The sequence below is a fragment of the Typopeltis vanoorti genome, chromosome 11, assembly GCF_054136105.1.
Source record: "Typopeltis vanoorti isolate ZY-2024b chromosome 11, IOZ_Tvanoo_1.0, whole genome shotgun sequence".
Taxonomy (NCBI): Eukaryota; Metazoa; Arthropoda; class Arachnida; order Uropygi; family Thelyphonidae; genus Typopeltis; species Typopeltis vanoorti.
The window spans coordinates 138,746,998-138,882,500 of NC_143559.1; the positions used below are offsets into that span (position 1 = coordinate 138,746,998).

The window sequence follows — 135,503 nt, forward strand, 5'->3', positions numbered from 1 at the left end:
CTGGATTAGATGAAAAGCATTTAAGAAGGTGGTGCACCTGGGGGAGGGGGGGAAGAAGTTAAGTAGACAATTTGAGAATACACACTATGCATTGCATACGACCCACTACTGAGCATCTGCAGTGATTGCCGATACACGATACCATGATCTCCTCTGGCCTAGCTCAGGCAAACGAAGTAGCACTCAGTCTGACCAAGCACTGCTTTGTTTGCCTTGCGTTCACAGCGGCCATGATTACCAAGAGTTATAGGATGTTCCCACCTTGTGTGACTGTTAATTCATAAGTAGCATAGAAATAGAAGACACGACATAAAAAAAAAAAAATGAATTTTAATTAGGAAAAGATTTTTTGAAAATTTTCTAGTGTTTTTTTCCTTTTTCTTTGGGCCAGGACCCCTTGCACCCCCCCCCATGGGTATGCCACTGATTTAAGATGTTTACAAATTATATGTAATGATATCTTGTGCTTAAACAAGAAAAATTCTAGTTAAAACCCAGAATGTTCAGTGCAACAAAGGCATTTACTTCAGCTTTCACTAATAAAAGCACTTACAGTTAACTCAGCAACATTGCAGGTTTCACCAATGCAAGTGGATGAAGGAGGCCACTATCCATATTGTACTCGTATCATAGAAAGTTAAAAGGAATTTACCAGGGCATCACCAGTATAGACAAAATAAAACTTCTCGGTAGGCATCCCTCACAACAATCCAGTAGGGTTTAACATCAACTTTCACTGTAGCAAAAAATCAACATAGCAAACTATTCTTCTGGTCCCTATAAGTTTGTATAGCAAGTAAACTACATTTATTTTTAAGAGGACAATGACCTAAAGTTATCCTTTACAGAGATAACTTAACTCACTAGTATAAAGCAAAACTGCAACAAAACCTATTTAATCTCTTGTATTTTGTTACTTACTGAAAAGATTAATTTTAAATCTTTGAACTCTGCCTATACAGATGCTTTCCTCAATACAATTCAATAATCTATGTTAAAGAACCAGCGTAAGGGAACTACACCAGCTTTTCTTTATAAAATAGTACAAAATTTTTGTAATAACACTCATATTTCATACAATTTTTGTTAACTACAAACAACTGTTTAATTGTCTAAATATATAATGAAGTCACATCTTACAGCTGTGTATTTAAGGATGCAAATGCTTATTACACTTTATTATCACTTGAATTAAATGCTCCAGAAAGGCCATAGTAACCAATGATTATATTTTTTTCAGAACTGTTTTTCTGTGGAAGACTTATTTACAGTGTACTTGGAAAAGATTTGTAGTGAAAGAACAAACCACTCTTATCTTTGAAAAGATATTGATAGAATTTAGCTTCAGATTCTCAGAGCATTTATTAAAAAAATGAGATTATATTGCAGTTGTTTACATTTTATTATAAGAATCCAATAGCATACAGAAGTTAACAAATAAGCATTTAGAGGCTACTCATTTTTGGTCAGAATTTTATGGTAATAAACATGTAATTTTAACACCACACTCTTTAGTCTAACTCTCTGCTCTGTACATATAATTTACAGTGGTCTATTGCAACTTATTTCGCTAAGATGCTGCACAAACTAATCAAGATTCTAGTCAACCAAACAATCTTAAGTGCTGCAACATTTATCTGTACATTCTGCAATGCAGTGCAGGAAAAGCTGCTTTACAAAGTATCACTTTCAAAAGATATTTTGAAATTATAGCTGATACTCCCCCCCCCCCCCTTCTTGGAATATACAGGTTATACACTCAATGTACCAATCTCCCTACTCCCCAAAAGGCCAAATAGGCCTGCACTGCTTAATTAGATTATAATGAAAACTCATGCCAGAAGTTCACTGTCACCCACTGAAGCTAACAAATTTGTCTTTCTCCATAATTATAACTGTTGAGTGGATGACCAAAGAGAGGGTACACCAAGTTTTTCAAAGGAAAAATTAAAATCATTAACCCATGATCATGTATGATATTATTAGCATGCACAGCCATCTGGCTTTGGTTTTTGGTCACTAGTAAGTTTTATCTGATCTGGAAAGTCATTGTACAATTCAACTTCTGTTTCCTGAGCAAGAGCATCCTGTGCTACTTTCTGGAATGCAAGATCAACATTAGTAGCTTCTTTTGCACTTGTCTCGAAGAAAGGAATATTATTCTTACTTTGACACCATCCTTGGGCCCGCTTAGTTACAACCTAAAAAATATAAAAAAAACAACAACAAAATCTTAAAGTAAATAAATTAGTATCATTTTTAAAGCTATTCATTTACATGATGCATTCCTATTTCTGACATTGAAGAAACCTTGTGCAACTTCTGAATCCACCTACTCTCTCTAAAAATAGAGTTGATCAACCATCTAATGTTTTTATGGCAAGTGAATATACCAACAATATTTACATGAAATGTACCATGTAGTCTACTTTCTGTAACAAAAGAAACACTCCTGATTTCTGAAGTCTGTTAGCTAAAAACTCATTCATTATGAACAACAAGATACAACAAAGCCAACTTTCAGTTGAAAATCAATCATCCTGAAGATTTTCAGCATGCATAAATGAGTTAAATGCAATATTTTTAGATAAATGAGGTAGGGAAAAAAAAAACAACAACTATATCCTACACAAGAGGTAGAACATTTACAGCACAGTGCTGTGCATGGTGGTGCAAAGTAAGGATTCAGAAGAAATTTGTTGACATTTTTCTTGAAGCACTGGAAGTTGAAGTTGTTGGAAAACAACTTGTGAGGAAGGCTGTTCCAGAAAACAGAAGAGGATGGAATAAATGAAAAAGAGAATGAGGTTCTATGTGTTTGCACAGTTAAACTGAAAAGAGATGTTAGGCAGTTGATGCTCTTCACAGGCACGACACAAAGTGGGAAATGATGTTTGCCAGTTCAGTGGAGCATGATCATGGAAATATTGGCAGAAGAGAGCTTAAAGCTTTGTGAGATGTACTTTATGCTCTCTCTTTAGACAACATAGTTTTTAAAGAGGTTTTAAATGTGCCATGGGCACATTTAGGACTCATAAGCAGCTGAGAAGGTGTACAATAGCATCTTGAGCAGAAAAGAATGCCTAATTTTTAGAGGATGAGAAAGCTGCTCATGTGATGCCAGTATATAAAGCTGGAGGCAAATGTCAGTCAAAAGAGAGAGAGAGGGACCTGTTCTGTTCATTCATGTGCTACTGAGAGTAAGGGAAGGTGAGCTGATATCTCCTTCACAAAAGAAAAGGCAGGACGTGTTTTGGTGGCACTGAAGGTGACCAGGTTTACCTTGCGACACTGAAGGATGGTATAGAGCAGCGATTTTCAACCGGTGTGCCGCAAGATTTATGAAAACAAATTAATTGAAAGAAATAATGTCGTAATTGTGCATTTATTTATTAGTGTCTGTTCTTCCACCTGGTTACACATCGTGTGTGTAAATCAATCAAAATTATGACCATTTTTTGCCAGACCATCAAAAAAAATTAAAAGAATATATTTTTAGTATGCCGCAGAATTTTAATAATTAGTCTAGGTGTGCCGTGTTATGAAAAATGTTGAAAATCACTGGTGTAGAGATCAGAACCACATGGTTTGTTGGAGTATGATGAATGGAACATATCATTGGCAAAGCTGTGGATAGATTCAGTGGTGACAGAGGTCATTTACATATAGAAAAAATAGGGTAGGTGATGGAACAGAAGCTCAGAGGCGTTATGCAAAGCTCAAAGAGATACTATTGTCCACCATGACATGCAGTACCTCTGAGCTTTGCCTACATCTAATCTGCAAACACTTAATCATCTGTCACACCATACCAAATCTCGCACTCCGTTCACACTCGTCTGCCCACTTCTGGGGTCGGCGTTCACATCTTCTCACCTGCCTTTGAATCTCTTATGCCACTTTCAACAGCTGCAATGTTTCAGTAGCAGCTTCGCCGATTTTCACACAAAAAACACTGCTCCAAATTTCAATCACACATTTTTACACCAAAGTTTACATGTAGACCTCTATTGTTTTTGAAACAGCCAACTAGAAAATGGCTGTATCGGCTTGAGGTTTACGCTTGTATTAGTTAAAATGTACAAAGACGATTACTCAATATGACTCCAATGAAATCATCACATGGGAGACATTATGTGACCATTCTGGGAATTAAGTTGTCACACCCCATGTGCTTGTTTCCACATGTTGGAATAAATGCCAGTGGGTATAGAGTTTGAATACAATTGGAGAGAAGCCATCAGGACCAAGATACTTTAATGTTCGAATTATTTAATATTCTTCTTATGTCTCGTTGCTGGAAAACCAGGAGACATATAGTGCTTAGTTACTAGCACGAAGCGAGTTGATTTGCCTTATCATCTATGCAGGAATTGGAAGAAAAGCGACACTAGGAGGCCAGCTTTATCTTTGGGTGCTGTAACACCATTTGGATGAGAGCTGAAATTACATGTGAGCAGAAGTTGCATCTAATGAATGGCCTTTGGAAGGGACTGATTCCATTTGGCAAGCAGGTGAGTTTTTTTTTGCTATTGGTCTTTACGAAGTTGGATTGCTGATGGTTTTTTATTGCATGCTTCAGCATGATCCAAGTGTGAATTTGAGATTTTGTTGCAAGTCACCTATGGTACAGAGTATTTTAAACTCAACTGCTTTCATACATCTACTGCTCAGAAAGTTGAAAATTTTAGGTAGAATTGGGGATGAAGGCTTACATGCAGTGAGGACAGTTTGTCACTTGCTCAGTGCAAGTGTCTGGATTAGAAGAGCAAAGGTATAGTCAAACCATACAAAAGAAGAGTGGTAGTTCTAAAAGCATCATCCCAGTTGGTACCTTCACAGTGCTAAAGGACACAAGGGTAGGTGTAGTTGGAAGGAGGGTGTTCTGCATAAGTGGAAATTTGCATCAAATTGTGATATGAATTACTGAGAGGAGAGGTGACCACCATGGTATATCTGGAAGGAGAACTGGTTAAGAAAAAAAAGAAAATGGGTATCGGAAAAGTTACTAGAAATTCAAGAACATAGATGTATGATTTTGTTAGATCAATGTTTATAGAAAAATGTTTTCCATAATGTCCATCTTGATAGGTAGTGTTGGAAAAGAGGAGCCAGATGCTATTTTGATAGCTGGATTGCAGAAGATAGTTTCATTAGTAAGAAGCTGAAGAGGTTAGAGTGGTTCTCAGAATTTGGAAAGTGGAAAATACAGATACAGAAATACAAATATTATTAAGTGGAAGAAGGAAACCTTGAGCCCAAGGTCAAAATCAGAAGATTATACATTTTGCATTCTTTGGAAGAAAGGTTGGATCACACATAGGCACAGGTGCCACCTTTTGTGGCAAAATTAATCATGGAGTGTGCAATTTGGACTGTGGCTGATGTAACTAATTTGGGTTCTGTCAGAAGCAAGTGGTCTGGTCTGAATGTGATGGACATTTGTTTACGCCATGGATGTTTGTAAAGTGATTTTTGGTAGTGATTCTTTTTGAATATTGAACTTGGTTTGACTGAGGACAGTTTTCAAGGAGTGTCTCATTACTGTTTCATTTTTGGATGAAAGGAAATAGTAAGGACATGCAATGTGAGAAGATACTCTTGAAGATAATACTTAGTGTTCAGCTTCCTGCCATAATTGCCTTGACAGTACTTCCCACATGCTATTTGGGCATCCTCTCCAGGCAACCTGGCAATGAGGTTATGTGCAAGTTGATTGAGAAATCTTTTGACTCATTACTAAGAAGTTTAAGCCCATGTATTATCAGCCAACTGGCCTGCAGTACCAATGTTTTTACTGATGGAGGTTCTGGGTCTGAATATGCTTGGCATGCTTTTGAAGAGTATCTCACTGCATGGAGAAGGGTTGACAGAAATCTGAACCCCTTGCTCTGGAGGACAAATATAGTATTTGCCATTCCAGGCTGCAAAGTGAGTTTACTCCCTAGTGAGTATAGCTGACATTTCCTCCAACTGATGATGAAATTTTGTGTAGTACTTAATTGTGCAAAAAATTCATAACATTTTAGGCATCTTTGACTTGTGTGTGTGTGTGTGCAGTGTTGCTACTACATATGAATTATACTTACAAGATGTACCTGATAAGTAGCAAGGCCATTTGGTATAATTATTTGGTTGTAATTGCTGGTAGAGAATAAAAGGAACTACAGGTAACTTGTTCTTGAAAATATTTAGTGATAATTTTTTTGGATTATTATTATTGTTTCCCTTCAAATGTAAGGGCTGTTTGTTGATTATGTGGTTAAAAGCTTTCAGTTTCTGTTTTGCTGTAGATTGCATGTCACACCAATGCAGAGCGCCATGGAAGGTGATTTCAAGAGATGATTTTGTTCACTACAGCATGTGAATAATGCTTCAAAATGAGATTTATAGAATGAGAAGGGAAAAAAAAAAAAAGTGTGCAGGTGTATCAGAATGTTTCAAGAACAAGTGCCACAAGTGCAAGTAGAATGATGAAATGCAAGAAAATGAGATTGAATGGTGAGGCTGATGTTCCATGGGGTAAGTCATCATAGCAAGAATGAAACAATGGAAAATGAAGAGAATAAGCAGAGGGTAAGGAGAAAGAATGCACTTATGGTTGGAGAAATGCCTGGCAAATTGTATAAGAGAAACAAAAGGAGATAAAGCAGAGTATGAAAGAGTTAAAAGGAAAGAAAAGACAAGGATTGAATTTTTGTAAGGTGATTCAATGGTAAGAGTGCTCAAGTGTGACAAAATAATGTTTCCATGGAGTGATATGATAAGGATGTTTTCAATGCCATAAGGATGCGAAATGTGAAGGTGAAGTAGATGTTAATATTTTGGCTGATATGAATGATCTAGCAGGTGAAAAGTGAAAGTTGTGAGTCTTGCCATAGAGACAAACTGAGACAGAGGGCTTTGATTGCAAATGACTTTGTGTAGGTGTTGAGTTTGATGGAAGGAAAGATTTACATAAGGCAGATTATTTGCATTTGAATGGACTTTGTCCACTCAGAGTGCAGTTAGGGAAAACAGAATGTTTCCTTTATTTCGGAGAGTGGAGGGAGGAAGAGAAGCAGGTGAGTGATCATATGATGCAGAGTGTAACTTCCTAGTTTCCTAACTTTAGTGCGCTAATCAGCACAAGATGAGCTTCGTTGCAGGATTTAATGCCAGAAGTATTCTGAATAAGGGAGAGGAGTTTATGGAATTGGCTAGCTCAGCTAACTTTATAGGCATTAGCAAGACCTGGCTGACTTAGGTATAGTAATAGGCATAAAATGCAAGAGATGTAGTGTTTTCAGAGGAGAGAGGAAGCAGAATGGTGGCAAAAATGTTTTGCTAATATCAGAAAAAATGAAATAAAAACAGAAATACATCAGGAAGACAGGGATGCAGAAGGCAGTTCATTTGAGGCTATCTGGTGTGAGATAAAGGCTAGCAGATTGTAGATAGCATGTATTAGCATAATGAATGCAGGTTGAGTAATTATGGGTAAACAGTAGGAATGGTCACAAGGAGAGAAGGAAATAGAATTTATATAACTGCTAAGATATAATTAGCTCAGACAATATGCAATGCAGGACACATGGGATTTGAAAGTGCTGGATCTGTTCATAGCATCAGAGAACTTAAGTTGATAATACAGCAATCCCTCGATTAATTCACCTAATGCGTTCTTTAAAACAGGCACATTAATAGAATATAGTAACCGATGGGAAAATATATAATTCGTTCCTCAGATTTCTTTTTTGACCCTTAATTTTTTTTTTTTTAATAAAAAAATTAGGGTGTCTCAGGGCCTAGAAAGGAAAACCATGAAGCCGAAAGACAATAAAACATATTCAGAATATAAATTTATTATTCTGCTTCTTAACAAAGAATTGAGCTAACGTAGTTTGGCAGACATTCTGTTTTTTTTTTTTTTTTTTTTATATATACAACTGACTGTATGGCCCTATTGCCTCTTCTACAAATTTTACCGGTTCTCTCTTCACCAGGATTAGTCTCTAAGCATTGCTGCTTAAAACTTCGATTGTACAAAAACTATTTTCAAATTGTTTCTGTGAAACCTCTTTGGGGTTGTCAGTGATTAAATTTTCTTCAAGATCTTCCCGCTGTGCATCTAAATTTAACAGGTCGGAATCACTCAACTTCTCAGAATGAGATGTAATTAACTTAATTTCATTTGAAAAGCCTCTAAAATCATTTGCACAATGTGCTTCCAAAAAGATTGCATATTGCTAGCAGTAATTTCATTCGACTTGGCGGCTTTATAACTAGGCTGAGATTTCTCTGATTTGGCCAGAAAAGTCTTGGAAGACATTCATTTCGAAAAAAAAGGCCGGTTTCATCGACATTAAATATTTGTTGATCACAACAGTCCCGTCTTACACAATTTTCTTCAAAATATCTGGATATCCCCTTATCTGCACTTCACGCTTTGCCTGTGATTAGAATATTATGTAAACTATTTATCTTTTTGAAACATTCAAATCACCCAGCACTAACGTGGAATTCTTCTTTTCCATAATTGATAGCCCTTTCTTTCCAGGTTACAAGGAGACAATGCTTTTGATTTAATAAGGCCAGTGTTTAGCAGGATCATCTTTAGTTACAATCTTCGATCCATGTAAAAAGAAGTCTCTCTAATTCAATCATTAAAGCTATATAACTGAGGGGAGACCTCCACATAGCCTTTAAAGGAATGCAGAGAACTGACCAGGGCTTCTGACCTAATGTCCAATCCTCACCTTCTCGTGGTGCACCCTGTTGGGTATCTACTTGGATACTGAACGAACGAGGATGGGCTGGCAATTTTAGATTTAGCCAACCAAATTGTATTCTTATTGGTTAAACCACAATATAAAATAATGGTACGACATGACAGAATTTCATACCAGCTGGGGGCGTCGCCCGGTTAAACAAGGCCCCCGTTGTTTTCGCCAGGGAACCAGGGCGAACAGCGAAAAGTCAGCTACTGGAACAAATCTGAAAACAAACCCCAACTCAACATCACCAGAGTTAAAGATCGGTACTATCAACGTAAGAAGCCTGAATGGCAAAGAAATGGAGCTAGCTGAGGAATTAGATAAGTACCAGATCGACATAATAGGGGTGACTGAAACAAAAAAGACCAAAACTGGTGAGATCTTTCTGAGCAATAAATACAAAATGTTATATTCAGGCAATGACAATCAAGGAAAAGAAGGAGTAGCCATAGTATTCAACACAAAATATGAGGCTAATCATCTTGAATGGCAGGCAGTCTCAAGTAGAGTAATGTGGCATGAAAATGGGGAACTGGACAATGAGACTTACTTGTTTGACTATGTTATTGTTGATAGTGATGTTTTCTCCCTGGTGCAGGACACCAGAGCATACAGAGGATTTCAAATTGGAAGCAATCACTATTTAGTCTTGAGTAGGATAAAATTGAATTTCATATCGAAAAGAATAAACATGTAAAGTTGTAAAGCGAATAAAAGTTGAGCAGCTCTCAGATGTGAACTGTAGACTAACATACACAAAGATTATTGAAGAAAAAATGAAAGAGTTTGAGAACAGGAACCAAACCTTGGAGATTCAACAGCAAGCCTTGAAGAAAACCCTGATTGATTCAGCCAGAGAGGCATGTGGTGAGGTTGTCTGCAAGGATAGAAAAATCAGGCCTCCGTGGTGGACACAGGAAGTTATTAAAGAAGAAATCATATCAAAAGTTCCTGGCTAATAAGTCAGCTTTTGCTCTTAGAGAATACAGAGACAAATGTAAGAAAGCGAAACATTGTGTAAAACTAGCTAAACAAAAGTCATAGGACGACTTTGGCAAGAACATAGAAAATAAATATCAAGAAGGTGGTAAGATATTCTGGAGGTTGTTGAAGAAGCTTAGAAATGGGGGAAAGAGTGCTGTAAAAGGAGTTAGAGATAATAAAAGTGACATGAAAACATGAGAAAAAGATATCCTTGAAGTATTGAGTAATTACTTCGAAAAATCCCTAAATGAAACAAGCAGTGATACCACAGTGGTAAAAAACACTCGACAGGCAAACAGTCAGGAATACACATCCATACTTGAAGTAGAAAAAACCATCAAAGGCTTGAAATGTGGAAAGGCAGCTGGAGTAGATGATATTTGACCAGAAATGCTGAAGTATGGTGGCATATAAAAGTCTTACAGTGGCTGCACTGCATAGTTCAGAAAGTCTGGACAGAGGGACGAATTCCTGATGATTGGAGCAGAGCTCTCATAGTACCCATATATAAAAAGGGAAATAAAACTGAACATGAGAATTAGAGGTATTTCCCTACTGAGTGTTCCTGGCAAGATCTATGCAAGTATACTTCAGAAATGGTTAAGAAGGATTGTGGAAGAGAAGTTTGGTGAAGAACAAGCTGGATTCAGGCCAAATAGAGGCTGTCAGGATCAGATCTTCACTTTACGACAAATAGTTGAGAAAGCATGAGAATATAACAAAGATCTGTATTTAAGTTTTGTCGATCTGGAAAAGGCATAATGACAAGGTGCCAAAAGAGAAGCTATTCAATAAGCTACAGTTTATGGTTTCAATGGGACATTATATCAAGCAATACTTAGTCTTTATTTGAGTTGTAAGTTAGAATTGAAGGATGTACAGGAAGATAGTTTAATGTAAAATCTAGTGTGAGACAAGGATGTACATTATCTCCTCTGTTATTCATTATCTATATGAATCACATTATGAAGGAAAGTGGTATTAAACATGATATCAGAATAGGAGATGTTAATGTCACCTCATTGCGGAAAATGTTATACTTCTGAATAAATCTGCTACTAGTTTGCAAGATTCCCTGACTAAATTGAATAACTGTTGTAATAGATATGGCATGAAGGTCAGCATTAAAAAGACAAAGACAATGAAAATAGGTAGAATTGTTGAAAATGTCAACTGTGTTGTGAATGGAGAACCTGTGGAACAAGTAAAACATTTCAGCTATTTAGGCACGATTTTTAGTGAAGATGGTAAATTAAATATGGAAATAGACAACAGAATCAACAAAGCTGGTATGGCAGGAAGTCAATTGAAATGGGGGTATGATCTCATATGGAATAAGAGAGAAATTAGTTAGAACACTAAATTAGCTGTATACAAGTTAATTTAGCGTTCCAACTGGTTTGAATACAAGACAGTATTCAAACCAGTTTTAACTTATGGATCTGAGAGCTGGGTCAGAAGTAAAACACTTGACCAAAGACTAGAGACTGCAGATATGAGAGTCCTGAGAAAGTTAGAGGCATGAACAGATGGCATCAATGGCAATATCATATTAAAATAGAGGATGTTAGGAAAGAACTTGACATTGTCAGCATCCAGGAGTGCATTAGCAGAGCTAATCTCAGGTGGTATGGTCATTTAAACAGAATGGGCGAGGAAAGATTAGCAAAACAAGCGACCCAGAGGAAGACCAAGATATAGGTGGATTGATGATATAATGATAACGATAGAAATATAAGATCTGATAATGATAATATTGGAGTCTTGACAAGTAATAGGCTGATTTGGAGGAAAATTGTAGATAGAAAGTTAGTAATGATGTAAATTTTTCATGACGTATCATATCTTGTACACCCCTTGAGGGTACATGTCAGGAATTTGATGATGATATTTTGATTTCGAGTGCATGCATGATGAACATGAAGCAGCCTTACCTTTCTCTTTGTATTCAGCAGTTGATTCACCCATTTTTGTGTTCTTGTCCTATCTTTGCTGTGGACTCAGCTTGTTCATTTTTCTTCATTATTACAAGGTTTTTTTCCCAATCAGATTACTTTTCGAATAATTTTTACACTTTTATTTTTTGCTTACTAATTCTTTTACTCATGATAGGAAAATAATTTAAAATAAAAAAGTAAGGAAAACAATTGTATGATATATGATCAGCAAAATGCTATGTAAAGCATACGACATAAATTTTGGCAGTAAATTTGGAACATAATGTATATGGAAATAGTGTAGTATGCCATTAAAAAATAACTTTGTAAAATGTTTCAAATCAGTAACTAAATTATTTCATCCTGGTTAGTGATTTTTTTAAAATAGTTAGCCATAAAAAATGTATAGGTCGAAAATTTTTAATAGCTAACATTTATTTTTAAGATAGGTGCTTAAGGAAAAGCAATCATGTAGTCTTGATTTGGGAAATTGACTGAAGTGCAGAATTTTCTGTTAAGGATATGTGTGTGGAATTACAAAGCAGGTGATTATGACAAGCTGAGAAGTCAGCTTTCAGCATTGCCATGGCATAAGAATTTGTAGGAGAAAGATATAGAAAGAAATGTTTGAAAAAAAAAAAAAGCAGCATCAGAATATAAAGTACCCAGAAAATCAGGATATCTCAGGTAAAAGTTATAGATGAAAAGCATTGTTAAGTAGGAGCTGTACACAAAGAAAAAGTTGTGGAGAGAATACACAGAAAAAAGTGATTAGTATGCCCAAGTGGCAGTACAAGGAACATCCCAGAAAGGTAAGGAAAGTCAATTATTAGAGAAAGCCAGCTGATGAGGCCAAAAGAAACCTAGAGTTCTTTCACTACATGGCAAGTAAAAGGAGAATTGACAATGGAAAGACGACTTTAAAACTCTGACCCACACACATACACTACTCAATTTAAACCCCAGTACTGGGAAGGTGCGAATGGATGGAAAAAGTATCCATGACAGAAGTAGAAAATTATAGGCTGATTCATGTTAGGAGTGGTAGTTAAGGTACTAAAGACAAAAGAAAATTTTTTTCCCCTCCAAAACTTTCTGAAACTGTGCATCAGTGCCTACTGAATACAGGCACTATTTTCTAAACCTTTTATATTCTATTTTATTTTTACTAACAGTACAGTCTCAGTCCTTAAAAGCTTGTTTATCAACTTATTACTAGTTATTTGGAATTTTTTAGATTGAAATTTATTAATATCCACACTTAACTTTGCAAAATAACATTACCCCTAGAAATATGCTCTGTTGACAGCTTGTTCAGCAATCTAATAAAAAAAGTTACCAAGTAATAACTCCCATCATGCTAATTAGACATGTTTTATAAAAAAGACAAGTGCAACATTCAGATACTCTGCTTATGAATATAGAGCAATGGTAAGAGAGTAACACATTGTTCCCAAGTATAAGAATAAAATACAAAAATTTTTTTTCAAAAAACTACATGTGGCAAAAATGTATTCAAAGTTAAATTTTTCTGATATATATATATATAAAAAAAATTATTGAAAAATTCCCGTATGAAGTTCCATTCATCCCATGTAATTATAGTATTCTGAAAATTATGTTGCCCACATAACTAACTTGGTGTTAAAGAAGTAAAAAAAAAAAAAAAATTGTCTGTGCCATTTGCTGTATTTGCACTATTGTGTAAACAGAATACAAGAATAACACAGAAAATTCAATTTTTTTTTTTTACCTCTATAACACCAAGTTAACTATGTGGGCACCATCATTTTATATTGCTATGCACTGCAGTTTGAACTATTATTAAATTTTACTTTAACTAATTTTATTTAGTTAGGTAATAAAAAATAACTGACACTCACCACTCAAATGTAATTTGTTTTCCAAAAGACATGATCTTTTGGAAAATCTAATGCTGAGAATGCACTATTTATCTCACCTGATTTTACTTCAAACCATCTTCCAACACATCCTTCAATTTGAACTGCTTACTTGCAAATTAAATAGACTATGCACTGTTCCCGTATGAAGTTCCATTCATCCCATGTAATTATAGTATTCTGAAAATTATGTTGCCCACATAACTAACTTGGTGTTATAAAAGTAATTAAAAAAAATTGTCTGTTATTCTTGTATTCTGTTACACAATGGGGCTTTATTATTGGCTGATTGGCCATTCTTTCTTTTCTGATTTCATGTAATTTTCTATGATTAGCATGCGCACTTCTCACTATTTTTCCTATTCTTTAGAAGACAGGCTATGTGACACATCAAACAGGAGATTTCTTCTACTTATAGCTAGCCAGGTGGGGCGAGTGGTTAGCGTATCCGCTCTCCAGCCAAAAGGCTGCAGGTTCAAATCCAGCCGTGGGCTTGGATGTTTGTGATTGTCCCTGAAAATACTAGTGGGAGTGGTGGGCGGTAGATGGCGTTTGTGTAGTTGTGGTTCATTGTAGTTGATGGATTGTGGGTAGTGGAGATGGAGAATTGTAGAGTAGGTGCTCTCCCTCGAGGTGTCAAGTAATAATAATAATAATATATACAAAAGTACAAATACAGCAAATGACAGAAGGGCTTGAGTTTAATTGAATCACATTTACAATATTTTCTAAAAAGACATGATCTTTTGGAAAATCTAATGCTGAGAATGCACTATTTATCTCGCCTGATTTTATTTCAATCCATCTTCAAACACTTCCTTCAAATTTTAACTGCTGACTTACAACTTAAATAGAGACTATGCACTGCCCCTGTATAGAGATCCATTCATTCCACATAATTATAGCATTCTGAACAGCTTTTCACTTGCCATTCTTTGACAAGCTTTTTTCTAGATTCAGAAACCTTAAATACAGATACTGTATAAATATTTCAATGACTTTTTTATTATTACTATCATTAAAAGAGACCTCCAGGAAATCAGGAACTCATCGAGGGAGGCCATCAGTTGTTACATCTGTTCTTGAATTCATTCGCACTACTTGCAACATCCAATGGCAATCCATTCCAATCACCACTCTATGAGAGAAACATCTAGCCCTCACCTCTTCTTGACAGCATTCTCAACTTCCAAGGATGCAAGGGCATCCTTGGAAGTTGGGAATGCTCCATAAAACGAAAAACTCCACCTATTGAAATTCTGTATAACCCTTTCAGAAGTTTGGAAGTCTCAATCATATTGCACCTCTTTCTCCTATTTGCTAGTGTCTGCAGTTTACTAATTTTCAATCTCCATAATTGGTATTCCAAAATTCTAATATTTTTTTAAAACACTCTTTTACACACACGCACACGCTCTCTCCTTCACTATATCAGAATCAACACAGAAACCAGACCTGCATGCAATAGTCCAAGTGAGGACTTATCAAGGTTCTGTAAAGATGCAAAATGATTTCCTTATCTTTACATGTCAAAATTCATTTCAGTATTGCAATTATTCTCTGAGTTGTATTTACAATCTTTGTAATATGACCCTTGATATTCAACTTCCTGTCTACTAAAGCTACAAGATCCCTAGCCTGATAAGTTTCTTCTATCATAATCCTATCAATATAATACAATATTGGATATGTAAACATAGCAAAGTGTACAATCTTACATTTATTAATACTGAACTGACAGCCATTTTCCCATGCTCACAATTCCAGCCTATTGAAATCATTCTGCAAGGACAGCAGCACTCCTGATTACCCTACTTTTCTTTACACCATCAGTAAAAGCTGTACGTCACACGTGAAATCTTACACAATGTCATTAATGTACAGATTAAATTCACTAAGCACTGGAGTGGCCATATGGTATCTGCGGGTGAACAGATGAACAAAATTCAGTTTGACAACAGCTCTTGTACTTCCTCCTCATATATGAGTTTCTTCATACAGCGAAGAGGTAATGGTGAGTTCAATGTTGCATACACCAAGTCTTTAGCTTTTAGCAAAAATGACTATTCATTAGTTGAACAATCTCTTCTGCAGTCACCTGCATTCAGTAGTTATTCTTTCAAATTCGTTCTTTTTTTTTTACTCGCAACATAACAGAATTCTTTTGCGTTGTCTTTAACTTACAGAACTGGTTTCTTTTCATACTCAGACTTAGCTTTCTATACAACAATCTCGACTCTTCTGGCCTACTGCTTATAATTATCATAACTGATCATCCTTATACACACAGTATTCCTTCCACATTTTTCTTACAAATCTCTTGCTTAATTAGATTAAGCATCCATTTCACTCCTACTCTATTCTTCAAGCTGTAGGGATATATTCTGACATTGCACCATTTAAGTATTTTTTAAACACTTCCCACCCAACAACTGATACCATGGCACTGAACCCCGCATGCTCCTCAGGTGATCATAATTTCCTGCTTTGTAGTTCAGCATGTAACCTTTTCTGAATGGAACATTCATAAACTTAGTCACTTCCAAAGTACCACATGATCACTGTCAACAGCCGGAGGCAGAATAGTCGTCTTTAACTGAAACCCCTTCTGACACTATCAGATCTAACACTCTTTGACCATGAATTCCTTCTGTTACATGCTGCTTGAGATTTCTCAACAGAAATCATGGGAATATTTATAAAGAATCTGTATTTAAGTTTGGTATATTTGAAATGTTCCTTAAAACTTTTCTTAACCTCTTTTTAAGCAGCAGTAAATCTTACTTGGAACACTTAGTACAGAAATTCTTATGCTGTTTTTTCTTTTTATAGATGGTGAACTATGTGAGCTCTATTCATGTCATGTAGAACCTGAATCTTATGACCAGATCTTATGAATTATGCTGAACAGCAAATGCAAAATTTTTATACTTCCATGCTGTAACAATTCTGGTTAGAAGGGAGTGGAGAATGGGTAAAATAGTTTCGTTACATAAAAGGTGACTTCAAGACAGAAGTATCAAATTAGACAATTTGTATCTCTGGAGTGGTGGTTAAAGCACTGGAAAAGCTGGTAAAAATCAGGAATGGGTGGATAGGAATATGACCCTGTATAGGCAGCAGATGGTTTTGCAAAAGGTAGGTCCTGTTTTAATACTTTATTCACATTTTATAATAAGGTGACAGCAGAATTGGATAAACGACACCGAGGGCAATGTAAAATTGAATCAAGGCAAATGACAGAGACTAGTGGAGAACTCCCAGGGCTCAGTACTAGGGCCAAATGTTTAAAAGGGAGGGCGGAAAAGACAATAGTTAATAAACATGATATAGGTATCCTGAAGGATGATTTAACTTAGCAGTGCAGTCAAAAGGACAATGGTTGTTAATTTAGGGAGTGATGGTGGATAGAGGTTTGAAGTTCAGAGGACATATTGCAAGGGTTGGTAAAATAGCTCAGGATTACTTGGATGTTGAATACATTGACAAAGATAGGGAAGTTATTATCTATATATATATATGGCCCATAGAACATCTGAAGATTAATATAAATGATTTATCTCAACTACTGTGCACAGATTTTGTTACCTGGGTTTTTTTTAGTGATCAGGAGGTGGTGGAGAGTATTCAGAGATGAATGAGCAAGCTGGTGACAGGTCTGTGGATTGCAGAATTTAGTTAACAGGAAGAAGAGAGGGGACATGACACAAAATTATAAGTTACTCAAAGGATTCTATAAGATTGAAACAAAAGAAATTTAATAATTAAGGAGTCACCACTGGAAATTGTGCAAGAGTGTGCTGACTAGGTTCTCAACTTTGAGTATTGAATAGTGAAATGGATTGACAATAGGTGGTCGTGAGTACCTCAACAGTGAATAAGTTTAAAGACAGGTATGATAGGTTGCGAATAATCGTTAGTATGGGTCTCCTGCAATGAGTCAGTCAACTCCATGGAGATACCCGTATAATATGTACTACAGCAGCCTTTCCACATTTCAGATTTTTGATAGTTTTCTATCTTAAGTACTGATTATGTACTCCTCATCACATTTCTTTTAAATATATATTTTTTTATCAGTGTTCTATCAATATTTCATTTAACATACATTTAACTGCATATTTCATTTAACAGTCTTTCCAAGTAAATTAATTTAGCTACCCAGAATATCTTTAGTTTGTTTTCATCTCACAATTTTCATCTGATTCCTTTTACTCTTTCCTTCATTACTACTTTTTCAATAGCCCCTGGAATATTTTGCCACCTCTAAAATATAATTTCTATATTCTTACCTAAGCCTCCCCATAACTGTAGTTACTTTTTACACATAGCTCACATTTTTTTCTTTCGTCACCTTCTGACTTAACTGACAGGTATTTTCAATATGCTTTCATTTTTTCTAGGACTGATCTATTTAAATTTCTTGCATCTACCATGGAGTTATGAATTTTCTATTCTTGCAGACAATTTCACTCAACACCAAGATAAAACTTCTTTCTTAGAACTTTCAAAATGACGAACTGAACTTCAATCACATAACTATCTGAAATTGCCTGCTAATCAAGAAGTTTTATCTTTGTGTTTAATTGAATGCATCCATTACTTTTTCCTTTTGTTTCCTATCACCTGACAACTTCTATTATTTAGTAGGATCTCACCAGTTTTTGTCTTCTCAGTAACATCAGCTAAAGGTTGGTCGATTCGTAGAGCCTCTGCTACTAATGGCTCACGCAAAAAGTTAAGCAAGTTTGAGCGCGTTTAGTAGTTGGTAGGGATCATCATTCGTTCGATGCTGTTGCTACACTCTCCCTCAATGAGTCTTTGGACTCCCTGGAGGTGTTAAATAATAATGATAACTACATGGTACTTCTCTAGTTCTATAAGTGACTTATTTTCTAAGTGATAACACCCTTGTTGCTGCCAATCTTCAATTTTGTTGATTGTTTCATTAGCCAATTAGGGGTCATAGCAGAAGCGCTCACGTCGCAATCCCTGTCGGCTTGTTTACAAGCCAGAGATCTACAGTATAGCATAGTGCAATACAGTCTTCTATAGTTTCTACAGTTTCATAGTGCAACTAGCATCTTTATCAGAGACACAATGACAAAAACTCAACAACCCTTATGGGAACCAACCCCGACAATCATACCTAAAATTGCTGGAATGAACCTCATAAAAGAAATACCAAATGAAAAGTATGGAAGTGCTCACGTCGCAATCCCTGTCGGCTTGTTTACAAACTGCGAATTACAAGCCAGAGGTCAATAAAAGATCTTATTGCAAAAATGTGATATTTTATGTCTACAGGACCTTGGACTTGGACAAAGGACCTTGACAAGTCAGACCTAAAATTGCTGGAATGAAGCTCATAAAAGAAATACCACATGAAAAGTATGGAAGCGCCCACGTTGCAATCCCTCTCGGCTTGTTTAAAAGCTGCGAATTACAAGCCAGAGATCTACAGTATAGCAAAGTACAATACAGTCTTCTATAGTTTCTACAGTTTTATAGTGCAACTAACATCTTTATCAGAGACTGACTAAAACTCAACTGTCCTTATGGGAACCAACCCTGACAATCATCTCACACAATACAGAGGGCCTCTGTATTGTGTGATCTCCTCTGTAAAAGATCTTATTGCAAAAATGTGATATTTTATGTCTACAGGAGACACACAAAGGACCTCAACAAGTCAGACATAAAATTGCTGGAATGAAGCTCATAAAAGAAATACCATATGAAAAGTATAGAAGTGCTATCTTCACTTGGCAGGAGCTCCAGGTTACAAGATGCCTAATCACAAACCAAAATAACATAGAAATCCTTGGAATAGATCTGGATAACATCCGTGTTTTCTCAGTATATACACGACCTAGTATAACCTTTGCTTTTGAGATGTCCCAGTATTTGACACAAAAGAAATCTGCTATTATTATAGGCAACTTTAACAGTCATAGTACATAGTGAGGTTATAATGAAACAAATGAGGATGGAGAGTTAGTTGAACAGTGGGCTGAAAGTAATCAAATGAATCTTATACACAATCCTAAAGAGCCATCATTTAACAGTGGAAGATGGTAAAGAGGTTATAACCCAGACCTTAGATTTGTTAGTAATAGAATAGCTAATCTGTGCACTAAACAGCTACTTGCACCAATCCTAAGTTCACAACATAGACCAATAATGATGCAAATTTTCCCACCAGTCAAACTTAAAGAGATCCCATTTAGAAGACGCTTTAATTTTAAAAATGCTAACTGGGAACAGTTCTCAAGAGAATTATACATAAGCCTGACCAACATTTCACCCAGACCAGAAAATTACGGAAAGTTCAAAGCTATTAGACAGTCAGCTAACAGGCACACCCCAAGAGGCTGTAGAACGTTTTACATTCCAGGTTTTACAGAGCACAACGTGGAAATATACGAAAGATATTGTGACCTATATGATAAAGATCCATTTTCATCAGAAACAATTAATGCAGGAGAGGAACTTATAGCAGCACTGTCTGAAAAAAGAAGTTAACAATGGGCAGAGAAAATTAAAAGCTTAGATATGAAACACAGCAGCAAGAAAGCCTGGCTCTTACTCAAAAAATTATCTGGTGACACCACAACAGCAGCAACCGAAGTTAATATAAATGCAAACCAAATTGTAACTCAGCTATCTTTGAATGGTAAACCAAGTACCAAAGGAAAAATACCCAAATATTATATTAAAAAAGTTAGGGATTCTCTTCGAAGCACCATTTACTAAAGAGGAACTAGAAAATGCCCTAAAAGCCTTAAAAACCAGGAAAAGCTGCCGGTATAGATGATATCAGAAACGAGATACTAAGGAATCTGGGAGAAAAGGCAACACAGTGGTTGTTAGAATTTTTCAACTTTTGTTGGAAAAAATTTGCTACAATACCCAGGAGACAAACTAAAATAATACCTATCCTGAAACTGGGCAAACCAGCTGAGGATCCAAAGAGCTACAGGCCTATAGCTCTCCTATGCACAACACTGAAGCTGTATGAGAAGTTAATCTTGAACAGATTAAGTCCAGAAATAGAGAAAGTGCTGATAAAAGAACAGCAGGATTTAGACCAGGAAGATCATGCACTGGACAAGTATTAAACTTAACACAGTTTATTGATAACAGCTTTGAAAGGGGGTTAGCAATAGGAGCTGTATTTATAGATTTGACAGCAGCATATGACACACTAAATCTTAGAAAGCTTATAGCAAAATTTAGCATGGCAAACAGCTATCGATTAGTGGAGATATTTGGGTCGCTGCTGTTCAGCAGGAGATTCTTTGTTGATTTTCAAAGAAAAAAAAGAGCAGATGGCAGAAAAATGGTCTACCTCAGGGAAGTGTGCTATCTCCCTTCCTCTTCAACATATATACTAATCACCAACCTATAAACCCACGGTCAAGAACCTTCTTATATGCAGATGACTGAGCAATAGCTTATCAAGCAAAATCCATTAAGAAACAGCTCACACAAGAGCTAGAAACCCTTACAGTTTACTATAAGAAAAACCAACTGAAACCAAATCCCAGTAAAACCCAAATGTCTTTTCCATCTCAATAGTAGGGAGGCAAGGAGAGAGTTGAATATAGAATGGAATGGTGGGAAACTGGTCAATTATCCAAATCCAACTTACCTAGGTGTTACACGTGATAGGACCCTAAATTATAAGCGACACATAGAGAAGACAGCAGCTAAAACTCAAACACGTAATAATATGCTGCACCGATTAACATCATCTCGGTGGGGTGCAAATCCACAAGTACTGCACACCTCTGCTTTTCGACAGCCGAGTATGCTAGCCCTGTTTGGGAAAGATCATCACATGTCAAAATTATTGATAAGGTTCTTAATGAAACATGTCGGCACATTATCAGCTGCCTTAAGCCTACAAAAATTGACTATATATACTCACTGTCTGGTATTGCACCTCCTCACATCAGAAGGACTACACAGAGTAGATATGAGCAGAAATAACAAAATGATGAACGGCATCCTATGTATGGACATGTTGCAGTACATAAAAAGCTAAGATCAAGGAAAAGTTTTATTCACTCAGTGGAACCGTTGGTTGATTCCATAAAAGCTACAAGGTTAACAATGTGGCAAGAATAATCTCCAGAGGCTCTGAACTTAAACGAATCTCGTCCTTCCAGCTCACATCTTGACTGGCAAAGATGGAAGACATTGAATAGACTTCGTTCCAGAATGGGCAGATCAAAGCAGAATATGGCCAGATTGGGCTACACAGACAATGACAGCTGCTCATGCGGTGAAACACAAACCATGGATCATCTTCTGCAATGCTGCATGTACCCGAGAAGATTTAATGCAGTGTAATGAAACAGCTTTAAAGTATATTAGTCACTGGATGAGTGAAATTTCACATTTCATGTTTCTACTTAATATTTCATGCAAGTGGCATTTTTGTCTTTTAATCCCAATTCTTTTAATGTCTATTTCATTAAATGTATGAGTTTAATCATTTATATGTATGCTCTTACATTTTCTGTAGTTTGCACACGAAATAAATAAATAAATTAGCCAATTAATGAAACCTGTTTAATTGGCACAAATCTATCATGTTGTACCATTGTGGATGTTTCTGGCTTGAGCCAATACAGAATACAATTTGGTTAGCTAAGTCCAAAATTGCTACTGTATTCTCGTTCATTCAGTATCCAACAGATACCAAATATAATGTGACATACCATGTGAAGGTGAGGATTGGATATTAGGACTTCTGACAGTCAGTTCTCCACATTCTTTAAATGTCTATGTGGAGGTGTCTGCCAAGTTATGTAGCTCTGACCGGTAGTAAAAATTACTGTACTGCTTATGTCTAGGTAAAAAAAAAAAATAAAACAAATATAACATATCACAGCATCTTCACTTCTACAGTATATTGAAAAACTCAGATTGCACATTTAATGAATTTATCTCATTTCCTATACAAGAGAAAATATTAAAATGCTTTTCTAATTGAATTCTATAAAAATATTTATTAAAATAAAAAAAATCATGGCAATAATACTTACTGCTTTCTCTAAATCATTTTTGTTACCAATAACAACAAAAGGAAAGTTTTCTGGATCACGAGGAGATGCTTGAATAAGAAATTCATCTCTCCATGAATCAAGTGATTTAAATGTATTAGGGGATGTTACATCATATACCAATACACAACAGTCAGCACCTCTGTAAAAAGCAACTCCTAAGGACTGAAACCGTTCTTGTCCAGCTGTATCCCAGATCTATAACAAAAAGACAGCATTTTATTTTCCCTGAAGCAAATTCCTGAAATCCAGCAGCTCTGAAAATGTAAGGAATAAACAATCTTGAATTTCCCAGTCATATAATACCAAAGTGTTCAAGAGAAGTTATGATTAAGAGACTGTTTAATGTTGAAGGATCACAAAATAATGAAGGGGAAAAAAAAAATTGAATGGAGATGACCTACAAAGAGAAAGCTACATGTCCTGCCAGATTTTTTATTATTGATACTAATTCTGATAAACAGTGATAATGGATATATCTGTAAAAATAACAAAAACTAAACATTTGTATGGAAGGGAAGTAAAGATGAGAGATGAGTTATTAACTCTTCTCTTCTTCAACAAAGAAAAGAAAACTTATAGACAGATTTCAAGAGGATTAACCACCATACTGGCCTATATCTGTATATACATCGATAATTATATGGAAGTAAAGTGCATTTTTTGATATTTTTGATCCATGTGGCCAGTTAGGTGGTTAACAAAAGTAATACAATGTTTCTTGAATGTTGTGAAGGCAATCCTGTGATATCTTAATAACAAGAAAGACTGAATATTAGGGGCTAGCCAAGAAAAGAAGCCTACTTTTGTTTGTATGTACTGTTCACCCATTCTTGCCATCGACTTTTTTTCTCCCCTGTGAGAAAGATGCCCGGCTGTGTCCTACCATCTGCCAGGCAGATGGTAGGACACAGCAGTAAAAGGGGGAGAGAATGCATGAGAATAAGGATTAAATTTTGTATGGTGATAAGGATATAGAGAGTGAAAGTGAAAAGTGTGAGAAGACATGAAAGAGTTGCTAGTACAAGCAATAAAGAAGACCTAGGAAGTATCAGTTGTATTAACATGGTATGATAGAGGGGAGCTATTTATTTATTTCGTATTCAAACACAAGTGGTACAACATTATTTACAACAAATTAGGATACATTACAAATGAGAACAGCTTAAATTTGGTAGATGAATTATACAGGGAATAATAATTAAATATGAAAAAAAGGAAACTATACATAACTTATATACAATAAATATATGGTCAGATATTCCTCCAGTATCTTGCACAATCAACTGCTCTTTCTGTGCAGGATATAAGGTCCTCTTTTGTGCAAGGTGATAGAAGAAAGAAGGTGTTCCATGGACTGGGTTGTCCCACACTCAATTATCTGGGCCAGTGAGGTAGCCCCATTCGATGAAGTTTTGTTTGCAGCGTCCTGTTGTTTGAAGTCTGTTGAGACTTTTCCCGAGTATTCCAGTCCAAATGGGCACCACGTGGAAGAAGTTCGGCCGTTGGAATATTATATTCAGGATATAGTGCAGGCCATTGTTGAAGTCTTGTCTCTGGGAGGTTTTAGTCCTGGTTCCAAAATGTTTAATCTGTTCATTACAGACATCAAAGCCTGCAGATTTTTTAGGTTTTAATAGGTTTATGGCAGCATTGAGTTCAGTGATGGTGAAATCTGAGTTAATCACATGTTCCTCACTTGGGGTAAGTAGCTTATTTTTTGGATGCTTAGGGAATTTTCTATTTAGCAGCAGCTGATGAGCAATTTGATTAACTGTTACCTGCAGATGCTCATATGGCTTAGTGAAATCCTTCCTAATTCTGTTGATAAAGTTTCATGCCTTTCTGCTACTATGGGTCATATCAAGGTTTTCTATTTCTTTTTTCCATGAGGAAAACCTTTCCTCTGCCATCTTGGAGCATAATTTTTCTCCTGCTTGGATAGTCTCTTCTGAGAAGGGGTTGGTGTTGTAAAGTTATAAGTAACCAGCATGCTGGGCTTGTATGTCACTGGAAAGGCTTGAAATGTAGTTTGTGCAGCATCCTCAGGGGATGATGTGTTTGGTAGAGATTTTCCTCAGTATTTTTACGAATTCGGGATACTCTTGAGGGTTTGGAGGGACTTGTTCTATGGGCAGTCGAGATCTTCCATGAAGTCTTCCAATTAGCTTTTTGGAAATTAAATCGTCTGTAAGGGATTGTGTTAGGCATAATAGCTGGGTTGAATTGAAGCATTATAGGCCTATGTTGAGTACGTGGAATGGAATTTAAAACCTTTTTAACAGAAATGTTGGATATTTTTGAGCTAACAAATATGACGTCAGCGTTATAGCCTCGCTTCCATCTGCCACTGCTGAAAGATGTAGGGAGTTTTGGATTATGTATCAGGTTTAGAGAAAGGTTTTCAGCCCATTTTTTTAACAAGTTCTCCATCTTTGTTGGATTTAACCCCAGTTAACAGTCATGTATGCATTATTATTGAGAAGGATGTCAGGAAGGAAAAAGCGTCTTCTGGTGGTTTATAGACAGAGATGATCGAGATATTCTTAAATCTGATTGTAATAATCTCAATGTTTCTGTTGTTCGTTGAGTCAATGGGATCAAGTTTTCTTTTGTAAATATAGCATTACCATATTTATCGTGGGGTATTTCTTTGACGAGTTTCATGCCATGGATGTAGGGTCTTGTAGCACCTTCTCTAAGTTTCTTACAGGCAGAGCACATCGCAGTCATTAATCTCTGCAAATATTTGATGACATCTTGCTTGACACTGGAGAAACCTTCAATATTAAATAATATTATTTTTCAGGCCTGGCCCCAGGTGGGATCCTTTAGGGCAGGAATTTAGAAGAATTTTAGTTTGATCACTTGCGTTTGGTTGATAGCAGCTTTAGCTTCCCCTAATAGGTACTAACAGGGTACAGGAACGAGAACCTAGCTGCTGTGCACTCCTGCACACTAAGGGAGCTATGATTACAAATGAGTCACTGTGCAGAAGGAATGGTGTATGGTTTGTGGGTGTGTGTAGCGAGCTTGATGAAAGGAAGGCTGGCTTGCATATGATATGGATTTGGAATTAGGAGTGTTGAGAAAGTGAGATTAAGAGGTGTAGAGTCAGAGAAACTAAAATGTTTATTTGGGAGGAGGGGGGGGGTTGCAGGAAACCTATAGATTAGTAAGTAGTAGTAGAGTGATCACATTATACTAAATGTAGTTCCAAGTTCTTAACTTTAGTGGGCTAAACAATACAAGATGTAAGGTAGGATGCAGAATGAAGGTGTTATATTTGAAAGAACTTGACTGCTCCAACTATGCTATTTACCACTTATATCCAACCTATATATTAATCAGTCGAGTATAATATAACAATATGTTTATATATTGTTGGTTGGAATGTTTCAAGATTCATATTTATAATGGGACACTGACTTCAAAGATCAACGTGTATATTCAAAGAATGAAGCTAAATTATAAAAATAATAAAATATTTACTGTAAACAAATATACACAATACTTTCTACTGAGATCTGACTTCATATTCTCTATGGAATTAAGAGCAGTAAATTAATTTTTAACTTCTTAATACAACAAAGAATGGCCATTCTAAGAATTATATGCTTACTGGAGCTAAAGGTGCTTGACCACATGGTAGCTGAGTGGTAAGCATATAATGTATTACTAAATGCAAACACATTTTTAGAGTATCTTATCACATAAAAAACATTTCTCATTCAGCACATAAAACTGTAGAAAAAGAATATAACAAGTAAATAGAGTAATAGCACTAACTCAAGAGATTATAATACAGTAACAGCAGAGTTGGATAAAGTAAATGTCTTTGCAAAATCCAGTGATTCTGCTGGATTTGGCAAAGGCATTTGACAGAATACCACATGGAACTCCAGTACTCAAATCAGAACAAATGGAGATGGATATGACACTGGGTAAGTGGATAAGAGGGTGGCTGCAAGACATATCACAAAATGGTATACGGAGGGGCAGAACTGAGGCGAATACAGGTGACAATTTGGTGCAGCAAGGTTCAGTTTTGTAACTATTGCTGTGTTTATTTTGTACATAAATGATATAGGAAATAGCATGAAAGGAAATATTCAGTTGTTTGCTGAAGATTAGGCAGAGTAATAGTTAATCAAGGCAATGTGAAAAGCTTGCAGGGCAAATTTAAATAGGTTGCCAGTATGGGCAAAAGATAAGTGTCAATTTAATGTCGAGAAATGCAAAATTATGCATTTTGGAATATATAGATAATTATTTAAATTAATTATAGCTAATAGATTAGCTGTATATGACATTGATGGCACTGTACTCCAGGGAAACTAGAAATTTAAAGTTTAGAGGACATATTTCTAAGGTTTTGAGAGGATGCGCAGATTGCAGAAGTTGGTTGATAGGAGAAAAAGAGGGGATATGATAGAAACATGCAAGTTGCTTAAAGGGCTTAATAGGAAAAATGCAGGGAAAAGGTTTCATCACTTGGCTAAAGGGACCAGAACAAGGTTCCCTGGAAGTTGAATAAAAGTGTGGTTAGAGGACTAGATTTTTTGCTTGGAGAGTTGTGAATGAGTAGAATGGATTGCCACAGTCAGATGCGAGTGCTTTGTCTGGTAATGGGTTCAAGCAGAGGTATGATAGATTGTGTGGATAGTTCGGGTCTCCTCCTATGAGTGTTCAGACTCCATGGAGGTGCCTGTACAACAACAACAATAATAATAATAAATCGATTATGTGCTAATTTTATAAAGGGGTATTGCAGTTTATGTATACTAATACCAGAAGTATTTAGAATAACGGTAAGGATTTTATGAGTTAGATCAACTTGGCCAAAAGTCTCACCAGGCATTAATAAGACTTCGTTGACTGACGATATAGTACTAGGCATACTTTGCAAAGGATGTAATACTTTTAGAGAGGAGAGAATGAACAGGAAAGGGAGGAGGGATTTTGCTAATGAACACAAAATTCAAGCTAAAAAGAGTAAAAGTATATCAGGACATGAATTCAGAGGGCTGTTCATTTGAGGCTATTTGGTGCAAGATAGAGGTCAACAGAAAGAAAAAAAAAATATATATATATATAATTGGCTGCTGCTATAATCAAGGTAATAAAAGAGGAGAGATAACAGAAGAACCAATTGAGTGATCATTTTTCAAGGGTGTATCACCTAGGTGGTTATATTGCAATGCCAGATGAGAGGTTGAAGAACTGGTGGCACTTAGGATATTGCAACTTTAATGCAAACACAGCCATCGGATTACACAGAATGTTAGTCCTTGTATTACGAGAAAATGCAAGGGAATTATCACCATCTCTGACCACACACACACACTGCTTAATTTAAGCCTCAGCACAAGGTGCTAATAAAATGGAAAGAAGATCCCATTGCATAAAGAAGACTCCATGAAAGGAGGCTGTATCCAGTGGGATTATTGCATCATATAACAATTATTACAGACCAGGGCTGGCCACAACGTGGCTCTCGAACCACATGTAGCTTGTGTCCATGCATCTCTTCACAGTCTACCAGGAAAAAAATAAAAAGAGGAGAGACAACAAAAAAGAGATAAGGGAGAGAAAAACAGAGTTAATAAAAAATTACTGCAATAAAACAGTTTAATTCAAAACACATTTACTAGTAGAGGCCTTCCTTGTATCCATTTTCTTAGTAAGCTCCTTAAAATAAGGTGTGTAATTAATCAAAGCAGTTCTTACAAGCTTGTTCAGAAGTTCATTTGAAAGAGATCTATATTTAGATTTAATAAATTGTAACTAACGTGCTGTGGTGAGCAGGCATAGCTTCTGTATCTCCCATCACGTACCTCGCCATGCATGCACGCACACATTCCCATACTATTGCATCGGTCACATGCTGCGGCTCTTCTAAGTCTTACCGGAATTATTTTGGCTCCAAAAGGACATATAGTTGGCCACCCCTGTTATAGACCAATCAGTATGTCAAGACAGAAATCATGACTGGATGGATAGGAATATGATACTTCATAAGGGGCCACATGGTTTTACCTCAGTAATCTTTTATTTTAATCATAAGGTGACAAAGTTGGATAAGGAAAATGCCTACTTAAGTGAAAAGGCATTTAACAAGATTCCACATAGAACTTTGTTGCATAATCTGAAACTACTGGATACTCTCTATTGTTTAATATGTATACATAAATGATCTGATGAGAAATATTCAGTTGTTTGCTGATGAAAAATTAGGAAGAATAAAAATAAATGAAGGTGATGTAGAAATCCTGAAGGATGACTTAGTAGTGGTATGGGCAAGGATAAATGGCTGCCCATTTATCCTTGATGATAAATGCTAGAAGTATTAGAAATAAGGGAGACATAGCATCTGGGAATAAGGAATATGAATTTCTCGAGAGATAACTATCTCAGGCGGCATGTAAAGGAGGGCATGCGAAGATAGAGAGTTTTAGATCTGATCTTCATTAGAGGTTGTAGCTGTGAGTGGGGTTTCACACTTTCCTCCAGATGGTAAGAGTGATCACTTGGGTTGTGGTTTGCCATATGTAGACTTCTGTGAGGAAAGGATATATGTGGAAGTACAAAGCTGGTGATTATTATAAGCATAAGAGACAGCTTGCACTATAGCATGGAATAAGGAAAGAGATGTTGCTTCAGAATACATTAACACAGCATCAATGTGTTAATGTATTCTGAAGGCCAAAAGGCTGAATAAGGTATGTAAAATGGATGAATGAGGGGGGTGGGTAAAGCATGAAATCTGGAAGAAGGTATTAGAGGCAGTACAAGAAGAATAATGGTAATAATCAGCTACATGAACAGAACAAAGAACAAGCCAGGAAAGTGACTCGATAAGGTAAACAAAAGGAGTATGAGCAGAAATTGGCAAATCAGGCAAAAAACCCTACATTTTTTTTTTAAATATTAGAAGAAAGAATGATTATGGTAAGATGTTAAAAGATGAAAATAGCAGAATGGTAACTGCTACAGAAGACATTGTCGAGGAATTTGGTGATCAGTTTATAAGGGGTTTCATCCTCGTCATGGTGGAATCATGAAAACTTAAGTGTAGAGGATGGCTTAATTGGGAGTGAGAAGGAAGTATTTGAGGAAATAAATAACCTTAATGTCAATAAGGCAAACAGGATTTGATGATATATCAGCACGTATCTTAAGGGAATTAACATGCCTGTTTAATAAGTTACATCTGGAGGGAAGGTTAAAGTACTAGAGAGGTTGGTGAGAAATAGGCTACAGAAATGGGTTGATAACATCAGTATTCTGTGGTTATCAGAATGGGTTTGTTAAAGGGAATTCATGTTAAACTAACTTAGTTACTATAACAAGGCAACAAATACCTTGGACAGGGGAGATGCATATACGCATATTTAGATTTTGCAAAGCTTTTGAAAGTCTGCCACAGAAGCTATTAAATAAATTGAAACAGATGTGACTGGATGACAAACTTCTGATTTGGATCAGTGACTGGCTGTCAGATAGGTATCAAAAAGTTGTATATGGCAATTCAGTATCCTGAAAGAGGAAGGTCACTAGTGGTGTGCTGCAGGAATTAGTTTTGGGACCACTGTTGTTCAATTTGTATATTAACGATATTGAGATAGGTTTAACTGTAGCTGTTTGCAATGATGCAAAATTAGGAAGATCAATGTAGAGTCGAGCATATGCTACAGCCTTACAGGAGGATTGAATAGATTGCATGAATGGGTAGGTAAGTGGAACTGTCAGCTCAATGTTGCAAAGTGTAAGGTTTTGAAATTTAGTAAGCAGCAATGGGATGCAAAGTATACACTCGGTGGGGAAACTTTAACGGAGGTACAGGAGATAAGAGATCTGGAAGTAGTGGTGGACAAAGACCTGAAATTCAGGAGCCACACTGCATAAGTTGTGAAGACATTACATCAGATAATGGCAATGATGTAGGGGATCCCAGCATGCAGAAACAAAGAGGTTATGATGCTATTGTATAAGGCCTCATATGGATTACTGTGCATATATTTGGGTCACCAGGTTTTCATGGTGATGAGGATGTTAGAAAGGGTCCAGAGAAGATTCACAGAGGTGGTCAGTGGTCTTTGGAATGTGGAGTACGAGGACAGATTGAGAGAATATAAATTCTAAAGCCTTGTGAATAGGAGGTGGTGAGGGGGAAGGGATATGATTGAGATACGTAAGCTAGTCAGGGGTTATCAGGTTGACATGGAATACATTTTTCATAGAATGGGATAGGGGTGTGGAACAAGAAGTTATCGTTGGAAATTGTATGAGGATATGAGCAGAGGAGTGAGGAGAAGGTTCTCTGCATGGAGAGGGTGGCGAGTGTGATGTGAATGTAGACACATTGAATCAGTTTAAAGCACAGTTGGATGAGCATTGTCTACCTCCCATGATGAGTCTGACTACATGGAGGTCAGATAATAATATATCCACCACCAATATCATGGTGGTCATAGGCGATTTTCATGTCTGGTAAACTACCACTATGGCAACTGAAGCAGTTACGTTTGGTCTCCAGAAACATGATCTCTGGTTTCTGTCTCCTCCCTTTCTTCTTACATGAAGCGTGGATAATAACTTTCTGAAAAGGCAAGACATGCAGAAGTAAGATTCCCTCCTTCCCAATTACTACAGTAAATATAAGATTGAGTTAGGTAATAATGCACAGGGAAGGTTTCCTGATACATATATCAGCTAGGAAATAATCCACTTGATCAGATCATGTCTGGAAGGTGTAAGTACTGCAATATGCAAGAGCAGCCAGAAACTATCCAAGTCATGCATGATGTTTACTTTTCCATACTTCAAGTCTATACTAAGTTTTCATAATGAAACAATACAGTAAATGCAGAATGATCAAAAATAAAGGAACAGCTGGAGATATTTATATACCTTCAAAAGTGCATATGTTAATTTAAAAGAATATGGGGGGGGACCCTACAAATCAATGTTGGTTCGAGGCTATCTGCTGAAAAGATGCACTGTTACAAAGCTCCCTTTCAGTGAGCTTTATTGATTTGAGTATTAAATGCATTAGCATATTATATGCTAATGTATTCATTTAATAATTAACTGTAGAAATACTGTTAATTTTTAGTAGTTTTAAGAATAGTGACAAAAACTCGTAACAGGGCAGTGACTAAAGAACCAGTTAAAGTTGTTACCACTGAGGAAAACCATTGCTGCAGTGATGATAATTTTTATTATTAAACCTCCATGGAGTCAAAATCATCACAGGAGGTCTCACTGTTGCACACACTTTATGCTGCACCTTAAATATGTTCACCGTCTCTGCACTCACATTCTTGGGCAATGCATTCCAATTACCACTATTCATTCATAAAACCTGTTCTTCACTCCCTTGATCACACTTTCCCCTTATATAGCCTCAACTTCTCATTATCTCCCTATCATCACTCATTCTGTGCAAACATCCCCTAATATTAATCTGGTAATAAACAATTTATACCTTATGTATCGATCACATCCCCTCTCCTCATTATATCCGCCAATTTCTGCAAACTACATTTTGCAATCTATTTTCATGCTAAAAATTCCAGACCAGAATCCACTTTAGTCAATTGTCTCTGAACCCATTCCAACAACTCATCATCCTTTTGAAAATCTGGGCGACCAAATCTGTATACAATCAATATGTGACCTGATCAAAGCCTTATATAAAGGAATGATAACCTCCTTACTTCTACAAGTCATTGCCCTCTTCAAAGATATGTCCACTGAAAGTGTACTCTGCATCTCATCTTTGCTCCACAAATTTCAAAACATTACACTTTGATGAGTTAAGAATTTTTCAATGAGTCAATGGACATTATATCAAGCAATACTTGGTCTTTATTTGAGTTATAAGTCAGCAGTTAGAATTGAAGTACAGGAAGATGGTTTAATGTTAAATCTGGTGTGAGACAAGGATGTACATTATCCCCTCTGTTATTCATTATCTATATGGATCACATTATGAAGGAAAGTGGTATTAAACATGATATCAGAATTGGGGAATGTTAATGTCAGCTCTTTGCTTTATGCAGATGTTATACTTCTAAATAAATCTGCTACAAGTCTGCAAGATTCCCTGACTAAATTGAATAACTGTTGTAATAGATATGGTATGAAGGTCAGCATTAAAAAGACAAAGACAACGAAAACAGGTACAATTGTTGAAAATGTCAACTGTGTTGTGAACAGGGGACCCGTGGAACAAGTAAAACATTTCAGCTACTTAGGTACGATTTTTAGTGAAGATGGTAAATTAAATATGGAAATAGACAACGGAATCAACAAAGGTGGTATGGTAAGAAGTCAATTGAATAAATTCATATGGAATACGAGTAGAAATTAGCTGTATACAACAGTATTCAAACCAGTTTTAACTTATGGATCTGAGAGCTGGGTCAGAAGTATAACACTTGACCAAAGACTAGAGACTGCAGATATGAGAGTCCTGAGAAAGATGGCAATATCATATTAAAAACGAGGATATTAGGAAAGAACTTGACATTGTCAGCATCCAGAAATGCATTAACAGAGCTAATCTCAGGTGGTATGGTCACTTAAACAGAATGGGTGAGGAAAGATTAGCAAAACAAGTGTTCTCTGCCAGGAAAACGATCCAGAGTAAGATCTGATAATGTTGGAATCTTGACAAGTAACAGACTGATTTGGAGGAAAATTGTAGATAGGAAGTTAGTAATGATGTAAATTTTTTATGTAGTACTATCATATCCTGTACACTATGGTATGGTAGGAAGAGGGTACATGTCAGGAATTTGATGATGATGATTTTTAGGCGAGGATGCCGTCATCTCAACAAGTGGCTCTAAGGATTGGCATCAGTGACTATGGTCTTTGTTCTTATGCTGTAGCTTGAATTTTGAAGAAATAGTTTTACAGGAACCACTGGATCGATTTCGATGATTAATGCATATACTTTTTCAGATTACTGAGATGATTTTGGCCACATTTTAAAGGTGATTATATTAAGGCAATTACTTACAATTAAGTTAAGAACAGGAGCAGATTCAGCAACACCTGTTGCTGAATCTAATATTTTCTGAATTGATTACTAAGGCAAATCACCTATATTACCAGAAAATGCATATAATATCTCCTGTGATTTATTTATCTTTGACATCTTTTATACTCAGCTGACACTTATCCTCAATGTGTGGATGCGAGCATGTCTCCAATCTATTAAATAAAATCAAATTACCACACTATTCCCATTACCTGTCTGGATCCATGGCTAACCTAGTCTACACCACCTGTTGCTAAACACATACCATGAAAAACATGTTTGGCAATATATTCAGAAAAATCCACTTTCACTCAACATTTCTAGAATATTTGATCACGTAAACAATCAAGAGCTGCCCGATAAATAGATAGCAAGCCTTCTCTTCGTGTGCCATAGTGAATGGCTTCCTCTTAACAAGGTTTGCTACTCCTGCAGAATATGCAGCATAAGTTTTATTTGAAGCAAATCTTTGACAATCTCTAAAAGAGTTTTCTTGAAAAGAGCAAAGCCATTCAGTGGAGTATAAAGTGTAATGACAATTAATGTGCTAGTGATATTTGCCCTTTCCTTTTTTCAAGATACTTTCCAAATAAGCTTGGTTTTCTACATTATCTGAATGGGAAAAAGGAGGAATCATCATCAAATTCCTGCTGTGTACCCTCAAGGGGTGTACAGGATATGATAGTACTACATGAAAAATTTACACCATTACTAACTTCCTCATCTACAATATTCCTCCAAATCAGTCTGTTACTTGTCAAGACTCCAACATTATCAGATCTTATATTTCTATTGTCTAAGGCACATTGTACTGTATCAATCCACCTATATCTCAGTCTTCCTCTGAGTCGTTTTCCTGCAAACCTAGCAGAGAACACTTGTTTTGCTAATCTTTCCTCAGCCATTCTGTTTAAGTGACCATATCACATGAGATTCGCTCTGCTAACATATTCGTGGATGCTGACAATGTCAAGTTCTTTCCTAATATCCTTGTTTTTAATATGATATTGCCATTGATGCCATCTGTTCACGCCTCTAATCTTTGGTCAAGTGTTTCACTTCTGACCCAGCTCTCAGATCCATAAGTTAAAATTGGCTTGAATACTGTCTTGTATACAGCTAATTTAGTGTTCTGACTAATTTCTCTCTTATTCCATATGAATTTATTCAATTGACTTCCTACCATACCAGCTTTGTTGATTCTGTTGTCTATTTCCATATTTAATTTACTATCTTCACTAATGGTGCCTAAGTAGCTGAAATCTTTTAATTGTTCCACAGGTTCACAACGCAGTTGACATTTTCAACAATTCTGCATATTTTCATTGTCTTTGTCTTTTTATTGGTGACCTTCAAACCATACCTATTACAACAGTTATTCAATTTAGTCAGGGAATCTTGCAGACTTGTAGCAGATTTATTTAGAAGTATAACATCATCTGCATAAAGCAAAGAGCTGCCATTAACATCTCCAATATATCATGTTTAATACCACTTTCCTTCATAATGTGATCCATATAGATAATGAATAACAGAGGGGATAATGTGCATCCTTGTCTCACTCCAGGAAGAAGTGGATCCTTTTAGGATCCACTTCCTCTTTTTTCCCATTCAGTTAACAGAATTTCTTGCTCATGCTGCCTCTTGTTTTATACGTGGACAGGTAGATCTGCACACGTTCATTTATAATTAGCAATGAGATTATATACATTGAATTCAAAGTGTAATAAATTAGGTCACATCAGTCATATTTTTACGAGGTATTCACTAATTATTTTTCTTATTGTCACAGTTGCTACTTGTGTCAATATTTTGACATAATTCAACACACTTCAGAGAAAGCTGTTGAAATATTGGAAATAACTAAGATTTCCCATCTAACAACCAAGGCTACTGGATATCACTCAGTGAAGACGCTACACTGATCCTTAGAACTTTGAGCTTAGTCTTACCAGTTCTACCTCACTACTTTTGGCTGCCTGGTCTTATTATAATGCTGCACTGCATCCTTTGGTCCCTAACAGAAGGTATACTGAAATTATAATTTCCTAAGCAATAATTAACAGAGAGGCCTAACTAAAAAGAAATATCTTTCTACTCCAGATATCTGTCCTGAGTATACACTGCTGTTTCATGCCAATTCTGTCTAGGTTTGGCAAATATTGTCAATCCATCTCATTCAGGCCTACCTCTTTTCCTAAGAACTTCTGGATCACTCAATATGATCCTGTTGACCAACTGAATGCCCTGATTCTGATAACATGGCCAAACCAGCATAGCCTTTCCTTATATAAGATAGTGCTAAAAGGTGGCTGACCATTCCAACATCTCATCACTATTCACCAAGTCAAAAATCATCTTCATCCCAACAAAGCATCAAGTTTCCAATTAACACTTTTTAAAATTAACAAAGAGCCTGTGTAGCTCAGTGGATGTGGCGTTTGCACACCATCGCGCTAGGCCGCACGAAGGAAGTCTTGGTTTCGAGTCTAGTCGGCGACTAGAGGAAATTTTTCTAAGCCTTTTTTCGACCGGTTCCCGAGTTAGTCGATCTCTGGCACGGGCAAGCAGGTTTTTCCTCCCGGAAACTCAAGAAAATCGACCGTAGAACCCACATTATTTCAGACATTAAATATATTGTGTTAGGGTTAGAGACCACGAGATGGCGGCACATTTGAGCCGTCTCTCTTCACTGCGTACTGCTTAATTAGTGATAGCGTTGGGCCATCTGTCTCTGATTGGGTACCAGTGGAGATTGAACTGCCCACTCAGTCTCCAAAAGTTAGATAGGGCTAAATGGCCTCGCCTACTCCCGTATATACGGGAATAAAAAGGCGTTAGCTGATTTTTTTTTTTTTTTTAAAATTAACAACTGTCAGACAAAGCACTGATCCCTGGCGTAGCAATAGCCACTCAGAATTTGGCAGGTTCCCCTTCCCATCCTGTAATTCATGCAACCTTTCATGTGGAATCCTGTCAAATGTCTTAGCATTTGATAAGATATCATATGTAATACTGGAAAGAAATACAATGCTGCCATAAGTATGGTCATTCAGGTCTAGTTGACCATGTCTTAGATACCAAGCACAAAAAAAAACCCACTATGCTTCACCACAACAAATGCAAATTTTAAAAACTTTTTTAGAATCTGCAGCAGGCTTTAAAACTAACCAGTTGTGCTAAACTTTCCAAGATTTGGGAAACTAATTCTTAGGTATCCTTTTCAATAGCACCCACAGAGAGTACTCCTCATAGGAGTTTAGGCTTGTAGTCTAATTTTTTTCCTGCTTACTGTTTTGTGCAATTTTAATATTGCTTCCCTGATGTCTCAGTGAAAGATGAAATATAGGATCAATTAAAGTTGTGTTAATTATGTGCTGTATTCATTCCATGAAACCTAATAATGAGTTTAAACTAGTACACAAGTAAACATTCAAGAATAATGGTAGGTTGTTAGGCAATTCAGCTTCAAGGAATAATCATCATACATTTTCTATTTGTGTGGGATCTTTCCTGAGCTGAGAATAAAAAAAAAGTATACACAAATTTCAAAAGTCACACCAGTTCTGCTAAATACTGCTATAGAGTATCAACTGGTGTAACATTCTTGCTGATATCACTGTTGTCAAAGATGCATCAAGGTTATGCAACTGCTCTAGAACCTCTTTACATGTCTCGATCTCTTAATTCAATGCAGACATAACACTGCACCAAGGGTGCAGTATGGATCTTGCTGTCCTTACACCAATACACCATAAACCAACTGCACCAAGTGGGATATACGAAGTTGATAGATCTTAGAAAGTGAGCACTCATTATGTGAACAATTACATTTCATTGACACAAGCATACTATTAGCATTCAGACAAGTTATTCTTCCAAAGAATCTTTCTTTTCCTTTCATCCTAATGATAAAATTCTTCGAAATTGCCTTTAGCCTGCAAGTCAATTTTTTTCCATACACAACTTTGCTTCCTGTAAAATACCCTAACCTTTTTTTAGCTTGGGCTTTATATATTTCATAACTCTCATACTTATTTTTGTGATACTCCTTCCATATTTTCTCATAGATCTTGTGCTTTAATAAAGCTGCACTTCCATCCTATTTGTTCTTCAACCTCTAACATACATTCAGACACCATCATTTAAATATCTTCTTAAGCTTTCCCATGTGCTGCTAATATTCTTTCCATTCACTAACTATGAGACCAAACACATACTTTTGAGTTTGTCATAACATCAAGGTTTTGCAGTTTAGCACGTAACTTTTCCTAATTGAAACATCCATGTATTTAGCTACTTCCAAGGTCAATAGGACATGATCACTGTCACCAACTGGTGGTAAAGCAGTCACATCCATTAGACATCTCCCATATGATGCTATCATGTAATTTAACATTTCAATCCCTAGTTCCTGAGAGGAAACCTCCACATAGCTTATAAAGGAATGCAGAGAGCTGACCAGAGCTTCTGCCGTAATATCCAATCCTCACCTTCGTGGCGCACCCTGTTGGGTACCTACCTGGATACTGAACAAACGAGGATGGGCTGGCAATTTGGGATTTAGCTGACCAAATTGTATTCTTATTGGCTTAAACCAAAACACAAAATGATGGTACAACACGACAGAATTTCATGCCGGCTGGGATGTCGCCAGTTAAACAAGGCCCACATTGTTTTTCATGTCACCTTTATCGGGGTGATAAAGGTGACATGAAAACGGGAGAAAAAGATATTGATGAAGTACTGAGTAATTACTTCGAAAAATTGCTAAATGAAACAAGTAGTGATAGCACTGTAGTAAAGAACACTCAACATGCATATAGTCAGGAATACATATGCATACTTGAAGTAGAAAAAGTCAAAGGCTTGAAATGTGGAAAGACAGCAAGCAAATGATATTCAACCAGAAATGCTGAAGTATGGTGGTATAAAAGTCTTACAGTGGCTGCACTGCATAGTTCAGAAAGCCTGGACAGAGGGACAAATTCTCGATGATTGGAGCAGAGCTCTCATAGTACCCATATATAAAAAGGGAAATAAAACTGAATGTGAGAATTAGAGGTATTTTCCTAATGAGTGTTCCTGGCAAGATCTATGCAAGTATACTTGAGAAACGGTTGAGAAGGATTGTGGAAGAAAAGCTTGGTGAAGAACAAGCTGGATTCAGGCCAAATAGAGGCTATCAGGATCTGATTTTCACTTTATGACAAATAGTCGAGAAAGCATGGGAATATAACAAAGATCTATATTTAAGTATTGTCGATCTGGAAAAGGCAAAGTGCCAAAAGAGAAGCTATTCAATAAGCTACAGTCAATGGAGCATTATATCAAGCAATACTTTGTCTTTATTTGAGTTGTAAGTCAACAGTTATAATTGAAATACAGGAAGATGGTTTAATATTAAATCTGGTGTAAGACAAGGATGTACAATTATCTAGATGGATCACATTATGAAGGAAAGTGATATTAAACATGATATCAAAATTGGAGAAGTTAATGTCAGTCTAAAGTCTGCAAGAATTCCTGACTAAATTGAATAACTGTTGTAATAGATATGGTATGAAGGTCAGCAATAAAAAGACAAAGACAATGAAAACAGGTAGAAGCATTGAAAATATCAACTACATTGTGAATGGAGAGCCTATAGAAGAAAAACTGATTTTTACTGGAGATGGTAAATTAAATATGGAAATAGACAACAGAATCAACAAAGCTGGTATGGTAGGAAGTCAATTGAATAAATTCATATGGAATAAGAGACAAATTAGTAGGAAGTAAATTAGCTGTATACAAGACAGTGTTCAAACCAGTTTTAACTTATGGATCTGAGAGGAGCTGGGTCAGAAGTAAAACACTTTTCCAAAGACTAGAGACTGCAGTTATGAGAGTCCTGAGAAAGATTAGAGGCGTGAACAGATAGCATCAATGGCAATATCATATTAAAAACGAGGATATTAGGAAAGAACTTGACATTATCAGCATCCAGGAACATGTTAGCAGAGCTAATCTCAGCCGGTATGGTCACTTAAATAGAATGGGCGAGGAAAGATTAGCAAAACAAGTGCTCTCTGCCAGGTTGGCAGGAAAATGATCCAGAGGAAGACCAAGATATAGGTTGATTGATACTGTACAAAGTGCCTTAAACGATAGAAATATCAGATCTGATAATGTTGGAGTCTTGACAAGTAACAGATTGATTTGGAGGAAAATTGTATATAGGAAGTTAGTAACGATGTAAATTTTTCATGTGGTACTATCATATCCTGTATGATAGTACCACACGGCAGGAATTTGATGATGATCCCTAGTTCCTTCTGCAAGCAACTTGAGGACTGTCCTGCACCAGGTCAAATTATCCACTGACTGGGTAACAGAGAAAACCTATTACTGATAATAATATTGAATAATATTACTAATTTTATTAAACAAAAATGGTTCGTTGGTAGTACACGAACATGATAGAGTAATAGGCTGTAACAAGGTTCGATTAAAGCAATACCTAAAAATTAATATTACTAATTGAAATAGTTCATTGGGTCTGATCAATTAAGACAATTTATTCCAACTGCTGCACAAAGTAACACTGCTTTAGAGCTTTTTTTTTCTTTCACTGAGTCATGATGGGATAAGGCTAGTGTACTAAAACTCATAAGACCATATCTGCATTCTTAATCCATTATTTATCCTTATGTAATTTCAGCATTTATAACATACCGAAGATGATTAATGAGCAAATGTGCAACACAATGCTTAAAAATTTATGAAAATTTCATTCAAGCACCTTTTCAAAGCTTCCCAAGTGGGAAAAAATTGTAACAGTTCACAACCATTATTTCTTTAAGCCAGTTTCTATTATAACCTTGTACTGGTTACCAAATTTCTCTTCTTTTTATTAATTTATTTTGCTGGCTGTTTTAATCATTAAGTTATAATATATTAACAGTTACATATCAATTCTGAAGGACTGTGTAGCTCAGTGATTCTTGTAGATAGGCTTATACGTTGGTAACACGACTATTAAATTGTTTAAGGAATTTACAACGTATACTGGAATATTAATTAAAAGAAACTTTAATAAATAGCTCTTATATTTCGGCAATGTCACATTGCCATCTTCATGGGAACATACAACTATGACACCAGAATGCAGGCACAACAAAAAGCAAATGAGGCAGAAGAGAGAAAACTACTGTTGTTCCCAGTCATAAAGGTGCTCCCTAATGGGCTATATTGGGTTGTCTTGGTTGTTCCGCTGAAGTTCTCAAGATGCAAGCTCCCCAAATTTGGGGCAGTCTCATGCACTCAAATTTGTTGAGGTTTGGAAAGTTTTCTTTTTAGAGTTGGGGCTAATTCCATGAACAATCTTTCATATTTAAATTTGCTACGGAGTATTAACTTGGCTTTCTTCCAACGTATTCTGTGGAAGGTATCCAGAGCATGGTTTGCAAGCCCAGAATGGCTGTACTGGTGAAACTGGATGTAGTCTTTGTGTTCTGAAATCCTGTTATTTGCTGTCCTGCCTGTTTGACCAAAGCAGGACAGTTTACAGCCACAAGGGACCTGGTATACCCTAGGTAGGTCTAGGGGAAGTGGTTGGTCTTTGGTGGAGCAGATAAGGGATGCCAATTTTTTTTATATGGTTTGTAACAAGAAGTCAGGTCATATTTTTTAAAGATTTTGGTGAACTTTTCAGAGGTGCCCCGGATATAGGGAATGGTGATGGATTTAGTGTAATCTTTGATATGAAGGGGAGGAACTGTGGTTAACTGGTTTTAATATTTTTTTTTGAGGTTGTAGCCATTGGCTAAGAAAGTGTTAAGGATGTGGTTTAGTTTAGTGGTTAGGACATTGTCACCTGAATAGATTAATTTTGCCCTGTTATATAGTGTTTTATAACCCCATATTGTTGTGAAGGGAGGGGGGGGGGGAATTGCTGGTGAATGTATCTGCCTGTATCCAAGGATCCATCAGGCTGGCGAGTGATTAGAGTGTCTAGGAAAGGGAGATAGTTGTTTTCCTCTTTTTCCAAGGTGAACTGGATTCTGGGATGTTGGTTGTTTAAGTGTGTTAAGGAGCGGAGTGAATCTGAGCCATGTAGCCAAATAGCGAACATCATAAATATAGCGAAGACAAACAGTGGGTTTTTGTGGGGCTGAGTTTAAGGCTTTCTCTTCAAAATTCTCCATAAAGAAGTTGGCCAGGAGTGGGGAGAGTGGTGAACCATAGCACCTTTAGGACTCTAGGAACAACAGTAGTTCTCTCTTCTGCCTCATTATAGTGCCTGCATGCACATGTCATAGTTGTATGTTCCCATGAAGATGGCAATGTGACATTGCCAAAATATAGGAGGTATTTATTAAAGTTTCTTTTAATTAATATTCCAGTATAAGTGGTAAATTCTTTAAGTAATTTAATAGTCATGTGTAGCTCAGTGGAAGTGACATTTGCATCCTATGCACTAGGTCACCCAACGATATACTTAAGTGTAAGTCTAGTTGCTGAATGGAGGAACTTTTTCTAAGCATTTCTTCGACTGGTTCCTGAGTTAGTCGATCTCTGACATGGACAAGTGGGTTTTTTCTCCCATAAACTCAGGATTTTCATCCTGTAAACTAAAGAAAATAGACCGTAGAACTTATACCATTTCAGACAAAATATCCATTTAGGGTTAGGTACTAAGAGATGGCAGTGCTTATTTGCAAGTCTCTTCATTAGTTGCTGCTTAAATTAGTGATAATCTTGGGCTAGCTATATCTGATTGGCTACTGGTGGAGATTGACCTGTCCACACAGACTTCAAAAGCAAGATAGTGTTACGAGAGTTGTTTGAAAAGTTTGGTAAAAAAAAAAAAAAAAACAAGCTAAACACATTTTTTTGGAAAAACGTCACCTTTATTTCTCAACACAGTCTCTATCAAGGTCTACAGATTTGGTCAGGCAAGTTTCCAATTTTTTTTCATCCCATCTAAAAAGTAGGATTTGTCAAATTGTGCAAAACAGACATTGACAGCCTTGTTGACATCCTCATTCGAAGAAAATTTTTTCCCACCGAGCCATTTTTTAAGTTTGAGAGCAAGAGGAAGCCACACGGGGCCAAGTCCGAAGAATACAGTGAATGTGGAACAATTTGAACCTCAATTTGTGCTATTTTGCCATTGCGATAGCCAATGTGTGCGATGCATTGCCTTGATGAAAGAGCACTTTTCTGTGCACCAATCTTGGCCATTTTTCTTCAGTTCTTTTAAATGGTCCAACAATGATGCATAATACTCCTGTTATTGTCTTACTCTGGTATGAATGAAAGAATTGTGTCGCCGTCTATTGAAATTTACCAAACTTTTCAAACAACCCTCGTAAAAGGCCTCGCATACTCTCTATAAGGGGATAAGATTCGTTAGAGGATAGCTGATGTATGAATTCCAAATGAAAGAATCATCACCAATTTCTTTATAAGTATCCTCAAGGGATGTTCAGGCTACTACGACAGCACTATGTGATTAAGTTTATATTATTAATCTCCCATTCACAAATTCCCTCTAAATTAGTCCACTTGTCAGCACTCCAATATTGTCATATCTTTGAGTGGTTTATTTCTAACCCAACTGTCAGATCCACGAACACTGCAGGTTTGGTGTTTTGGCTAATTTCTCTCTTATTCCATATAAATTTATTCAGCTGCCTACCTACTATACCAGTTTCTGCTTATTCTGTTGTCTATTTCCAGATTTCACTTGCCATTTTCACTAAAAATTGCATCCAAATAGCTGAAATACTTTATCTGTTCTATAAAGCTTTCCATCCAGAATGCAGTTAATGTGTTCAATGTTTGTTACAGCTGTTATTCAATTTAGTAAAGAATCCTATACTTGAACCAAATATCTTTAGAGGTACAACATCATCTACATAAAGCAAAGAGCTAAGTTTGACATCTCCAATTCCAATATCAGACCCTAATGCCACTTTTTTTCATAAGGTGATCCATACATATGATGAAAACAAGTGGAGATAATCCTTGTCTTATTCATGATTTTACATCAAACCATCTTCCTGCATTTCCTTCAAACTTACAGCTAAAGCTAAATATAGCTAATATATTGCTCTGTAGAATGTTCCACTTATGCCATATAATTGTAGTGTTTTGAAAAACTTTTCTCTGGGCACCTCGTTATGTCTTTTCCAGGTCTATGAAACTTAATTACAGATCCTTGTCATATTCCCACGATTTCTCAACAATCTGTGGTAAAGTAAAAGTCCAATCTTGACCTCTATTTGTCATGAACCCAGCTTGTTCTTCTTCATGTTTCTCTTCCACAATATTTCTTAACTTCTTTTCAAGTATGCTTGCATAAATCTTACCTGGAATACTTTAGTACAGAAATTCCGCTAACTCTGACATTCAGCTTTATTCCCCTTTTTATAGATGGTAACTATGAGAGCTCCAGTACAATCATCTGGAATTCTACCATCTGACCAGGCCACCTGAATTAAGCATTTCTGGTTGAATATCATCTACTCCAGCTGCCTTTTCACATTTTAAGCAGTGTTTGATGGCATGTTCTCATGTATTGATATGCGCACTTCATTGCAATCCTCTTGAAAATATTTTAGTATGGTTCTATCACTTCTTGTTTCTTTTAACAGTATTTCAAAGTAATTACTCCAGACATCTAGGATATCCTTATCTTCAGTTTTCATGTTATCTTTCATTCCTTCTACAGTACTCTTTCTTCCATTACCAAGCTTTTTCAATAGCCTCCACAACATTTTGTCCCCTTCCAGATGCTGTCTTAAATTTTTCTCTGTGAGCTTTTGCTAATAGCTGCTTAGTACAAATTTAACTCCAGTCCCTATACCTTTCATGGATAACCAGAGCTCTTCTACAATGGCTGAATAAGGAAAATACATGGGCCAGGTATGTGGATTTACACTGTCACTTTTAAAAAATTCCAAATCATTATTTACAGACTATAAAAAAATCTTCGACAGTCATGCTAAAAAGAAAGATACTTAATATTTCAAATGATTCTTCTAAAAGAAAACAAGCAGTTTAACTATAATAAACTTAAAAGGTCAGCTAAAATATACATATATTTGACTACTTTTATTAAATAAAATACTTTAATTCATTTATCATCCAAACAGAATGTGACTAATTCATGATTCTACCACCAGATCATAATGAAAACAGATTAAATTACACTAGTTAAGTTTCAATACATGAAAAACTTACTTGCATTGTCACCAGCCTGTCATCTACCATTACTTCTTTTGTAAGAAAGTCAGCTCCTATTGTAGCCTTGTACTGGTTACTAAATTTCTTGTTTACATATTGATTCATAAGAGAAGTTTTTCCAACACTAGGAAAATAATCACATAATTGAAATTAACAATCTTCTTTAGAAACACTTAGTCAAAATAAGAAATACATTAAGCGTAGTTCACAACCTTTAATCAAAGAAACAGAACTGGACGAGTCATCTCCAAAAAAAAAAAAAAAAAAAGAAGAGGACACAGAATTCTGGAATAGCCTTCCCCATGAAGTATTCCAAAATACAACCTTCAGTTCTTCAAAAGGAATATTAACATTACTTTGCTCATGTCTACACAAATCATTTGTTTGTATTTTGCAGCTTCTTGTGTATTCAGTAATATAAAAATTTTTTTATTTTTTTCAAAAATGCAGTCTACATCTGGCTTACACGAGGTACTACACTTGAACATTTTAAATATGCAATTTTTTTTTTTAAATAAGTAATTTCCCTTTTGAAGATACAATCAACTCTTGCAAGAATGTCCTCTATGTATTGTAACAAATGGTGTCTACAGTAACATAAGAACAGTATATAATAATATACCATGGGCAATATGCTCATGTGACTTTGGGTTAGGACTTTAATAGCATATTATAGCAGGAGTCGATTGTATTCCCTTTTCAGGCCTGCTGGTGACAAGTACTGAGATTGCTACCGCACCTGTGGTCACTGTATTACAGCATTAAAATATACAATTAGATTAAAAAATAATCTAATAAAGGATCAGGATATGTTAGCTATCATCTTATTTTTCAACTCAAAGTTCACCATGATCTTCACTATACTTATTAGAATCACTACTTAAACACTATAGAATTAACTATGAAATTTCTTAATATTAAGTAGTTTGAGTGCATGTTTCATTTTTATAAATTTTTAATATAGGAACTGCCAAATAACAAATACCCTTTGCTCATACCCATCTGTTCACTGGGCATCCACAGATGCCATATGGTAACTCCAATGCTTGGTGACGTGCCAAACCAGGCCTTGCCATGTAGTCCTGTTGTATGCTTTTCTGGAGGCTTCAATTCTCTGAAGATCAATCACTGCATACACCATCCATCTCATTGACAGTGTATTCCTCTTTTTCCAAGAACTTTACCTTCTATTACTGTTCTGAGAAGTCCTCCTTCCATCCTTTCAAATGTGTTCAAAATATTTTAACTTTCTTCTCAATATCCTTAAGGAGTCTAATGATCTTTTCTAACACCCATTCATTTGTATGCTTTTCAGTATATGATTTCCTCAGCAGCCTTCTGTAACACCACATCTCAAAAGCAGCTATCCTTGTCTGACTTCTTCAGGTTCCAAGTCTCACATCCATACGTCACTGTTAGAAGAAGAAAAAAACTGCATCCAAAATCCTCAACTTGTTCCCATGGAAATAGATCAATCCTTCCAGATTTTAGACAAGTCTGACAGTTGTTTTAGTCACTCATCTTTTTTTGATCGAGTTGAAGTCCTCTGTTATTACTAATCTTGTTAACTTTATCAAGAATTTGTCCCAGTTCTTCCTTGCCATTACAGAGGAGTATGGTATCATAAGCATAACTCAGATTACTGATTAATCTACCATCTATCCTTTGAGCTCATCCAATGCTTCACACATGATGTCCTCAGCATATATACTAAACAAATGAGGAGAAAGCAAACATCCTTGCTTAACTCCCTTTCCAACCTGAAGCTAATTAGTTAATCTAACACTTGTTCTTACTGTGGCTTCTTGCTCCTTGTACAAGTTGGCTATCAACCTGATAGTGTATTGAGAAAAACCCATTCTTTTCATTATTTTTCACAGTTTTGCATGCTGAACACAGTCAAAAGCTTTAGAGTAGTCTAAGAAAGACATTACCAGAGGGTGTTTTTCTAGGCCATGATACCGTCTCCCATATCCTTGTAATCAATCTATAAAACACTCTTATCCTTCCATTCCCTGTGACCTTAGTTAACTCTGCTGGGATTCCACCAGTACCTGGGGCATTATTGCTGTTAAGCTGAACTGCTCTTTCACTTCATGCCTAAATGGAGGAGGTTCCAAGTTGTAATTTTCTTGGTGAGAGGGATCCTCCAAATTTTCTTTACCGACTCTACTGTATAGTTCCTCACAGTATTCTATCTATCTGTTTTTGATTTCTAATTCTTCTGTTAGTGTTCAATTCCGGTCTTTGATGACATTCAATTTGGGCTTAAACTTGTGCTTTAGGTCAAGAACTAAATAAAGCATCCTTTGATAATTGTGCCTCCTCATTTTATACTAATAATTCACATTTATTAGTATAAAACTTTTCCTTGTCCTGGTTGATGGCTCTTCTGACTTCTATATATAATCTATTATATTCTTTAGTCCCTGTGTCTCTTTGTTTTTCCATCTGCCTTCTTTTGATTAGTTCCCATGTTGAATCTGATATCCATGGGTCACTTGATCTTCTTATTGGGCCAAGACACTTCTTGGCTGTATTCTATTACCTTGACTCCTTCCCAAAGCATTCCTGACGAATTTTCCCCATTGGTCTCCAAAAAAAAAAATCATCCAACCGAGATGTTTCTTCTGTGAATCCAATAGGAATTACACTAACATCTAGTATAGTGGGATGTGCCCAACTTGGAAGTTTTCAGAGTCTTATTCTTACATTGGCTCTAACTAGCTGATGGTATATACCACAATCTGCTCCAGGACAAGTATGCATGTCAGAGATGCTTGTCTTCTATCGCTAGAGAGCCAGGATGTGATCAATCTTGCCTTGACTTATCTAACAATGATAAGTCAAGGCAAGATATCCAAGTATAGAGTCCATCGTGGGTGTTTCTGGAAGCAGGTATTGGTAATAACTAATCTGTTAGCATGGGCAAATTCCAATAGTCTTTTACCATGGGTGTTACGTTCACCTAGACCAAAGATGCCACACTTCGGCCCAACTCTCATACTCTTTCCCACTTAAGATGTAAAGTATGTCTCTCCTTGGCAGGCAGTCCAAAACAGTAAGTTTTCACAGAATTCCTTACTCTCTTCATCAGGGCTATCTGCTTGGTGTGCATAAACTACCATTATAGATACATTAGTAGTTAATGTTTCAGTTAGAAGACAAAATGTTAGATATGATAATACTGATGTGCTGACAAGTAATAGCCTAATTTGGAGGAAAAATTGCTGATAGATTAGTCAAATTGCAAACTCAATCAGAAATCAATATTCGTTGCTGAAATGAGCACTGAAAATTTGTTCACTAACAGTATCATAAAAATAATGAAAGCTATGTATAAGAAAGTCATAAAAAGAATCAAAGTAGACCTGCTATCAGAGAGAAACTACTTAAATATACCTCCAGGAAGTCAACTCATCAAGAGAAGCCATACATTCTCTTAATGATTTTTAGTGGAACCTGTGGCATAGTAATTAAATAATAAAGTAACACTTAAAAAACCACAGTGATGTCTTTAATTAGTAAAAGGACAGATATTTTGTACTAAAATTAATAGTACATCTTCAGTGTCTGTAACTGTAATAGGAATGGAATACAAGCAAAACGTTCAGTGGATCACCTATTAAAATAGGTGATCCACCGCGTGCTAGGAAATAATAGAAATAAAAGTTTCCCAGATCTTTGAGAGAGACAGTCATTTCTATTTAAATTCGGTCGGTGCAAGATAGTTTCACAACTTTCTTTGAATAAGCGTTCATATTTGAATCTGCATCTATGGAGGAGAACGCAAATCTTTATCCCACCGGACACTATGAGTAGAGTCAATACTGTGCTGTACCAGACCAGACTTCAGAGGTTTGTTATAATCAATATAATATTGATGTTCTTTCATTCTTTTTTTTCCAAAGGATGGCCAGTTTGTCCAAAATAAGAGACATCGCATTTGCAACATATTTGGTAAATGCCAGCCAAAGATAGAGAAGATAAGTTTATCCTTTGTAGAAGGTAATAAAGAAGAAATTTTGGTGATAGGAATATATGCTGGAATCAATTAATACTTTTTCAGAATTCTACATATAGGTTCTGAGATTCCTGGAATGTACGGAATAGGAACTCTGTGGACTGTTGAAGAAACTGTAGGTACTGGAACATAAGAGTCAAGTATCTGTTGGATTTGATTGGAGTTGTAATCATTTGATTCCATTAACTTTTTAATGATGGAAAGTTCTTGTTGTAAGATTATTGGGAAAGAACAAACTTTATGTGCTCTATGAATTAGAGATTTAAGAATGCCAAATTTTTGAGACATGTATCTGCCAGTAAATGTGGATTTTTGAAAGATGCTTGTAGATAAGGTACCAGAAGACCTTCTAGTAAGGAGGATGTCCAAAAATGGTTAAGTACCAGAGTTTTCTTTTTCCATAGTGAATTGGATGCATGGATAAAGGTTATTTATCCGTTGTAGAAAAGTGGAAAGTTTATCTTCAGTGTATGGCCAAACAGCAAAAACATCAATGTAAAGCTACCAAAGAGATGGTTGAGGATGAATGGATGAGAACATAGTATCTTCGAATTGTTTCAAATAGTAGTTTGCCAAAGGTGGAGGCAGAGTGCTACCCATGGTAGTACCTTCAATTTATTTGTAGATTTTGTTTTTCCAACTGAACTAACCTGAGTGGATGACATATTCAAATATCCTTGCAATATCTGGAGGGTAATCTTCATATAAAGAATTGACTGTGTCAGTTAATGGGATATTGGCGAACAGAGAAATGATGTCAAAACTGACTAATATTTTATAATCTGTAATTTTTATGTCCTTGATTTTTTCAAGAAAATGATTGAGTTTTTTAATATAGGATCTGGAATGACCAGTGGGAGCATTTAAGGAATGTGATAATACTTTTGCAATCCGATAAGTTGGAGAGTCAATGCAATTTACGATAGGTCATGCAGGGCAGCCTTCTTTATGGATTTTTGAGAGTCCATAAAGAAGAGTTCTTCCAAAGTACGTGCATATTTTATCCACGTAATTAGGATCCCAACTTATAACCTCATCAAGTAATTTATTTACTTGTTTAATTTGTGAATTAGTAGGATTATGTGTAAAGGAAAAAGCTATTGTAATTATGAATAAGGCTGACTATGAGACAAAAGTATCCAGCCTATTAGAAGACACCATGACCTTCCAAGAGAAGGTTATACATTCTCTTAAACTCATTCACAATAGGCAAACTGTTCCACTCTCTCACAGTTCTGTGAAAAAAATATAGCTTCCCATAAACCAAACCGCTACAGATGTCCCCATCTTCTACAATGAAAAATGTCAACCACTATCATGTAACACCTTCTCAGAAGACTTACATCATCCTTCTTTCTCTTGTCTACCAGTGTCTGCATTTCACACTCAACCAATCTTCAAATCTACATTCAATATTTCCAGTATCATCTTTTGTAACTCTTCTTTCCATAGCTTCTTTTTCCTTAAGCCAGGAGACCAAATCGATCCATAACCTAGCTGCAGTTGTATCAAGCCCTTGTAATGAGGCAAAACGATTTCCATATCCTCAATGTTCATTTCAACACTATAATTATCCTTTGGAGAGCCTCCGTAGTTGAGTTGTTATAGATAAAGCCCTTTGGTTGGAAAGACCTGGGCTCGATTCCTGTCTGTGACGTGAGGAACCTTTGTCTGGTCTTTTTACAAAAGGTGAGTTAGCCGGCCTTATATGGAGGTAGGTTTTTTTTTACCCCCCCAAACTGGCCCCATGAATACATGCATCTACAGACATAGAACACACCTGGGAGGTGGGGCTAACCGCTTTATCCTTGAGATGGTTGCAGTTGCAAGAATAAAAAACTTCAACACTGTAAAAGAGGATTAAGAAAGAAAAAAAAAAATCCTTTGGGTTGTATTTGCAACATGATCTTTGAAATTTAACTTCTTATCAACCATAACTCAAAGCTCTCTTTAGCCTTGCCATTTTTTCCAAGCATAATCCCACCAATATAATATATATATCATTAGATCTCATTGTGCCAAAGTGCATAATTTTAGTGACATTGAATTGACAGCTATTATTTGTCTACACTTCAGACATATTCAAAATCACCCTGTTAAATGTTGTATATTATTATTTATACGGGTACTACATCGAGTCAAAAGACTCATTGTAGGAGACCAACACTATCCATTAACTATCACTTAAACTTATTCGTTGTTGGGGCACTCACAACCACTCTCCAAATAAAGAATACAGTCTGCACATCCTTACTAACCACACTTTTAGACAACTTCCCAGCGTAACCTCTCTTTCCCCCACTACTCACCATGTATCAAACAATTTCTTTTGTGTCAATCTTATAGAATCCTTTAGTAACTTATAAGTTTCTATCATATCCCTCTCCTCCACCTCCCAACTAAACTCTGCAACTCACACACCCTCAGTCTATTGTCACAGGGACATTCCATAAACTTGTCACCAGCCTAGGCACTTGACTCCGAATCTGTGCACAGTAGTCGACATGTGGCTGAATCTTAGCCTTATAAAGAGGGATATATAATAACCTCCCTTTACTTGTCAATGTATTCCTTAGCATCCAAGTAATCCTCTAAAGGGGACTGAGCCCAACATAGTGAGGAGAGTCCAGGTCCAATTGCCGACAGAAGAGGTGAGATCCAGTTGCTAAGAGAGCAGAGGCGAAGAGATATTTCGCCAATTTTTGTAATGTCCTTTGAATTTCAAATCTCTATCCATCATCATCATCCCTAGTACCATCAATTTCCTGTAATCTAGTAACATCAATATGATACTATACAATCCTTTACCTTACATTTTGTAACATTAAATTGACAGACATTGTCCTTTGCCCACACTGCTAATTTATTAAATCATTATGCAAGATATTTATATCACCTTTATCAACTATTGTCCTTCCCGGTTTTGCTCATCAAACTGAATATCTCCCTCAGATTTGCAATCTTCTTCATCTTGAATATTCTGCAATTGAGCAGGTTCCTCTTTTACTAGCAGAAACTTTCCTTCCACTCTCTTGTTCTGAGCCTTCTCTTTCAGGGTTGTGTACCTGTCTCCATTCAGCATGTCATCTGGCATTGTTCTCTTTACTCTTCCTCTGGGTCTTTTTCCGTCTATTTTTCCTTCAATGGCATCTCTGATGATTCCATCTCCTCTCAGAATATGTCCGATCCAGTTTCCCTTGCTTTTTTTATCCTCCTTAACAGACTTCTTTATTCTTCTACTCTTTTCAAGACCTCTTCATTAGTTATTTTATCTGTCTATTTGATTTTTTCCATCCTTCTCCAAATCCACATCTCAAAGCTTTCCAAAATCTTAATTTCTTCTTTATTCAATGTTCAAGTTTCAGTTGCATAGAGGGCAACATTCTACACATAACATTTTATTAGTATTTTCTTTAGGTTTCTATCCATTTTACTTCTGAATAAATTCCATTTTCTATTAAAGGCATCTCTTCTCATCGCTATTCTTGCTTTTATGTCACTTTTACATCTTCCTCAATTTTTCCACATTTATTCTGATATCCATATTTGCCTCTTTCCTTGCTATTTTCATTGCCTTTGCTTTTCTGATGTTAATTTTCATTCCATAATTGATACAGGATTCCAGTAATCTGTTCAACAGATGTTGTATATAGATTTGCTATATCAATGTACAAATTGAATAGTGATCCTAGCACAGATTCCGGGCCACATCACTCTAGTTACCCCCATTCACACTGATGGAAGATGAGATATGATCGAGACATTCAAAACACCAATCTGATGTCTATCAGTCACCAACCTCATTATCCATTCCTATATTTAAACTTTTGTAATAATTTTCCATGCAGTATTATCAAATGTCTTTGCAAAGTCAAGCAGTATCATAGTGTAGCCATTTCTTTTATCCAATTCCACTGTCAACTTATTATAAAATGTGAATAAATTACTGAGGCAGGACCTTCCTTTTATAAAGCCATACTGCCCTTATACAATATCACTTGAAACCAACCATTCCCGACTTTTACTTTTAACCAACTTTTCTAATATTTAGCAGCCACTTCATCTATACTATTCTGTAGTTTGCTACTTCTGTACTGGAGTCACTTATATAATAGAGCTATCTTGCCCTTTTTACATTCCCTTAGAACCTCAACAGAGCTCAGACTTAGATTAAAAAACTTCCCAAGAGACACTGCCAGTTCACTTGCACATTCTCATGGCACACCGTTCTATTCACATTGATATTTCTATGTGTATACCTCCCATTCATCTACCGCAATTATCACACCAGTCACAGTCACCTGGATGACATACCAGTGCCAAGTGATTATTTAGTAACTGAACTATTTCTTCTGCTTCTGTCACTTTCCTACCATCAGCAGTCAGTAAAGTTATATTTCCATAATTTTCTTCCCAGAACCTCAAATGAACCATTTCCCTCTGAACTTCCATTTTTGTTGGTTCAAGTTCTTCAGCTATCATTAACAATAGCTCTCTCTTTCTGCTGTCTTCTCTGAAAATACAATATCTGTTACATTTTATCCCTATAATTACACCATTTTGTCAACCAGGTCTTGCTGATGCCAATAAATTTGGGCCAAATTGAGTTTACAATGCCAAAAACTCCTCTCCTTTATTTTTGATACTTTAGACATGCATTTCAGTAGTAGCATCTCTAATTTGCCTCGCCTATCTTTCACTATCAACAAACAAATGAAGATTTCCTGCCAGGCCCTTCCCAATATCATTAATATAGATTAAACAATAATATTCTGAGGAATGATCCCTGAAGCACACCACTAGGTACCTTGCACCTGAGAGAACCATTCTCCCCACCCCAAATATACTACCTTTTGATACCTGTCTTACAGTAGCACATCCAGGATTTAATCTGGGGGGGGGGGGGGGGGAGAGGAGTTGAGTATACACACTATGCATCACACACGACTCATGACTGAGCAGCTGTAATGATCGCTAATTCACAAGTAGTATAGAAATAGAAGATACAACAGAACATAAATTTAAAAAAAAAAAAAAAAAAAAAAAAAAATTTAATTAGGAAAAGATTTTTGGAAAATTTTGTTTTTTCCTTTTGGGGGGGGGGAGGACACTCTTGATCCTATCTGGGTGTGCCACTGCCTGTTTATCAGAAGGTATATTGGACGCAGTATATCCATTTCAATCATTGAACTCAGAAAACTTACAGTTATGTTTGCTGTAAGTACAAACTGCTCATACATGCCTCCTCTTTTAATAAACTCACACCATTCCCTGCAGAGTATAGTTTGTTGGTCAACCCATTTCTGTATGCAAGTTCTTACCAACTCCCATAAAATTTTTGCAATCAGAGATATGGTCTCTATCCGTAATTAGTGTTATGATGATGAGATACTGAGAAATCAATAGATACATGTCAGTCCTTGTATCATCTTTGTGCAATGGGATTATTGTACATTCCATTCCTGTGGGATCTTTCCTGAGCTGAAAGAACTATATCAAGGGCCCACCTAGTTTGCTAGTATTCTTTATATATGTGCTGATATTGCATCTGTTCATACTGTCAGTTTTATCCAGGCTATGCAACAGATCTAGAACTTGCTCCTCAAGAACCTCTCTCTTCATCTGATTTAGTGGTAGCACTCGTGCATTATATACAGACTGACAGAGCTTGGCAAAGTGAGCAATCATTATCTGAACAACCAAACCTGCCTGACATAAGGGAACCATCTGCATCCAAGTAAAGTTATTCTTCTACATTCATTTTTTCACTTGCAACATAATGATAAAATTTTGGTTTGCCTTTATTTAGCCTGCAGAGTCAATTTTTCATTTCTAACTTACTTTTCTATACAACACTCAACTTTGATGGTGGCTTGCACTACATATATTTCAAAACTTTTCTCACAATATTTCTTCCATCAACATATGGATCTCTTGCGTAATAAGGTTGCACATTCATTTCACTCCCATTAGATACCACCTCATTTAAGCTCCTTTTTCCAAGCTTCACATGCATTGCTCATGTCGTTCCTACTCGGTAACCGATACCACAGGACTAGTGATAATAATATCTTAATAATGAAGGTTAATTTTTTTGATCCTGAGAATTAGTAATAATATTTTTGGTTTACAGATCAAGTGTTGATCAATTTTATTAACTTAACCAACCAGTTTTGCCAAACTTTAACTGTTGGCATCTTCAGGGCACTTACATATAGGCTGAAACAATCTCCCAATTATGTGTAACTATAAAACGGACAAGAACAACTGTAAAAAACTGACTAGAATAATTACAAATAAAATAGTATCGAACGTGCGTGAAACACGTATCGCACGTACAAGATTAGCTAGCTGTTGCTAAGGAACTTTCTGCAGTTTTGTATTAAAGTTCATTTCTTTTGTTTTTAAAGATTTGATTAGGGTTTTCCATATCTCTGGGAGTATTAGGCCTTGATTTCTGTTAAGGTTGACAGTAGAACAAGCGATTGTGGCTGCTTCTTTGAAAATTCTCGAACCAATTACATATGAAGAAATAGAATACGCTCTAAGCCAAATGAAAACAGGTAAAACACCAGGCCCTGATCAGATCCCTATTGAATTGTTAAAGAAAGTAAATGAAAACACACTTAATGACCTAAAGGTTATTTTTAATAACATCTATGATTCAGGATACATCCCTGATGATCTGAGGAAATCCATCTTTGTCACTATTTCCAAAATTCCAAGAACTTTTGAATGTACAGAATATAGACTAATAAGCTTAACAAGCCATGTTACAAAATTACTGAGAATAATCCTAGAAAGAATGAAAGGCACTTTGTCAGTAGAAATAGAAGACAATCAGGTTTTCAAAAAGACAGAAGGTACAAGAGAAGGAATCTTCAATTTTGAAAACATTATGTGAAAGAAGCCTTGACAACCAGAAAAGCATATATCTTTGTTTTATTGATTACAGCAAAGCATCTGATTCGATCACAAGAAATTAATATATATCCTACAGAATAATGGGTTAAAAGAAAAAGATCTACGTATAATTAAAAATATACTGGAATCAAATGGCCTCAATAAGATATAAAAATACATATTCTGGCAACTTTGAAATCAAAAAAGGAGTGAGGCAAGGATGTGTCTTATCACCCTTACTGTACAATACATATAGTGAGCAAGTTTTTAAAAATATTTCAGAACTGAAGGGTGTAAAAGTCGAAGGTAGGACTTTAACAACTTCAGGTATGCAGATGACACAGTTCTTACAGCTGAATCTGAAGATGATCTTCAAAACTTAATCACAGAAATTTATAACAGAAGCTTAGACATGGGGACTAATTATTAACCTAAAGAAAACAGTACATGATTATATCAAAAGAACCAATAAATAAGAAACTAAACATAACTGTTAACAAAAAGAAAATTGAACAGGTTCAGTCTTTTATATATTTAGGACAAATGTTTACAGACAGAGGAAATTCCCTTAAAGAAATAAAAAGAATAGAGATAGCAAGAAAAGCCTTTACTGACATGAAAACTGTTCTAACATCCAGAGACATTAATATAGACACAAGAAAAAGATTAATAAAATGCTATATCTGGTCAAGCCTTCTCTACAACAGTGAAACTTTGACTCTAAATAAAGAAGCAGAGAAAAAATTAGAAGCTTTCGAAACGTGGACCATCAGAAGAATGCTGAAAATACCATGGACAGAGAAAATGCAAATGTTTTAAAGAAAGCAAAAATGAAAAGAACATTAATGAAAATAATTAAAGAGTGAAAACTTAAATATTTTGGACATCTAACCGGACAAGAAGGCATTCAGAAATTAATATTAAAAGTGAAATTGGATGGAAAAAGAGGGAGAGGTAGACCCAGGAGAATGTGGTTCGAAGACATTAAGGACTGGACTAGGTTGAATTACCAAAAATGTTCCAGAGCAGCAAAAGAAAGAAAGGTTCCGTGACATAGTTGCCAACCTCCTTCTAGGAGATGACACTTGAAGAAGAATCTTCCTCTAAGTAAGAGGAACAAGTTTTGTCCCACTCGATGACATGGTTAGTTGTAGAGAAATGAGACGATAGGCCAGAAATGTTCTGTCTGTTGTTTTTGACATGGCCAATGTGCTCTTTATGTCTGATTTCAAGGCTTCTCGAAATTCTCTTCGTTTTTCCCGATGTAACTAGAACCACACGAGCATGGGATATTATAAACTCCAGCATATTTATAGAAAGGGTGGTTGTCTTTTGGAGATCTTAGTAGTTTACGAATAGATTCTATTGGTTTAAATGTTACTCTTATTTTGTGTTGTTTGAGGAGGCTGGCGAGCTTGTAGGAGATGCCACTTACAAACAGAATTGCAATAGTTTTTATATATTGAATATCTTCTTGTTCTTTTTGTGGTGGTTCAGAGAAAAGGACTTTATTGACTAGTCTTCTTGAATAGCCATTCAAGTACAGATTATTGGAAATTAATGTTAACTTATCTTGAAGAGTCTCGTCTGTTGTGATGCAAATCGCTCTCTTCTTTAACATGTGTACAATGCTGAGTTTATGTGGTTAGAGGAGCTGAAATGTAGGTAATGACCTGTATTGGTCGATTTTCTGTACACTGATAGATTTATACTGCCATCAATTTGTTTTTTGATTAAGATGTCTAAAAACGATAGTTGTTTTTCTCTTTCAAGTTCCAGAGTAAATTTAATAGAATGATGGAAGGAGTTGATCTTTTTGAGAAAATCATATAGGTCATCTTTGTTGTTGTTCCACACGATGAAGATATCGTCCACATATCTGAACAAATTTTAGGTTTGGAATTAATTTGGGAAAGGATTTTATTTTCTAAGTCTTCCATAAAGAGGTCAGCACATGAAGGTGAAAGTGGGCTATCCATCACCAAGCCTGTTAATTGTTGGTAGATCATTTTTCCACAAAAAGTAATTAGAATTTAGGCAGTGAGCAAACAATGAGGTTATATCTTGTGGGAACAAGGTACTTAAGATGTGAATGACATCCACTACAAGAACGTTTGTAAAGAGAGAGGTGACATCTAGGTTGGCTAGAAGATCATTATCCTCTATGTTGATGCCTTTTTAGCTTTTCCAAATGTTCGGAGTTTTTAATGTAACTCTGAGTTGTGGATGTGTTGTTGTAAGAGTTTCGAGAGATGTTTTGACAATAAGTAGGTAGGAGAGTTTATTGCATCAACGATTGGGCATAAAGGAATACCATCTTTGTGCACTTTTGGAACACCATAGAGTCTTGGAGTTAAAGGATGCATGGATTTTAGTTTTTTAATCAAGTCTGTTGGCAAGTTGGATAAATTGCATGGTAATTCATTGGCATCATCATGGTGGTTTTTTAATGTCGGATCTTTCGTTAAAAGACGGTAAATGGACAAGTCAGATAGTAGATGGTTTACTTTGTCCTCATAGTCCTTTGAGTTCAGTATTACAGTACTGTTTCCTTTATCTTCTTTAAATATTATGATATCCTTGTTGTTTTTTAAATTACGAATAGTTCTTCTATCCAATGAGGAGAAGTTTTGTTTTGTGGAATAGGGAGAGGAAAGTATTACACAACTTTTTAGTCTTAGATCATTTGCTGTGTGAGGCAGTAATAATGAGATTCCTTTTTCTAGACTACAGATGAAATCCGCCTTAGGAATCTGTTGAGGAGCTATTGCATAGGTGAAACCTTTCTTGAGAATAGCGATTTCAGGTTTCTTTAAGATGTGGTTTGAGAAATTAAGAATAACTTGGTTGTCTGGTAGAGAAGGTTTAGACTCATTGTGGGTGGGTTGAATTTTTTAATCTTTAATTTTTAAAATTTTTTTAAATTAAAAAAAAAAAGTTTTAAAATAAACCTTCATTATGAATAGAGTCAATGGTGACACGAAAATCAAGATACGTCGTTTTGAAATCCTAAAATGTAAAAAGTGAGGTTACTAAACCATCTCAATTTTTTAAAACGTTGCCGAGATAACTGTATAATTCCTAAGTTTCTACTTCTTAAACCTCGTTTCATTACTAGACAAGCTAAAAATATTTATTTCAAGACATATATGTTACTCATTCGTGAAAGGTTACATCACACAAGATTTGTGCTTAGTCAAATTGACTCACAATGTTATGAACTGTTCATGGATGTCTCCAGCTCTTTAGATGAGGAAATTTGATAAGTCTTAGATAGAATGATTAATACCAGTTTCGCCAAAGCTTTCAACAAAAGCAGACAGACCCAGATTAAAAAATTCAACTACCTTTGACTATTTTGTTTAATTTGAGTCTCGGGTCTGGGTTAGTCCCAAGGGGGGTGGAAAGAGGAGAAAATAGTTCCACTGCATACAGGAGGTTCCAAGACTGCTGTTGAAAATTATCGGCCAATCAGCATATCAGGAATTGTTGTCAAGGTCTTGGAGAAAATAGTCAAGAGGAAAATACAAGATTGGATAGATGAAAATGGGATGCTCTATGGGGGACAGCATGGTTTTGTGAAGGGTAGATCATGCCCAAGTGACTTGCTCACATTCTATAACAGTGTATAACACGGCTGAACTGGATAAGGGTAACAGGTTTACAGTGATTCTACTGGACCTTGCTAAAGCCTTTGATAGGATGCCACATGGAATTCTAATCAGTAAACTGCAGCATATGAGAATGGATATAGGGTTGGTGAGACAGATAGGAGGGTGGTTGGTGGAGAGATATCAGAGAATGGTTTATTCAGGAGTAGAGTCCAAAAGACGACCTGTGACTAGTGGTGTGCTGCAGGGTTCTGTTCTTGGACCACTACTGTTTAATTTGTTCATTAATGATATAGGAGAGGATCTGTGCATCTGTTTGCAGAGGATGCAAAGGTAGGTAGAGCAATAGTGAATGCACAGGATGTCAAAATTTTGCAGGATGATTTGGAGGACTGGGCTAAAGAGAATGGATGTCAATTTAATGTGGAAAAATGTAAGGTTTTGCATTTTGGGGTGAAAAGATTAGCAGCAGTATATCACATTGGTGGGACTGCACTCCAGGAGACTGAAGAGGCCAGGGATTTGGGAGTGCTGGTGGATAGAGAGTTGAAGTTTAGGGGGCATGTTGCAAAAGTGGCTAAATCAGCTCATCAAATCACTTGGCTGCTGAAAAACACTTTAATGAGCAGAGACAAACAGGTTATTGTTCCTCTGTATCGAGCCTTGATAAGACCCCATCTAGACTATTGTGCCCAGATATGGGTGCCAGGGTTTCTTCTCGATGGGGAGGAGGTGGAGAGGATCCAGACGAGTGACCAAGATAATAGCAGGACTATGGATTGAAGTTTATGAGAACAGGCTGAAGATTTGTGGGTTGCAGAAATTGGTTGATAGGCAGAAAAGGGGTGATATGATTGAGACATTCAAATTATAAAGGGTTTCTATAAGATTAATTCAGAAGATATTTTTGAGAATAGGACTGGTAGTGGGAGGACTAGGGGCCATCCATGGAAGCTTGGTAAGAGTGTGGTTAGCAAGGGTGTTGACTAGGTTTTTTACTTGGAGTGGTAAATGAGTGGAATAAGCTGCCAGAGCCTGTTGTGGATGCCATGACTGTCAATGAGTTCAAGGTGAAGTATGATAGATACTGTGTGAATGTTGAATAGTTGTTCTTGACATGATGTTGGGCCTCCCTCGATGAATCTAAGGACTCCTTGGAGCTGCCCGTAATAATAATAAGAGAAATTAGTCAAAACACTTAATCATTTGTATAATAAATACAGTACATAAAGTAGATGATCAAAGACCGATACGAGATTTTAGAAAAATCAGGGGAGAACAGATGGCATCGATGGAATTAAAGGAAATATATTAGTATTCAAGAGTATGTGAACAGAACTAAAATCTGTGGTGACAAACCTCAGATTTAGTTCTGTTCACATCAGTTTATGTCAAAGATGGCAGGAAAAAGAATGATCAAGATCTAAGTGAATTGATGCAGCTGAGTATATCGAAAAACACTGAAATACATGATTGACAATCTTTGAAACCTGACATGACTGAAGAAAACTGTCGATAAAGTTATGTAGCACTGTCCGAGTCTTATACACAACAGGAATTTAAAAGCATAACAAAACTTGCATTAATATTCCTTCTAAATTTTTGCTGCCTTCAAACTCAATGTGTGCAGTAGTCAATGCTCACAACTGCGAAAGTCACAAGACACGAACTCTTAATTTGATAGCAATAGTGAAATTTATTTCACATTTGTTCAGACACTAAAATTTAAATGAATTTGCAATTCTTTTTAAGTGTAACTTGAACAGTGACTGAGGATTTAATGCAATAAACTGCTAATGTAATATTTCTCATATATTAATGTTTCCCCCTAATTTTTCATCTAGCTCTATAACCTGTAAAATTACTGGCACTGAATCTGCTTGAATTCACTTAGCTACAAAAATCCATCACTGTTTTCAAGTGACTGCACTGCCTAGACAGAAGACTACATAAATCTTACTCTGCAACTTCCTGACATCAGCTTCAGTTCTCCAACACGGCACAGGTTAAAAGTAACTAATTCGAGTGTATTAAGTTGGAATGAATTAGAATAATATTGGAGTGGAGACACTGGAGAAATTACTAATAAAATAAGTGCCAAGTACAATTTATCATAATTTGTTTTACAGTACATTCAAAGTACACTGACCATCATCATCAAATTACTGACATATACCCTTAGGGGTACAGGATCTTATGATAGAAGATGAAAAGTTACATCATTATTAACTTCTCATCAACAACTGTTCTCTGGAGCCTGCTATCTATCAACATTCCAATATTATCAGATCTTATATTTCTGTCTTCTAAGGCACTTTTAATTATCAATCCACATACATCTCTTCTTTCTCGGAATCTTTTTCATGCCATCCTTAGATTAGATCTGCTAACACATTCTTAAAATTCCTCATTCATTCCTCCATAAAAGGAGTTAGACAAGGATGTTTACTTTCTCCTCACTTGTTTAGTATATATACAGAGGACATCATGTATGAAGCATTGGATGAGCTCAGGGCAGGGATTATGATAGGAGGTAGATTGATCAGTAATCTGAGGTACGCTGATGATACAGTACTCCTTTGTAATGACATGGAAGAACTAGGACTAATTCTTGACAAAGTTAACAAGATCAATAATAACAGAGGACTTCAACTCAATTCTAGCAAGACAAAGATCATTGTTCTCAAAGGAAAAACAAACAGAGAAGCAAGTGTATCTTAATGGAGAAAGAATTAAGGAAGTCAGCAAGTTTGAGTACCTGGGATCCATTATTAATGTGAAGAATTGCTGTTCAGAAGATGTCAGAAAAAGGTTAGGAAAGGCTAAAACAACAGTCAGAGACCTGTCTAAAATTTGGAAGGATGGATCTATCTCCATGGGAACAAAGTTGAGGATTTTAGATGCAGTTGTCTTTCCAACAGCGACTTATGGATGTGAGACTTGGAACCTAAAGAAGTCAGATAAGAAACGGATATCTGCTTTTGAGATGTAGATTTACAGAAGGCTGTTGAGGATATCATATACTGAAAGGCGTACAAATGAATGGGTGTTAGAAAAGATTAGTAGAACTTTAAGGCTCCTTGAAGATATTGACAGAAGAAAGTTAAAATATTTTGGACACATAGAAAGGATGGAAGGAGGACTTCTCAGAACAGTAATAGAAGGTAAAATTCCTGGAAAAAGCGGCAGGGATAGACCATCAATGAGATGGATGGATGGCGTGTGTGGAGTGACTGATCTTCAGAGTTGAGGCTGCCAGAAAAGCAAACAACAGGACTACATGGCGAGGCCTGGTGTGGAACAGCATCGAGTATCGGAGTGACCATACGGCATCTGTAGATGCCCAGTGAACATAGAGAGAGAACACATTCCTGAATGTGTAATAATGGCAATTTCTTTCCTAATATCATAATTTTTAATGTGATACTGCCATTGATGATATATCCTGTGCACGTCATAGTGTTTCACAGAACCCTAACTCCACTTTAATCCGGTGTTTTATTTCTAACCCAACTCTCAGATCCATAAGTTAAAACTGGTTTGAACATTTTCTTGTATACAACTAGTTTAATCTCTAATCTCTCTCTCTCATTCCATATAAATTTATTCAGTTGACTGCCTACCACCAGCTTTGCTAATTCTGCTGTCTATTTAGCAATTTAATTTGCCATCTTCACTAAAAATTGTGCCTAAATAACTGAAATATTTTACTTGTTCTATAGGTTCTCCATTCAGGATGAAGCTGATGTTTTCAATGTTTCTGCCTATTTTCACTGTCTTTATCTTGCTTAATGCTGATTTTCATATCAAATTTATTGCAACAGTTATTCAATTTGGTCAGGGAATCTTGAAGACTTGTACCAGATTTATTTAAAAGTATAACATCATCTACATAAAGTAAAGCACTAAGATTAACATCTCCAATTTTGATATCAGGTTTAATAACACTTTCTTTCATGTTATCCATATAGATAATGAATAACAGAGAAGATAATGTACATCCTTATCCGACACCAGATTTAATATCAAACCATCTTCTTGTAATTCCTTTAATTTAACTGCTGGCTTACAACTCAAATAAATGCCTTTTCCAGATCTACAAAATTCAAATACAGATCCTTATATTCCCATGATTTCTCAACTATTTGTCTTAAAGTGAAAATCTGATCATGACAACCTCCGTTTGGTCTGAACCCAGCTTGTTCTTCTCCAAACTTCTCCACAATTTTTCTTAGCCATTTCTCAAGAATACTTGCATAAACACTCAGTAGAGAAATTCCTGAAAATCTCATATTTAGCTTTACTGCCTTTATTTATATATGCATCCAATTCTCCATTTACACAGTAGTTTGGTTCTAGAAAAAACTGAAAAAAAGAATACAATGCGTATGAAAAAATAGAATGGTCCAAGATGTGAAAACCTGATATGAACAATAAGTTATTTTCAAACAAAACATATGAAAATCATTGAATAAAACTATTTATTTTAATGGAATATTTTTATTTTAAATACTTAAAGTATATACATGTGTATCTTTCTTAAAGAAAATAGTGTCAATAATAAAACAGAAATTTGAAAAGGCCCAAATAAATACACCTGTGCACGTAGTTATTAGTTGAATTTTATTCACCGCCACTTTCTGACAGTAGCGCTGCATTCTTTTGAGAGAGAGACTGTTTTTATTAAATTAAAAAAAGTAATTAAATCACTTCCATCACTTGAAACACTTTGGCTGTCCTGTTCATACTGCAGTGGCGAAATGTTTTCTTCAGTAAAAGGAACTAAATTAGCACTAATTTCCAATAATTCTAAAGAATTGATTTATTTTTAACACGAACTCTGTAATTAATCGTTCAGATCCTGTTTAGACTAGATCTTTGTATAATTCTTCATATCACAATATACATGACTTCAATTCACATTTAAACTGTTCAGCTCGTTCAGTATTGGATCACATATAAGAAAATGACTTCGCAATTTACTAGCCATTTAAAGCCCTTTCTGCAGCGAGTGTAATCTCTTCATCATCACTTTTTTCTTTTTCAGCGAGATTCTAGGACAGCTTCTATTATTTCATCACTAACAGCCTTGTCAACCATCAATTCTTCAATATCTGTAGGTGAAAAATCATCAAGTCCTTCTCGGCCAACATCATGTGCTAATCTGATGATATTGGGATATTCAGTTGTATGCAAAAGGTACGGGGTTTTTCTTTTTCACACAATCTGGCTAAGTAGCTTTCCAGCATGCATTTAAAGTTGGTTTCAATTCTGATAGCACCAACTTTTATGCAATCCAAAATGGAAAATTTCTTCCACACATCAGTAACTATCAGTAAATTATCCTTAACTGGTTTATCGAAAATGTATTGGAATGCTCTTCTTATGCAGAAAGTTTTGAAGGTAGCAATTACACCCTGATCTAGTGGTTGTATTAGGTGTGGCAGAAAACAAAATTTCACATTCAGGTGTTCTCAAACAGGATGGCCAGGTGCATTTTCTATAAGCAATAAAACTTTTAAAGTCCAGATTTTTTTCCCATCAAATAACGTTTAACTTCTGGAACAAAACATTGATGGAATCAGTCTTTAAAAAAATTTTTTTTTGTAACCCAACCTTTTTTTTTTTTGCCTTCCAGTGCACTGGTAACATTAAAATCCACGCCTTTCGTTGCCCATAGATTTAGGGATCGATTAATGAGTAATGAATGATAAATGAGTAAGTCATACGATCCTTAGCTGCTTTAAAGCCACCTACGCTATTTTTGTGATTTCGCTATAAGTTCTACTTGGCACATCCCCCATAAAAGGCCAGTTTCATCTGCATTCCATACTTGATCAGGAGTGTAGCCACCATTTTCAATAATTTTGGATAGTTTTGAAAGAAATTCAATAGCTGGCGACTCATATGCAGATACAGCTTCTCCTTTTATTTTTTCCTTATAAAGCATGTATCTTTTGAGAAATTTTATAAGCAAACCTGTCCTCCTGGTACAAAAATCACAACTGTTGTTTGATGTTGTTGGCTCCTTTTCCTGAATCATATGCATTGTATGCAATGCTTTTTTTTTATATTATATTTCCACCTAAATGTATTCTTTTTTGTGAGCAATCTTCTATTCACGTCACTAGGGCCTTTTCTATCTCCACTTTTATAATGTCTCTTGTATATGATGACGACTTGGCACCTAATTTTGTTCGATAAAGAACAAATTTTCTAATAGCCTCTTCATTTTTTTTTAACCGTTCTCACAGTAGCTTCATTCAATCCAAAATATTTCGCCAAGGATGTTGAACCTTCTCCAGCTGCTATAAGATCTAAAATTTGGATCTTAGTTTCTAAAGAAATAGCTTTTCTTTTCTTCTTCTGTCTAATTGAATTATATGACATCGTGATTAATGGGGTAATGTTACGAAAATATCTGAAAATAATTTTACTAATTTGATATTATGCATACAAAACTTCAAAATTTAACATACTCCTGTATAACTATTGCACAAACAAAACACAAGATGTGTAAACATTTCGAATTGTAAAAAAGAAATGACTGTTTAGCAAACAGCTTAACTCCTTCCAAGCAGCTTTATATACAGTCCTCCCATAATGGACCAACTTAACTTTGAGGAATCAGAAGAGCACCTTCTGTTTCTAGGAACCAATGGCAAGTGAATATAATGGATCATCTGCTGGCTTAACTTCGGGGAATCGTAATTACAAAAATTGATTTTTTTTTGTTGTTGTCACAATTATCTACACTCTGGATAAGAGTAATCCCCAATATTTAAAAACATCAGGAGGGGGGGGGGGATTTTCCCTAAAATTCGAGTTTTAGTACATGTACCATTCTAGGAAATATTTTTTTTTTAAACAGAAGAATTCAAACAAATTTTAAAAATAAGTGGCATTTGAACTACGTAAAAACCATGAACTATGTAAAAATAAAAATGTTTTTCTTCTCTAAAACTGTGCTATTTCGAAATCATGTAAAAAAAAAAAGCTGTGTGTGTGTCTACACACACAAAAGCTAATTCTCTCTTTTTACACGGCCTTTCTTGCAGATTACTTCACATGCCTCTCTAGCTGAATCCAAGTTTTACTTTAGCATTGACAAAAAATTCCAGAAAGAATCTACATCAACAGTAAAATGCCACCACAAGATCAGCATATGATCATCAGAACTCTTAGCAAACATATGGTATGAAAATCATCAATAAAAAGGCAGAACCACATTAAAAATATTTAGGACTTAAACAGCTGCATTCTTGATGAAGAACCAATAGAATATAAAATCTATGTCCTAGGCACAACCTAATATGGAAAGAGATAACAGAAAAAGCAAAAGGTGGTATATGTTGGGGAGCAAAAAACATTTATAACCAGTTTCTAAATCAACTTGTGAATCTGAAAAAAAAAAAAAAAAAAACTGTTCAGACTGAAGACCATAATTGACAATTGTAAGAAAAATTACTCAGAAGAGACAGAAATAGCATTAACTGCGATCATTAGAACTTGAAAATTTGTGAGAAGATCTGAGGTAACATACAAAATGGGAGAAGAAAGATCATGCAGTTAGCAGTTCCTGAGGAGGAAATTGCTAATAACAGCTAACAATAAACTTAATTACATAATACCATTATAACATCCTGCATGTTCTTGAGGGAACATATCAGGGACTAATGAATTATTAACTAAGAAAATTTGCACTTACCCACTGTCACCTAAGATGATTACTTTCAACAAGACCTTCTTTCTTGATGTCATGATTTGAGGTGATGCTTATTTTTACTACTGAAAAAGAAATTTACATTTCATTATTTAATTTAGATGAAGAGAATTATTTAATTACTAAAACTAACAAGCAAACTTCATATATATCTTAGTTATTAAAATTTTAACATTATATAATGGTTTTAAAATTTGAACAGTTTCATGTACTAATTCCAAACTAGAGTGATATCTCAATAATATAACCTTTAAATAGGTTAGTGTGTCATCTGACTTCTATCTAAATAGCAAATTGCTCCTCCACTGTGGTTGGATTATTGAGGGATTACTATACATGTAATTTCAATCAAGAGTATAGTTTTGCTGGATTATAATCCACTGAATTTCAACATATTTCAGAAATAGACAGAAACTTAGCATTTCTCCTATTCCAAATTTTCCCGTAACAGAAATGGAAAAATCTGAAAACTGCCCAACTTCTTTTTTAAATCTCTTAAGATTATCATGATCTTTCTCATTTGTATCATCTATTTCTTCTTGCAGTTGGTCTAAAAATTCTATCTTATTTCACAAAAATGGTATGGTGCATACATTGACAATTTTAATATAAAGATTCTTTTCTTCTGCTTTAAATCTGATGGATAAGATCCAGCCTTTAAGAATCCTATTTCAGTGATGGTATGAGACATTTTCTAATTATAATTGCAACTTCTCTATGCTGCTATCTCTTCTTCTATAGTAGTATATTCTTCCTTAGGTCTACCATATTTTCATCTACCCAATGTGTCTCTGAAATTCCAATCACATTCCATCTAAACGTTTTAGCTCTTCTTCAAATAGTCTCAGTTTGAAAGTTTTATGAGTGGTCTGGTGTTTACAGTTTAGATGTGATATGCAAAAAGACAATTTTTCTTTCAAACTGAAAAAAAAAAAAAACTTTCTACAACTATATCTGATCCAATGCACATTAATCTGGTGACACAATATGTTGCCTACTTAATATATTGAAAATGGCAGATTTTGCCTGTGGAGTGAGCAGAAGAGGTTTCAAATGGTGATGAAGTTCTGCCTGAACTCAGAGAAGTTTAAATCTCTTATAATACAAAGATGACATGCTAACCACTCGGCCGGCCAGACTGGTTAGTATATCTTGTGGTGAATTCATATTATAAAACTAATGAGAATGCTTGCCCATTTTCCACTCTAGCCAAATATTTATAAATCATTTAGAACTGCTTTCTTTAATAGAACCTCACCTCATTTCAGCTAGCCTGAAATGACCATAAATGATAGTACACCACACCCATTGTGAACAATATTCTCAGGCCATATCGATATATAAAAGTGCTAGGAATTGTGAAGAGGCTATAAAGGGACTAATACATAAAGATGTGCATCACTAGAACATAACAGAACAAAAGAATACAAGTGATCAGTGATTTGGTATAGAGGATTATTCTTGGGTTACTACTCCTACGACTCCCACCTGACCTTTTCCCCTAAATCCCTCCTCTTTCCCCCAAAAATCCTCTTTTCAGATCCTTCTCTTATCCCCTCCCAAAATGCTCTCCACCCACCTTAATATTTATACATATATTAAAAAACCCAGGCGTTTTCAAATAATTCCCCCACATACCCCCCCCTCCACACACACACACACACACACAAACCCCTTCCTTTAACAGCACATGAAGGCACATCGCCAGAATAAGGAGACAGAAAACAACATCCAAAAAGGCATGTCCAAAATTTCTCCTATTTTTTATTCTTCATATATTACGTGACACCTCCAGGGGGTCCAAAGACTCAGAGGGAGAGCATGCCAACAGCATCGAACGATTGATCCTTCCAACTACTAACTGTGCTCAAACTTGCTTAACTTTTTGAGTGAGCCATTAGTAGCAGAGGCTCTACCAATCGTCCAACCTTTGGTTTTATAAAACACTCCAGTAATGCCCTAGAATTTTGGGTAAAGAGCCAATGACACTGTAAAAAAAGGGGCACTCCTAAATGAAAGTAGGATATACTAGCCATAAAAATAATAGTTTATTCTAGGAGTAACATGGGAATTTTCCCAGAAATAATACCTATAATTCTTGGGTTAGATAGAATCATAGCTGAAGTTATTGTTAACCGTTTTTTTTTCTCTTTTTAGCATAAACTTAAGTTTTCATGAAGAAACGTTGTTATGCATGTCCAAAAGGAAACGTACTAGGCTAGTGGAGATACTTCATGTTCAGACTTTGCTTAACCTTGAATAAAGGATTTAAACATATAATATAATATGGAATATAAATTTGTATATGGATGCTGAATAGTGGCTGCCTATGTTTATGCATGGCAGAAGAAGAGGAATGTTGGAGGTTAGTTCGGTGGAACAATACACCTATAAAGAAGGTCAATGCAACAAATACTTTTTGAAAATTATGGAGACAACTACCGTGTTTGAATAAAAACTTTAGTTTAATATAACTAAAATCTACATTCGACGTTTCGCCCTTTATGTCAAGGTCATCTTCTGGAACATACAACTATACACAGAAAACAAGTTACACTACAATCAAACTGGTTTGTTAAAGATATTGACCAACCGCTACAACAATTGTTGGCCTGACCTCTGGTGGGGAAAAAAAAATTATACATCAACGCTAGACCAACAGGGCCAATCATCTTTACTGTAAGGGAAGCGGCACTCCAATGGACCCCTAGCTGGATCTATCCTCTCCTTCTACTTTGAAGAAGATCCACTTACTTTATTTTTTCCTATACAGCCTTATCAGCCAACTTTTCTTATTTTATGACCCCTATGCTATTAGAGTACTCGAGAGCCATGGGGTCTTTTCATTTCAGGCCTTACAACTATGCCCTCTCCATAAACCTTACTATAATTCTTCTATAATCTACTCTTTCCCCCTTCAATATACCCTATTCCTCCCATCGGTTTAAATTCAGAAGAAGGCTAGTTCAGAAACCTTAAGGTAGCAGCCCTACCACTGAACTATTCCATCATCAGGCTAGTCCCCTGACAGAAAAAGATAATCAGATTGAATCTATGGAAAACGACCCTGGAATGGAAAAGGTAAAACAAAAATGGAAACGACAAAATATAATACACATAGCAAACTGGAATGTAAGAGGAATAGCATATAAAGAGATAGAATTAGACCAGTTATTAAATGAAAGAAATTTTAAAATAGTAGTAATCACTGAAACAAAAAAGAAATTACAAGGAACTATGAGAACTGAAAATTTTAATGTGATATACAGTGGAGTCGACAGAGACCAAAGAGCACAAGCGGGAGTCATGATATGGATTCATAACTCCCTTTCAAAACAGTTAAAACATTATAAATTATGGAATGAAGGAATAATAGAAGCTAGAATAAAAATAGATAGAGGCTATTTAACAATAATTGGTCTATATGCCCCAGAAGAAGGAAGAGAACAGGATAATATTGATTTTTATAATCAGCTACAGAACATATATAAATAAAATAAATAAAAATGATTACATAATTTTAGCAGGAGACTTAAATGCAAGAATTGGAAACACGCAATTGCAGCACTTGTGGGTATCATTTCCATGGATGATCTGAATCCTTTCTTTTAAGCTTACACGGTGATCCGAATGCATTTTTGAAAATTATGGAGACAACTACCGTGTTTGAATAAAAACTTAAAATCACTATGGTAAGTTAAAGATTCGTATTTCCCTCTTGATCAATCGGCTGGCCTTTTTAAAGAGATGCAGAGACAGTAACCTTATTACTATCTGCATTAGGCTAAAAAAGAAATTTATGTCCGCTAAGGCACTTCGTATTTATGACCACACAGAAAAAGCAATGCACAGAGAACAGATTCAAACAGCCTGCCAAAACCTGTGTTGTAGCCAAAAGCTACAACACAGAATCTGGTTTCAAAAATGCAATCCGAACTATCGAACTATATTAATCCAGACATTCTACAAGTACTTGAAAGAATTACAGACAATTCGGCCAAATATACCCTGGAAAAGAATAAAGAAAAACTCAAGACCAAATTCCACAGTTCAAAACAACGGCAAAATATGGCAGCCAATAACATGAATCCATCCAATCAGAACACCAACAATGAACAACAAACAAGGGAGACGTGATCAACCTATCGAGCCACACCCTGAACAACAGCAAACTTGTGCCGTTGTTCAGGGTGTGGCACCTAAAAACGTAAACAAATTGGATTTTATCTACCACATAGAAAGAGGCATCAGGTCCCTACCAAACAATACAGCAGATAAAATACGACTAGAAACTAGTAATGTCCTAAGAAAACCATACAGAACAATCTCACAAAAACAGAATTAGCAGCAATTAAGTCATTACAAGCCAAACAAAACATAATAATAACAAAATCGGATAAAGGCAATGCCACTGTTGTCCTTGACAGGTCAACATACGTACTTCAAATGAATCAACTAGTAACCGATAACAACACATAAGCTGGTAAATTATAACCCAACAAAAAAGATAAAGGATAAAAACAGAGAAACTACTCAAGTCCATCACTTCTTGGTCACCAGACATGGTTAAAAAACTCAAACCCCACTAAGCTCCCCCCCCCCAGAATATACGGGGTCCCAAAAATACATAAACAAAATGTGTATTCCTTTGACCAATTGTGGAAGGAATAGACAGTCCCAATTACCACTTAGCCAAGAAATTAGCAGCAACACTCAAGGAGTTGGTACGTCATTCCCCCTCCTACATAAAAAACACACAACACTTTATAAACAAAATTAAAAACATAACACTCGACAAAGATGACTTATTAATCAGTTTTGATGTTTCTGCCCTCTTCACTAATGTCCCCATCAATGACACAATTCTCCTACTACAGAACAAATTTCCGCCCGACATTACGGCTCTCTTTGCCCACGTACTAAAGTCCAGTTACTTCGTGTGGAAAAATAAATTTTACCTACAGAAAGAAGGTACAGCCATGGGCTCACCACTATCTCCACCCCCCCCCCCAATCGCTAACTTCTACATGGAAACCTTTGAGCAAAGGGCTCTTGATTCCGCCACGCTAAGACCAACTGTCTGGCTTAGATACATTGCCGTGTTCGCAATCTGGCCACACGGGCGACAAACGCTAAACACATTCCTCAGCCACCTGAACCAACAACACGAACGCATACAATTTACCATCGAAAATCAAAGTTCGCTCCCGTTCCCTAGACACGTCTTCCTTCAGGCAGTCTATCCTTCACGGTCTACCGAAAACCGACACGCACTGGCCAAAACATACATGCTAATTCATACCACCACCCATCACAAAAATATGGAGTCATTAACACCCTTAAAAAGAGCTACAACAATTTGCTCTAACCTGCAAGCCCTGAAACAAGAACTAAAAATCATCAGCGACACATAAATAATGGCTATAACAAAAATACTATTAATAAAATACTCCATAAAACAACGACAAAAATGAATCTAGATTACAGTAAAACCATAGCCATCCCATACATTAAAGGGTTATCAGAAAAAATCAACAGAATCCTACAACATTATAACCTCAATGTCACCTTTAAACCACCCACTAAACCTAAAACCATATTGAACTTCTCTAAGGATCCTCTCTTCCCATTAGCACATCCTGGAGTCTATTGCCTGTAACTTACCGTACATTGGTGAAACAGGATGGACAATCCCTATGCAAGAAAGAACACATTAGACACATTAAATATAACCATTATAGTGAAGCAGGCCTCTCAGACCACGCACTCAACACCTTACACCAAATCAACTGGAAAAGCACCCACTCTTTACACCACACAAAAACCTGGTATGAAAGGAAATTCAAGGAAGCCTGCAAAATCTTGATAAACCATCCAAATATCAACAACAAAGAGGGCATGAAAATTCCAAGGATCTGGATGGCACACATTCAGCCTGCCTAATATATAAGATCCAGCATAAGTCAGGACTCTAGCCAATCTTCAACTAGTATTAGAAACCATTCCATACCAACTGGCTGGAATGTACAGGTATAATGTTAATATATGTATATAGATAGTTACTTGTTGTTGCGCCCAATGTATTTCTACAACCAACCAGATAACAGTAATAATAGGACCCTAGCGTTGATGTATATAATTTTTTTCCCCCCACCAGAGGTCAGGCCAACAATTGTTGTAGCAGTTGGTCAGTATCTTTAACAAACCAGTTTGATTGTAGAGTAGCTTGTTTTCTGTGTATAGTTGTATGTTCCAGAAGATGACCTTGACATAAAGGTAGAAACGTCAAATGTAGATTTTAGTTATATTAAACTAAAGTTTTTATTCAAACATGGTAGTTGTCTCCATAATTTTCGAAAATGCATTCAGATCACTGTGTAAGCTTAAAAGAAAAGAAAACCACAAATACTTGGTACAGATAGTCATCTCATCTATTAAAAAAGATAGCTTTCTTCTAGATACAGTTAAGCATACTGAGAGATTTTTGGCGCACCACACCCAGTGTGAACAGGCCAGATCGATATATAAAAGTGCTAGGAATTGTGAAGAGACTATAAACCATTGTTGCCAATTTAGCTTTTTTTTTTTTTTTTTTTTGGAGCTACAGCTAGCTCCTTTTTTTTCTTCCCTAGCTCCAAAAATTTTAATCTAGCACTTAGCTCCTTCAGAACTCGCTTCTGCTCTTTTTTTGTTGTTTTTATAACCTACTCTTAAGAAATTGTTTTAAGTTTTCCAGATGTTCACTTTGATAAAGAATTGTACTGTATGTGTGATGCGAGTATCAAACACATTTCAAATGCATGATGACATCAGCTAGTCATATGGCCCAATAGTCTGCTGTTTTGCCACTACAAGTTAGTCTGTTGCAGTGTTGTGGTTGGTAGTTATGACAGCGAGTAGGAAGTTTTCAGAGATTGATCGTAATTCATTGCATTTGCTTCTTCAAAAATGAGCAGAGACAAATAAAGCTTACAAGCAAAAATTTAGGAGGGGGGGATTGCAAATGTTTAGTAAATTGCTGTGTGAAGTTCCTAGTGATGCTACAAAAGGTCACTAAGTTTTGCAGATGTGATATAGCTACTAAATATTGTCAGCTTGTAAAGCATAGTGAAACTTAAGAAACATTTAGCTGCAATTCCATATAAGGCTGTTCCTATTACAAATATGCTTAAGAAGAAGTCTGGTGAGATAATAAACTTTGAAGGCAGCTTACCATTATTTCTTTGTCACTATCATTGAACAGTTGCAAACATCTAGTAGATCTTTGCAAAAATATCACCCCAGACAGTCAAATTATGCCAAAAGGTAAAAATGCACCAAACCAAGTGCTCTGCAATTGTAAAAAATTAAGCAAGCATTTTGAAGATCTAATTGCAGATATTGGAGATGGAAATTTCAGCTTGCTAATAAATGAATCGAATAATATCACAGCAAATAAGATTTTAGGAATTGCCATAATTTATTATAGCAAGAAATTCAACAAAATTATGCATACATTTCTGAGCATGATTGTTCTAGAAAAGTGTCATACTAGTGGTATTGTGGTTGCACTGAAAAAAGAGCTCTCGACAAAGAAATGGACATTAAAAATATCAGTTTTTTTTTTTATTGGTATAGACAAGTGATGGTAAACCTTTTTTACCCAGGTGTGTGAACTTTTTTTTTTTTTTTTTTTTTTTTTAAATATTGACGTTGATGTGCCACTTGCTTACATGCATTATAAATGTAACTACAACTGAAGGCATATATTCTCTCCTTAATTTTAATTATGTGTGTATACCATTCATTGCAACTGGAATGGTATTGTGCAATGTCTCACAGTTCTGCAGAATCTCCCCCCCAAAAAATTAGAATTTTTAATTGCCAAAATGTATAAGTACTTTTCACGTTCTTCAAGACAAACAGCATACAAAGAGCTGTATCAAACTATCAATGAAAATGATGCTCCTCTGAAAATCGTAAGCAACTGGGAACAAGATGGCTCTCCACTGAACCTGCAGTAAATAGAATTCTCAGCCAGTGGTTGGAATTAAAAATTCAAAGTCATGAGTGTGACTGAGAAATGTTAAAGCTCAAAAAAGAGATGTACAAAGATGAGAAGGATCTGTTGTAGTTTTTATTTTTGCATCCTGTTCTAGTTCAGCAAGTTGACAAAATTTTCTAATCTAACCATGCATATAAGACTAGATTATTTGAAGATCTTTCTCGTTTGGATCACTATTGCTAATATGTTAGTACTACCATCATCCAGAGTCTGACGCTCTAAATTCAGAGATTGATGACCCCAATATGGATCCCAAACAAAATCTTGGTTACAAATTTGAAAGAAAAATTTCAGAGCTGATGATATGAAAGAAATAACACAAAATGATCACAATATTAGAAATAGAGCAAGACAGTTTCTTCTTGGTCTCTTCAAATAGTTTAAGCAAAGGTTGCCTGAAAACTTGATTTTAAGAATGATCTCTTCTTTTTCTGTTGACAATACCCTGAATGCTGAAAGCATAAAAAGATGTTGCTGCTGCAAAATACCAGTACAATACTATCCACTTAAATAAATGGGCAAATATAGAAAACACTGAGCTGTTCTGGGGTGAAGCATGAGAAAACAAAAGATGCATCTGAATGAATCCATTTAAAGAAATTGCTCAGTGTGAAATAAATTTATTAATACTACCAAATTCGAATGCAGATAAAACCTCTGGTCATCTGGTTGTTAAAATTATGGAGCAATTAGTAAAAACATACACAGAACTAAAGATTAAGAGTAATATTTAAGGTCAGCATGCAGTGATTAGTTTATCCGCTCTCCAGCCAACAGGTTACAATCCCACAATTGCAAATCTCTGGGAACGGAGATTTGCAATTGTATTTAGGTGGTAGATGAGTTGCATATCTAGTACAAGACCACCATTCTATTTATTATATGGAGTGGTTTGAAAGAAAAAAATAAAATAAAATATATAAACTCATCTTAATGCTATGAGTGGGCTAAGGCTTCCATCCCCCTGTTAATTATATATACAGTTGATTCCGTTTAATTGGGGCAGCCGCTTTTTTTGGGACAAATCTTAAAGAACGGAAACCAAACCAACATATTAATACATAATTTAAACGCTTAATTGGGACAGTAGCTGAAAAGGAATTTAGCAATTTTTGATATATTTTATGGATTTTTCGAAAATATGGCAACACTACGTACACTAATATTATGCAACACTAGCGCGATGTGAATCCGTTATCTTTCGTTGTGCGTCTGCTTAAGACTCTACTGTACCTAGCGATATCGATTTATTGTATTTTATTTATTTTATTTAATTTAAAATTTCTAAATCTTTGCCAAGATGCCAAAAAATGATTTTACACTTTCAAGTAAAATTGCTTTGCTGGATAACATTAAAAGCCAGCCATTAAATACAAGCCATCATAGACTTTGCTGATATAATTGGTGTACCAAAATCTACCACAGCACGTCTCCTACAACAAGAAAATCAACTGCATGAGGAGTGGACATTACAGAAAGAAATTCCAGGAACATCCAAAAGAAAGCATGATGGAAAGGATCCAGAAGTTGAAGAAGCATTAGATCAATGGTTTTCTATAGTTAGCAGGCGAGGCGTGAATATCAGCGGCCCAGTGTTACAGGCGAAGTCAGAGGAGATCGCTAAAAAGCTGGAGCACAACGATTTTAAAGCAACTGCTGGTTGGTTGTCTCGATGGAAAGCGAGACACAATATCAAATTTAAAAAAGCACACAGTGGAAAGGGCAGTGCCAACAATGTAAGCACTAAACAATGGCAAAATACTAAAATCCTTACTTTTTTAGATAATTTCTGTTCAGATGATATTTACAACACTGATGAAACCGGCCTCTATTAACGTGCTACGACAGACGGCTCCCTGTGTTATAAGCACATTGCACTGTCAGGGTATAAAAGGGCAATGGACTACATTACTGTGCAAATATGTCAGGTATGGACAAACAAAAACTACTAATCATAGGAAAAAATGCTAAGCCTCGATGCTTTAAGGGGTTAAGAACAGAAAGTTTACCAGTAGAGTACCATACCAATAGTAATGCGTGGATGACTTCTGAAATTTTTCGGAATTGGCTTACGAGTTGGGACGTAGAATTACAATGTAAGCAGAGGAAAATTTTGTTGCTTCTCGATAATTGTGCTGCACACCCTCATTTAGATAATTTAAAAAATATAAGGCTGGAATTTCTTCCTCCTAATACAACATCCTTAGTGCAACCAATGGACATGGGAATAATAAAAAATTTAAAGACGTATCGAGGAAAATTGGTTAATTACATACTGGAATCCATTGATGACAACCTATTAACAAGTTCATCAACAGCCAGAGAGATCAGTGCAAAAATTTCCATTTTGCAAACAATACAGTTTGTCTCTGACAGTTGGCGAGCTATAAAAAGCAGCACAATACAAAACTGCTTTGCTGTTTGTGGTTTAAAACCTTTGGAGGCTCTTGAAATTTTGAGTAGTGATGAAAATGAAGACATACTGCAAGCTCCTATCATAAATAATGAAGAATTTTCAACAATAGATGACAATTTACCATGTTACGAAGAAAATGAAAACTTTGAAGATGCAATTGTTGAAGTCATTAAATCCAAACAAAAAAAAAAAAAAAAAAAAAAAAATATACACACAGGGTGGTTCAAAATTCCAAGTACAAACTTTAAGGGGAGGTAGAGAACATCAAAATCAACCATATTCACATAGAAAAGCTTAACTGAAAATGCCACCTGAAAGCGATAGGTGGCACTGTTCGCCAGCATTCCAGGTGAGCAATTGGGGGATTCCTCATTCAAGCTTTCAACGTTGTACAAAGAACGTGTGTCATTTTATGAACACTGAGATGGCAGACATGCACCTCATTTATGGGTTAGCTGACGGTAATGGACGAGCCGCTGTACGAATGTATCGCAAAACATACCCAAACAGATGTGTACAGCATCACCAAATGTTTGCACATTTACATTATAATTTGTGTGACTATAGTGGGTGGCCACAACTGATGCAAAATCTCTAGCCATGGAAGAGGAGGTATTGCATGCGATGGACAATAATCCAGAGACAAGCACACGTGCCGTTGCCTCTGCTATAAGAGTATCTTGATCAAGTGTATTGCACGTTTTACACTGAGTCCTTACATCCATTTCATCTGCAACAGGGACAGTTATTGATGGCCGAAGATTATTCTAGATGTCTGGAATTCATGCAGTGGTTTCTGCAGAAAAATGCCATAGACCCGGATTTTCCAACTTATGTTTTGTTCACGGATGAAGCTTCATTTACCCGTAAAAGGATCTTCAATCACTCAATGCTCATGTGTGGGCCCATGAGAACCCACACGCTATGCGATCACATGCTGCACAACACTTCGCCATTAATAGGCAGGTATCGTCGCTGACTGTTTAGTCGGCCCATACCTGTTACCACCCTGACTGGACTCCCAGAAGTATCAGACCTTTCTGGAAGAAGTTCTGCCGGATTTACTGAACAATGTTCCAATGACTGTGCGTCGGCAGATGTGGTTCCAATACGACAGGGCTCCAGCCCATTTTGGCATTTCTGTGCATCAGTATTTGGACAGGCCCTTTAGGGTTTGGTGGACCCATCACATGGTCCCCATGCTCACCTGATTCATCGAGCATTGATTTCTTTCTGTGGGGGACCCTTAAAGCCATGGTGTACGAGATGCCTGTTGCCTCTGACATGGACCTCGTGACAAGAATCAGCATCACCACTGCTAATATCCGGGAAACTCCAGGTATTTTCGAAAATGTATGACAATCGATGCGTCATTGTCAGGTATGCATCACTGCTAATGGTCGTAACTTTGAGCACCAACCTGATGTGAAACCATCTTATGTATCCAACTACTATTGAGGGATAATAATCTCCCTATCTTTACTTGTCAATATGTTCCACAACACCAAAGTAATTCCATGAGCTATTTTGCCAACTCTTGCAATGTCTTCCAAATTCAAATATCCACCATTATTCCCAGATTCCTAACCTCAGTTTCCTGTAAACTAGTATCAATATGATACAAAGTATAACAAAGTGACAATAGTTGATGAGGAAAGGCATGTACAGTAATTTGTTCAACCTTTACACTAATATCATTGCAGAATTGTAGAATGATTATAGGGACCGCTATAGGCTGTTGATGCACAAAATACAACCCCCTCACATCATGCCAATCCTACCATCAAGGTGTGGTCCCATTTCCAAAGGGCTATGACAATGCCAGCAAGCATTCCTATTTTAGGAAAAGGATATCCTCCTTGTAGGAGATAATGCCAACTAGACCTACTAGGTGGCAGATGATCATCACCCAGTAAAACACCACCACCACCACCCTACTGGATAAGGGAGCTGAAATAGATGTTGCAATGTCTACTACACAGAACAGGGATTTTATTTGTCCCCTCCAATCTTGAATCTAGCATATGTAGTAGCATATGCTAGATTTTTGGCACCCTTGGCAATTCATAGCTATGCATCTTTTTTTAGTGTGACAATTTTGATAATTAGTGAAATATCCTGTTACTGGCACATCCTTGGTAACTGATGCAGCATTCCTAAAACACTGAGTGTAAAGGACTAAACCTGACAGTAATGCATCTACAAGATGCTGATCCTCTGCTACACAATCACTACCATATCATGCCCAGGGGTAAGCTCAATGGAGCCTGATATCTTTACATGGGTAATGTCTCAAAATAACTACTCTTTCCATACAGTATGCTCCAATGTCCCTATCCATTCGCATTTGCTACAACTTCTGTAACAGTTTTTCCATGTGATATTCTATCAAATGCCTTGACAAGTCCCAGTAATATCACTGTGTAGCCATTTTCGTTATTCAATTCTGCTGTCACTTTATTATAAAATGTGAATAAATAAAAAATTACTAATTCAGGACCTACCTTTTACAAAATTGCTGCCCACTATACAGTCTTGCCATAAATAATGTTACAACTTCCGCACACACCCTGTAGTCTGAACAGAATCATGCAAGCCAGTTCCATTATTGATGCTGTGTGCGGCCAACATTTGCATTTTTTATCAGTAGAGAGAGCATTGTCTAGCTGTACAGCTTAACATGCAGTGGGGAGATTATGAGAACTTGTAACTGTGTAATAGCACTTTGAGATGTTGGTTGAAGGTTGGAAATGCAACCACCTGTTATTTTCAATGTGCTAGAAACATTCACAATCAGTAGGATGTTTGTGTATCTGACTATTAACTATTATAACAGAAGACGTATCTGACTGCCAAAGAACAGGTTGGTTATGCTGCATCAGAATGCACCAACTTCTGAGGGCTATGAAGGCAGGCCTCTGCCATAAATCCTGTGAGAATGCAGAAAGTGATGTCACAAGAGATGAATGTTTTGAAAATTTGACAAACATTTGTTGAAATATGACTTTTTTTTTTTTTGTTAATCTTCCTTGAATCTTATTCTTCTGTAAATCTTCCAGGCAAATGCAGGGGAAGAGGAGATTAAATACAGTCTGTGATTTTGAGTTTATTTTCATGCTCTCTTTCAAGTAAGTGAATTTGACTTTAAGTGCTCGTTAAAAACAGCACCTAGCATTATGGCAGAAGCAAGTAAAAAACACAAAGATGCATCTTTTCAAGAAAAGCAAAGAATTTAAATGTTATGATAAGTTGCCCAACAAGTCAGCTGGTGCTGCTGTGCATTTAAAAATTTCATAACCTCTTGTGTAAGATCTTAAAAAACAGAGCAAACATTGAAACTTCAGCTCTTACTAACGAGAAGATGGATTGAAAGAGACCAATCTGGTAAGGATACTCAAGGTTGAATTAGCATTAAAAATTTGATTTATTAACATTCGTGAAAGAATGCTTCGATTAATGCCTTTGATGTGTCAAAAAGCAGAACTTGCAAAAACAATGGACAAAGAAAATTTCACCGCAACTGATGATGGTTTAACTGGGAAAAGTGAGAAAATATTGTGTACAAGCATATTCATGGTGAAGAAAAAAGTGATAATTTTTTCTTTTTTTTTTTTTAAAATCAGCAGATGCGTGGATTAAGACTCGAGTGGCCAAAAATTATTGCTGAATATTTACAATGCAGACGAAACATGACTATTTTTGTGCATTGCCTGAGCATACTTATTTGTTTAAAAATGAAAGTACTAGAGGATTTAAATCTTCAAAAGAGCAAGTGACGGTTCTTTGTTGTGCTAATATGAAAGGTGAGAAACAAGAGCTCCTAATGATTGGAAAAAAGTAAAAATCCTTGGTGTTTTAAGTGTCAAAAGTTTGCCTGTTGACATATTCTAGTGCAAATGCTTGGATGACTAATGACATTTTAACAATTGGTTATTAAGTGAGATCTTAAATTAAAGATCACGATAAAGACTAAGTATTGCTTGATATAATGCCCCACTGACATCATATAACTATAGCATTTTGAATAGCTTCTCTCTTGGCACCTTGTCATGCCTTTTCAGATCTACAAAACTTCAATACAGATCTCTGTTATACTGCCATGATTTCTCAACTATTTCTCGTAACGTGAAGATCTGATCCCGGTAGCATGCATTTGGCCTGAATCCAGCTTGTTCTTCACCAAAGTTTTCTTCGACAATCCTTCTCAACTGTTTCTCAAGTATACTTGCGTAACTCTTACCAGGAACACTCACTAGAGAAATACCTCTCATTCAGTTTCATTTCCCTTTTTATATATGGATACCATGAGAGCTCTTCTCCAATCATCTGGAATTTGTCCCTCTGTCCGGGCTTTTGGAACTATGCAGCAAGGCCACTGTAAGATTTTATGCCTCCATACTTGAGCATTTCTGGTCGAATATCATCTACTCCTGTTGAGTGTTTTTTTTTTTTTTTTTTACTACTATGCTATCATAGCTTGTTTCATTTAGCAATTTTTTGAAATAATTACTTTATGGATATCTTTAAAGATCCTCCAGTTTTCATGTCACCTTTATCATCTAATTCCTTTTCCAGCACTCTTTCTTCTATTTCTAAGCTTCTTCAACAACCTCCAGAATATTTTGCCACCTTCTTGATATTTATTTTCTATGTTCTTACCAAAGTCTTCCCATGACTTTTGTTTAGCTAGTTTTACAGTGTTTAGCTTTCTTACATTTGTCTCTGTATTCTGTAAGAACATGAGCTGACTGATTTGCCAGGAACATTTGATATGCTTTCTTCTTTTCCTTCACTGCCCACCATGGAGTTCTGGTTTTTCTATCCTTGCACACAACCTCACATGCCTCTCTGGCTGAATCAATCAAGGTTTTCTACAAGACTTGCCACTGAATCTCCAAGGTTCAGTTCCTGTTCTCAAGCTCTTTCATTTTTTTTTCTCCCAATAATCTTTGGGTATTTTAATCTACAGTTCACATTTGAGAGCTACTCAACTTTTATTTGCTTTAAAACTTTCTTATAACATTATGTTAATAATAACCAGCCCATGTCCTGAGCAGGTATTTGCCATTATTAGCTTTGCTCTTTTCTCCAAAGTTTCCCAATATCTTTTTATATGTCTGACAATCATTTCCTACTCTGCTTTTATATCACCAACAAGGACCAACTTTTTCTTTTTCATTGTGTTAGCTGCTTTCTCTAATGCCTCAAAAAATTCCTGTGCCTATGATTCTACCTTAGTAGAACCATAGACACAAATAAGTGTCGTTGTCCAGTTCCCCATTCTGATATTTGTCCACATCACTCTACTTGAGACTGCCTACAATTCAAGAAGATTAGTCTCGTATTTAGTGTTGAATACTTTGGCTACTCCTCTTGATTGTCACATCCTGAATATAACATTATTTATAACAATATATTTATTGCTCAAAAAGATCTCACCAGTTTGTCTTTTGTTTCAGTTACCCCAATTATGTCAATCTGGTACTTATCTAAATCCTCAGCTAGCTCCATTTCTTTGCCATCCAGGCTTCTTATGTTGATAGTACCGATCTTGAACTCTGATGACGTTGAGTTGGGGTGTGTTTTAGAATTTGTTCCAGTAGCTGACTTTTTGCCATTTGTCCTGGTTCCCTGTCAAAAACAACCTGGGTCTTGTTGAACCGGGCGACACCCCACCTGGCATGAAATTCTGTCATGTTGTACCATCATTTTATATTTTGGCTTAAGCCAATAAGAATGCAATTTGGTTGGCTAAATCCCAAATTGACAGCCCATCCTTGTTCATTCAGTGTCCAGATAGATACTTAACAGGGCACGCCATGAGAAGGTGAAGATTGGACATTAGGTCAGAAGCCCTAGTCAGTTCTCCACATTCCTTTAAAGGCTATGTAGAGGTCTCCTCTCAGTTATACAGCTTTGACCATTAAGCCCCCCACCCCACATAATGTTACAGTCTAAAATAAGTAAGATATAACTATAACCAAATAGAATTACTAAAATAAGACTTAATTGTAGAACGCATGCAACACCAGAGACTAACTGCTCAAAATACATGATTTTTACTCCAAGTGCAATTGAGTTGTGCTTTTGTGCTATTCCTTGTCAGAAGGTGCCTTTTGACAGCCTGCCACACGTTACAACTGGAATGCTGAGTTAGGTTAGTGGTTTCCCCCGTTCCTCGACAGTCCTTTAGACCGGTTTGTAGCAGCATGTATTCATGGGACGGTTTGCCTGCTTGCAGGATGAAAACCCCCCAGATAAACTGGAGGGAGAACCCTGCTGTCCATTCCCAAGACCAGCTAACTTGGATATGGCTGAGAAAGATCCTTCAGCTCATCACGTCGCCTATGGGAATGGAACCTAGGACATTCCTTCCCTGGGCATATAGTTGCAAAGTGCATAGCCGCTAGGCTAACAGCACGGACAGAGGAAACAATACACCATGATTACAGGACTGCATTTTTACCCACTCTTCCTCCTGTACATAAATAACCTGCTCTCACTAATTTCAAATCCTATTCATAGCTTCACCGATGACAGTACTCTCCATTTCTACTTTTGATCTGACAAATCTTATAGTGATTATCTGTTAGAAAGCTCAAGAGCTACAGTAACCAATGTCTGAAACTGATGAGATGGAGACAACCTCATAGAAATCAATGTCACTAAAAGTCCTACTCGGGTCCTTTCCCTAACTTTTGATAATATCCAAACAGAATCAGATTTCTGTTCTTGGGCTGACCTACACGTTCTGCTATCTGGCACTTCGTGACTTCTGCATAGGAGTTTCATAAAGTGATTAGTGATGTTGCATCTTGTTTTTTTGTTAAAAACTTTATTAAATAAAAATATGCTATTTTGTCCAGTCTGCAAAATCTACTTGCATTGAGCGAGTATTTGAGAGCCCTAGTGTAGCAATGCATACATAGAACATTCGCTGCATTGTATGAGATCCCTCATGCTAACCATGCGCAAGTGCCACACACATGATTAGCATGAAAAGCAGAGCAAAAGTTGTGTGTTGCAAGTGTTCTACAGATGTCTTATTTTAGTGGATATTAATAATTATTTTTGGTTATATTTTACTCATTTTAGACTGTAAATCTGAGTGTGTGTTTATGAAATTTAATATGGGATATTGTTTTAGAAATTATTTTTAATACATGGCACTCACGCATGGTTAGCATGAGGGATCTCGTACAATGCAGCGAATGTTCTATGTATGCATTGCCAAGAATGAACGAGCTGTGGTACAAAAGTATGAATGGAGAGAATATTTATCAAATGTTTCATGTGCCAGTGAAAGAAATGCGAGTCATTTAGAAAGCAGGAAAATTAACTGACAAATGTTGAAGTAAGGAAAGATAGCGAAAGTGGCTTGGCAAACGTGAAGTAGTGAATGATAGTGCTTGGAATGAGAATGTGAAAGGAGTGGCTGATGAAGTGACAGTAAAGAGTGAAATAGGGCATTTATGTTGCGTCCTTCACAACACAAAATAAGAATTGAGTGACTAGAGAACCAATAGCCATGTGGTGCACCAGACAGGAGAATAAAAGGAAATGTGAATTTGGAAAATATGACAGTGGAAGAAACAGCAAACAAGGATATGATAATGTATTGAGATTTGATGGTAACAGGTATATTTGAGCAAGTAATGAAAGCATGTTTCCCAGGTGCAAAAAGCAGGGAGGTTAGTGAATGTGTTAGTTTGCAAAAGGGAGAAATGAAAAAGATGATTTTTATGGCAGGAACAAATGATTTCAAAGGGAAGAAATATGCTACAAGAGAAGATGAGTTGTTGCAAGAAACAAAAATGAAGAGTAAGGAAGTAAAAAATTGCAAGTCTGCTGCCTGAGTATGATAGGACAGAGTTGAGAAGGGTCATGATTGCTAATGAGACCACAAGAAGATTGTGAAATAGGAATGGCATGCAGTTTATTGATGTATAGAATGAATTTGATAGATGAAAGGATTTATACATGACTGGCAGACAGACTACATTTAAATGGTTATGGAGTTAGATGGTTGGAGAAAGTATTGTTTAGTGAGTCTGAAAGTGCAAAACCAGAGAAAGGAGAGATATTAGGGAGGATGTACTCAAGCATATGTCTGGCCACCCCTGTGATAAATGAGTGTGTGTACAGAAATACAGAAATAATTATTATTACTAAGAGATAATTATGCAATGCTGAATATGATTTCAAATGTGTCTGATTCAAATGGGTTAGTAATGATATTACACTAGGGTAATTGTATGTAGAAGCATGTACAGGAATGCAAGAAATATCAGAAATAAGGGAAAAGAGATTTTGGCATTGGTCGTCTCCACATGCCATAGGCATCAGTGAGACCTAGTTTACAGAAAATGCTATAGTTAAAGAGATAGAATGTGAAGGATAACAGGACAGGAGGCGGGATATTATTGGTGATAGCCAAAGAATTACAACCAACAAAATTAGAAGTTAAAGAGGATTTTGGGTATTTGGAAGATGGTTAATTTGAAACTGTCTGGTGTGAGATAGAGGCCAATAGTACAATTTATAATGTTGGATGCTGCCATAGACCTGGGATGGTGGTGGTGTTCACAGGAAGATGTAGATAACATGTATCGGCAGATTGTTATTTAGTGAACTGAATTCTACTGTCCGTGAGATGGAGGATGAAGGAGTAATGTGTCGGAGCCATGTAGTCAAATAAAGAGCACATCAATGTATCTTAATACTAGGTTTAAGAATAGCAGTATCAACAGCATGTTTTTCAAAATACCTCATATACTAATTGGCGAGAGGGGTAAAGCCCAAGGTTGTACTCTCAATTTCAATTAATAAATAGTATCTTTCCAAGTGGCCAGAATGAATGATAAAATTAATAAGCTCAATAAAAGTTTGAAAGAAATTCAGATTGGTATAAAGAGATGCAACATCAAAGCATATCATGATGTCATTATTACATAAAACTAAATTTTGGATTAAAGAGAGGAAGAATGACCTGCAAGTGGGGTTAAGGTAAGTAAGCCAAAAGTTAAGGTAAGTAGAGTAAGTAAGCCAAATAGCTAAATATTTGGCTAACTTACTCTCCCTCTTTTATGTAGCATCTACTCTGGGACAGAAGGTTACTGAGTTCAGAAATTTTTAGCAATCCACATACAGAGAGGAGGGGAACTAAACAGTTTGAGTATTTCAGGAGACTAAGATGTGATTTAAAGCCTTTATGTTTTCTATTGAGAACGAGTGGGTTCATAATCCAACAAGCAGTGCAGTCTCTGAGCAACACATTCGTTTTATGATTATATTCACTGGTAATGATAACCACAGTAGAATTACCCATGTGAGCTCTGGTAATCATTATGCTGTCTTTGTATAATTTTTACAGATAAAGGAGTTGGTTGTTAGAGGTCTCTTCTAGGCAGTGGAGCTTGAGAAAAGATGTTTGTGATATAAGCCTAATATTGTTGCTGATGACAGAAGGAAGATGCAAATAGTTCCATATACAGCATGAAGCCTAAAGATGGAACTTGATATAGTTACTACAAAAGTTGTGGATGAGGCTAAGCATGCTAAAAGCTGAGAAAAAGATCTATGCAAATTATATTTTCTAATGTGATTCTCCTTTATTTTTAGATATTCACTGCAGGCCAACATATCTGATATATTAGAGAAGATAAAATAAAGTTCAGGATTCAGAATTTACATAAGTTCTTTGTAATCCTCTTTAACTTCTAATGTTATAGAATGTGCTATACCAATCTGCTCTCGCAGTAAAGCAAAGCTAGAGCATCTGTAGATACAAAGACATTTGGAAAATCAAAATTTAATTTTCAGCTTAATACATGTAAGAATAATTCAAGTATCCCTACACCTTTACAAGATGGTTAGCCAGTTGAGTTCCCTTGATAAACAAAGTATCCGCTTATCATATTGCTTAACTTAGTGTGCTATACCTACTCCATGTAGCGTTAAAGATCTATTATTTAGACTTATATGCTGGTTTGAACTCATTTTAAGGTTTAATGGAATAAATACAGCACATAATTTAATTGATCATATATAGGAGTGATTAAACCTTTAATCACTCCTATATTTAGGAAATACAGAAGTGATTAAACATGTTTATTTATGTGCTGTATTTATTCCATCATCATAAAATTCCTGATATGTATCTTCAGAGGATGTACAGGATAATTATAATAGTAATACATGAAAAAGTTATTACTAACTTCTAATCAATTTTCCTCCTAATTAATCTGTTAACAATTCCAATATCATCAGATCTTATATTTATGTCTTTCAAGGCACTTTTTACTATAGCAGGCCACCTACATCTTCCTTTGGATCTTTTCCCTGCCATCCTGGCAAAGAACACTTGTGTAGCTAATCTTTCCTCTCCAATTCTGTTCAAGTGGCCATATCACCTGAAATTAGCTCTGCTAACACATTCCTGAATGCTACCAATGTCAAGTTCTTTCCTAATATCTTTGTTTTTTTAATGATATGCCCCATTGTTATACATACACTGTTCTGTTCAGTCCCTTAATCTTTTTCAAGAATCTCATATCTGTGGTCTTTGATCAAGAATTTTATTTCTAAGCCAGTTCTCAAATCCATAAGTTAAAATTAGTTTGAACACTGTCTTGTACACAGATAGTTTAGTGTTTTGCCCAATCTCAGTTGACTTCCTACCAACCAGCTCTGCTAATTCTGTTGTCTATTTACGAATTAAAATTTTTCATCTCGACTAAAAATTGTGCCTAAATAACCGAAATATTTTACTTGTTCTATAGGTCCTCCTTTCAGGATGCAGTTGATATGTTCAATGTTCCTGCCTGTTTTCAAACCAAATTTATTACAACAGTTATTCAATTTGGTCAAGAAATCCTGCAGACTTTTATTGCAAGTTTGGAAAGTACCATAATTTGGGTATGAGCAGCATTCCCAGATTACATAAACTTGTCATCTTCTCACAGCAACGTGCTATAAGTTAAGTGTTTTGTGTATGGAATTATAAAATAAAATAAATTAATGATTAACTTTTTTTTTTTTTTTATGCCAAGACAATATTCTTTGTGAATACAAATTATTATTCTTGGTGGAGATCCATATTAGCCTTTATGCACACAATACTCATATTACTCTCCTTCCATTCCATTCATTTACCACCTCCCAAGCAACGTCTAGTCTGCACACCTTTAATAACCACTCTTTCCCAACTTTCAGATGACTCCCAGCTATATCACATTTTGAAAAATTTTTCAAAACGTTACTAGAATCTGTTTAGTAACATACGTTACTAGATTACTCATGTGCCTTCTCCTCTACTGTCAACTAAACTGCAATTTCCTAAGGAGCATTCCACCAGGACCTGTCACCAGGTTGGTTACTCGTTTCAGGATCTTCTCCACCACCTCCCAAGAAATTCAGGTGACCAAATCTGTGTGCAGTAATTAAAGTAAGATAACTTCCCTATCTTTTTTGTTAACTGTTGCAATGTCTTTTGAACTTTAACTCTGTCCACCATTATCCCGAAACCGAGCTTCATCAATTTCCTGCAATCTAGATATACAATATGTAACCTTTCCATCCCAAAGTACATCTCTTACATTTTGTAACATTCAATTGACAACAATTATCCTTAACCTGCAATACAAATTTATTTAAATCTTACAGGCTCTTGAGGCACTCTGCTAATCACCCTCTCTCTCTCTCTCAGACATTCCATTCCACCATATACTACTCCCAGTATCTATCAGCTACCCCACCCTCCCCATCCACACCACCAGCTTCACATACATTCCCAAATGCTCCAACTCGAGTAATAGTTTTTTATGCAGTATTTTGTCCAATACCATAGGAATATATAGTTTGCTGTTTTGGGGGATCATAATCCACATATGGTCAAATGATAACTGTGCAAGAAATAAAAGATCACTGCATTTCTTGAGTATTTCCAACTACATTTTCCTCTTATGTTAGTAGAGCACAGGTGAAATTCAAAACCAGCACTGTACCTGTATGCATGACAACATACATTCATAATACCACATTAGTAGATCGGTTATTTCAGTCTGGGTTTTTGTGTGGAAATCAGTTCATGGGAGAATCCTTTCTATGAACTTCTGATCTACCAATTTTTCCATCCTAAATGTAGTATTCAGACAGGTAAGCATTTCATAAGGAGAAAATGCCTACTGTGGTAATGGCAAGTTTGTTTGGGACAGAGAGAATATACTTATTTGTGCCAGAAGGTTTGGAAACGTGTGCCAGAAAAGCTGAAGTCAGCTTATCTTACCAAGTTGATAAGTAAGAAATAATTGCTTTCTAGACAGTTTCTTGTTGGACTTTAAGATCTTAGATCTAACTTCAAAAAATTAAAAATGTTACTACATTTTATCACACCATAAATAACACATCTATATGCAAAATGCAATGACATGTCGGTACAAGCTTCCTCTCACATCCAAGGTTAGGTATCCGAAAATTCCTCACAATACGCTACGTTCGCTATTTCAAATATCTAAACAAACTCACTTTATCAATATATGTAATCATACCTACTGCCCATATTTAAATGGTCTTTATTTCTACATTTTTTCTTTTTAGTGCAATATTTTTGGGACCTTTCCATTTCAAAGGAAAGGGAAATAATGAAACTACTGCAAATATTTCTTAAATTAGTAATATTGAAAATAAAAGGGAATTGGATACACATTTACATTGCAATATTCAATTATGCCAATACATGAGTGAGTTGAGTAAATTCAGAGCAAAAAAAAAAAATGCTTTGGCTATCCTTTCCTAAAAGTGCTGCGTTTCCTACATAACTGATTGTGACAAAAATCTAAAATAGAAAAGAAAAATGAAACAAAAAAGAAAAGGCAAAACTTAAGCAACACCTACAAATCAATCGATTCTGGGTTAACCCTAAGTTGTCATTTCATTTCATACTTCGTCATAACTTAATATATATATAAATAATTCCTATAAAATTACTTGCTTGATATTTTTGCCAATGAATTATTACACTACCCGATGCTTACCTTATTATAAATAAGAATAACTAATCAATGAGACGGGCTTGTAAAAGACACCACTACGCCACCTCTACTCACAACACTAGCAATCTTTCCAACACAAGGTAAATAAAATGGCGTAGAAGCAAATCACGGGATTTGACGTCATGTCCCCAGTCTCGTGACCAGTTCAGTTGAGTAGCCCAAGAAACCTTATGAGAATGACATCATATTCCAAACTAGATTAACAAATTGTAATCTGAAAACAAGTTGCGTTTTTCATGCCAATTTATAGAAAAGAGAAAAGAATAATAGTAATTTTCATTTGACTTAATTATCTTATTATATTATTGCTATATATACATTATTTGAATTTTGGTTTCATACAAGGTCAAAGAATATATATGTTACGGTTAATGTGATAAATCCGGTTATTATTAATAATTACCGGTTAAAGTGAATACTGTACTTTACGAGAATTAATCACTTTAACTGGTTAAAGTGAATAATTCCTAGAGGAGTCTGATAAATGTAATAAAAACATGTTTATAGGTTTTATATATAGGTAGGTTCTTCTCCCATAGTCCTAAATGAACCGTTGGGTCATTCATGGCTGGTAGGTGATACTCTTTGCTAGCCTCCTCCAGTCGTCTCGGTCTCTTGTTCTTGATGTCAGTTGAGAAAGGGAGGAATTTGTCCATTTTTTGATGTTATCAGTCCATTTTAATCGAGGTCGGCCCCTAACCCTTGATCCCAGAATGATTCCTTCTAGGGTTTGCTTTGGAATGCCATTAGCCCTCTCCACATGTCCAAATCATTTCATCTGTCTTCTTCTAATGACTGTCATAATATTTTCCCTTTTTCTCCCATCTATTGAGTCAATCAGTTTTCGGACATTTTCATTGGTTTCATCAGCGGTATAGGGAATTCTCAAAAGTCTTCTGTAAGTTTTCATTGCGAAAGACTGGAGTCTCCTCTCATCTTCCTTCAATAAAGTCCAGGTCTCACAACCATACAAAAGGACAGTATTCACCAAAGTATCAAATAGTCTTAGTCTGGTTGTGATTGCTATTCTGTTATCTCCCCACAATGGTTTCAACTTCTGTAGGGCCACATTTAACATAGCAGTTCGGTATTTAACGTCGGTTTTTGAACGACCATCTTGACTCAACGTGCTTCCTAGATAAGTGAATTTGTTTGCATTCTCAATTTGTTTATTGCCAATTTGTATCTTTAAGAATTCAATGCCTAATTTTGAGGTTATCATTGTTTTTGTTTTTTGTAGATTTATGTATAATCCATATTTTTTTTAATGTTCAGAAAACGCGGCTGGTTATCTCTTCTAATTCTTCTTCACTTTCTGCCAGAAGATCGATATCGTCAGTGAATCGTAAGTTATTTATTCTTAGTCCGCCAAAAATATACTATTCCAGTGTCATATTCATAAAGAGCTTCATTTATGACATATTCCAGAAAACAATTAAAAGGAAGAGGGGACAAGATGCATCCCTGTCTTACCCCCCCGTTCTGCCCGGAACGGTTCACTGCTGTAATTTTTAATTTCAATTCTCATATCAGATGAGGAATAAAGAGATTTAATAATCCTAATGATTTTGTTGTCAATACCATAATGTTCTAAAATTTTCCATAATGCCTCATGCCATATTGAGTCAAATGCTTTTTGAAGGTCTAAGAAGTTGTGACAGATTATTTTGTTATGTTCTATGTATTTTTCGCCTAGTATATATATTGTAAAAATATGGTCGATTGTACTTCTGGACTTCCGGAAACCTACTTGTTCATCTGATAGTCTGTTTTCTATTTTCTTTTCGATTCTTGACAATAGTATTTTTAACAGGATTTTGCTTGGATGACTAATAAGGCTTATTGTTCTATATAGTTGCTACATTGCGTCCTGGAATAAATTTAGCAAGGTGTCTATGATGATGTCACCTCCTTAGCATATCAGTTCCACTGTGACACCATCACTTCCCGGTGATTTTCCAATTTTTGAGGAGCTAACTGCTGCAATAACTTCTTTTAATATCGGGTAATCTCCTTCCTCCGAACCTCCTGGCAAAATTCTGTCCAAAATATAATTCGGTCAATTGAGGGTCCTTTTGAAAAAGCTTGTTTGCGTAACATTTCCATCTATCAATTATTTTCTGGTTATCCGTGATAGGAGTTCCATCTTCATCTTCTATGCTCCAATTAATTGCGGTAAAAGGTTTGGTTAGCTTATTGATAATTTGAAAAGCACTTTTAGAATTATTTTTATTTAAGTCCTCTTCTATATTTTTGCATTCATCCAATATCCATAATTTTCTAGCATGTTTGATTTCCTTTTTAATAATCTTAGTAATATTTTTATGCTGTTCACTATTATCACCATATGAGATTTCAAATATCTTCTTTCGTCGCATAGGTGCAAAATATTGTTGATTATCCATGGTTTATTTATTTTCCTTTTGTATCCAAGGATTCCTTCAGCTGTCTAAGTTATCTTTTGTGAGAAGTATTTGGTTTTAGATTCGATACTATTATGTTCCTTGAAGCTTGTGTCAAAAATTTGTTTTAATTTGTATTTATATAGTATAATTATTTGGGGATCTTTTAATTTTTCTATATTATATCTTTTACGAGTTGATTTTGTTGGTAATCTTTTCCTCATTTTCATATTCACAGTTGCGATGATCATATTGTGGTCACTGCCAATGTCGTCTCCAGGAAATGATCTGGTACTTGTGAGGTTGATGGAGTTCTCAAATCTTGTGCTTACAATGATAAAGTCAATTTGGTTGTGTGTTTTACCATCAGGGGAAGTCCATGTCCATCTTCTGGAAGGTTTATGGGGAAATAGAGTGTTAGTAATGGTAAGTTCATTTTGTGAGGCAAAATTGATCAATTTAGAACCTCTTTCGTTTGTCTCCCCATAGCCATATGGTCCGACAAATGTGAGATAATCCTTGCCATTGTCTGTTCCAATTTTTGCATTCCAATCGCCCTGTACAATCAAAAGGTCTTTTCTATTCTTTATTTTTCTAATCTATAGGTTTCTATTTTTCTAATCTATAGGTAAGTTAGGTTAGGTTATAATGAAAAAAATAAGGAAAGTACTTCTTTTGCACTCTATGAAATCAGAAATCATTATAAACTAACCTAACCTAACAGATAAAGGTTAAGTTAGTTTATAATGAAAAATTGCACTCAATGAAATCAGAAATCATTATAACCTAACCTAACCTTTATCGGTTAGGTTAGGTTATAATGATTTCTGATTTCATTGAGTGCAAAAGAAGTAGTTTCCTTACTTTTTTCATTATAAACTAAACTAAACTAACCTAACCTTTATCGTTTAAGTTAGTTTATAATGATTTCTGATCTAACCTAAACTAAAGCAACCTAACCTTTATCAGTTAGGTTAAGTTAGGATAGTTTATAATGATTTCTGATTTCCGATTTCATTGAGGAAATCAGAAATCAAAAAAGAAGGAAATACTGCAAAAGAAGTATTTTCCTTACTTTTTTTCATTATAAACTAACTTAACCTAAGCTGTTATAATTTCTATTGAGAATGAAAACCTATATGCAAAACCTATAAACATGTTTTTATTACATTTACCAGACTCCTCTAGGAATTATTCACTTTAACCGGTTATAGTGATTAATTCTAATTATTCATTTTAACCGGTAATTATTAATAATAACCGAATTTATCACTTTATCCGTAATATATATACTAGAACTGCGGAAACCGAATATTACACGGCTGAACATAACGAGAGGAAAGCCGTGGTTACATGTTTTTAAATATTTCTCTTCTATGAACTTATCGATTTGCTTTACCTCAACTTAGTTTCTATTCAAAGTAATTTCTTTTCAAGAAACTATTTGTTGTTCATAATTATTAATGTTTTTATTAAATTATTAAAGATTTAGTAAAATAGTGGATTTTTTACATATTCAGTATATCAGAAAAAAAATCAGCTAACACCATTTTATTCCTGTATATAGGGAGTTGGCGATACCGTTTAGCCCTATCTAACTTTTGGAGACTGAGTGGGCAGTTCAATCTCCACTGGCAGCCAATCAGAGATAGCTGGCCCAAGGCCATAGAGTCAAAAGAAATTCATTCGATCTTCATAAAAGTTTATAGGAACTATACTCCTTCGTTATCGACAATTAAGAAATGGGCTGCCAAGCTGAAACGTGGCCGTGCTAGGCTTCAAGTTGATCCACGTGAAGGACGTCCAAAAAAATGTAACAACACCAGAAATCATTGATCAAGTGCACAATATGTTATTAGATGACTGGTGAGTCAAAGTGCGTGAAATTGCTGAGACTATAGCCATTTCAAAAGAACCTGTAGGATATATTTTGCATGAAGAATTGTAAATGAAAAAGTTTTGTGCAAGATTGGTGCTACTTGCTTACAGCAGATCAAAAATGCACTCATATGAAAATCTCTGATCAGTGCTCGGATTATTACTATTATGCGTCGATTTATTACTATGGATTCACTTGGATTCACAATTACACACACCAGAATCCAAACAGCAGTCGAAACAGAAGCCGTTTATTGCGCCAAAGAAGATAAAGTCAGCTCCATCAGCAGGAAAGGTCATGGCATCGGTGTTTTTGGATGCTAAAGGCATTTTGTTTATTAATTATCTTGAAAAGGGTAAAACAATAACCGGGGTATATAATTCAGATCTTTTAACCATCGTAGATGAAAAAATTGGTGAGAAAAGACCCGGTTTGCAGAAGAAAAAAATGATCTTTCATCAGGACAATGCACCTCCATACAAAGGTGTTTTGGCAATGGAAAAATTAAGGGATCTGCATTATGAATTGTTGGAACATCCACCCAATTCACCAAATTTGGCTCCCTCCGACTTCTAACTCTTCCCGAAACTAAAACTCTTCCTCGCTGGTCAGCGTTTTTCTTTGGATCAAGAGGCAATTGCAGCTGCAGAGAGATATTTCACAGAGCTTACTGAGAACTACTATAGGGACGGGATAATGGCGCTGGAGCATCGTTGGAATAAATGTATTAATTTTAAGGAAGATTATGTTGAAAAATAAAAATAATTCTGAAATTATAAATTCGCGTTTTCATTGTTAGGCTGAGAACTTTTCAGATCACCCTATGGTCTGAAAATTTCTCAGCCTAACAGTGAAAAAAACAATTGTAAATAAACAATAATTGTTTATATATATCTAACCTGCATGGTTGTGATTTTTTTCTTCAGTCGTTTCCAATCCTACTGACTTTGTCAGCATTGCCCACAAAGTGTTTCTGGTGAAATTTCTACAGGGTAGTTCTCCACTGCTTTCCCTACCCCATCTCCCATTTTTATGTGGCTTTGGGACTCGCATATGACTGGGATATTATTTATTTTCTTATTTATTATTCTTGACACTCCAAAAATTAATTAATGACAATATTAATGAGTGTAATCCATGTGTTTCAGGGGGGTCGGTTTGCCTGTTTCTGGGAATTTAAAACCTTTCAGGGTGAACTTTCCCTACCTCCATATGAGCCAGACTAACTCACTGTTAGTCAAAAGCAGGCGCGTGCCAGTAGTGTCCGGCGCCATGTGTAAAACTTAGGGTTGCACCCCTATACCCCTTCCCCCAGAAAAAACAACAAAAATAATTTGGAAAAAAATAAAGTAATTTATGTTATTTGGGAAGGAAATCATTTGCGAATTGCACCTTATATAGTTTAACGTAAATTAAGAGATAAATTTGTAGTTTTATAAAAACGAAAGTATTAAATAGTTTTTCGTACAAAATTAAATTAACTATATTTTATTTTGGCAAGAAAATCACTTTGTCATTTGCACTTAGTATAGGTATAAATAAGAAACAGATAAACTTACAAGTATATAAAATAGGAATATATTAAACATTATTGAGTAAAGAAATAGGTAAATAAATATTTAAACAATCACTTAGTGCATTGAACTTTTCTAGTTTTCAATAATGAAAATTCTCGAATTGTATATCAAGTTGATCCAAAATATCCGACTCTACTGATGTAATGGCAAGATTTGAAAGTCTGTCTTGTACCATTGTGGAACGCAAGTAGTTTTCAATAATTTTAAGTTTAGAAAAGGTTCTGCAGATGCTACAGATACTGGTAATGACAAAAGAATCCGAAGAGCAATTGTAAAGGTTGGATAAACTGCGATTAAGTTTCATGGCCCAAACGTGAGGGGATGGTAGTAGACACCGAAACCACCAATAGTCTTAATAGAATATGCGGCCGCAAATGCAGTGACGAGTCGGAAATGGAGGATGGACAGACAGAGGTTTCCAGAGTGGCATTTATTGGAGATCATTACAACAAATGCTCAAACGTCTGCCCACCAACGTTGATAAACGCGGCGCAATGGCGGAGTAGTTATTGGCATACCTGCGCGTTAACACCGAGCTTGTCGCGCACATCGCGGGCTGCGACAGACAGTCGGGCTACCAGATCCTCCGCGGCCTGCATGGGCGTCTCGTACACGTCACTCTTCAAATGTCCCCACAGAAAGAAATCGAGACAAGAAAGATCGGGTGATCTGGGGGGGGGGAGGAGAGTTATGGGATGGGACCACCGCTCCCAACCCATCGATTCCCAAATGTGGCATTAAGATGCTGACGCACGTCCATGCTGAAATGGGCGGGTGCCCGATCGTGCTGGAACCACATATGAGAGGGGATGGCAACTTGAACATCCTGAAGCAATTCCGGCAAAACCTGTTGCAGAAAAATACGGTACGTTTGCCCATCGAGTGGGGGTAGGGCCCAATTAAGTAGTCATGCACGATTCCCGCCCAGACATTGACGGCGAACCCTTGCTGGTTCGACTGTGGACGTGTACCGTGGGGTTCTGGGCCGCCCACAAATGCGCATTACGGACAATGACTACGCCTTCACGTGAAAAAGTTGACTTATCCGTAAAAAGCACATGATCGGGTGCACAAAAGCACAGGGAAATCGGGCTGTATGACACTTTGCTGCAGGAACCACTGGGAGAAATTCATGCGCAGGGGATAATCAACAGCTGTCAATGCCTGCACTCGCTGCAAGTGATAAGGGTGTAGCCCTTCTTCATGTAGTACTCGCCAGACACTGTTCCGATGCCTGGGCGGCATCCAGAGCATTCCAGGCTCTGGGAGGCAGATCGCGTGCTTGTACCTGGGTTATCTGTCACCATACACAAGATGTCCTCGCTCATAGCTGGCGTTCTGACGTTCTGCTCGTCCGGCATCATGTCGACTGACAAGGAAGGTTGCCTGTCTCACACAGCTGATGGTATAGTCGCGCAAACATTTTATGATCGGGCACATGGCACATAGGATATCGCTAATGGTACAGTCTTTGCGCCTCTCTACCATTGCCCTCGGCTACGCCGTACATCAGGTGCATATCGACTTTCTCGGCGTTCGTAAACTGCTCCTTCTCGTGTCCGGTCGACGCTGAGAATGCTGGGGTTTGGCCGATCCTGCGCTTTTCAGCCGTGCCGCCTGTTCTGCTCCCCCGACTGGTACCGGGATGCGTTTGCGGCCGAATATTCTATGACGAATATTGATGGTTTCGGTGTGTACTACCATCCCCCTATGAGAGATGTATGCCCGTGATTCCAAACAATGAAAATATCATCAACATATCTTTTCCAAACTTTCGGAAATCATGCTTACACGTTGCTCTGAAAGATTAAAAATCTCTATATACAGAAAACCTACTCATACCAATAGTTATCTGCATAATCTTTCTCATCATTTTCCACCACAAAAACTTGGAACTGTATCTACCTTAAGACACAGAGCATGCTCTCTCTTGAATGAACAAGATGAACTACAAAAAGAAATAAATCAACTCTCTCTTATCTTTAAACTAAATGGTTACTCTGAAAAAACGATTAAGAAATTTCTTCTGGATTCTCCTAGACAGTGCACCACAGAAACTAGTAATTTTAAAGGCAGCATCTCCATCCCATATATTAGCACAGTCTCTAACAAATTAGCAAAAGTCCTTAAAAATATAACATCAAGACGTTCTTCACCACCCTTCCAAAAATCTGTTCTCTAATCAGCCATCCAAAGCCTCCTCATCACAACCTAAAATATCCGGGTGTATATAAATTATGGTGCGATTGCAATATCCCTTATTTCGGACAAACTAACAAATCTGTTGAGCAACGTATAGAAGAGCATAAAAAAGACATCTCTTACAAAAGATCTCATGCAACTGCGTTATCCAGTCATGTTCTTTTTTCAAATAATCCTAATGATGATCAACAAAGTCACTCCGTTTGCTGGGATAGATCAGAAAATATTTTTCGCTCTGATGATGAGTTTGAGAGAAAAATTATAGAATCAAGGGAAATCCTTCTGAATCCTGTCCACTTAAACAACAATTTGAGTTATAACATCCCAGATAGCCATGCTGCAGTTATTCAATATTGGCGTTCACGTGAGTCTGCACCCATACTTGCAATAAACAATGGCACGCCTGTTAGAACAACCTGAAAAAATACAACGTTTTTTATGTATCAATTATGCGTGGCGATTTTTTACCTGTATTTTCAAGTTTTTAGATACTTCAATGTCTATTACTATTCTCTTCCTTTTAGGAATACCTGATGAAGGCTATTATAAGCCGAAACTAGTTGTATTAATCTTATTAAATCTTTATAAGTAATCTCGGGTTTTTTAGTCATTCAATCTATTTTTAAAAATGTATCACAACAACCGAGTTGAAGCATATAATTATACACACACACACACACACACATATATATATACATGTGTTTGTTTATTATTACAGGTCGGAAAATTTAGCTTTTCTTTTACGAACATTGTAGTTTTTAAAGTGTAACTATTTTGTTGTATAACAGTTGGAAAAATGTATGTAGAGTATTAACAAAATTAAAAAGTATAGCATAAAACAAAAATTTAACTAAGTTTATTTTTAAGAAAGTTTTCTATAAAATAAAAATAATTATACAGAAAAACAGAAATTTTTTCAAATGAACTTAGATATTCTAAACTTACAGTTGAGAGAACCGACACTTTAATGTCCAAAATAATTAATTATTTATTACTTGTTGTGACTCTTTTAACAAACCCATGCAAAAAAAAGTTGGAAAAAAATACCATTATCAAATCCTTTTAATCTTCAGAGTCTTCTGAATCGCCATCACTTTCACTTAAACTGATCACCAAAGGTTCGCATAATTCTTCGATAATTCCGTCTCTGTCCCAATACATATTTTCCAATGAGGTGACATGAGAGCAATATTTTCCCTGGTTTTCAACTGTAATACTTTTAATCGCCTGTTCTGAAAGCTTAAAAAGTTTCGACATGTCAATATCCCCAGTTACGTTGCAATGGCGAATGAAACTTTTCACTTCTGCCCAAACATACTCAATAGCATTAATATCACAATGATATAGTGGTAGCCTCAAAGCTAGAAATCCATGTTCTTTGAGCGTCGTGTCGAATTTAAATAGTTTAGTTGTGGGCAAGTTTTTTTTGACCAAATTAAGCAATTCAATTTTTCGCATATCTGGGGAATGAGAAATGTTATTTGCAGAGAGCCAATCCATAAGAACTTGCTTCTTATTAGACCAATTTGGAACTCTGTTTAATCGAATAGAGTGATATGAAGCGTTATCAATTATAACAGTATCATTTTTAGGAAGGTTTGGAATCAGTTTTTCTTCTGCCCACTTTTCCAAGATCGTAGAATTCATTTGCCCATTGTAATCTCCAGTAGTTGAATTGGCTTTGTATAGTAAGTTTGAATTCGGTAAAAAAAAACCCATTTCTCCACCCGCACACAAAATTATTATGCGCCGCGAGGCATTTCCGGTTTGTAGCACTCCACATTCTTGTTTAGACTGCCAACATTTTCCATAAGTTAAATTACTATCAATCCAAGTTTCATCTAGATACACAATCGGTTTTTTCTCCTCCCTGAAACGTCTTATTGCTCTCAAATACTGTGTTCTAGATAAAAACAATGTCACTTCGCTCGATGATAAGTTTCCTTCTATTCTAGGACTTTTTAAAACAAAATCCGATTTCATGAAGTATTTTCTTTATAGTTTCTCTTTTCCATGGAAAATTAATTTTTTCTTTAAGCACAGGAATCAATTTCGGAACAGTTGGCACTCTTTTCTCGACCACGTAAAATTCGTGAATAGTTCTTCTTATAACGTCTACATCAAAATCATCCAAAGCTACGGTTTCGATGGTTTTCTTTACTCTGGTGCTTTTTTTAGGAGATTTAAATTTTGGCTTACCTTCACCTTTTGATTCCCTACGAATTCTTTTAACAGTCAACCCTGATACGCCCGCAATTGCACATTTTATGACTTGAGAAAGGGGAACAAGGAGATGATTCTTTTTCGCAGAATGTCAGCACATTATTCAATATTCTTTTGCAAGAGCTACTGAAACGTTTAACAACAGAACTTGTTGACTGTACTGGATCCATCATACAAATTAATATTAAAAAAATAATGCAAAAAAGCGACAACAAAAATCAAGCTAGTACTAGTACAGCGACAGACAAGAAAGCACGTGATTTCGCATGTTGGTGGTCGTACATCCTTCATTTCTTTCTCCCCTTCAGCATGATTCGACTATTCTTGGCAAAATGCCAAGGAGAGATCTACAAACGGTGGGCAAACTATAGCAGAACAACACACACACACACACTCTCTCTCTCTCTCTCCTTTTCTAGAAAATCGCTCGTATCCTATTCTCATATTGTATTAATCACCACTTTAATCATTTGTTTCTACAAGCACTACCATATCTTTTACTTTTCGTTTCTGTTTTTTTTTTTTTTTTTCAAATCAAATAAAAAAATCATGTTTATTCGTAAGCTTCCTATAATAATACAATATGTTGAATAATCATGTGTAACCTAAGAGCAACAGCTCATCCAGGTTACGATATGCATAAAGTTACAAACATTTATGTAATGCATTTTCATTATATACGCATATGTAAATTCATATAATATACATATTCATATAATTCATATATACATATTACATATTATTATAATATAATTACATAACTAAATCGCAAATAAAATAAAATTTCATCATACAGAGAAAGTTGCATAAGAATTAATTAGAAACAAAATAAAACAAAGCAGTTAAATAGCATTTAAATTTTACGTTTTGCACATAAGACTGGATCTTGGAATACAAATATGCTAAAAACCAATAATTTATACAATTATTTTGAACAGAGCTTCCTCATTTGTGTGGAAAAATAAATACTCTTTGATTAGAGTTTTGTATTTGTTTGGGTTAGTTTCATTTCTTATTGTTAAAGGTGGTGTGTTGAATACTTTTGGCGCTAAATAAGTATAATATTTTTGTATAATTAACGGCTATTTTAGCCTGTTTTGGTTTAGGAGTGTCCCTTATATTTAATACATTGGCTAACATAACTCAAAAAGGGGTATATATATATTTTTATGGCATTATGGGCGAGTATAGAAGGCAATTATGGCAGAATAAAAAATGTGGAAAAATTTTGTACATACATTGTTTTTGGTTTAAAGATGCCTTCTAAATCCAAGCTCTTGCTGAAAGGTTGTATGTAAACGGGGGGGGGGGAGAACATGGGGATGTGCTTGAGACACGGGAAATAAGTTTGGAAACCCGGGTTACTATTAATAATATATATATATGAATAATATATATATATATTATTTTGTTGTGGGGAGAGGGAGGGAGAGGGGGGAAAACGAAGGGGAAGGGTATCCTTATGTGGAAACTGGGGCAAGTTTCCACATGTCCACAAGCTGCCCCAGTTTCCACATAAGGATACCCTTCCCCTTCGTTTTCCCCCCCCTCTCCCCACAACAAAATAATATATATATATATTTATATATATATTATTAATAGTAACCCGGGTTTCTAAACTTATTTCCCGTGTCTCAAGCACATCCCCATGTTCCCCCCCCCCGTTTACATACAACCTTTCAGCAAGAGCTTGGATTTAGAAGGCATCTTTAAACCAAAAACAAGGTATGTACAAAATTTTTCCACATTTTTTATTCTGCCATAATTGCCTTCTATACTCGCCCATAATGCCCTAAAAATATATATATATATATACCCCTTTTTGAGTTATGTTAGCCAATGTATTAAATAAAGGGACACTCCTAAACAAAAACAGGCTAAAATAGCCGTTAATTATATTAATAGTGTTTAAGAGGAGTAGCATGGGAATTTCCCAGAAACTATACTTAATAATATTTTTGTATTGCTTCTTTATTTGCTTTTGGAACTAAATATTTTAGGCCCTTATATCTACTAAGGAAAGTATCTTGTTTGATATTTACGTATTCGTTGTTTCTTGATTGCATTCGTGTTTAATTCAAACTTTAATTTTACTCAATACAGTAAAACCTCGATACAACGGACTAATTCAGGAGAGGGAGTGTTCGTTAAATCCGAAATTTCTTATATAATAAAGTAGATTTTTCGAATGCATCGGCAGGCACGCGTTAAAACTGCCGCAGAAAGTCATGCCATGTGACAAAAGAACCAATTACAGCACGATTGATGTGATCACGTGCTAATCATTCGCCGAACATGTTTTATGAGCGGTGACTCATTTATGTCGGCTAAATTACTACAGTGTTTTTCCAACATATGATGGCCTATTCGCCAAGGTTTGCTAAAAATAACAGGAAATTAATAACAGAAAATAACCTGTTAATTTAATTATAAGCAAATCTTGGTTAAAAGAATTTTAAAATTAACAGGGTGTTAATTTTCACATGGACCGGAAATTTTATCCGTTAAATCCAAAGTTTGTTAAATCGAGGTCCGTAAAATCGAGGGTTTACTGTATTGGCGTCCTGACAGAATAATTTTGAGTAAGGTTTTCGACACCGATTTAGAAATGGGAACTGTCATGTTCGTAGTAAAAAATGTAGTAAAAATTCGTTATCATTATATGAAACTGGTAAATACATAATTCTGCATGTGTTCTAGTTCATCGTGAAAGTGAGGTTTTATAGTGTAATTTTTTTTAAATTTAAAATTGTCTATTTTATATTTGAAGGTTTACCAATGGCTGGTGGTAATTACACTCTTGAAGAACGTGTTGTTGACATGATAGGAAAGAATTGGAGACGCAGAGAAAGAGCTTTGAGTTTCCATTCGATTTTGACAAGATCCTTCACCAAAGCAAACTTGTTGTGGTTGACAAAACTCTTCAGTAATGCAAGTGTAAAGGATAAAGCGAGAAGGGCCGGTAGACCGGAACATTGCAAACAAGTTGATGAGTCCGTTATGAGAGCATTAATGAAATTAACACGTAAAACAGTGAGATTTGGATCGTCGTCCACATAGAAAAACATATGAAAATTGTCATAAAATTGCATGGATATCGTTCCGAAGTTCTTCACCATTTATCAGACAGGGAATTATTTGAGAGGCATGTTCCAGGTTACCTAAAAATTTGAACACAATTTCAAAGCTTGGTGGGCTTCTTTTTAGTAATGAATTTGCCTTAACGTCTCTCTTTTGACTCCATGAAAGTCTGTCGATAATAATAATAATAATAATAATATATTTTTAACAGAATTAAATCATTTTTTTATTGATTTCTAAAATATTTACACGTATACAACGATCATCTTCCAACTTATAATTTTTACAAAATTCGGCACTAAGTGCTGCATATATGGTTAATTTTCTACATTGGATTTCAATTAAAAATTTTAATAATATTTTTTGCCTTTTTGCCTCTATATTATGTATTTACAACACATGTTCTGCTAATATTAACAATGAAGATTGTACAGAATTTTCCGTATAATAAATAACTAATATAATTTTTATTTTTTTTACAATGGCAAAGTTTATTATTCTCATCACAAATTATTTACAAATATATAACTGAAGTATTACTAACACATTTTATGTTTACTACAAGTATTCATTACAGATTGTTAAGTAAATAATGTTAGGTAAATACTACTACTGGGATGTAATGTCTCAACTGCATCCTCGAAGCTTTGTAATTAGCTAATCTGAGGATGAATCTTGTTATATATACAATATATATATCCAAATCAATAATATATATATATATATATATATATATATATATATATATATATATATATATATATATATATATATATATATATATATATATATATATATATATATATATATATATATTATTGATTTGGTTGCTGTGTTGGAAGTAGGCAGGTGTTTGGGAGGTCAAATGAGTGATCTGAAAAGGTATGATCAAAGTGAAATTGCCCATATATCCTGAGTTATTGCATCTGTCTTGATGGTTCACATTCTTTTTTTATTGTGAGTTTTTTTTTTTTTTTTGAGCTAATTAGGAGGCTTTTTTCTTCACAGTGGCAGCCTTTCTATGTCTTCTGAGCTTTTAATTTGTATCGGCTTTGAAGTTTGTGACTTCCTTATGAATATCTTGGCAAACAAAAATTGGTAATTTTTTTCTATTTTTGCTTTCCTTGATTGGTACAACAGATTCCGGTTGAATGGTGTTAAATATTCGGATAGGAAGATTGGTGTATTGTCTTGCTGTGCGTTCAAGTCTTTGACGACTGGTTTTTTTCTGCCTGCTGGCTTTTATGAGATTGTCTCTTGTGGACTTGCTCGTAAGACGAATTATGACTGCTGCAGGTCGTGGCAAGCCTTGGCTTTTGCTCTTTCTAGGAATTCGATTTACGGTCTAAATGTCGTTAAGCTGCAGAGAGTATCAATTGCATGGCCTAATTTTAAAACCACGTCTCTGAGGTTTTCTGTAGGTGCAGTTTCAGGAAGACCTTTTATGACAAGATCTTCTTTATGTTGTTGCTGATTTAAACGTTCGTATTGTAGTTTTAGAGAATGAAGTTCTTGACGGAGTTCGGATGTCTCTTTCATCAAATTGTGTTGCCTATCATTTAGTGCATTAATGCCCATTTTAATGTCTTTTACCGTTTGCAAAACTTCCATTCCTCGCGTATTACATCGGATTTATATTTATGTTGCCCGGTTGTTTCTGAAAAGCCAGCACATTTTAAGTGTAGAATCCTACTGCATTTCGAACAAGTTATATTATTTCCGTCGGACGATAAATGCTCCTGGCATTTGATACACTTCCAGACTCATCTTTCTTCCCTTGGGCAGTGTGGCGTGATTGTAAAATGGCGACGTCCTTTGTTCTTTGCTCGTTGTTGACCACGGTCCTCTCTGTTCAGTTTTCAGCACTTCAAAATTTGGTTTCTTCTTAGCCGATCTCGTTGAATTTTATATCACTGTCTTCGGCGTGATAAGTAGGGTTACTTGGGAACACTTTCAACTTAAAACAGGAGTTGGAACCACTTTAAAACTATAATAAACTAGAGCAGCGATAAGCCATAATTTTCACTAGGAAATAGAAAACATGCCAAACGATTTCTATTTATTGATTTCACTTTGGGAAAATGGGACTTTGTGGTGGCCACCCTGTCGTACAATTATGGCATCCTTTACACACTTTAAGGATACATTTCACGAATTTGTTGATCATGTATCGATCAGGCACACGAAAAGGCTGCAATATCTAAGGTACTTCAGCTCCGTTTATGGACAAAGTCAAGAAGAAAGAAAGTCCTTTTACTATGCATATCAGCCACTGATTAGAACCTTTAATTTTATATCTCTTTTGGTCAGAATTACAGCACATATGCGGTTTGGAAGAGATTCTACAAGGTGTTGAGATTGCATCTACGTCTAAAACATACCAAGCGCTCACCAGACAGTCTTTAATTGGCTCAAATTTAACGAACGATTACTTTGCTCACTGATCTGTTTTCTATTTGAACCTCATTAAGTATGTATGGGACATATGTCCCATATATTCTCAACGAGGTTCAAACCTGGGCTTTGTGGTGACCAGGGAGGACGGTAGAAGTCATATTTATGCGAGCCGTACCACTGCTGAATAATTCTTGTGCGATGGATGGTATCATCGTCGTCCTTGAAGCAACTGCAGGATAAAAAGTCAATATTTCAGGATAAACGTGATCGGCAACAATGTTCAGATAGTCCTTGGAGGAAACCTGACCTTCCAGCAATATCAGGGTATCAGTTCCCTGCCAACAGAACATGTCCCACACCATGACACCACTTCCAGATCCTTAGGTTGTACTTACGAGGCAAGCTGAGTTCATGGGGCTCCCACCAAACTCTCTGCCTACCGTCGGTACAAAAAAAAAAAGATGTACTATGACTCGTGCTACATGACTTTTTTTTTCAGTCTTTCAGTGTCCAGTCACGGTGTTCCTTACGAATTTCTCAGAAAAATCAGTCGCTTCCGTATAGGCATGCGACTGCCATTACCGATTTTCTTTAGTTTCCTGCACATAATTCGGTAAGATATAAGTCTGGAAAAGACTTCATTAAATGCTTTGGTATTGCTCCACAGAGGAGGTTCTGTTTGTTCACAAGCCTGAGACTATAGCGATCTAACTTGACAGACTGTCTTAGAACCAAAGTTATGCTTCTTAGACAAGCAATTTATTTTTTTAATGATCAAACACCTGGGACGTCTCATCTTTTCAGAAACCAGTCAGCTGTGCTGATTTCAAAATCGTGGCTCCGAAAGATCCTTTGTTTTTCTCGTAGTGTTCAACGCTATTGACGATTACTGACCAGAGCATTCTTTAATAGTTCCCTAGAACACGTGCTGACGTTAGTGGCCATACATTTTTCATATACTCTGCGAAAGTGTCATTTACGTATATCTGTACAAAAAAAAAAAAAAAAAAAAAAAACACTTCTTTCGTTGATACAGCTGCATAAAGGTTTCTAATTCGGTGATAGGTGTGTTTACGTTGCTTGAATGAACGGGTTGAAATTCTTCGGGAAGATTGCATGGGGAACGTGACTCAAGCACAGAGGTAGGTGGAATGAAATACAGTATAGGATGAAGAATAATTCGGTTTGTACGTTTCGTGCTGTATGGACACAATTGTTGACAAGCAGTCGGTTGTATGTTTGAGTGTGAATGAAAGTGGATGTCTCTTCCACGGGTATTTTCAATGTTATTCTGCAGAATAATGTGCCCGTGTAAGAATGATTAATAGGATCCGATTCATGTCGAAATTTTTCGAAAGGAAATTATGTAACAACTGGAATGCAAATAAATAATTTACTGACTGAAATGAATTATTTACAGGCCGACGTTTCATTATCTACAGCTGGCATTATCAGTGGCACTTTAAAAATACACACTCAGTGAAAACAGAAAACGAAACGACCTGGATAACAGGAACAGTCATGACAATGAAGGGCAACAGAGGTGCTAATTTGGTGAGTCATGTTATTAATGGTACTGGTAGATTGGGTACTGCGGTTCTGTTACAATTAACCTGTTCTGTATAACTTGTGTTGCTTCCTTGAATTGTCTCTCCAATTTACAGTGGGATTTGTGAAGCAGCCTGGCTTTCTTCCATCTGATGAAGTAGTCTTTCTCCAGGGCATGTTGTGAGAGTCAGGTTTTTGGTTGTCCTTTCTGAATGTATTTTTATGTCCTTTTTCCTTACGTGGATGTTGCTGTAGATGCCTGGGAAAGAAAGAGGGTCCTGCAGATATTTGATTTGTCTCAGGAAGGTATTCATAAGGTGGCTCACACGTCACGAAGGGGTTCGAAATGTAAAAAACTCATAACTAATAAAAATCTCCAGGTTTTCTTTCATTATAACAAAAAATAAATTAATAAAATAAAAAATAAATATTAATTTTTATGACTATTTTTGCCTATTTATGTTTAGGAGTAGCCCTTTTTTATAATGTCATTGGCTTTTTACTCAACTTTTTAGGGAATTACTACTGTTTTAAAGACAGCTACATGAAGAATATATGGGGAAAATAATTTTGTGCATATCTTTGTAGGATGTTCCTGGTTGTCTTCTTATTCAGCGGCATCTGGATTATGGCGATATTCATTTGCACTACTACTACTGAAGTATGACTAAAAGGAAGGGGGTGGGGGAGTTGGAAATGTGGAGATGGAGAGATGGGAGAGAAATGCGGGTGAAGCAAGAGGTATGCGAATTTAAAACCCAGGTTTTAAGGGTGGGCTGAGAATTCTTTGGGAAGAAGGTGAAACAGAAAATTCTTTCCAGAAATAATACTTAAAAAATAAACAAGTTATTTAGAGTTTTAGAGGTAGGTATTCTGTCCTTTCTAGCGAGGTCATTTTGTTTTGTTTCTTCAAATAGTGTGTATTGTTAAAGCTCCTCTGATAATGTTAGCTTGAGATAGCAAATCGTAGGCTTGTAAATAGTTAATTTTATTTAGGAAATTATTTATTTGCATTCTGGTGTCTACGTGGTTTTCTCTTCCAGAAACTTTCACATGAATCAGAGCAACAGCTATGGAAATTTGAAAATACAAAATACTCGGATGTCTATTCTGAGTAGCATATCAAGCAATTTTCTAGAGGCATTTTGGTGCACCACTCCATATGTGAGTACAATATTCAAAGGTATGGCGGATTTAGAATTCATAATGTTGGGATAATGGTTGTACAGACTAGGAATAATTTTCCTGATGTCAGGAAAAGCTAAGTCAGTAGCAGAAGAAAAATGGTCGTGCTCAGAGATCCGAGTATTATCAAAGGCCAGAAGAGGTGATGTGTGGTCATCTCACTCCTACTTAAATATGGCAACGAGTAAATGTAAAATTCGATGCAGCGTCATAATTTTTCCAAAATTTTATTGCATCGACTTTTACTGGGGTCACATCCAAAATTCACAAAAAGTAAACTTGTAAATTTTATATGTAAATAATACTAACAGCCCATATAAATTAGCCCAGAAAAATTAGTATGATACTGTGTAAATAGAAGATATATGAATAAGTAGTTCAAGGGAAAATGCCCTAGAAATCAGAAATATGTTAGACTTTATCTATGTAAGTAAATACCAAAGCCCATCTATAGAGACCCAGAGGAATTAAACATGCTAGATTAGAGTAAACAGATATGTTAAAATAGAAGTTCAGGGGCAATACTTTAGAATTCGGAAATGTATTTGATGTTATCACTTAGTATTGGGTGAAAAAGAAACCTGTTGTAACCAAAGCAGTCTGATACCGCCTTCAAAGTCAATAGCAAAAGAGGGCGGTATACATCAGAAGCTGTTACGCTATGCTGTAAAAGGGATTAAACGTACACTTCAGGAGATCTAGAAGTCTGCACTTTCTAGAAGGATAAGATTTTGCATGTGAAAGGTACGGGGGTCTCAGACTTTAATTCAAAGTTTGTGTGGGAATATCAAGGGTCTAAATCCTTCGCACAGGGTCCCGCGAGAAGTCAAATAAAAGGATCATAGAATCGACTATCGAGCATCGGCAGATTTGACGCCAGGAGAAAAGGAGGGAGTCGATCCATGGACTATGTCAGTTTCCGGATGAAGTCGTGGAGGGTAACCGGAGGCGAAACCTTACAGAGCGAATAGCGGCCCAGGACCAGGATGACAAAGCCTTGACCGTCAGACCTTACGTCCGAGTGCCTACAACGCCAGAAGATCGCGATCCAGCCCTGCGAGAAATTCCAGAGGAGAACACGGTGTCCATGAAACGTCTAAAGTGATAGATCAAGCCCTAGCACAGAGGGGGATCCAGAATAAGTCTGTAAAGGAAATACGACTAAGTGCACTGTACCTATGGAGGAGTCATGTGAGTTGAATTTTGTTGCAAAACTTTTTTCTTTATTTATGATGTGAAGGACTGTTAAGAAAGAATGAATTCATAGAACTGCCGTATACATTAGATTGAATACTTGTTCGCATAGAGAGAATCTGTTTTAAAGCAATTGTAAGACATTAATGAAAATTTTAACTTACGTTGTATTGTAAAGAAATGGTTCAGAAGAACTGACAAGATTATAGAATTAAGAAATATACTGTTCTAAAAAATCGATCCTGTGAGCGGGGTAGATTGAAATTTGGTACGAATTTTCAGTTAAGAGTTAGCCACGACTGTATATAATTATAGAGGAGGAACTTTACTGGAAGTATAAATAATTTCTTATGCCATTTGGAGAACATTAGTGGCGCAGCTAGTAATAATTAAATAAATTTCTAGAGATCTCCGCCATAAGGAAAGAACACTGAAAGTAGAGAAAGGGAAATAAGATTAACTGAGTACATGAAAGGAAAAAGATAAGGTTAAAGTTTAACGAATAAAAATATAGAAGCCAAGGATAAAGAAAGCAATATTATACAACCACAACCAGGTAAAATAAAAAGTAAACAAACTCATAATATTACAATGGCGCAGCAGATAAGATAGAAAAACTCATAATATTACATAAAAATCTTACACCATGGATATGTGGGTATTGCAGCCATATCAAATGAAATAGAGGGATTAGCAGAATTATGTATAGGTCAGTAAGCGAACCTCATTCATGAGTAGGAGAATGCATTTACAAAAGTACAGAGTCCTGGGATGCAGCATTGGTGGGAAAGTCTGAAGAAGGAAGCCATTCACTATGATACGTAGTGAACAACTTGACTGGAAATTGGCAGTCCGATTGATGAGTAGGCCATTTTTCCTATCTGGTCAAATTCTTCGGAAACAACTGGAGAATTTGACCATCTAGGTCAAATTGCAACCATGTGTAATTTCCCAAGCCTTTCCACACGTATCTCTATAGATTAGTGGTCTCTGATTAAAGGATGGGCTCCAAGAAGAAGTTGGTGAACGATGATTTTCTGCATTATTTTCTATAGAACTGATGAGTGAAAAAAAGTGTAGGATAGTTCCATGCTGTAAGGAAATATTGCAGATGAATTTGAAAGATCAGAAAGACGATACAGAGGGAAGGCTAATCGAGAGAATATGGCATTTTCATTGAAACCCCTTTGCAATTCAGCAACGGACGTTAACTCTCCATACCTAAAATCGTTTATTTTTTTCGTTTCTTGCTATCTACCTATTGATGGGTATTCTGCAATGCCTACTTACTTTGGTTCCTCCAGTAGTTTTACTAATTTCTGTTGGAATGAATATTTTCATTTCATTTCGTACTGCTCTTATATCTCAATGCTGTTCCATCTCTAGCACTGATGAATTTTATCATTTCCTAATTCAGTTCATTTCTCTTTTGTTTAATGATTTATTAATAATATAATTATTATCGCTTGTCACTTCATTAATTTTATTGCTCATCTCTTTGATTAGCCTTTCATTGCTTTGGACTCAAATATTCAAGTCCTAAATGCAACGCGAACCTCTATTCGAGAGGCGATTTTAAATCGTTTATTAAAACCACCAATAACTGCTCAATTTCTTCATAAATTTAAACTTGTAGCTTTATTTCTATTTTCTTTTTTCGCATTTTTTAAAATCTTTCAAAATTAAATCTTACAAGACTGAAAGTTGCTAATATTTAGGCTATCGATAGATTTAGAATCACTTTTGGTTGACTGTCGTCCTTCCGTGTTTTGGCATTTTCATTGGAACCTCTTTTGCAATTCAGCATTTTTCTAGGTTTCATCTGCAATAACGAATTCGATGACTAGTTATTGTATCAGATTTCCAGCCTAACAGACTGTGGTTTGACTCCCACCAGTACTTGGAGGTAAGGGAATGCCTTTATGCGGTAAAATGTTTGTAGCAATCCTACTGATGTGAGTATACTCGAACCTGTTTAATGGACGCCTGAAGTGGCTTGAAAAATCAATGTTTGGTCACTGTCAGAGAGCATGCCGATTATCTAGCCTTTATTCCACTGCACCCACTCACCCTACTGATATCAATGCACAATAGCATTACAACATTTCTTGGAGGGGATTAGCATTAAAAAATAAATACATGACACTATTCAAGGCATTCCAAGAAATGTTGAAGCAAGTCGCTTTTAGCAGTAAGAGATGTTCTCATTTTTGGACCATTAGGAAGATCTTGAAGAGAATTACTAACAGCTGTCGAAGAGGAAATACCTAACATAACTGTTGTCATGACTGGTTGAAGAATTGTAGTGCTTCCAATGCCCTGACTTTTGTTCTGTGTGTGTGTGTATGTGTGTGTTAGCAATGCCATAATAGTTTAATTTTGTTATTCGACTGGAAGAAGTTTTTTTTTTTTTACTCTCGGAAGAATGAAAACAGTACTCTGTTCATGGATCAGAGGGGTGTTTGAATTACCGTTGAAGCAGTTATGGCCATGATACCAGTTGATTATACGAGGATGGTCTGAAAAGTTCTCGGCTTGAGAAAGAAAAAACGAATTTATAATTTCAAAATAATAATAATTATAATAAATAACTATTTATTTGTGGTGCCAATGAAGTAATGTAATAAGAAGAATGAAGGAAAACGAATATGCAAAATTGACAGTGGATGAAAAATACGAATTTTCGGTTATCATTGCTATAATTGATATACAATTTCATTTGAATATGACTAAAATTTATTTCCTAAAGAAATTTTTATTTCTGATGGAATTATTGTAAGATATGCATTGACAAAATCATGTTGTAGTTGGAAAGAATTACCTGAAAGAGTTAAAAAACAGAATTCTTGGTTAATAAAATATAACCATCACTGAAGTGGGAAATTGGTTCACTATCTCTGGTCAAACTAGAAAATTGGATGATAGAATCAACATGCAAATATCAAATATTACTCGCCAGAGGAAGAGGAAAATCAAAAACATTAACGAGGTTAATAGGAAGGCCTATTCTTGATTTAAATGAAATTGGATGCCCAAAACGTGAAAACATAATGTGTACTTTTAAATGCTTTTGGAAACATAACGAAAGATTCTGGGATTTTAATAATGCTCAGAAATATATGTATTGGTTTCAAAAAAAAATAAATATGCAACCCTTAATTTTACTACAGTAATAAATTCCCAATGATCACCAAATGAAAAATTAACTTTCAGATGAGAGTAACATTGTCAAAAACCACATGATGGCAATTGCACAAGCATGAGAAATCATCCCTTTGAACAATAGCGTAAATTTAACAATAAGAAGATTAAGGAATAAAAAAATAGATTGTATTTTTCACTTTATTTATTTTCTGTATGTTAGATTCAGTAAATACAATTTGTATATAATATTTCACTTAAATAAAATGTGTAAATTTAAATGAACAAATTGGGTGTTGTTGATGTGTTATACAAATGTAAGTAAGACTATAACTTTTTTTTTCTTTGCGAAATTTCATGCCACGAACTAAGCAGAGACTTTTTTTTGACTCAGTGAATTAAAAGTCTTATTTGTTCATGCAAGCCCTCAAATATTTCAAGAAACTGTCAACTTTTGGAAGCAAAAGAAATAATTGGGTATTAAATTAACAGCCAGAATTTTAGTGGAGAAGATTTCACCTGAAAAGTCACGATACTGTTAGAGTTTGGTTATTTTACAGAGAGACATTAGATATTTTAAGCCAACACATTACTAAAACTCTTAAAAAGATTGCCGTAGAAAAAAGGTATCATAGTGTGCTACAAAATGAAGTGAATCAACATGCATATATCAAATAATACTTGTCATTCGAAGAGAAAATAAAAAAAAAACATTAACGAACTTCATAGCCAGAACCATTCTTCATTTAAATGATACCAAATGATGAAAACAATATTTGCATGAATTTCAAAACTTTGAAAAAGCTGATGAATTTCTTGTTTGCTGTGATCATAAATATTTATTTGAGGGTAGATATTTTTTTCTTTCTTTCTGAGCTAATTTTCATTTGAAATAAGAATAAATAATTATTTATTTGTATTGGAAAGGATATCTAATGTAATAATTGTGTTAAAATATATGTATAAATATCCCTACTGTAAAATAAATGTCGGGCTAAGAGGACAACAGTCAATTGGGACTAACAGAAATGAGTTTTGCATAATTGAACTATGTAAAAACCATAGTTCGACTTGTTTTGAAATGTCACATGGAGAAAAATCATGTGAAGTATGCATAAGCACCAGTGGGAAATCATACACTATGAACATCAGCTCAAATGTGAAATCAGAAGAATAAGAAAAAAAAATACTGTCTTTTTCACTTTATTTAATTTCTGTATGTTCAATTCAGTAAATACAATTTGTTTATAATATTACAGTCAAATAAAAGGTAACATAGAAATTAACAAAGTACATATATTACAGAGCTAATATTCATTTGAAATAAATTCCAGTTTCCTAGCTACCCAAAATGTAAACAAACAAACAAGCCATATACTTGAAAACAATAAGTGTTTAAAATCCTTAATCAGGAATAAATAAGTTTAGGATATGTGTCATCACAATCATGTGAATGATAATCACATTGTCATATGTAAGTATTTGAGAAACATCCAACCATGTGAAAATGATACCTTTTGAACAATACCGCAACTCATATATTACAGAATGTGATTAATGAAAACAGTTCCATAGTGTGATAGAGGTCGAAAACTATGACTGGAAATTGATGTGTCATCTCCAAGAAAACGAACGGAACCAAACGGGTGGAAATCTAAATGATGTAGTCAATATTCTATATTTTGACTACATCATTTAGATTTCCACCACTGGTTATTTACAGAAATATTATTCTGTGTGAGCATTTGTGTTGTGCTGTGGATATAAAATTCAACTATTTTGAAATATCTTTTTTGGAATATTCGCATTTAGAAGAGCCATTATGGAAAGACTGTAAGTAATTTAAATTATCATTAGAATTTCTAGAAAGAATTCCCACAGTCTTTAGAATATGAACATAGAATATAATATGTATGAGCTATGGAAAAAAAGTGTGTATTTGAGGGACAGCAGCATATAATTAAATTATTCAGAAAAGTCTAATCACTGCCGCCATCACGACTCTACTCTAAGAATTCCCACCCTTCAACAGGAAAGAAATATCCCGAAATGTATTGGAAAATTAGTACAGCCATCTATAGACAACCAAAGACAAAACATGACGACAATGACAGATGTGTGTGTCACCCTGGGAAAATTCCAAGATATCTTATCTCAAAAACATTGCTCACAATTCCATAGGCAAACCAAAACACCATGTTATATCACAGAGAGACATATGTTTCCCAGAAATTTCCAAACACAAAACATCATGATTCCTTATCACTAAACACTACCCACAATGCTTTAAGCAAACCAAACACACCACGTGATATCCCTGAGAGATGAGGGCTCCTAGCAAAATTCCAAACATTTCCAAACTTTATCTTATCACTATTCATCACCCATACGCAAACCATTTATTTATCTACAACTCATAACAACACACATCCGGGACACTGACATCGCTTCCCCTTTCACACTACCCTATTTGGTTCATAATATCCGACCCATCACTACACGAATGCTTATCCACTAATATCTTCCCTTTCCATTCAAAACAATAACGTCACTTATTTACAACTAACAAATTACATCACTTATTGATAACAAATGACGTCACTTATCAACATCTGAAAACAAAGCACATCCACGACACGATTCCTTGTCTTATCTTGATCTTGATCTGGTCAGAAGTGCACCACCAATCACGACACGAATCATTATATCTACCGTCACCCATAATTCCATACGCAAACCAAAACACAAGAACTGAAGCCATTGACACATATGCCTACAGGGAAATTCCAAATATTCCAAATTCATGACGTCACAAACACAAAGACGTCATCTTCTTATCAACGAATCACGTCATGATGCCTTATCTTATCTTGATCTTGATCTGGTCAGAAGTGCCCGGCCTACTACTGTGGTGCGCCAAAATTTACGGAGTATCCCACCATCAGTTAGATTTAATTAACTGGGTTCTCTGCTTGGCTTTGTAGTAGCTGGAAATGAAGTGAGGTTCATCCAAGGCATATTACGTTGGTCCACTTTTAGTTGGTTGCCTGTACCGAATATAATTTTCGCTCTCCTCTGACCAAGTCTTCCCTTTGGCAAGACTTGGTCAGAGGAGGTCAAAGAAGACTTGGTCAACTTTTTACAAAGTTAAACTGGTGTAAAAAGGGACAGGACGACACATCAGCTTCCAGCGATCGTTTTCCTCTAATTGCAGGTTTTGTGGATTCGTATTAGAGCGTGTGGAGTTTTTCGTATGAGAAGGTCTTGCCGATGCGCATTTTGACTTCAGAAGTCAGATCTTTAGAAAGTTTTCTTTTTTGGGGGGGGGGAATTATGGAATCCGCGATGGAGCGAAATGGAGTTCCAAGTACATAGCCCTGACATTTGCGTGTCAAAGTCTTTAATTTGGACAGTTTCAGTTGTGAACCGATAGTTCCGGTTGACAACTGAATCGGTCTGCGCCCAGCGTTTCATCGCCTGTCTCTGTTTCTTCAACCCTTTTTTGCAGTCCACCATCTTCCTGCGTATTCTCCCATATGCCATTCGTTGTGGATGCTCTTTCCATTTGATTCTCTATTTTTCTATGATTGCCATTATCGCGTTTGGATTCGTTCTTTCTTCATTTCTCTTTCTATCTAGTGTTGTATAACCTGCTATTTTTCTCATACATTTCATTTCTCCTGCAACGATGCCTTTCTTATCTCGTCCTTTTATTGTCCATGCTTCACTGCCATATAATAATATTGGTTTTGATAAATTCTTATTCTGCGTTTTTGGTAACTATGGCATTATTGTTTTTATGTAGAGTTTATTTTGTGGTTTTTTTTTTTAATCAATACTCTAAGGTTCTTTACTATTGGAATATACGTTGACGTGTGAGGTAATTATTCTTTCAACTTATTATTACAGTAATCTGTATTTCGGATCCTCGTGGCATTTTCTTTGACTGCCTTTACTATTACTATATGATTTAATTTCAGATTTATCAAGGAAGCATTTATTTTGTAACAAAAGATTTTATGAGATGTAAGAGGTTTTTTTAAATCCATGAGAGGATTAGAAAAATGGTCAGACGAACTCAAACTCAAAATCAACCCAGACAAAACAAAACTAAGTACATTTAGTACAGACAGGAAAAATAGACATTCCTACAATCCCAAAGTCATGATCAATAACAAGCTAATTGAAAAAGTCACAAATCCAAAATACCTTGGTATTACGCTTGATCAGGAATTACGTTTTGCACAACACATCTTTAACACTTCCAACAGAGCTCTAAAAAAATTAAATATACTGAAAAGGCTTTGTGGAACAAATTGGGGCGCAAAGCCAAAAATCCTCAAAACTACTTACACTACACTAATAAGGCCAATAATGGAATATGCAGCACCTATCTGGTCACCTTCGGCCTCATCGGTAAAGAAAAAACTAGACAAAATACAAGCAAAAGCATCCAAGATTATCATTGGTGCAGTCTCATCCACTAACAACATCAGAGCCCAACAGGAATGTGGGCTTGACCTGCTGGAGGACAGACGAAAATTTGCCACCATAAAATTCATAAATAATATCAGAAGCTACCAAAGTGATCATATCTCCCTAAAAACTTATGAACATTGGAACCAAAATTGCAGACTTCACAGATCATCAACTTTACAATATGATGACACTATCAGGAAAGAAATAGGCCTTGATCAGCTAAATGTCCACATAAACAAAGAACCTCTATTTTCCAGTCCTTTACCTTCAAATACCTCCATAAATCTAAACCTTACCAAACTCTGTACAAAAAAAGAACCAAAAGAAATGCTTAAAGAAAAAGGCCTAAATACCATCGACCTTCTTTCATCCTCCAAACAGGTTATTTGTTATACCGATGGATCATCAGACACCAATATGATTAATGGAGGCGCCGGTGTTCTCCTTCTACTCCCGAAAGGTGAAAAACTTTCAATAAAAGTTGGATCTGGGAGAATCGCTTCCAATTTTACCAGCGAACTCTACGCAATAAATAAAGCACTAGAAGCCTACTTAAATCTATCATCATCTCAACAATCTGAAGGAATTATAATTTACAGTGACTCAAGATCAGCTATGGAGGCAATCAAAAATGGCAATACCAAGCTCACACAAGCCATCCATAAACTCTTAAATCAACTAAAGTGTTTAGGTAAAAGTTGCATTTTACAATGGATTCCTGCTCATGTAGGCATTGATCACAACGAAGCAGCTGATAAATTAGCAAAAGAGGCCAGAGAACTCAACCAAGAAACTCATATGATAACTCTTGCTGATGCCAATGCACTAGCAAAAGCTAAACTAATTCCATTGAAATCAGTGATACAACATCAAATTCCCGAGATCAATGCTGACAGAAGGACCTCCACCACGATAGCAAGACTACGAACAGGACATTATAGAGGAATGAAGATCAATACAGATGATACGAGAACTATAGAAATGCAACAACTGCCCCAATACAGAACTGACACTCACTCACATCTTTACCTGTCCAGCAATTACAGCAGCCTTGCAAGAAATAGATCCTAATCCTGAACAACAGCTCTATACAAACAAAATCACAGACATAGCCAAAGCAGTACAAGGAGCACACGGAAACATCTAAGACTCTTCAAAGGACAAGACAACAACAACAACAAGAGGTTTTTTTTTTTGAGTTATTCTTCTCTGAAAAATTAACTCTGCAATAAAAAAAAACATATCATAAAGGTAGTTTTTATAATTAATTTCCTTACCAATGCCAAAGTAGGGAAGCATTTTCTTACGTTATATTGGAGTTTCGAGATATCTTAATATATATATATATATATATATATATATATATATATATATATATATATATATATATATATATATATATATATATATATATATATATATATATATATATATATATATATATATACAGGGTGTTCGGGATAAATTTGACAGTTTCGTAAGGAAAAAGAAAATCTTCTTTGTATCTATTAAATTTAATGAATTGACAAAAAAACATTACAGGCAGAGTTAATTACAATACTATCAACAAGATTTACTCAAAATAACCACCATTAGCATCGATCACAGTTTCAATTCTGCTTCGGAACCTTGAACAAGCTGATGCTACAGTCTCCCTGGGAAGGGCCGCAAAAACTGTTTTAATTTTATCCATTAACTGGGCTTTTGTATTACTGGAAGTGCGATTGGTGTCTTTTTCAACTGCGCCCCATACAAAATAATCCATGGGGTTAAGGTCTGGGGAGTTTGGAGGCCAAACATTTGGACTGGTGAAGTCGTAGAAATTTTCAGACAACCATTTTTGACTTTTCCCAGAGGTGTGGCAAGGGGCCGAATCCTGCTGCTATACATACGGCCTACCATTGGCTACCCTTGTTATCCAGGGCTTGACTACAGTTAGCAACTCCACGAACAAAGCCCGAATTCCAATGCCAGGGTTCTTCAACACCTGTTCCTGCAGATTTGCGAGGAATTCTGCTGTACGAACGCAATCAGATCGTCTGCTAGGGATCTTTCTTCTTGCTACATTCTCGTAGTCACCATTGCAAGTCTCTAGTTCATGCCTGATTGTTTTTACTGTATTCAGGGAGCATTGGGCAGCAGTCGTAATATCCTTATTTTGATGGCGGGCACGAATCATCATGATACAAGTTATTCTCTTCCATGATTCAGGTGGGTTCCAGCTATCCATCCTTTCTGACATCTTGTATATGAATGAAGAAGGGTCCAAACTTTTAAATGAAGAGAAGTGTGTGTTAATACATGTAACTTACGGAAAAATATAATTAATTATAAATATGTCAAATTTATCCCGAACACCCTGTATATATATATATATATATATATTTCAAGATATCACGATTTCTAGAACAGGTGAATAACAGAACTGCTTTCAAATCTGTTTCCAGAATTTTGTACTTCTCCAAAAGACAGTGATCCGCGTTTGAAAGCCATCCTGAAATGCAGAAGCTTCGACGTACCTTCGGAAGGGCTACGTTGAACATTACAGGAAGAATAAAAGACTGAACACGTTTTCGTAGAACATCATGAAATGGATCGGCCCCTTGCTTTCAACGACGTTTAAGGAATCCCCTGAAGTGATACGATCACATGGCACCTTAAACGGGAACCAGAGCCTCCTCCTTTATGACATTTGGAGGTCAGTTACGCGTTCAAATACCCTGTTCGACTTGCGTTATGCCAATAACACATCTAAAGATCCCGAACCAACCTTTCACTTTTGATGTGGCAAATAGCGCTTGTGGCCAATCTACGTTATGATTCATGTTGCCCGCTTCAAAACGCCTGTTAGAGATATTCATTTTGTGTGTGTGTGTGTGTGTGTGTGTGTGTGTGTGTGTGTGTGTGTGTGTGTGTGTGTGTGTGTGTGTGTGTGTGTGTGTGTATTCTGAAATACGCTTGTATTCTTGACGAAGTTGTTCCTAGACAGCGAAATGTGTCTAGTTTTTTAGTTAAAGAAATACAAGCAAATCCCATTGTTATAGTTTTTGTTACCCTCGTAGTTCGGTTTCAATCACCTCAGCTCTCTTTTTGTGGGTGAAGATCGCATTAAAAAAAAAAAGAACTTGAGTCCAGCACTACTCAGCATTGCTAATGCAATCTATCTTTCGCTGGGCTTTACTCCGTTATCTCTCTCTCTCTCTCTCTCTCTCTCTCTCTCTCTCTCTCTCCCTATCGAAATGTGCCAAATTCCAATCAGACATCTCATAATCGAAGAGATAGTGTCGTACGCGATAATCATTCAACACCAACGGCGTCGCTGTTGAGTCCAGAAGGGGAACACGCGACTTAAATGACGTCAGGCTGATTCGAAATCGAAGAAGCATGTTCGGCAGCGACACTTTCACTGGACTTCGGTCGATTCCCATTCATTTTCTCTGCTTTTATCTTATCGTGACGTTCGTAATCGGTGTAGCGATAGTGTCATTTATTCCCTGGAATTGTGTTCTTTCGTGACACTCACCTTTGTCCTTGTTCACGAGTGACGGCATCGTCCTCATTTACACCTGAGATTGTTCGTGTATCAACCGATAAGCCAATGAGCAGTGTTCCTGCAGGAAAAGCAAAGTTTGCGATTTGGAGAAGCATGCGGAGAAATGGTCGAGATCTGGCCTGAAGAAAATGAACGCATTCGTTGCTTTAATAAGTTTTTTTTTTTTTTTAATATATGTTCCAGATCGATCGATTAGAAATAACCTGGAGGCGTTCACAGTTCATTGGGGAATTAGGTGAAGTCAGAATAAAAAAAATCCGTTTTTCATTTGCTGACAAACTATGGTGAATTGAGAGCAAATAACAACGGAAGATCTCTTAATATTTATTCTAGTATCCACGGTAACCGGAAGGTGGAATTGGTGCGCCATCTACTCAATCATTCATTATTACCGATTACAAGTCATTTTCGAATAATTAAGAGATGAACAGAATTGCGAAGTGCGCCTCTAGTAACAGATTGCAGAACTACGGATGCAAAACAATCAAGGCACGTGACTTGGCTTTTCGGGCATCGGAAAGAAGCGCCCACGAAGACTTCTCTGCGCTTCTGTGGGGACGATGAGCCACCACATGACATCGATCTGCGTTGAGCTCGAGCCAGGAGTGCTGGTTCAATACTCTCACTGACGGCACTAAGGCGTTTCGTTGTTGGACAGCGGCGAGATCACCCACGAGTTTCAGAGTTGTGCTGTTAAGACGCATTAGAGGAGCGCGTGTGGTGGACGTGTTTGGCTGTCGTTTGCCATAATTGTCGTTTTCTCTCTTTTATACTTCCCAGTCTCTTCGACGTCCGGTTGCTCCGCTGCACTCCGAAACAAAACAAAACAAACAAACAAAAAAAAAGGACAAATGCTCCCCTCCCCCTCTCGCGCGCCCTTTCTCCCACACCCACTCGGTGGCGGAGAAAGCTCGAATAAATATCAGTGAAGTCACGCGCAAGACACCGCTCCCCCCCCCCCCTTTGAGAAAAGTGAAGTCCCTCAGCTCGCCTCAAGAGCCCTTTCGTTCGCACGCTGAAAAGAATTCGAAAGAAGAAAATGGAGAAGACAATTTAGGTGCGGTGCTTGGCGGCGGGGGGGGGGGGAATGAACAGAACGAGGAGTTCCTTTTAAACGATTCGTGGAGGTGTCGGCGTTCTACGCCTTTCGTTTCTTGATTTTGTATTTGTACTCATGAAATGCACGTCTGCACATTCAAATTTTGCCGATCGACTTCAGTCACTCATACCGCCAGAGAGGTCGTTCTGGTGTCGAAGTTTGTTCCGTAAACTCACTCACTCACTCTGCACAGTTGAAGGGAGTTCAATGGCAAAGTGCTTTCGTGTTGCGACACTTTTGAAAACACCGTTAGCGACAGAATGTTAACGCGCAGTCGTCATCCTTGCGGAGAAGGCGGGGGGGGGGGGGTTCACACGTCTGAAGAAAAAAACAATCGTCAGCGATTGAATCATCGTTTCTGTTTGTGTGACCGGCGATGAACCCTCTGTCGCTCGTACGAAATATCTGTGCCTGACGCAATTGAGGCGCTTTTCGCCCATCGCGTTCTCTGACGCAACACCGTGTGCTGAGCACATTCATTGTCTTAAACTTGCGTAAAGTAGGCGAAACGGTATTTTGCTCTTTGACCTTGATTGAATGAGTGATTCACAGATACTGCTGTGAACGACCCGATTGTGCTTTTCGAGTGTGTGTGAATGTGACATTCCCCCTCAGACTCGCGCACGACCTTGTTAATTTTTATGATTTACTTTGCAAGATTGATTGAAAGGCATAAATGTGACCCCTTCCCCCCCAAGCAGATACCGCATAAGGGAAAAGGAATCGATGACCATCGGAAGTAGTAATAGACATGATAAAACCAGTAGGCGAAGAAGGGAGTAGATTGGACCCGCGAAGTATTAAAGAAAGAAAGAAAGCGGGGAACTGGAAAAGGCGCTTTGTAGTGCCTGTTTACAAGCAAAAAGGCGACATATCAGACTGTGGAAATGAGAGAGGAATAAAATTACACCTAATAACGACATTTGAAAGAATAGTGGATAACAGATTGAGAGAAATAGTGGATATTAAAAGTGGTTTCATGAAAGGAACAAGAGGTGCAATCTGTGTGATGAGACAACTCCAAGAAAAGTACCTCGAAAAACGAAAGGCTTATCCGCGTATTTGTAGATCTGGAAAAAAACATATGACAGAATACCAAGGGACGTAATGTACTGGGCCATCAGAAGGAAGGGCGTAGCAGAAAAATTAGTAAGGATTATTAAAAGCAATGCATGAAAAAACGGAGACGGCAGTATAATCGAGCATTGGAACAACAGATTTTTTTTAACATCAAAGTGTGCTTCCATCAAGAGCCCGTTTCTATTTGCGATTATTTTAGATGCGCTCAGCGAAGGAGCAGCCACCGTGGAATATTTTATTTGCGGATGACTTGACTATCGCGGGGGAAACGTAGAAGAGGCCCAAAAGAGTTTTATAGAGTGGCAAAAACCTTGGAGGATGTAAACAGGAATACTAAGAAAACTGAACCAATGGTTAGCGAGAGGGAAGAGCATAAAATAGTATGAAGGATAGAGAGGGTGGTATGTTGAAAGAAGTTGACCATTTGAGGTATCTGGGATCAGCCATAGAGAGAAGAAGGCACACGCGACTCGACAGTCAGAGAAAAAATTAGGGCAGGTTGGACTAAATGGAAGGCGGTGTCGGGAGTGATATGAGACAAAAATGGACCGAAAGAAGTAAAAACAAGTAGATATAAATTGGCCATTAGACCGCCCTTGTTGTGTGGAGCAGAGACAACAAAGAGAACTGCGGAAGAACAGTTGGAAAGAAGAGAGACGAGGATGCTAAGATGGATGAATGGAATATCAAGGGAGGAGCATAGGAGGAACAAGATATAAGAAAGGAGATGGGGGGTTACAAAAATTAGCGACAAAGTGAGGGAAAGTAGATTGAGGTGGGCCGGCCATGTATGGAGATGACCGGGGGACCACCCTATTCGAAGAAACAATGGAAGAGAAGAAAAGAAAGACCAATGAAACGACGGCGAGAAAACATCAAAAGGGATATGGAGGAGAATGCAGAAGTGGAAAGGAGGGATGCTGAAGATTGAAATGAGATCCCAGGACTCTCTGGAACTAAAATGCTGAAAAGAAGAAGAAATCGAAGTGGCTCGCCGCTTAATCGATTTGCGGCACTTCCTTTCTGAAAATTAAACTTTGAAATGGATTTAAAAATGAATTTTATCAAGAGGAAAAAAAAAAACAGTTTTATTTGTTTTGCAAATAAAAAAAGCAAAGCTTCATTTGTTTTGTACGTCAGATTGATGGTGGAGTTTGTCTACGTCGATCGGTGTAGGAGGCGGGAATCTCACTCGTTTCCTTGCTACGAATCGACATCTTCTCGTGTTTTTCTGCACTGTAGAGAATGCAGAAGTCCGTGAAACAAACTGCAAACGGGAAGCAGTTTTAGTTTGGGATTGGGCTAAAATAAAAGAGAAACGAAAGTCAAACCGCGTTACAAAATAAACGTTCGAAGTGCAAACTTAAAATACATTCAGAGCCACTGGCAGACTCCGTTTTCTCGGAGGAGGAGGAAAGTTGGCTGCTGCATCTGCAATCGAACGTAAATAGACCGAGGAGTAGTAAACGAAGAAAGAAAGAAAGAAAAAAAAAAAAACATTAACTGTTGTAAGCTAAAGAATTCAACGGCGAGACTTCCGATTTTCAGTTGCGAAGGCATTCTCGACATCGCACTCGTGGGGGGGAAACAACCGAACGGGTTCATCAGACTTTCACGAAAAAAATCGCTGAACGCATTTTCAGTGGCGGAGTCGGAATCTGAAGACGCGAATATCCGGGAGTTCTGTTGCACGACAAGCGGTGTTTGAAGAGCACTTCTTTCGCGTGTTCGCAGCGAGGCGAGCCCTTCCACAACGACTGGAAAAGCGACTCGTTGCTGCTGGAAAGAACCAACTTCGCTCTTTTCAGCAGCGAAGGGCAGCCTCGTCGCACGCGAATTGTTTGTCATCGAGGAAGTGTCGTGTGTGCCCCCGCTGGAAATGTCCGGTTCACAACAAGGTGAGACGTTTGCCACATCGTCGAGCGAAAGTTTTTTTTTTTTTTTTAAATAGCGAATTGAGAGACATCCTGAACCGGCGAGCAATGTCGGAGTATGGATGTTAAGTACGTTATGAAGAATCCGAGTGGTCGCTCCTTTCCCACCACTCCACTTTCTGACGGGAATAAAACGATTCCCACCCCCTTCTGATTCGTGCGATCTCGAAGATACTCCCCTTGTTTCTTAAACCCGAAGGATAACGCAATTTCAATCCAGATCGAGGCAGAAATGCAGTTTGTTTTTTTATCGAAAGACCATAAAAATAGTTGTGTGTGTGTGTGTGTGTGTTGGGAGGGGGGGGCGATCCTTTTCACTGCAGCGTCGACCGAATGGCTTTTTATTAGGCGTAGAATTCGTAATTGCGATTTTCCATCGAGGCGAACTCGCGTCGGATTTTATTCTGAGCTTTGGCCACGAGCTGAGCTGTGGCTTCGACGCCGCACGAGCATCCAGCGACTCGAGTAAGAGATTCGGACCAACTCACTTACCTTGGAACTTTATGGAATAAGCAGAGGACGAGAACCTGCAGGCGTTGCTTTAGCTGTGCCCCCCCCGACCCATTTTTTACCTCGTTTTAATGATGTGCTCTCCGAAATGTCTATAAATTCCGAATTGTGCACTCGAGTTGACCTGGACCAGACGCCAATAGAGGTTCCTTAATGGGCATGGGGAAGGGAATGCAAATCCATCCTTTTTGTTATACTCGGTATGTCACTTTGATTTTTCCCCACATTTTTTCGAAGCAAATGTACAGAATGAAATAGCACGACCGCTCGCATTTGCGGTGTTTCCACTTTGCATGCTCGTTCAGGCATGTTTGTGTCGCACCTGCAAGCTGCTTGTTTGAGGGATGAGTTTGTGAAAGAAATTGAAAGTAATCACGAATCAAAACTAGAACACCCGGGAGAAAAACAAGACAGATGACTCTCTGAAAAATGTCTGTCTGATCGAAGAAATATTGGGCGGAGAAAATACTAGAGGCTCGTGATAAATAAAAAAGTCTTTCCCCTTACATAAACAGGAATATACCGTACATAACAATAGAGAAAATAATCATAAAACCTTGTCACTCATTTACGCTGAATATTTTTACAGCTCAGTAAAAAGAAAGTGAAAAGTGCGATAAAAATAATTAACGCAAGCGTATGAGAAAAACTGTTAATGAAGCAAACAAATGCAAAGGTTCTTTGCCGAACCACTTCAGTTCACGTTCACAAAATTCTTCTTTTCGGAGTAAGGGGGGGTGCTGTTATCTCTTCGAAGAACAAATGACTAAGTTGCGTCGGCAAATAGTTAAAGGTCACCTTTTCACCGTGTTTAGCTGCGTTTTGTGTTTATCATTCGCATATTTGGTGCTTGACTCGGGCATTCTCTTCTTGCTGAAGGGACGGTCTGTTGTTTTTTCTTATCCCCGTTAACAAGATGGGTAAATATGAGCGGGGTCAGTTTTCTTTTCTGTTTAGCTTCGGGGAAAATCACGTTTTAGTTTTTATTCAAAACTGCGCAGACCAAAGCATGGCACTCGGGTAGGCTAGCCTGCCCTCGGAGGACGAGGTAGCAGAGGATTCCATCGCCCCCATCGAAACCACCCACAACAGTCTGCACTCGGCTGTTCAGACGAGAACGACCCCGTTGTAGAAGGCTTCGGATGCCATCTGAAAGAGTCGGTCTGCGACTCTAGAAAAATTTCCGTGGCGGCACAATTTATTGTATTTGTATAGTAAACAAAATTTTCATAGCGACAAATAATAATAATAATAATAATTACGAGGTTATATTAAAGTAAAACGAAGAGAAAACGACGCAAAAGTTATCTGCGTATAAGATGATATTTGGAGTTGAAAATGAGAAATGCTGCAACAATCTTGTACCTCGCGTATGAAATCTGTACCTTTGAATTCTGCGATGGAAAACATCGTCAAAGGATCGTGCAACTCCTGCAAGAATGTTGCGGGTTCGGTTATTTTAATGAGCTTTTGCTTTTATATTATGTAAGTAAGCATGTTCTTCATATACTGATACATTAACATATATTACACTTAAATATCTGCATTTAATAAATGTGTTCGGGAAGGTACGCTTGTAATTTTTTATCCCCCCCCCCTATTTAAATCCTAATGAAACCTTAGTGGCGTGATGATCACGTGAATTACAAAATACGAAGGCACAAACAACAACATTGATCGGGAAGACATCGCTAATAGTTGCTGTGATTTCTCCGTCTGCGCGTTCTATTAGGGTGAAAGTAAGCGGGTGTAAAATCCGTCCGGCGAACATTTATGGACATTTTGAAAGGAAGGTTTGGGGATCGTCTTATACGCCGGTGTGCGCACGAGAGATCACGAAATCCCTCGCAGAACAGTGCTGTGTATGTTGTTAAAAGGAAAATCTGTTTCTCGAACACTTAGAGGTCGTAGCTGTCGAGGGAAATGCTATGGGGGGGGGGGGGATGACTTTTCCAGAAGAACAGACCGATGAAACGAAGGAGGAAATCGAAGTTGTAGAGCGTTCGTGAAAGCTTCTGATTGAAGTGAGTGTGAGGTTCGTTACGAGTGGTCCTGCTTTCAATAGCTTTTATTGAGGGGGGGGGGGGGTTGGAATTTATAGAGGTTGGGGAGCGGGCAAAATGCACGAAGTGTTTTAGAGGCTGAAGAAGCAGCTGAGATGTGTTTGCGCAGGCGTTTTCATCAACATAACACTAATTACTGGTATTGACCGTATTGTTCTCTTTCGTGTCATTACCCATCCAAAATCCTTCTTTTGAGGTCTCCCTGCCTTCTCTTTCCAATTGGCTTATATTTTAATATTGGTTTAGGATGTCGGGTGTTGGCCATTCGGTTTACATGTTCAATCTGTTTTTGTTTATAATTGTTTAGTTTTTCTTCTGTGGATTTTGTTTTTAGTTCTTTTAAAATGTCTTCGTTCCTTTTTTGATCTAATAATGTGTATTTTGCAGTTCTTCTCGTCAATCTCATTTCACTTGTTTTTATTCTTTGTTTACCTTGTTTGTTTATTGCCCAAATTTCGCTGCCATATAATAACGTGGCACTGCTAAAGTATTGCAAATTTTCAAGCGTGTTTCTTTTTGTACTATATTTGGGTGGAGTGTTCTGTTTATCGGGCCGATAATCTGTAAAAAGTTTGAAGGTTTTAATTTTATGTCTTTTTCTCCTTCACAAGGAGAATACACTTCCCTGCATGAGTTAAGATTTTCAGCTGCAACACGTTTCTGAATAGTTTTTAAGCTCTTTTTCCTAATAATTAATTGCGATAGCATGCGCAGAGCACCCTGTGCTGTATTCAGAAATGCTTTCTGTTTTTCTTTCTCGCTTTGTTTATTGTCTTAGCAGAGAGAGAGAGAGAGATTGAAATGTTTCGTAATATATATTCGGTGCTTATCGCAGACGTAAAACAATATTTCGTGAGTGGAAATAAATGACTTCCACCCTCCCCACTCATCGCAGGGGTTGGTGACGTCATATGCTCTTGCATTGTGCGAGGTCGTGCTGGCGAAGGGGTGGTGTGCGTTTAGTTAGGTGATTGACGTTTAGAAATGCGATTTGCAGGTTCGGTATCGAATTAGTGTCGCGAGCCTTCTTAAGAGACCGCAGTTGCCAATTCTGTGCGGACATCGCGAAATGCAGGAGAGAAACGAAACGCCACAGCAAGAATCGCTTTCAATGCGCAGACGCGAATCAGAATTCATCGCGCTCTCCATTTGGAGGTTTTTTTTTTTTGAAATCGTGTAGTAAAATAAATGAACAAATTAATAAGCTGCAGTGAAATGCGACGGAGATTTCGAACGCGGGGAGGAACGAATTGCACTCGTTTGGCGTTCAGGAGGATCTCTCGGCAGCTCGCTCCGGTGAACTAATGCGCTGCAAGTATTTCATTTTCGTGTCGTTGCTGAACTGAAAGGCAAAAGCGGTCGCCGCTACTTTTACGAAATCATTGGGATCAGACGAGGAAGGAAGGAAGTGAGTCACACGCAACAACTTCCGGTTTGTGCTGCGAGGCTGCTGGCGATGTGACGTGCGGGTTTGTTTCCCGTTCGATGCGCAACCTCAGCACACAACAGTAATTTCCAGAACGGGTCGGTGGGAGGGGGTGAGGTCATTCGTGCTCTGGTGCGTGAAGCAGGAGAGACCGTCGCGCGAAGGGAGGTCTGCTTGTTGTTGATGAGGATGAGTGATCTTCGCGGCAACCCCTGAACTGTGATCAGTTCACACCACTCCAGCTAAGGGAAAGAATCGAGCTTCCCCCGCCCAGAAAGTTGTTCTTTCGAGAGTATTCATCATTTCCTGATAGTCTTGTAGCAATTCACAAATCACCCGCAATATTCATCGGTTTCTTCCACAAGCGACATATTTCTAACTCTTCTCGACATCCCAAACAGTATCTCAATTTATGGACGATCCAGTGCTGAATGCGCATGCGCATTACCATTCGATCCCGTTCGTGCGTTGCTCGATGGCCAGCTGGAAAGTGTTCCGTGATCGCCGAAAAGTGATCCGAGCCACCCCAGCTGCTGTTCGTCAAAACAGAAATGAACGCATCGTTTGTGGCACGCCCCTAAAAGTAATTGAAAAGTCGCCCTGCATTCTCTTTCTATCACTTCGCGTGTAGCAAGATTGCCCTTCGTTCCTTCTCTTGATGGGTGGAGGTGAAAGAAATGCTGGCGTTTGCTACTGTTGTATGTATATCGATCGATAGATGGCGGCACATGTCTGTCAAGGCAAAGGTTGGTCGATTGGTAGAGCCTCTGCTACTAATGGCTCAGTTAAGTAAGTTTGAGCGCGGTTAATAGTTGGAAGGAGACCAATCGTTCGATGCTGTTGGCACACTCTCCCTCGATGAGTCTTTGGACTCCCTGGAGGTGTCAAATAATAATAATAATAATAATAATAATAATAATAAAGGCTACACTCCGCCATCGGAAGCTTTCAGTGCGTTATACGTAATGGTACGCTTTACGTTCCCACTGCAGCTTTTTTCGACTGATGGGTGTTTCTGTGCTACTCACATCAACTGGCAATTGTGTGCGTGAACAAAAGCAACTTTTTTTTTGTTGTTGTTGTCACACTTTTGCGTAAACAAAATTGTTCCTGAACAAAAACAACACACGAAGGCAAAAGAAAGGTTTCTTTATTTAAGTGACGTGATTTGCAAGAGGAAAAATGAAGGACTGACCGTCTTGATGCCACATTCGGCTTTTCCGTTGAACACGACTCATCAGTCAATCATTCAAAAAAAAAAAAAAAAGAAAAGAAAAAAAAGCCGCGTGCATGAGAAAACAGTTAAGAGGAAAAGAAAAAAAAAGGAAGATGTTTTTTTTTTAATTTTTAAATTTATGATTATTATTTTAATCATTCATTGAATACATTGAGTGGATTTTGCAGTCCGTACGCGTGGGGAAGACCGTTCAAAAAGCAGGGGGGAGGAGATGGAATGAAAGAGAGAGAGAGAGAGAGAGAGATAAAGAAGAATTTCGCTTAGTGTATTTGAAGATGTGTTTCGCATGTTTTCTCTCCAGACTAACCACCAAGGCGAGCAAATCTACACAAATGGCCCTGAGTTCCCTTAAATAGGACAGGGGTACGAAGAATCTCGAGGCTCAAATGGTGTATCCACTAAAACTTGGAACCGGGAATGTCAGAACGCTGCACGAAGCAGGTAAGAAACGCTATCCAGGAAATAAAAAGACTTGAAATTGGGATTTTAGGCCTGAGTGAAGTTTGGGATCAGGCAAAACTCAAGTCAATGACATGACGATGCGCCATCCTGGAAGTAGTGAAAACAACCATCAAAACGGAGCTGGAATAATAACAAACAAAGATGCCAGTGAGTCAATGTTGAGCTTCATCCCCTACTCAGATGATGTTATTAAAACTGAAAGGTCAACCACTTCTAATCTTATACAGGTCTACGTCCCTGCTGCCGACAAGAGATCGAAGAATTTTATGATCAATGAAAAACACAAAGAAACATGATATGAACATCGTCATGGTGATTTCAGTGCCTAGAGTTGGGAAACGTAGAAGTGGAGGTGTAGTTGGCGAACATGGAACGGGAACAAGAAATGAGAGAGGAGACCTTATTCAATTCTTCCAAGAAGAGGAGCTAATAATCACAAACACATGGATGGTTTAAGCTACAATCCCAAAGGTTGTATACTTGGCGATCACCACAGGATAATAATGGGAATATAGTCAGAAACCGAGTCGATTACTTGCTAATTAATCGACGATTTCGAAGTTCCATAAAGAGTAAAAAACCCTATCCTAGTGCAGATATTGCTCCTGATCATAATCTACTGGTGACAGAGTTAAAACTTAGACTGAAAGCTATACTTAAGAAACATCAACAAAAAAGGTTTGATCCAGGAAAGTTAAACCAGGCATAAGAAACAAATTGAGTCAAGATCTGAATCAAGAGCTAGCACTTATCAAGAATAATGACATCATGAGGGTTGATGAATTATAGGACAAATAAAAATCTCTTTGACCCTGCTAGAATACCAGCAGAAATAGTAAAGTTATTAGAAGGCGACGACATTACTGTATTAGTGAAGCCATTTAATGAGATCTACGGTACAGTCATAATCCCTCAAGACTGGTTACAGTCGACCTTCATCATGCTACCTAAGAAAGCAAAGGCGAAAACTTGTAATGCCTATAGAAGGATCAGCCTAATGAGTCACGTTCTCAAAATGTTTCCGAAAATAATTTAAAAAAGAATAGACAGAAAATGTGAAGACTCCATCAGTGATATCCAATTCGGTTTTAAAAACGGTTTGGGAATGAGAGAGGCTCTTTTATGTTCTGACATCTTATTCCAAAAATGTAGTGACCAAAACAAGGAAGTATTCATTTGCTTCATCGACATAGAAAAGGTATTTGACAAAGTCCAACATCCTAAAATGATTGCACTGTTAAAAAGAATTGGATTAGATGACATCAGGATCATTGAAAACTTAAATTGGAACCAAAAGGCATATCCTGCTTATCCTTTTTAACATCTACTCAGAAGCCATATTTCAAAAAATCTTAAAAGGAAGAGAGGAAGGGGTTAATGTAAATGGGGAAATCCTCAATAACATTTTTGTTAGTTATGCTAGTTAAATGAAGAATGCAATCCAGAAATGGAAATAAAAGTTAGAATTGAAATGGCAAGAAAAAATGTTCTCCTGATGAAATCAACACTGTAACCGCAATTTAAATTTAGAGCTTCGAGTACGCATGGTTAAGTACTATGGATGGTCTGAACTGCTCTAAGGTGCACCTCGAATAAAACATCAATCAAAAATCTTGAAGCCTTTCAGTGGCGTAGCTAGAGCTTTTGCCGGAAAATTGTCGATGACATTGGCTTTATCACTCAGTTGCTGTTGTATACACAGTATGACAAGATTTCTTAAACGCAAAGTGCCGCTCGGGGTGGACCCCCCCCCCCCAGCTATGCCACTGAAGCCTTTGAGATGTGGTTATACAGACGAATGTTGAGAGATATATGGACAACAAAAAACGCCCAATCAGGAAGTGTTGGAACAAATGGGGGAACCACGTGAACTTTAAATACCATAAAAAGAAGGAAAACTGCATATCTTGGTCACCTGCTTCGTAATGAAAAATATAAGATACTTCAACTGATTATAAAAGGGAAGATAAATGGAAGAAGAAGAAGACAAGGAAGACGAAGAAGATCTTAGCTGGCAGACAGTGGACTGGCATGAGCTCTGAGGGACTGCTCAGAGTGGCCGAGGATCGCTCAAAATTTGCCAAGGTGGTCGCCGACATCCGATAGGAGATGGCACTCAAGGAAGAAGAATGTTTGAAGTTGGACGGTAAATGAATGTTGACCAACAGATGCGCGCGTGTTCTTGGATTGGATTGGCATCATCCAGTTGCGCAGAAGAGGGCCCGTGGGAGGAGTCAGCTGCTAACCGGAATGCTCTCTCCTGGAAAGCATCAAGCATTTTAGAGAGGCTTTTTATGTGCATGTGCGTGAGCAATAAGGTGGGGTGGATTAAGTATTAACAAATTCGTACTGTTTTTTGTTATTCTTTTTGAATTTGCGATTTTTATACTATTTTTTGAAAAGACAAAAGAGGAGTATTGCTGATGATTTCAGAAGAGTTATGTCCTCTCAATGAGGAATTTGGGGAAAGCTGTAACGATCACTGCTTTTGGAGTGAGGTTGGCAACACAGACGGAGGCGATTTTTGAAATGCTCAGACAGATAAGACTGGTGAGCAACGGGAGATGGATATGAATGGCGACTTCAAATATGAAAGGGTTGAGTGGAAGCGGGAAATGTCGTATGCGAGTAGGGAGATCGAATTCCTTGAGCTACTTCGGGACAGTTGTTTGAAGCAACACACGGGACTCGAGTGGTAGATTTAATAATATCTTCTGACGTACTGATAGGACTGTGGGAGATGTCACCAACTGGGGAGAGAGGTCATCTGATTTTCGTACGGGGAGTGGCTGTGGGAGAAGCTTCACGGAGCAAGAAAGATGTGCGGAATTACAGAGCAGGGAATGACAATAAATTAACGGACTTAGTCCAGAGTCAATTACTTATGTCAGATTGTATTGTTAAGATTCAGAGGACAAATAAAGTAGGAGTAGAATGGTAGAGGAGCTTCCGAGAAAGAGGACGTTATAAGATGCAGGCGATGAGTGGAATAAAGAAAGAAATTGGCTGAAGCAGTAAAGCAAAATGCTATAGAACTGTACAGTTGCGTTGCCAGCAGAAGAAAAGGAAGACTAATTTTAATTGGTGGAGATGGAACACGAGTCACATCTGCTGAAGGATTAAGCTTTGTTGAGTTTAGTAACGGTGTTGTTGAACACCAGTAGGAACGAATATTAGGGGAATGCTGAAAACAGCTGGTAGTGCCCTTGACTTGGTTATTCAACAGAAGAGTGGAAAGCAGGAAAAATAGTGCCGCTGCATAAGGGAGGATCCGGTTCATTGGTGTCGAACTAAAGGCCAGCGTGAATATCGAGTGTGAAGGTGTTAGAGACAGAACTTGGATTGATGAAAATTAAAATCTTTCGAGAGACAGAGAGAGAAAGATCAGCATAGATTTGTTAAGGGGAGGTCATGCTATAGTGACTTAGTTACATTTTATAATAGGATGACTAGTACATCGGAGAGGGAAGATGCTTTTATAGTGATTTATAAGCATTTCGCTAAAGCATTTAATTGATTACTACAGGAAAATTAAGGTTGAAACTGTCAGCAGGGGTTCGACAGTCATTTGGTCATAGCGATGGATGACTAATAGGTGCCACCGAGTTGGGTATGGAGGGGAGTGTCCCTAAGAACGAATGTGATAAGTGGTGTACTGCAGGGTTCTCTTATGGGCCACTTCTCAATGTGTATATCGATGATATAACTCAGGGTGGGAGAGGAGATATTCAGTAGTTTGCTGATGATGCTAAACGAAGAACAGCAATGCCAAGGGAGTTCTGAGTGTGGCTGCCTAGAAGAGGACTCGAATAGGTTAGTGCTTTGGGCTGAAGATTAGAGGAGGTGGAGGAAGCAAGAGAGATCTTGGTGGATAGGGAACTGAAGTTCAGGGGACACATCGCGAATGTTGAAAGGGTCACCAAGAAAATTGTTCTATAATATGAGGAATAAGTGGAGCAATAATCTCTTTAATTCGGTTAAATTGCTCCACTGTACAAGCACTAAAGAGACCTCGTTTGGATTCTGCGTACAGATCTGGTTCCAAGGCTGTATTGCTGAAAAAGGAAACTCTGTAGAGAGTGGAGAGGCGAATAACTAAGTCAATCTCAGGACTCTGG

General features: G+C 36.6%; 1 protein-coding gene across 1 annotated transcript; it reads right to left on the reverse strand.

Moving 5' to 3' along the window:
- Nucleotides 1-1,343: 1,343 nt before the first annotated feature.
- LOC150102111 (ras-related protein rab7-like) lies at nucleotides 1,344-90,818 on the reverse strand. The gene is made up of 5 exons (XM_090401013.1): nucleotides 90,696-90,818; nucleotides 67,187-67,266; nucleotides 44,938-45,064; nucleotides 22,635-22,850; nucleotides 1,344-2,201 (listed from the first exon to the last, which is right to left on the reverse strand). Exons 2-5 carry the CDS (start codon nucleotides 67,237-67,239, stop codon nucleotides 1,983-1,985), a joined length of 615 nt encoding a protein of 204 aa, XP_090257139.1. The 5' UTR covers nucleotides 67,240-67,266; nucleotides 90,696-90,818; the 3' UTR covers nucleotides 1,344-1,982.
- Between the last annotated feature and the right edge of the window lie 44,685 nt (nucleotides 90,819-135,503).

What these genes read in the sequence shown, in the direction of transcription:
- LOC150102111 (XM_090401013.1), bottom strand. Translation starts at nt 67,239, where the DNA reads ATGACATCAAGAAAGAAGGTCTTGTTGAAAGTAATCATCTTAGGTGAC. An exon ending in ACAGGCTGGTGACAATGCAA is followed by an intron (nt 22,851 to 44,937) that starts GTAAGTTTTTCA and finishes TTTTTGTTATAG; the next exon opens with ATCTGGGATACAGCTGGACA. An exon ending in AAAATGATTTAGAGAAAGCA is followed by an intron (nt 2,202 to 22,634) that starts GTAAGTATTATT and finishes TATATTTTTTAG; the next exon opens with GTTGTAACTAAGCGGGCCCA.